The sequence below is a fragment of the Thermobia domestica genome, chromosome 14, assembly GCF_964235325.1.
Source record: "Thermobia domestica chromosome 14, izTheDome1.hap1.1, whole genome shotgun sequence".
Taxonomy (NCBI): domain Eukaryota; kingdom Metazoa; phylum Arthropoda; class Insecta; order Zygentoma; family Lepismatidae; genus Thermobia; species Thermobia domestica.
Genome location: NC_137467.1, coordinates 174,807,811 through 174,951,989, shown reverse-complemented (window position 1 = coordinate 174,951,989; position 144,179 = coordinate 174,807,811). Strand labels below are relative to the sequence as shown.

Sequence of the window (144,179 nt, the reverse complement as noted above, 5' to 3'; positions counted from 1 at the left end):
GATGACCCTAACAATGTTTGGTAACTTTTCGCCATTGCCCATTCACGTTCCTGTCGAGTCCAAATATTCGTCTGAGGATTTCATTCTAAAGTTCTGAGTTCTTCGCTTAAATTAAGTGACCATGTTTCGCAACCATACAGAACAACAGGCACGCTTATCGTTTCATAAAGATTTATATTTTTCATATATATATACATATATATACAGAGAGAGAGAGAGAGAGAGAGAGATACATAGATAGATAGATAGATACATACATACATACATACATATAGATATAGATATAAATGAAGATATAAAGCACGAGACAAGAACAAACAAGGATAAAGTCATTGGTTTTAATGGCATTTATGGTAGCTTACTCTTGTCCCGTACTTCATATATATATCATGTAGTTGTCTTATGTAGGCCACATATTTATTTTCTATTTTATGCATATTACATGCAAGTTTTATGCAAGTGAAAGAAGTAAATAACAAACCCATGTAACAAAGATCCAATAATTGGACTGAAATTCCCTGCATTAAACAATTTATAGTTCGAGATCCTGCTCGAAAGGCAGCAGAGGTTTTAGTAGTTGATTGTTCGTTGAACAAACTTTAACATTTCTTTTCTTCTTCATAAGTATCGAATTACTTGACCGCGCTTTGTAACAAAGAAAGAGAGGAGGGTGTCCCGTGTTATCAGGGTACTGATAAGAAGAAAGGTAGGCGTAAAAGTCCAAGGTTGATAATTCAGCACCAATAGCAATTCTAGCCATATTATTTTCACTTTAGCCATTTTATAGCAATTTTCATATTCATTCTTACGTTTCTATAGATATAGTCTTTGTAAGTAAATTGTACGTGAGTAGAAGAAATTTAAACGAGAAATTTTTAACACTAATATTATGTTATATTACAATATAAATGTATTAGGTATTGCTAAAGTAAACATGAACTAATTTACATACTGACTTATTTCTGATTTATCATGATTTTTTAAAGAGCCGGAACCTGCCTCGTTTTCAGCTGAAAATGTTATGGTCATGTAAGGAGTTATTGTAAGGGATTTGTGCTTGTCTGTCACTATGGTCACTTGTCCAGATTTCAAGACACTTAGTCGCCAAGAGGTCATATTTAAATGTCAAGGTTTTTCATAACAGTGCCTAAGGACATTTTGCGAATTTCTTCCTACCCCAGCGGGCGTTTTACGCAAAAGTGAAAATCAAAATATGCGATTTCTGTGCTTTCGTGATTGATGGCCATGTTTGCTCGTCACGAGTGATAGATGACATTGCAAGAAAAGGAAGGAAACTGACTAAGACCTGTATTTTGTTACCATCCCAGCATTTGCATAATGTCAATGAAGAAAACCGAGAAAAATCTCACTGAAGATGGCTGACCTAAAAAAAAAAACTTTTGCACTTTTTCGACCGAGAACCCCAAATAGAGTATAATATATTTGTCCTTAGAAATCCAGAAGAAGAAGTTTATTCTACGGGTTAATTTTTCTAGGACTATTTCCTCATAAACAACTTAGGCGATTTTGTTTACCTATATTTCATAAATAAATGTTTCATTAGTACTATGACAATAATTATTAAGTAACATACAGGGCCGGATTTCCCAATAGGCCCGGTAGGCCCGGGCCTATGGGCGCAAGCTCCCAGGGGGCGCACGGTCGAGGGAAAAAAATTAAAATTAAATAGCCATAACTTTACATATTTTTTAAATTGATTTAAAAAATCATTCTAATAAAGCATTCTGATTTTGAAGTTCATTGCAACAAATAATTGTTGGTAAAGTTCACCAATCTTTTGTTAATACATTAACGGTATTTTGTTAAGCCCAGAACCAAGTAAAATTCCTCAAAAAACTTGCAATGATAAAATTGCATTGTGGAGTGGTGTTTAAGCAATTAACATATAGGCCTCATATAATTTTTAATAAAGGTTTTTAGGAAAGTAAGTTTAACCAGACTACGGGGCGGAAAATTTATTGGGCTTAGGGGCGCCAAAATGCTAAATCCGGCCCTGGTAACATATTGGTCCTTGAGAAATGTCACAAGAATGGTATGGTTTCTGGGTGAGTTGTTTCGTACTATTATCTCAAAAAAACGATTCGGAACATTAATATTAATAATTAATACCCCTATAATGTTGCGCAAATCCTTAGCCTCGATGATAACCACAAGTGTAGTTTAAGTTTTTCTTAACATTTGTTTCAAATACTACTCATGTAGTCCTGTTTATGTCTGAAACATTGAACTTATCACTTATGCACTAATATATGTAAGAGGTTACTTCTCACGAAAAAGCTCACAAACGGTAATTGATTTTAGGGCAAAGACTTCTTCGAATGAAGTTTTGGGAAAACATAATTTGCTCGTTTTCATAAATAAATGCTTATTAGACTGTAATATATAGGGTTTTTAAAAAGCGTGCCGGTTTTCTATCGGCAATTTTTTTTGTTTCTCGGTTGCCGGCTTGTTTTGTATTGTTGCTCTACCTACAAACATTATGATTGTCGCCTTAGTCGGAATGTCTCGCATTTCTTCAGTCCGTGTCTAGTCATGCGTTTTATTCAGATCAAAATGTCCTGTCATCGCGAATTCTGTCGAGGAATTTGAAGCTTAAAATATATAAAACGATAATCATGAATATTGTTCTGTATGCTTGCGAAACATGGTCGCTTACTCTGAGGGAAGAACATAGACTGAGAGTCTATGAGAACAAGATCCTGAAACGAATATTCGGACCCAAGAGGAACGGGAATGTGGAATGGCGGAAACTTCATAACGAGGAACTACATAATTTATATGGTTTACCCAACATTGTTAGGGCCGTGAAGTCTAGGAGGCGTAGGTGGGCGGGCCATGTAGCTAGAATGGAAGAAAGTAGAAACGCTTTCAAAGTCTTGACTGGAAGACAAATCGGAAAACGACCATTAGGAAGACCTTGGTGCAAATGGGAGGACAATGTTAAGATGCATGTTTATAAAATATTAACACAAAGTAAAAACTGGGTCCAGTTGTCTAAGGTTAGAAGTCAGTGGAGAACTTTTGTGAACGCGGCATTCAACCTTCGGGTTCCATTGGACATAGAGTTAGTTAATTAGTTATTTTTTTTGTGTCTAGCCATTGAGAAGTTTACTATAGCGCAACGTGTGCTAATTGTGATTTTTTTTTTTTTTATGAGAACGAATTAAGTTATGCAGCAACTGTCATTCGACTTTGCACGATTTTAGGGCGAAATGAGGCACCGAATGAATCCACAAACTTATGAAAAAGTTCATTGAAACAGGTTACAGTGAACATTAAAAGTCTGGGCGTTGTTGTTGTGCTCGTTTTGAGCAATATATTGCGGTGGTTCGAGACAGTGTAGCTGTTAGTCAGGCAGTCAGAGAGCATTTCACCAACCGAGTTATTGCAAGCCAGCGCAGTAGAAGAGATCATATGCCCGACTTCATTCACCATATTTGAAATTGGAATGGGTGATGGACATGTTTATGAATTTTGTTAGGGTATTTTAGAAAATAAAGTTCATAATTTGATGTTACGAAACCGGCGCGCTTTTTCAATACCCATATATCCTGATTTGGCTTAAAAATATGAACGAGAAAGTTCAGTGCTGTGACCCTTACCTTTTCAAAGGGTAATTGTGGAGATTAAAAATTATCATTTCACTTATTGATGACGCATTTATATACACGGCACAAGGAGAAAATGATATAGATATTTTATTCTGCCGTTGTGCAAATGTTTGGCAAAATTATGATACAAAAACACCGTCTAGAAAGTTCTTGCACGGTAAGTTCTTGAAAATTGGATGGAATATCTTACGGTAATCATGAATATATGTATGGTACTTCCATCGCCATGTTTTCAACGGATGTTATCCCTCCGGCCTGTGGCATGTTTAGGTTGTAGTTAGTAATGCAACCTAAAAATGTCAATTCAATTTCAATGCACTTTAAATAAAGGATATATAACTTCTGAACCGAACAAGAGTATGTTTTAACGCTTCACATTGAAGAACTTAATTTTATGCCCGAATATTTACATACAACTTATCTTGTCAGTGCAAATTACATTAACGAAAAGATGAATTTATGAGGTGTAGCAATTAAATAACGAGACTGCCCACCTCCTGTCGCGCAGGATCGTGGGAGGAAAAGGTACCTAATGATGTGTTGTTGATCTTGAACCTTCATGAGCAGAAACTGTTTGTTTCATGGTTCTGGAAGCTTTACTTTTCTTTGCCGGCTTGCATGAAGAGGACAGTGTTCTGTAGTAGTGCCGGAATCACGTGAACAGTAAAGTTGAGCAGCGCATTAACATCAAATTTCTGGTGAAATTAAAAGAAACACCGACGGAATGTTGTACAATGTTAAAAGAGATGCATGGTGATAATGCTATGTCACGTGCGCGAGTTTTCGAATGGCACAAATGATTTTTAAAAGGTAGGGAGGAGGTTGAAGATGATGAACGACACGGCCATCCTTTTAGTTCAAGAACGGACGAAAATGTTCAAAAAATTAATAAACTTGTGCGGAAAAGCAAACGTCTGAGCATTCGGATGATCGCAAACATAACAAACATTAACAAAGACACAGTAAGACAAATTTTGCATGGCAATTTAAACATGACAAAAGTTTGTGCAAAAATTGTCCCGAATAACCTCTCTCAGGAACAAAAAGACATTCGAAAGACAATTTGCTGTGACGTCATGAAACGACTCAAAGTAGAACCAGACTTGCTAACACGTGTCACCACATTTGATGAAACATGGATTTTCCAGTATGCCCCAAAACTAAGCGTCAATCCATGCACTGGAAGACTTCCACATTGCCAAGAATAGAAAAAGCATGAATGAGCAAGTCGAAAGTGAAGGCAATGCTCATCATTTTTTTTTTTTGGTATCAGGAGTATCGTCATGACTAATGAAGACGATATGTCACTCCTGGGGAGTGTCGTCACTATATTTTAATTTTCAATTTGATAATTTATTAAATATAAATTAAAATGAATGAATTTCGGAATTATATATATATATATATATATATATATATATATATATATATGTTTCGTTATTAGTTAATTAATATCGGACTTCCGAAGAGAAACATCAAAGGAATTTAATGACCGTGTCTATACCGACGACTCCAAATCACGACCCCTCTTCAGTTTTGTTAGAAATAGGAAAAGGAAGAATGAGATAGAAGAGTGGAAGGTAGGGGAAAGACGAAAGAGGAAGGAAGAAAGGAAAAAGAAAGAAGGAACTAGAGATGAAGAATTACTGGATAATGACGGAAATATGGTAAAGAAACTTGAATAGTTATTGAAAAGGTCATTCATACCCAAATGTTATTACGAGAATCAATTCTGAAGTGATCCTGAAGATACATTTTCCCTCATACTACCCAGACCTGGATCCAGGCAACTGCACAACTGGAAATTGCCCTGACCGAGTCCAGGTGATGAGAAGTATTAATTTAATCAGTTGTATGTTACTTCCAAATGTTAAATAACCTTTATCCAGTATCTGAATTTTTATAGTGGAGATCGAATACACATTTGAATTAGCCAAGGAAAGAAGAAAAGAAAAAAATAATTAAGGTGATTTACATATTTTCCACAAATAGAAGTTTTCGAGATTCTTGAAAAGATTGTCGTTATACTAGCTCATCCTGTTGTTTCGGCTTTCCCGTACGAGCCAACTTAGTATAATTTAAATTTAGTTGTCTTTCATGACCTCAGCCATGCATCATTACACATATTCATCTAGTATTACTCACATCTTATTAACACTGCTGTCGTAAGTGAAAATTTAAAGGTTACCACTTAAGCTAAATTAGTCATTCATTCACGCACACACACGTAAATGCAGAACAATTTATTGATATAGGTGGTTCAGTTTTTTTGTTTTTTAACTATAATCTAACTACACTTGGTCAAGATCTATTACATCTATTTAGAATTTCAAACATAAAGAAAATATTTATGAGATGCAATTGAATACACACATAAATGTATCATTCCACATAGATTCTTGGATTACATTAATAAGAATTTGATTTTAGCAAAAGGATGGGAGAAAGACAAATAAAAGTAATAATTTAAATTTTGATAAAATAAAATGTACATTTGAAAAAAAAATAGTTACATTCTATGATATTACGTAAGAAAGAAAAATAACTTAAAATAGTGGTTACATCTCATATGAAATGAAAAAAATAGACTTAAACAGGTGATCAAACGAGTCCTTTCTCGTACTTTAAGACGACTTTTTAAATCGCACGTTTGTAAGGCATCCTTATTTAGATATACGCATACCAGCTAATTTTTATAGGTTGTAAGCAACACATGTTCAGTTCGTAGACTTATTTATTTATATATTTTTTTCATTTTCTGAGATTAAGGAAACGAAGTTTTGTCACTAATTTCACAGTGACTACGTCATTCATTTCATTATTCCATTTGTTATCCCATCCATTTACTAGCACTTTGAATCACTACCACCCTGTATCACATTAGGTGCACACAATTATATTTATATTCACACAATATACAGGAAACGAGAATCTCCTAGGTTCAAAGAAGTTTTGCTTTTGTATCAAAACCACAATTAATGAATCGAAAACATCATTTAAGGTCGAGGATTGGTATACGATGAATGAAATTGGAATGTGATTGCACGGGAAGGTTTCAGGTTTATGAACTTGAGGGTAGATTTAGTGATAAATTAGGGTTACGACGAACTGCCTTAATTTCATACTACATACAGTTAGTATAGTAACAGACGATGTTAAAATTTACATATGTTAACTAACCATATTACAAAGATTAAAGAGAATATCTAACATGCGGCGGTATACTTTAAATTCACATTTTATATTCCTCGAATTTTCCGAAACTATGGCAACCAACAACGGCTCGAGGTAGGTACCAAGACCCTTTACACATACTTAACGCATGTCTTGGCGGTCACTTTGAAAACGGTGTCCCATATGAACAATCTTTTGCCACAACGCTATTTAGTGTATGAGGATCTATACAACGAATTATCACTTGATCCATATTTTTTTAAATTTCTAAGTTGGGTCTTGACCCCCATCAAAGGTGGCCCTGGGGGCACCACGACGACATCATTCGATTTGCCCCATGGCTTTCCTATTTGAGGTTTTGTTTGGTTCATTTATGTTCAACCGTTTTCATATTAGTGCTACTGGACGTTTATCTGATACAGGTAACACATCTTGGTGACCATTTTGAATACTGTGACCGATATGAAAAATCTTTTGACACATCGCTTTTTAGTTTTTAAAGATCTATCGAACGAGGTGTCAGTCGCCCCATGTTTCCGTTTACAATTTGAAAGTTGGCCTAGGGCTCCCTTGAATAGCGGTCCTGGGGGGCACCGCGACACTACCATTCGATTTGCACTATAACATTTTCTATTCGAGTTTTGGTTCAGTTCATTTCTGTTCAACTGTTTTCGAGATATTTCCGTGGAAAGACTAAAATGGGCCACCCTGTATATTATCACTATTTTTATTCGTTTATATTTATTCTCATATATAACATAAACTCCTTCGTAGACACCCTATTCCATCATCATGCCTATTCCAGGGAGTTTGGGTACGGGCATATAATTTGAAGTACTCAAAACTACTTCCATAAAATTGTTGCCGAAATTCCACAGGATTCTGAAACTTGGATATTTGGATAGGATACATACTAGTTCCTTAGTGAAGTGTTGACCCGACTAAGGTAGGTTCCATAGTTGAGGAGATGTGAACCTTCAAATATCAGGAGGGTCTATACTTATTGTCTTGTCTTGGTGTCATGAATCACCTTCCAAACGTTGTGGGTGTTGTTTTGAAACACCCTGTATTTATTTATTTACGTTTCATATCATAAAGACTCATATTCAAGACACCCGATTCATAAATACGACCAAAACTTAATAGCGCCGTTACATTCTATAATTTCAAATCCATACGCCAAATACTTCAGCTACTTTTTATAACCCATATTCAAATCATTCAATAAGAATGATGAAGAAGGAGTTATAAACTTAAATAAAATTTCTTAGGCACTGACAGCTACATGGAAAGATGGGCATGAACCTAAATTCACTTCTCACAATACGAACGATATCCTATATTTACACTTTGCAGCTTGTTAAAAGAATATATGCATACAAACTTTAGTGTTATTTACTAATTCACAACTCGATCATACATGTTGCGGTGTGAAATGATTCATATTTCTATACTGTACTCATTTATAAATGAAAGGAATGAAAGAAAGGAAAGATATTTAAAGTTGTGAAATAGCAACAATTCCGGTCCCGACGAAGGGAGTAGAGTTCTGAATAACCGATTCTAGTTAAGAATATAAGCAAAGTTTAATTTTATTCGCTGTTTGTTGATTTGGCTACAGAACGTATAATAATTTTTAGGATAAATTATCAATAAAGGTATTTTATCGAATAAATTACTTATGGAAATTGTAGCCGTCGACAAATTTGGATTAAACACGAGAAACCTTGAATTTTAACTTCATCCAGAGCAGTAAAACACTACCATTAACAAATGACGCGCGACATGCAATAATTTCCTAGCGTTAGATGGTGCTGGCAAGCAAGTAAATTAATATTTGCACTGGGAAAATTGATCCGTGTACTACTAACAATAAATTATTAACAACAAACACATTCCAGATCTGATTTATAGACGAATTTCGTATTAGGTTAAGTCGAAAGAGAAAAAATAATTGGGAATTCAACAATACATTTTCTTTAAATAAGTCATCAAATATTCTCACACATGCATTACTTCTACTCACAACACACATATGTTAGCACACACACGTATAAGCATACTTTAACCAAGAAGCCTAGCCTCTCTTGTGCTAGTTGCGAAACGTACTTGTGAGCATAGCACACTTACGCACTTAGGGAATTGACGAAAGTTCTCACTTTCGGAGGGCAAGCTTGCTTTCTGAACATCATTAATAGTCTCTCTTTTCGTTTCCATCTTCATTTGGGCTTCGGCCCTAGGCTTGTTTCTCATCGTGACGGATCTTAGCAACGCTACCGGACCATCGTATTTCGGTCAACAAACTCCACTTAATATAGGCCCAAACGGTCGTCAGAAACCCGCCTCGTATTGTTACGGGAACGCCCAGATCAGGACTCAACACCTCTGTTTCACTTAGTTAGTTACGCTGAGTCTATTACAAGGGGACAACCCATTCGCGCTCGGTCTCTCTCAGATGGTGGACAATCTATGGATACTAAGAAACAACGTGTAACACCTGCAGTTGATCAGAGTAACAGCCATAACATGGATTGGGCATCAAGTTCAGTGGAAAACACCAACACACAGCGCCACCCAGAGCCTGTATATAATTTTCTCTTAACCGAATATGACCAGAACTAAGACATTGTTCGTGCAGTTTTTCAACAGTTTCTTAAATTTGTGCCTCGTCCTGAAATGCGAGAAATCGCCAAAACTCGCAGAGGCATAATTTTAAAGTCAACGAACTCCAATTTTGTATCGCATGTGCGTAACAAGGCCACTTTTGAAATATTTGGGCCAAAGGCTAAATTAAAGCACTAACTCCCAGCACACGCAAACCCCCCTCCTCCTAGACGATCACCAATGCTATCAGTCGTTATACGAGGAGTGGAACCAGACCTCACCGATGAGGAAATATGTGAGGAATTACATCAGGAAGGATTCCCCGTAAAACGATGTATCAGAATAAAGAACAATAACGGTGCAACATATCTTGTGCGGGTACTCACAGATCAGCCACAGTTGATCGACCAATTGTTGTCTAAAGGAGCTTACATTTATAGACGACATTATAAGGTCGAACCCTCTCGTACACCACCTCCTCTACCGTTACGATGCGAGAGGTGACAAATGTATAATGCACATCCCTACATCCGAATGTACTAACGATATTAAATGTGGCTATTGTTCATTGCAGCATCTTACCAAGGATTGCCCCAATCAAAAAGCACCGCCACAGTGCAGTACATGTTCTAAGAAACATCCGACTCATAGCTACAGATGTAAGGCTAAGCCACCACCTGAGCCATCGAAACCAGACCTTGTTCCACCCATAAGGTCTGCTGATCGTCCAACTCCACCTGCTAATTCTTTACTCCATCCTGTTCGGTTGAAGATCTGCTCCTATTTCTTCTATTAGTTTACAGAACACCCACCCGTTTCTTCGCACTCACATTCTCAACCAAGTCATTCATGCAGCTAAAATCTTGTTTAATCTTCAACTCAATGCCACCTATTCTGGACCAACAGTTCATTTTTAAATCCAACATGTCGAAGTCTACGTTTAATATGGCAGCTTTTATTTGCTACCTTTTCTGTTATTTCGTTATGGTTTACAATTTGTTATTTATGAACATCCGTTCTTTGCTGACACATCAAGTGCTGTTCACGCAATTATTGCAGGAAGAACAAATTTCAGCCTTTGCGCTCAATGAAGCATACCTGGCTCCTTACCTATAATGTTACATACCAAAATACAATTTACTACGCCATGCTGCTCCATCCGGACCGCGCCTATTTGGTGGTACAGCTATCGGCATTAGCGCTAGTCTACCATACCGCACTGTTACGATGCCTCACGCTGTCAATCTTCCTGAGTACAATATGGCAACTATTTACTTTCGAGGTCGAAAGTCATATTTGCCACAATCTATGTTCGCCCAGGAAAGACTATCAGTTATGATTTCTTTCGTTTCATCGATACACAATCTCGGCATTATATCATCATGGCAGACTTAAATTTTCATAGTGAAACACAGCATGACAAACAGCTTTTCCTTGACTTTATACAAACTTCCACAACAGGGGAATTTCACATCTTGCCACAGCCTACGAGATCAACTAGCAACACAACTCCAGACGTAGTAATCACCTCGTCTTCTCTATCTCATCTTATCAACATTACTGTACTGGACTCAATCGGCAGCGATCATGTTCCTATTAAACTGGAATCGCAATATACAATAAAGCAAAAAATCCCTTACCAGCTGGGAAAATCTATCTCTATCATAAGGCTAATTGGGATCTATACCGATCCACCATCGATGATGCAATTAGCTCACTGGCTGTACCTACCTCGCAACATAGTCTTGATCACGTCATCACGGACCTCACTGCCACAGTTCAAGATGCAGCAGAACATTCAATTCCTTCTACTCATTTCCATCCACATAAACCTGTCTTGCCACCAAGGTATATTGCATAAATTTATGCTTCCCGTCGCGCTTATCGCGAATACCGAACAAGCGGAAACTTGGAGGCACTTCGCTTACATCGTTAATATCTCCGAATAACACATCACTACATAATAGCTCATAAGAAAAGAGAGTGGATTTAATCGTGTAGCACTCTTACCACAGAAACTCATCCCAGCAAATGTTGGCGTTCCATCAACTCACTGGTCAAACGTCTAGCACGCCCTATCCTATTATTCACAACAATCAACCTCTAAATTCCGACATAGAGAAGGCGAATATTTTTGCTGCATTTTTCCAAGATATGTTCACTCCACTTCCTGGAGGGTACACACCACAACGCTTTCAATCCTCGATCAACCGTCATGCTGATCCGACCTCCACTCATTTACAACCATCTGACCACCATGTTCTGGAACCTAATAATCCAGTTACTCAGGCCATGACATCAGAGCAACTTTAGCAACTAAACGCAGTACAGCACCTGGATTCGACTCCATTACATATGCTCTCATCAAATATGCACCTCCTTTTATTCTGTTTCTCAGTAGTATTTTCACGTTCATCCTTCGTACTGGATTCTTTCCGCTCGATTGGAAGTACTTCAAAGTTCTTTTATTCCCTAAGCCAAAGAAACCACAATCTGACGTCCAGTCGTATCGCCCGATCCATTTAACAAGTTGTCTCTGCAAAATATTCGAACGTATTCTCGTTCGACGCTTTCACAGACTCCTCCTAATACACGATCTTCTGCCGATCCATCAAGCTGGTTTTCGACAGCATTTCAGTATACTACTAGATCAATTATTACGACTTACCACGGCCATTTATAACCAATACAACAAGGATTTCCCTTCCTGCTTAGTTACATTTGATTTGGAAAAGGCATTCGATAAAGTCTGGCATTCTGGCTTGATATACAAATTACATAACTATCTGCTGTCCGTATCTTATATACGCTTAATCCATATCTTCTTAACCGGACGTATCTCATATATTTCTATTAACAACGCTCTATCTCACCCCATTTTCTTACACTCTGGCATACCTCAAGTTTCTTATATGTCCACGATGCTTTACAGACAAAGACGAGGTAAATACGCGACAATTTGCTGAGGTTGCATCTAGTTCCCAATCACAACGCAGCAAATTCGTGCGGCGGGATTACAAAACTAATAAAAAATTGTAAAAACCGGATTAAACCAGATTTTAGCAGGATATGTGTATCTCAGTGGGACGAAGGGGGTCCAAAGTGTCCTACCAAATATCGGATTTATGGAAAAATTCAAAAAAAAAAAATATCCAGGCACTGACCAATGAATTACCTTGAAATAATAATGTATATTATATAATTCTCCAAATGAGATGCCCATACACAAAAAAATACGGAGAAAAATAATATGTAAATAAAAGAAATTATTTTCCGAGAATCTGTGTTTAATAATTATTCTGAAACTTCGAAATTAATTTAATTTATACAAAAACAAAAACGGATTTGGTATGTAAACTGAAAGTTATACAGTAAAACATGATAATATATAATATTATTATACAGTATGGTTGCAAATTCTTCGGACCGGAAAAAATATACTACCTCAACTGTAACTAAAGGTTTTACCAGAATACTAAATCTATCATCTGTCCTTGAAACTACCTTATACTTGTCCATTGAGTATACATCACTGGTTAGCCTAATGGAATTTTATTAAGAAAATAAGAAAAATATATACAGAGACAGAAATCGATGTTGAAGACGAAGCTCCAATCTGCGACTTGTCCTTTGTACACTGGTCAATGAAACGTAGAGGCTTATTCAACCATCAATGTGTTAATTGATTTGTGGTAAGGAAGTAGAAACAGATCTGGAAGAGCATACTTGTGCACACTTTGTCATGTCACACTTTCAACGCGTGCTGTGGAACTATTGCGTTATATATATATATATATATATATATATATATATATATATATATATATATATATATATGTGTGTGTGTGTGTGTGTGTGTGTGTGTGTGTGTGTATGTGGGGGGTATAAAACAGTTCAGAGAACATTATTAATGTTGAAGTGGATAGGTGTATACAAGTTGCAACGACACCGGGTTAGACCTACATCAACTGTTGAAGGAAATAAAGACGGTAACGAGCGTGAGTCAATCCTACATAATATGAGTGTGTGGAACACTGTGAGGATCTGTGTCCAAATGGGCAGTTGTAAGTGAAGCTAACTGGTGTTGGATACCCAGTGGTAATGACAAGGGCAGTCGATAGATTTAGCATCCGCTGCTGGGACTGAAAGCGGATATTGGCCCATTTTCTGTTCAGTTCATCTTTTATGTTCTGACTCTACTTTATTTAATTTCTTCTGTATTGACCACAACAGAGAGGAAGGAGCTCCTTCGTGGCTAAGCGGTTATAGTACGCGCCTTTGGCGTGGAAGATCCGGGTTCGATTCCCAGCGGGAGCGCATGTGGTTCGGATTCCACGTTAATCAGTAGGTCCACGTCTCATATAGCCTCGCTGCTGAACGGGACGTTAAACTCAAAATCAACTCAACAACAGAGAGGAAATTCTCCGTCTCATCAATATCTGATTAAAAGGCCATACTTCTCTAGAACTTTAGGGTTCATTCCGAACACCTGATAAACGAAAGCTTCCACACATTCTTTTCTATTCCCATCACCTACTCCTACTCCTATTCCAAATTTGCTGCTACTATCGCTGAGTGACATCACGCCCTTCCTTAGTTAGTCAAACAAAGGCACTGAAGAAAGAATATAAGTAACTTTACACTCTCTAATATTGCAATACTTAATTGAATTATAATATACCTACAAATCCTTTAACCATATTACCAAAATAGGATAAGAGTACTGAGATTTGTCAAAGAATTACGTTCGTGGAATAATAAATTGCCTATATTTCTACACTCGAACGTTACTAGCTTAATTGAAGTATAATATACCTATATATGTTCATACTTACTTTCAATTAACCAAGTCTCATTCTTGTGCATCTGTTTGATTATAGAACTGTTACCTAAAGAACTCTTCTGTGTCAATGAAGTTAATAAATATGATAACGAGTGATGCCACACAGATTCATTAGTATGCAACGAAGATAATACTGATCGTGTATCCGAAATTGTTAGTACAATATAAATTCTTACTATACACGAGAACGTGATCATCCTCGACAAAGGAGATATGTATTCTGAATTTCTAGGGGAAAAAATCCAACGAGAAGTGTATAGGGAGAAGCATTTACAAACATTTTCCATTTAATTCTTTAGGAGAATTAATTTCTTAAATGACTAATTTACTTTTAATTACCCTGAGAAACATTTGCTCTAATTATTACAATTTCCTTGAAGTATCCTTGAAATTGCAAATGCTTGATGGTTACATAATTGTTTTCATTGCGAAACGAATGAAAGTAATTAGTGGCCTAACAAAAGAGTTAAAGAGTATGGTTTAAAATTCTGCAATTGTAATGTAAAGCTAGCTTGTAGTGAATATATTGCACGAGTTGATCTTATTTTTCCCACTTGTCTTCCTTTTTACACTTACAGTACACACCGTCGTACGTACACGTGATCACTCCAGCCTTTCCTTGCTCTAAACTATAGAATTTTAGATTAAAGTGATAACGTAGCACATAGTATATGTGTTTTACTTTAAATCTTTTCAGTGACTGATAGGTTTACAGGCATATTGTAGATTTGGATGGAGTCTTGCGCTAAGAAAATAACTTAGAAGGCATAAGAAGAAGAATTGTTACTTTCCAATAATCATTTCTGTTGTTATTAGGGTTGAAACATTGTCATACGTCAACAAAAGAAGAGTGCAGAAGACCCAGATTAAATTTCCATCAAGAAATGTGAGATTCATTGTTATCTAAACTTGACGTATTATTCTTAATCTGCACCGCAATGTTTTTTATGCTGTCGATTACCGTCGAATATTTATATCAAGAGTAAGCGAATGATTATGTATTAACTAGAATAGTTCCGTTCATACACTATATTCAAATACTTTCAGAAGACGTTTCTACATATTTATGATGTTGAATTTTACTTTTGAGCGAAAAGGCTTAAATGTTTTAAGAGGATGATAGGGCCCTATAGATCTTTATATTTAAGTAATAATTTTTATAGTTGGAGATGAATATATTTGTTGTTTAAGTATTGCGTTGGGGCGACGAGAAGATAAATAAACTCTTTTTATGATGATTACTTTTGAGTATTTTTATGATCATTTATTAGTGATTGTCAGACTAAGTTACCTCAGAGATAACAGTTTATTATTATTATTATTATTATTATTATTATTATTATTATTATTATTATTATTATTAGAGCTCATATCGACAAAAGAGATTGCGACATCAAGATTGGATTAAGATTTTATCTAGGTGCAGAAGCTTAGTCTATAGGTCTGTTCAATCTTTAAAATCTTATATGATCTGGGTTCAGATCAGCGTGAACCAGATCGGTTTCTATCCCTTAACTTGAAGAAGTACTTTAGTGTGAAAGGACCAAGCACTAATAATACTTATTATTAAGGAATAAAAATAATTGATGATTACTTTGGCAGATAAGTGCATTAGATTTAGAATCTAATAATGGATGTAGTGAGTTCAGGTAATAGTGTATTATGATTATAGTATATGTGTCATTTCTTACTTAATTTTGATTATTTGTGTTTTAATTGAGGTTGCATTTTTAACTCTGTTGGAGCGAAAGGTTCTAGGATATATTCAGATCCGGCGGGGCTTTAATAAGGTAGGGATTTGTGGTTTGCCGCAGCCTTTTTGAGATGCCATTAAGTTATTTACTAGGGAGCAAGTTTTTCCTACTACATCTAATTATTACCCTTTTTATTTATCTCCTGTTTTTAGTTTATTTTTATCTTTATTAGTGTGGTTGAGAATTCCTTACTTAAGTGTTATGTTGACCGTTTCTTTACCATTGTTTTTTTTCTGTGTGTGTGTGTGTTGTACTAGAATGGACGTGTATACTGCAATGATTGCTGGTTGATCTTCTAATTCTTCATATCCTTTGTTGGGGTGACTGCGGGCAGTCGCACAGACTATTTCTTATGAAGTTTAGTTTAGCTTTAATTTTATTGTTCTTTGTATGTTTAGCTGAGAGATATAGATTATTAAATTTCGGTTACTTTCAGGAGGAGCTATGATTTTTGTGAATTATATTTCCTCTAGCATTAGTGTGATTTGCTTCTTGTTTAGCGGAGACTAATCGAATCCCTTTTGATTTTGCTGAGGGAGAGTCGGAGCTTGTTCGGGATTTAATATTGAGTATAGACCAGGAGGGTTTGTTCTTATTTTTTTTGGCTAAGTATGCTACTATTTTGTTTATGAGAGTTTTGTTTAGTATTTTGTTTTTAGGCCATGATAGTTTTCCTATTTTATTTTTTATAAGTCAGTATTTATTTCTTTTAGATTTATTTGAATAAGAGGTACTCTACCTGGTTTTTGTTATGACAAGTTGATTTATCTTGCTTGAAAACGTTTCCCACCACTTTCTCTTAATTAGCTTTTATTTTTAGGCGGTATAAAGCTTTTTTATCTGTCTCTTAATTTAAATGTATTAAATTGATAATAAGTTCTTAGAGCTTTGCTCTGTTGTATGTTTTCAAAACATATGCTTATTCTCAGCCAAAGAACTAGGTTTTGTTTAATAAGAAATCTCATAAGGCGGAGAGACAGGGTACAAATAGGAAATAAGGAAAATAGACAACTCTAAGTATTTGTTCTGTTAAAATGTAAGGATCTTCTACTGGTCGGGCACAAATTCAAGTTAAAAGGATTACTTTGCACACTGTAATTCAGAATATAATTTGGTTAATGGGGTAGAATTGTAATCCTCGTATGTTTCTGGTGTGGAAGAATAGTATAATTATTAAAATAAGGATTGATATTACTAATTCAATAACACCTCCTCATTTATTAGGAATAGAGCGAAGAATTGCATAAGCAAGCAAGAAGTACCGTTCTGGTTGAATGTGTACATGAGTATCTAGGAGATTAGCTGGGGTGAATTTTCTCGATCTCCTAATAGGTAGGGGTTTCATAGAGTAAGTAATCTTAGGGTCATTATTATTATTATTAATCCGATAGTATTCATTGTTGAAAAGTAGGGTTGAAAAGGAATTTTATCCTGATTTCTATTAAGCCCTAGAGGGTTATTAGAGTCTGTTTGATGAAGAAATAGAAGATGTACTATGGACATACCAGCTACAATGAAAGGTAAAAGAAAATGAAAGGCGAAGAATCGATTTAAGGTAGCATTATCTACGGCGAATCTCCCTCAAATTCATTGTACTAGTATTGTCCAAAATGAAAAGAATAGCTGAGAGTAAATTTGTAATAACTGTTGCTCGTCAAAAGCACATTTGACCTCAAGGGAGGACATATCCTACGAAGGCTGTTGCCATAACTAAAAGTAAGATGGCAACTCCTACTCTTCAAGTATGAAGGTAAAGATAAGAGCCATAGAATATTCCTCGGGCGATGTGTAAGTAAAGGCAAATGAAGAAAAGGCATACACCATTAGTATGTAATGTACGTAGAATTCATCCGAAGTTAACATCTCGACAAATGTGAATTACTCTATTAAAACCTAATTCGATTCTTGATACATAGTGTATTGCTAAGAATAAGATAGTAGCAATTTGAATAATTAAACATAGGCCAAGGAGGAATTCAAAGTTTCATCAATATGAGATGTTAATTGGTGCGGGGAGATCAACTAAGGCACTATTAGCAATTTTAAAAAGGGGATGATGCAAGCGAATTGCTGTTGACATATGTTTTGGAAAGCCGAAGAGGTCATTGGTATAGTAAAGTAATTTTTACTACAGCAATTTATGTAATAAATAAGTATGTGGCTAATATAATAGTATTTATTAAGATTGATGTTATGTAAAATTTTATACTAGGAATTTCTTGGTAGTTAGTTGTACATACATGAGGGTCAGGAACTGAAATTATATTTGGTAAGAGAAGAGGGTCAATAATTCAGATGAGGAATAAGAGGGCGGGAATGACGAAAGTTAACAAGAAAAGGTTGGAGGTTAGAGTGAATATATCGTTTGATGCTAGTCTTGTAACGTAAATGAATAGGACTAGTTTACTCCCAAGGGAAACTAGAAAAAGAACATAAGAGAATCAAGGTGATTCTCTTATAGTTGAAATAATTAAGCAGGTAATGATGGTGTTGATAATGAGTACTAGTCTTATCGATAAGGCGTGGGATATTTGAATTAAAATGAATCATAAGACTGCTAAAATTATAAGTAATATTCAGGTTATTTTAATTTCAAGAGATAGCTTATTAAATATATTAGTTTTGGGGACTAAGCCTGCTTCTCTGCATACTTTCTCTTGATGCTTTTAGAATTGGATACATTAATGCTTTACAAGACCAACGTTTTGATTAAACTATAAAGACTTATGAAGATATTGTCTATTTTACCTTCTTGTTTCTTAATTATTTTAGGAATAGCCTATCTTGTCATTCAGCGTAAGCATTTACTGATGGTTCTATTAAGACTTGAGTCCATTGCGTTGATAAGTTTTTTACTGTTGTCTTATTCTTTGTGTAGTTTATACGTTGAAAGTTATTTTTGTTTATTATTTTTAACTTTAGAGCTTGTGAAGGTAGCTTAGGGCTATCTATTGTAGTGCCTATCGTTCGAACTCATGTGGGGAATTAGTTGAATTCTTTGGTTATATTACGATGTTAAAATATTTAATATTTATGTTGTTTTTAATCCCTTTGGGTTTTAGTTTTAACATTATGGTGAGTTGTTCAGTTTTGTCTTATTAGAGTCTGTCTTTTTTTTATCTATGATAAGAAATAGTATAGGATTGATTCTTTGAGAAGTGGGCTACTATCTATGAAGAGATAATTTGAGATATTCATTAATTTTATTCAGTATTTGAATTGTTATGCTTACAATTATGGCTAAACAAGGTGTATTAAATAGTTCATTTAATAATACGAGTTTTATTAGTTTAGTTTTAGTATTGCTTGTATTACTTTATTTGAGATTTTCTTCTTCTAGATTATTTATGTTTTATTTTTTTGAAGGCTCATTAATTGCTACATTATTTTTAGTTTTGGGTTGAGGATACCAGCCTGAGCCTGTACAGCCAGGGATGTATTTGTTAATTTACACTTTGTTTGCTTTACTGCATCTTTTGATCGGCATTTTTTATTTGGAATACGTTAATGGTACTTTGTTGATGGTTGATATAGGAAATGTTATAGGTTTGGGTATTACATATTATACATGGTATTTTGCCTTAGTTGTTGCTTTTTGATTAAAATACCTATGTTTCTGGTCCATATTTGGCTACCAAGGGCTCATGTTGAAGCTCCCGTAAGTGATTCAAATTTTGGCAGGAGTTTTATTGAAATTGGGGGCTATACATTATTGCGTATTACGTATTTTATGGAGAAAGTAGGTGTGAATATAAATCTAATTTGACTTGGTATTAGCAGGGATGATATGTTGAAAACAAAATGTTTAAACAAGTGTTTAAAACATGTTTAAAATGAGGGCTGTTGTTTTATTCAGTTTGTTTTAAACGTTTTAAACAAATTGTTTTAAACGTTTTAAACAAATTGTTTTAAACGTGTTTTATTTTATGCTGGTTGAACATGTTTAAAACAACTAAAATATCAAATTGAGTAAGTTAATTTAATTTTCTAACAAACAACTCATCCTCCGCAGGATTTGTGCATAGAGTAAATTACAAGCAGAGTTATATTCTTATTATAACAGCAATTTCTGAACGAAATTCTGCACATCAATGTGCGTATAACTAAACCAACAGAAATTCAAATGAAGTATTTCAACATTTCTTAATTTCCAAGAATAACGGAAGTTAAACACACTATACACTATTCTAAGATCCAAATTCACAAATTCAAAACTTGGGTATTTTTTGATCACTATCTTTCCATAATAATGAAGAGTTCTTACATCATAAGCTAGAAGAAATGCTCTGACAAATACAATACAACTCATAGAAAAGAGCAGTGACTAGCCTACAAGAAGCAAATGACATATTTTAACTAAAAAGTTTTCAAGATACATCTCTATCTGCAACATGGCTAGCTAATAATGATTAATGTCTGCGGCATAACAACACAATTAACTCTAGACATCCGCCAGGGATTTTAACAAAATGGTAGACTCACGTTGGGAGCTCTGGTGACCTCCCTAATTATCACAGAGTTATTAGTTATACACCATTGGAAAGCTTATAGACCACAAATTTCAATGAGGTAACATTCGTGAAATTCCCGCTGTATTCGTAGAAAAAGAACAGACATAAAAAAATCATTAAAAATATGAAAATATTGACTTTGCGGGGCCCTGGCAACCCTTGCATCCATCCTACGCTGACAAAATGATGAATATGTAGGCCACATACTTGTGACAATAATGTAAGAAATGGTAGCCATTGCTGCCATTGCGTAATGAATTCGTTTTATGTAGGAAATATTTAAAAAAAAAAAATATGGGCAGAAAACATTCATTGAATTAGACATTTTCTCCCCTCCCCCACTAGTACCACGTCCATGTGCAAATCATTTTTGCTGCACACATCATGTATACGAACAAGAATTATGCTTCTAGACCACTTCAGTGAAATATATCTTGTGTTATATGGGACCGCCCCGAAAATAAATGTAAATTAACCAAATTTGACCCCCTCTTCCTCTATAAACAGCAAGTACACATACAGGTTACTATCATGTAGGAGAATTTTTCATTGCTTCACATACCAATGTTTATGGATGTGCCACAAAGGGGGAGGAATACCCGCCTAAACCTGATGAAAAAAATGTGATGAAAAATTAAAAAACGAACTTAATCCTCCCTTTCTCGGCCGTACATACGTACCCCCTATATACATAAAATGCAACTGACGGAAAGCTTCATCCCTCAAAAATACTTTGGTACCAAATCATCTTTCTCGCTTAATTACAGGCTGAGCTATTGATGTTTGTTGTAAAAATAAATCTAATTTACGTAAAAAAACTTAAACTCTAAAACATGGCTAACTTTGCCCCCTCCCTTTTCCTCATATAAGCAAGAAGTACAAATACACGATATTACCATGTAGTGGCCTACTTCATTGCTTCGCGTAACAAGTTTTATGAATCTATCCCCCATGAGGAGGAATGCCCTCCCAAAAAAAAACTGTTGAAAAAAAACACGATATTTACCCTCCTCCCATATACATAAAATGCACACCAGCAAAGCTGCATCTTTCAGAAATAAATTGGTACCAAAACCATCTTCCAGCCTTAATTTGAGGTTTAAGACTGAGCCATTGAGGTTTAAAGCCCTGACATAGCAGTTGCGTCAATGGGCGTTTAAAGATTAAGAATGCAGACGACCAATAGAACGTAACACAAAGAAACTAAAGTACATAATCCGTGAACAGAGATCGGGAAAATCCCGATTTCTTTCTCCGGAATTGAACATTTGGGCGGATCAAAATTAGGGAAGTTCCCGAAATTTGATCTAGCGGTCGAATATAGATGGCAAGCAATACCTAAGAGTGTAAAAATGTAATATATATGCGTATTTAGATTATTGTTTTAAACAAAATAAACATTTTAAACATGTTTTTTTTTGTTTAAAGCAGTTTGTTTTAAACGTTTAAAACGTTTTAAACATAAAAAACGTTCTTTTTTTTAAAAAAAAACGTTTTTTTTTCAACCCTGGATATTAGTGTTGTGGGCATTTGATCTGTTAAATTGGTTTCTTTACGACAGATTGATGTAATGTCTTTGATTGCTTATTCTTCTGTCGCCCATATAGGTTTAGTACTAATAGGGTTAATAACGATGGGCCTATGGGGGTTTAGAGGTGCTCTTACATTAATAATTGCACATCACCTATGTTCTTCGGGATTATCTCGTCTTGCAAATATTTCTTGTAAGCCTTTAGAGAGTCGGAGATTATTAATTAATCGTGGAATATTATCTTTTATGCCAAGCGTAGGTCTATGATGATTCTAACTGAAAATCGCTAATATGGCCGCCCCGCCTACGTTAAATTTGTTAGGAGAAATTAGTTTGTTGAATAGAATTGTTGGTTGATCATGGTTGAGTATGTTAGATTTGGTTTTACTTTCTTATTTGGTGCTGCCTATAGATACTCATACACTCAATAAGGTATGCCTTATTCTAATTTATATTCTTGTTGAGCCGGAAGTGTTCGGGAGTATTTATTATTAGTATTAGGTCTACATTGATTGCCTTTAAATTTATTAATCTGTTTTGCAGTGCCAAGATTTTTAAGATTTTAATTGCTTGAGAGAAGGTAGTTTAAGAGAAAATTTTAGTTTGTAGAACTAAGGAAAGCTTGGTGCCCTCCGTCCGTGGTTTGACCTTTTTCAATTTGTGAAAGTTCTTTTGTTTTTTTGAATGGTATGTATATTTTCTTATTAATAATGGGCTTAGTTTTTTTGATTAATAGATGTAGTGTATTCATTGAATCAGAAGTTATTTCTTTTAATAGAAACAAAATTATTGTAACTCTTTTATTTGATTGAATATCACTTAATATCTCTAGTATAGTGATTTATTATAGTGTACAATATATAGATTCTGAGCGTTATCTTAATTGTTTTATTATAGTAATTTTAATGTTTTTAATATTTGTTCTTTCAATAGTGTTGTTAATTATTTCCCCTAATTTAATTAGAATTCTCCTTAGGTAAGACGGATTAGAGTTAGTATCATATTGTTTAGTTATTTATTATGAGAATGTTCGATCTTATAATGCTGGTATATTGACAACGCTTTCTAATCGAATTGGTGATGTGGCAATTTTAGCCATTGCTTGAATATTGAATTATGGTAGTTGAAATTATGTTTTTTATTTGCATTAAAATGATTTTTTGCATTATTTGCACCGTCGTATGTACACGTGATCACTCCAGCTTTTCCTTGCCCTGAACTATGGAATATTAAAGTGACAACGTAGTACATAGTATATGTGTTTTACTTTAAATCTTTTCCATGACTAATAGGTTTACAGGCATATTGTAAATTTAGATGGTTTCTTGCGCTAAGAAAATAACTTAGAAGGCATAAGTAGAAGAATTGTTACTTTCCAATAATCATTTCTGTTGTTATTAGGATTGAAACATACGTCAACATACGTCAACAAAAGAATAGTGCAGAAGACACAGAATTAATTTCCATCAAGAAATGTGAGATTCATTGTTATCTAAAGTTGACGTATTATTCTTAGTCTGTACCGCAATGTTTTATGCTATCGATTACTGTCAAATATTTATGCCAAGAGTAAGCGAATGATTATGTATTAAGTAGAATAGTTCCGTTTGTATATACAATGTTTGTTGCATTGTTTACATTCACGGCCCTAGCTCCTGCATATGACAAGTTTCCTTCTACTTCCAACTTCCTTCCTTAGGATTTCTTAAAGCAACTTCCTGTAGTTGAAGGATAAGTTTAAAAATAAATTTCCTTTTCCAAATCCAAAATTGTCACGTAAAGATTAACATACTTTTGTTCATCTGTTTCGATATTAAAAAAAAAAAAAAAAAAAAAAGTTTCAGTTACTGGTAAATAGAATAAAATGATCAATGCCGATTTCAGTTTCTCATTTTTAGCAGAATGTATCTATTAAGCTTATTAGTGAATGTACTAAGGATATGCTGAATACAGGTGCTAATGCGCTTTTGTTTACGATAGTACATTTCCTTCTCATGGATGGGTCTAAACACGGATACCTCACACTTAGACCTATATCATAGGAAATTTTGAGCGGGTGCCGTAAATTTTATTTTATTTTGCAGAGTTGGCAACCCTACATGAACTACCACCTCAAATTATGCATTCCGGAAGTCCATATCCTTCATTTAGACAGCTTCCGACGTCCTGTTTCAGCAGGACAATGCTCGACAATTTGCATCCCGAAAGGGAAACACAATGGCTGAGTGGTAGAGCGCTTACCTCTGGTATGTGGTTTCCGTGATTCGATCTCTGGTAAGTATGTGGTGGACAACATCGTGTCTGTGTCTTTCCTGGGGTGACTCCCGTTTCCTTCTACATTTCATTGCGTCAATTCTTTCATCATGATTCGCTTCTTTTAATCATCGTTTCCCAGTAGTCGAAGTGAGACGGTATGCGGTGGTATGCCATAGCGCCTCTGGTTTTTCAGTGATGAAAGCATACCATCTCTGGTATTTCAATGATTAACACATACCGTCACATGGAAAGAAGATGCTAAATATCTTTAATAAATCCATTTTTATACACAGTAATTAACGAATAGCTTTACACGTAAAAGGTTTTATTTCTTATGTAGAAATAATTTCTAAGTTGACAACACCGACATTTTTCTACCTTTTTCCTAAACTTTGTTTTTAAAATGAGGTGTCTGCAAAGAAGTCACCAAGTTTATATTTCGATGTGCCATATTTAATTTTTTCTTTGTTGTGCATGTGTGTGTCTTCTTGCCTTAATGCGAATAAATGCCGTGTTTTGAGCATGGGCGGATTTAGAGACGGGTCTTTCGGGAGTTTCGAATACCCCACAGTCGAGTGGGAGACCAGGAGTTTTCCAGGAAGGAATTATTAATATCCTCACTTGGTTTTTGAGCATTTTCGTGTATAATTCTCTATAATACAATATAAGGGGATATTTTTTCAGAAAGTTGGAGGGGATCAAAGTCTCTCCATGCCCCCAGTCCATGCGTTACTACACAGAAGAACTCCAATGGTTTTCAGTCATTATGGAAATAAAAATGCAATCTTTTAGGGGAACATACCCTCAGTGCATTTCAACATATAGGTAGCGTGTATGTCAAGTCAAAATCGTAATAAAACATATCGCCTCTGTTTTATTTCCATTTCGAACACTGTGGTTTCTCTTAGCCTAACAGACATAACCATGGGATGTTAAACTGAAATACAGTAAACCCACGTTAACACGAATTCCAAGGGACTGAAAAATCAGTAGTTCGTGTTAACCGGGGATCCAAATTTTATTATTCGAATATATTTTCTCCATACATACGCACTACAGTATACAGAATATACATACCACTACAGTATATTATGTATGTAATAGAAAACACTAGAGATGATATCGAGACGAGACGGAGTAGTCTCGGTCTCGTCTCGATTTCGAAAAGCACGGCTCGGTCTCAAATTCGAGACGAGATCGAGATCGAGACTAGTTTCGGTCTCGGCACCATCCTCTGAAAAGTGAAAACACTACAGTAAATATATTATCCTATCTTCGAAGATTTTTTTTTTAAGTTTACATTGCTACTACGTCCATCAATCCTTTTTATAACATTAATTTCCAACAACACAGAACACAGAAGGTCAAGTGTGGAAACAGCGAGCATAAGCGCCCTCCGCAAATGGAATTCCCACGCAGAAAATCAAGATCAAGTTTTAAAATTGACAACTCCGCTAGCAGGGTGGGTACCGCTAGTAACGGAAAGGTGTTTATGACTGCTGTTACCAGTTTGGAGTTACAGGGGAGAGAAGATGTTTAGTCTCGAGCTGTCACCAACTTGTCTGCCAAGCACCCACATGTTCAGCGCTTGACGGAGGACAGAATCAACACCTCATAAGAAAGGAAAGATACCCGTTTCTGGTTTTTCTCTTATCTACAAGGCAATTTTCGTCAGTATAAATACTGTATGACAAAAAATGATCTGGAGTGAAATCTAAAATAAGAAAAATGATCTGGAAAAAAGAAAACAAAGGATTTAAAGTTCGTGTTTAATAAAAACATTTACTGATTCAAGGGACTAAAAATTAGTTCGTAATTCGTGCTAACCGAAATTCGTGTTAATCGATAAAACTTCCTATAAGATAACGTACAGCGATGCCGGGACCGAAATTTTGTTCGTCCTAACCGAGTGTTCGGCTTAAGCGAGTTCGTGTTAACGAGGTTATACTGTATTTCATTTCATTTTATTTTTGCATCCCGGAATATTGAAGCCTTCTCTGAGGAACAATGTATGATTCAGTTTGTTTGGCGTGCACGATGATCTGATATACATGTCGCCAATCGCACATGTGTATGTATATGGTTGTTAATTATCTTTTCCAAAATTGTTCAATGTCGTAATCTTGTGAATTCTGACGGAAACAGCATGTTAGATGGTTCCTGAGAATCACCATGTACAACTCCTGTCTTATTTAATGTTATCACTTGTAGTGGCTGTGGCTTTGTCTTATAGCAACACTTGTTGATTTCTTGCTATAGTGATTTGTCGAGGTTATTATACTAGATAATATAACGAATCTTTTGTTAGGTTTCGTACTGCTCATGCGTGTCTTCCTTGGTGTTATGGAATATCTTATGTGTGTGTCTATTCCAGTGGTGCCCACCCCCTTATGTCCATGACGCACCCCCCCCAATTGTCTATCTGTCGTTCTTCCATGAAAATAAACTCTTCTTTTCGATTAATTTTACAACCCCTCAAACATATTTATATAGATTTTTACCCCTCCCCCAAATATTTCAATGACGCAGTTTGCGTCATAGCCCCCCTTTGTGGGCACCATTGTCTACTCATCGAATTTGTTTTTCAGGAATTGTACGGATGTATAATAATGAATGTTATGAAAATTTAGAATAAAACTGATCATCCATTGTAATTAAAAATTTAATACTATGTAAAATGTTATTTACATATGTATTATGATATGTAGATAAAACTTCGCTTGGCTTCACATGTGAAGTTTCTGTCGGTCCAAGGTTTTAACAAACTTCATGCACGTCATTTTCTCACGAACTTCTCATAAATATTATATGTATCTCTAAACGGACTTTTGGAGTATTGCGTCCGATCTTACAAGTTTAAATGCTTGTTTCTATAAAAATACGTAATAATCACTGTTTCGAGAAATGCGCACTTTCATTTAAACAGAGTTTTCTTTCCATTTGAAAAACGTTTCGTTAATCCCAATGCGTTACCCAAATGTAATTAGACATCTGATAGATTGGACAATATCACGTTTAAATTGATCAACGAATTAACGGTTTATATCTTTCAGTTTTACATCCCAAGATTACTGCTAAGGGAGACGGATTGTGAAGACAAATGAATGTTGATGGAAGAAGTGATAAAATGGAAATGTGGGAGAAATGAGAACCCGCCGGTACGATACTGTTCACCACAATCTTGCTTGATCTGGGATCGAACCAAGAACTCCAGGTACCTAATACTCTACCAATTCTTTCTTTTAAAGTTTACCGAACGTTTCTCAGTAACTTAATTTCCCTAATAATCGTTAGTTTCACGTTTATAATTAACCTTTAAGAGCTGGGACACGAACATAGAAATATCGAGAACAGTTAAAATACCGAAGGGGTCTCTCCCCGGAAGGAATTGAACCCGGGACCACGTACATCAATGGCACAAGCGCTAGTGTCTACACTAACGGGGAGGGTACCACTGAGACATCGCGCCCTTCTTTTTAAAAAAAAGGTTTACAAATAGATATATTAATTCTAGGAAAGAAAAGTTAGTTTCGTTTTACAGTGCGAAACTACAATGTACTTCCGAACTATACAAATGCTATATTGACAGTGAAAATGACAGATTTCAGGTTCTAGTAGAGAGATGAGTTCGGAAATAGAATTTGATCTTCAGACGTTGAATTCATACGACAGACAGTTTCTCGCTATCACTTACTTTTGCTACAAATGAGAACCAATATTTCCGGCTAACATTTGCAATTGCTACAAATAAGAACCAATAATTTCTAGCTATTATTTACAATTGCTACAAATAAGAACCAATAATTTCTAGCTATCATTTACAATTGCTACAAATAAGAACCAATAGTTTCCCCGATATCATTTACAATTGCTACAAATAAGAACCAATAGTTTCCCCACTATAATTGACAATTGCTACAAAAAAGAACCAATAAATTTCCCACTATCATTTACAATTCCTACAAAAAAGAACCAATAATTCCCCACTATCGTTCACAATTGCTACAAATAAGAATCAATAGTTTCCCGTTATCATTTACAATTACTAAAAATAAGATCAAATAGTTTCCCACTATCATTTACAATTGCTACAAATAAGAACCAATAATTCCCCACTATCATTTACAATTGTTACAAATAAGAATCAATAATTTCCCGTTATCATTTACAATTACTAAAAATAAGAACAAATAGTTTCTCACTTCATTTACAATTGCTACAAATAAGAACCAATAATTTCCGGCTATCATTTACAATTGCTAAAAATGAGAACCAATGTTTTCCCACTATCATTTACAATTGCTACAAATAAAAAAACAATAATTTCCCGCTATCATTTACAATTACAACAAATAAAAACCAATAGTTCTTCGTTATCATTTACAATTACCATAGATAAGAACCAATAGTTTCTCGCTATTATATACAATTGCTAAAAATAAGAATTAGCAGTTTCCCACTATCATTTAGAATTCATACATATAAGAACCAATAGTTTCCCGTTATCATTTACCATTGCTACAAATAAGAACAAATATTTTCCCACTAACATTTACAATTGCTACAAATATGAACCAAAAATTTCCCCCTATCATTTACAATTGCTAGAAATAAGAACCAATATTGAAACTGGAAGTCGTGCGAATGTTCTTAAAAGATCATACGCTAGAAGTTTCTACTTTGTTCCCACTCAGGTATTCTATAGGTAATCCTGTGAAAAAACAAACCATAATATTCCTTTCCTTTTTTCTACGTTGAAATCCGGGACACTTAAGCGTCCCGAGAAAATTTTCAGGACGTCGGAACGGAGATCTCAATTCGATGACGGTCTCGGATTTTCCGGGACGAATGGCAACCCTTGAAGATCTCTCTGTGTATCAAATATGGTTACTCTAGGGTCTTTCTATGTGAGAATCTGACAAATATACGCATACATTATTTCATACATAAACATAAGTTTAGCATTAGAAATTACATTCCTGGACTTGTGGCATCCATGCCATGTTAGCCCGTCACACATATGACGTCCCTCTGCGATCACATTGCCCAAGGAACTGAAGAGGATGAAGGGAGGGACGGAGGAAGGAAGCGGAATGGTAGGTTCAATGCTGGCATTTGCCCAGTGTGAATGAGGAAAATCCCAGGAAAAACCTCACCCAGTATAGTTCACCTGTAAAACCTGTTACACCTCTTCGATCTCATGTCTTGACCGGGATTCGAATTCGGGAACTCTCACACTAAAGGCGAATATACAGGGTGTTTCTAAACATCCTCGACAAGATTTGAGAACTGATCCCTGACACCAAAATAAGACCAAACAATATAGACAAACCAGGGTGCACAAATGCTTCCTTTCGAGGTTATAGGCTGCCGAAAACATGAAAAAATTAACACAGCTCCCATACTATTGTCCGTTCACTCTAGGATGGAAAATTGTTTACAAACAACAATTGTAGAGCGAGCGTCAACACCTTGCTTCTCACCCCTACATGGTTAATTCATGGTTGCCAGTCACATGAACCGCCGAACCGAATGTATCTGCTTCTGCACAGTCATAGAACAATTATTATTATTATTACTACATAAATTGCTGCTTTTGTGATGACTGAGATATTAATGTTATGACAAATCGAGTTAGTTATTATGTAATACAATCTTACATATAATGCACACTCAATTTTGTACAAGTGTTCTTGTTCGAAAGTGTGCGAAAACCTCGTACGCCTGGCAATATTGAGAGAATACAATTTGTGTTGTAAACAATAAACAGAGACACCAAAGACCGTTAGGTTCGCTGGACAGCATTGTTTTTATCATAAGGCGACAGAAACGTATTGTACTGATTGTAAACAGGGGCTGGGAATTTCGATTCGAGTATAGGTGGAAATATTCTCGCCACATATTGCCTGTTGGTTAAGGCTTGCAGTGTTGCAAACTGCTGAGTCTAGAATTTCATACTAATTGAACAAGCTTTGAGAAGGATTAGCATGATGCAATAATTATAATTACTAACAACCATAGACTTAAAGTATTAGGAAATAAAGCATGCTGCTATAAAAAGAATATAATACACATTGAATTACGTGTTCAAAGTACAGTATAAAGCGAATTTTAACATGTAAACATTTTAAAGGAGTACGCATTTACCCTTTTTGGGTGCCCTTACCAGACACTGTCAAATATATATATATATATATATATATATAGGTAGATCGAGAGTGGGCATGAACCCAGCTCTGGCTGGTATTCCTTATTAAGGTTTTCCTCAGTCCCACGAGGTGAATGCCTAGACGATAGCTTCTGTAAGGCAGGGGCGGATCCAGGACGGACTTATGGGGGGCGGTGGGTTTTAATACTGCTACTTAGAGCTACTTTTAAGAGCTCCAAACTCTGGGATGGGGGTTTTATTTAAATATATAAAATAAGAAAGTTTCCTCTCCGGGGGGAGCAATCGTCCCGATCGCCCCCTGGATCCGCCACTGCTGTAAGGCCAGAATTGGGCCAAACACTGAGACCCCAGAATCTGCGGGAAATATATTCCGCCAGAATATTATCTTGCCAACACGGCCCAAGGTTTAAAGAGACCAACCTGATATACTTAACTATTACCAGAACTGTACCAATAAATTCACATTAGAGACAGCGCCGTAACTTAGATTTTTTTCCTGGGGAGCAAGCATTAATACGTCTATTTGGGCCTCCTAGAAAAAGTTTTTTCTCATTCTTGGGCCCTCCTCTTTCTATTTTTCTCTTACTATTTATGTCCCCCGGAGCCTGTGGGCCCTCCCTAACGGCAAGGGTTGCGGGGCCGTTACTTACGCCCCTGGGCCCCTTCCATACATGACAAATTAATTCAGACAATATTGACAAATCTCAAAACCATACGAATAAATGTTATTTCTAGGGCCCCTAATAGTAGACGTTTTTTACTGAAGTGGGCCCACGACTCACTTTTGTTTTATTTACCTTTTGTGCGCTGCTTTATGTAATGTAGTGAAACTGTTTGATGCTTCATTTATAATTTCATGTTCGTATCGTATATGGATTAAGAAAATTTTGTCTCAAAATGGGCCCCTTCGAACGGCGGGGAACTTCCCTGGAGGTAGTTGCCCCTCCCCTGCCCCATACAAGTTACGGCCCTGATTAGAGAAAAAGTAAACTGTTTAGAAATTTACGCAACTTGCAAATACCAAACCCTACTAGTGCTAAAGTTGATGAGTTAGTGCCACTGTTACCACTGCGATAAGGGGAAAGAAGGGGAAGGACTGCTAAGATTCGCTAGCCAGATTTTGTGTCAAAACACACCGCCAAGCTACAGTAAACGGACAATATAGGAACTACCGTAGTCGGGTCAAGACTTCCCTTAGAAACTAATATATGCGATATCAAAAAAAAAAAAAAAAAAATTTCAGATTCAGAAGGCACTCACGCAGCAATTTTTAGAGAGGAAGTTTGGCTACCGGCATATAATTTGAAGTGCTCACCAACTACCTCTATAAAAATTGTTACGGACGCACTGCGTGTTTCTGAAACTTGGAATTTTGGATAGGGCACATACTAGTTCCTAAATAAAGTCTTGATCCGACTGCGGTTTGCTCATAGTATGGGAGGTATGGACCTTTAAAATTCATTTCTTTTTTTTTTTTTTTTTATGTTTCCTTCAGCCAATAACTACGAAAGGAAGCATTTGTGCACCCAAGTTCATCTATACTTTTTGTCTTATTTTGTTGTCAGGATTCACCTCCCAAACTTGTCGATGTTGTTTTGAAACAGTCTGTTTGTAAATATAGATGAGTAAAACACCTGAGTCGTTTTCGTGATAGTCGTCCGAAAAAACGCATTCCTAACAATAAACTACCGCTTCTGAATTTTTAAAATTACAATTGAGTTATAGTATATTGTAAAGCTATTTAGTGAGACATTCATTTATTAACTATGAACCAAATCGCCTGAGTAGCTGTTGATAAAGTCGTCTGGAAAACTCACAATCGAGAGTAAACTCCCTTCTCTTTATAGACTTTTCGCAGCCAAATGACTTGTGCTCTAGTATAGGGTTGTTAATGAAATAGTAATATATGAAATATGAATAACGTTGACATAGTCGTTAAATGGAATGAAATCTTTAAATTTTACACCCCACGATTATGCCGGTTAGAATAAAGGAGACGGTAATGATGAGAAAAGAATGGAATGGTGAAATGAAGAAACTGGGAGAAAACGGGAGAACCCCAAGAAAACCCACCCACACAGTGTTTGTCCACCACAAAGCTCAGTTCGAGCGAGCTGGGATCGAACCAAGGACCTCATTCACCAGAGGTGAACGCTCTACCACTGAGCCACCACGGCTCTAATTGACAGAGTCATTTCTCAGAAAATGGTATTTTTTTATTATTATTATTTTCAATCTTTAGCAAACTCCTTTTCTTTCGAGGGAGAGGATTAGGAAGGCAATTCCAAACTCTCACTGAACATTTTTAGAAAAGGCTTGGTATGAGGACGAACTAACGAGCAGACATTTAGGACTCACTTTTTCCTTCATTTCTCATCATTTGTCTTTTTTAGCCTAACCGGTATAAACGTCTGACGTAAAACTGAAATATTTCATTTTTCATTTTATGTTTACACTTTTTCCGCATATAGGGGCTTCACCATACTTCCTTCTGTTTCATCGCCTCAAAAGTAAAACTATTCCTCAATATGCAGCCCCTTTTAACTTCAATTTTCAAAAATACCTTATGATATAAATTTGGCCCAATTCGTTACTTGTCATCACCATGCATCATGCGAGAAACAACTGATGTTCACACCACTAATAAAATGTGCCCACTCTTGGACAAACTGTCAATTTAGCAATTTATGCTAATTTCAGGATGGTAAATCCAAGGAAATTACTTTTTAAACATATTAGTTCATGGGGTCAAGATATAAATGAGCTCTTTTTTTTTTTTTTTTTTTTTTTGTAATTTCTCCCCGCCGTAATTGATCACATTGAGATAGATATAATGGAAAAGTTAATAATGGCTCAATTAAAATTTCTATATTTAGCAGGATTAATATTTCGTTCTTACCAGACAAGTGAAAATATTTTTTTAAATTTAATTCAAAAAGTTTGTGCAATATGCTCTTCCACAGAAATGCACATATCATGTTTGCCCATCCTTGTATAGAAGTATTGATCCTTGTCTCTTCCCGCCCTTTAGAATACAAATTTTAGTCAAAATGATTATAAAAACCATTAAAGAACGCCTAGGATAAAATTAAACATGGTCAAGAATTCATTCAACTGTTTTTCCGTTATGATGTAACAGAAAATTTCGACATAATTCTTTTGCTCTTGATTCACTTCTCTTCAGAAATCAAGGATGCTATATACAAGAATAGCAAAAGCATGATATAGCCACTTGTAACGACGATTAAATTACAGCCTTTTAAATTATATTTAAAATACTATTAGTTCCTATACGTACACTGCTAGATAGGGGATTTTTATTTAAGCTATATGAATTTCACTGTGCTAATATCGAACAATGTGTTCATGAATAAGACCTTTTGTGAAAGCACACACTGTCAGGCACGTAGCCAAGGGGGGGGGGGGTCCGGACCCCCCTGCGAGACCAGAAATGAAAAAAATAAGGAAGGATTATACAAAATTAAATGAGAAAAAGAAGGATCAACGTTAAAAATAAACTACAGGAAGCTTTGGGTTACTCTTTCTTATGAGGAGATTTGTATTAAATTTACTTGCAATACATCGTGGCGAGATGAGCGAGATATCTTGGAAGAGTCAGGGAATTTAAAATTTCTAGAAAAGTTACTGAATTCTCAGAATTTTTGCTACTAGTCAGGGAGATTTCAAGCTTCTGAAAGCATTGTGCCGTTGTGTAACAGCGTGGAATTTTTTTTAAAATCATAATTTACACTATCAAACATGTTATTTCAAAAACAATTTTCTACTGCTCCTTTAACCTGTCATTTAGAACAGACAGTAGTTGACGGAATATTAAAAACAAAATATTATGTGGAAAGAAAATTCTGTTAACATTTGATTCAACAAAGAAAGGAATGCAGATAGTGTAAAATATTTTACAAATATTTTACAAGCCACCCCCCCCGGTTACGAAGTCCTGGCTGAACGAACCAATATATGTTCCAGTAAAATAGTTTAGAATGATCGAGCCCCTGGTGTGAGGACCACAGTATTTCATGTCACGGACCCCCCCCCCTTCACGAAATCCTGCCTACGTGCCTGACACTGGTATCCATCAATTATGGTACAAAAGACTCTTTAATGGAATTTGAGAATACTAAGAACCTAACAAAGTTTCTAATATATTCCTAGTGTTCCTAGTGTATTTTTAACGGTGGAAAGAGACAACGTTATCTCTACTTTCTGTGACGGCTACATTCATGTGACAGTGTTATGTAATATTTGGTGATGGTGATAATTATTATTAGTATTTCGTGATTGTTATTATTTTATTTTTAAAAATTAATTCAGTGATGCCATACTCCAGACAGTGTATATTAACATTTTGACTCAATATTTACTACGTCTACATTGACTATAAGGGTTATAGTCAGTGGCGGCGGTTGGACGTTAAAAGTGAGGGGGCAAGACATGATCTGAATATTTGTATATAAATGTTAGTTTTCCTGGTTGTTTCTAACATTTTGTTTGACGAAAGGTTGTATAACTAATAGGATACTATATTTTCAGTTAAAATACCGTATATCGTATATAATAGTTTATTAAGTAAATTGAGAAGAACAACGCAAGTAGATACTAGCCCTTTGTACTCTTAAACAACGAAAGTGTGAGAAGAGATTTGATTCCTTGCTCATGAACATCTTAAAATTCTGTCTGGAAAATTGTGTGATCAGATTATTTAATAAACTTGCAAAACAAATAAATAGAAAGGATAATATTAATCATAGTAATGAATAATGATGCTTGTTTTTCAAAAGTTATATTGAAACTGAGGATTAATGAAAAACTTAATATTTAATTCCACACATGCTATTAAATGTATGTTATTACTCTTAGAAAATGAAAGGCAGTAAATACTACAAGCATATGCTACGACATTTGCTTTTGCAACTTCTTGAAATATGTTCGTTGCTATTAGGTGCAGTTTTCACTTTCTTGGAACACATCAAAACACAACAATACTTAGAATCAATCCACACTTCAGTTATACAAAATAAACTTAAAACCTAGAACTATGTTCAATTTACTAAATTTTATTGTATATACACTCGTACATCCTTAAACACAACACTTCACTCGTATATTACACTACAAAACAATGGAAAAGGTAGAAGTTGTTTCTTATCACGCTCTTTTTAATCGATATTCCTTACTTTAGAAAGAAGAAAAGACATTTTAGGAACTGTCAATTTTTGTGCAATTAAAGAATAACTTGTGAAATAGGCCCTACTTTTTTGCATAATGTTATTTCGATTAGCTTCAAAGCGGCTCACTAACATATCGAGCCCTTGTAAGAAGAAATGAAAGTATGCTGAAATTGTGCTCCAAAAGGTTATTTTTTGGGGTTATTTTCTGTGGCGATTAAAACGCAATTACTGTAGCTTTCTTTACTCCACGGGAAGACAACCAATACGTATTCACGCAACAGCAAATATTATATGGCAGCATTTTTTCCTATTAATCAGTAACACATACAAAATCGTTACATTTCCAAATGAAACTATATACATTAATTGGTTACTTAAAAAAAGTGCGGGGGCAACTGCCCCCCTTTGCCCCCCTAATCGCCGCCCATGGTTATAGTATTTACTGTATATCTGCGAACTGTAAATTCAGATCATGGACGCAATTCATTTATTTTTTTCTTCAACAATGATATTTCTTATTCCGTATTCATTTTATTTTTTCCCCTTGTTACGTATGAAATTCGAATACGGTTGGTATTCGATGGTCACCGACAGAATGTTTTGTATCATACTTGAAGAGAGCGATCCATTGAAGTTCTACTGTATTTTGTATGAGTACATTGCTCTCCTGATCATACCATTCTGTATGGATTCCGCATTCTTTAGGGCACTGCCGGGTTCAATGATAAAAAAAACTGCTGAATTGAATCTAAGAAGTCGCTTCTGAAATAAAATCCAGACTACAGTAAGGCAAAGGATTATCCTTGTTAGAACCTCTGTCGGACGTTTTGGTGGTCCTTAGGTGAAGGACGTTCTGTAAAAAGGAGAAATGCTGGGCCCGGTATGGACAGGAGGAGAAGGTATGTACACAAAGTCTTTCTGAGTATGATAGGACTTTCATCTTAGGCCATTAAAATCATTTGTCATTGAGAAGAGAATGAATTCGTATGTGAAGAGTAAAAACTTCTATTTATTCATTTCATTTAATCAAAATGAAATGAAATGAAATCTTTGAGTTTTACGTCCCATCATTATGCCGCTAAGGCTAAAGGAGACGGTGATGATGAGTAATGAATGAAATGGTGGAATGAAGAAAGTGGGAGGAAACGGGAGAACCCCGAGAAAACCCACGCACACGGTGTTTGTCCACCACAAAGTTCACTTGGCGGGGGCTGGGGTCGAACCCGAGACCCCAAGCACCAGAGGTGAACGCTCTACCACTGAGCCACCGCGGCCCCTTAATTAAATCAAGTGTCAGTACATTAGTGGATAGCCAATTTCTTACTACTCTCGCATAAGTCTTGTTACGATCCCAAATAAGTATGGTACTTTTCCAGCATATAAATTTCACTATGAGCAGTGAAAAATAAAAATAAAAAAAAGGTCAGAAAGTGGCATATCTTGTTTTACCATCTAGTATAGATTGAATTCATAAGGTTGAAAATTGTTTTTCTGTAAAAATTATATCATCTTTTGCGAACTTTCTATGATAATATATTTGTTATCTATATATATAAAAGAGAACGCACAAAATCCTTTGTCCGCTCATCACGCTAATACGGCTGAACCGATTTCTTTCATTTTTGGGGGGTTGTTAGGATTTGGACCCTAGATGGTTTTTATCATATCACTTTAATTTTCAATTAGCAGTGTCTTGAGATAATTGACCAATCAGGTGTTCATACGTAGAAAAAATCCTTTGTCCGCTCATCACGCTAATACGGTTGAACCGATTTCTTTCATTTTTGGGGGGTTGTTAGGATTTGGACCCTAGATGGTTTTTATCATATCACTTTAATTTTCAATTACCAGTGTCTTGAGATAATTGACCATTCAGGTGTCCATACGTACAAATCCTTTGTTATTAGTTCATCATATAAAAATAAACGTACTTATATGCAACCCGCATGACCCTGTGACTCGGCGGGTTAACATAAATGACAGGCGCTATAAATCACTTGAAAGCGAAAAAGTAAAAATTATCTAAGTAACAAAGTTTATTGCGTTCCGGGATGACCGCAGCGAAGCGGGGCGGGTTGGGGTGACCGCAGCGAAGCGGGGCGGGTTAACATAAATGACAGGCGATATAATGTTAACATTAGTGCAATCTTCTATGGTTTTTGTCATATCACTTGAAAGCGAAAAAGTAAAAATTATCTAAGTAACAAAGTTTATTGCGTTCCGGGGTGACCGCAGCGAAGCGGGGTGAACGCTGCTAGTAACACATAAATGTTTGGAACGCCACACTTATGTAAAGAGAAAAGGTTTTAGCCTACATGTAATTACTATTGACGTCATCTTCAACCTTGCAAACAGAAGCGTTTTTAAGAAGTCCCTCTTTTAAATATATGGAAAGTACGAGAAAAAGATACTTATAATAACAATCTTGTAGTTGTAAATATATACAGGCACGCAACAATTTAGATCGCATCCTTGAGCAATCCATGTGTTTTCTACGAACTAAAAATAATATTCAAGTTTAAATTTTATTCTTCAGTTCAAGACAAAATTGATATATAGACGGTTATCAAAATAATGTAAACGATTGAAGTTGAAAATATGAAGGATGTCTGCTTTGGCAATGGTCAGGTGCCCACCGCAGCGCAATGGCTGTTGTTGGTGATGTACTATTGCAAACTCCGTTCTAAGTGAAGAATAGCAGAACGACAGTGTGCAGTGAACTGAATGTCAGTTGGTAGTGTAAAATATACGACTTCTGTACTTTCCAAAGAGAGCAAATTGTTGAAGTTCGGTTATGTGGTGCAGGCGTAACGAAAATGTCAAGTATATTCGGTGTTTCACGAGAGACAGTGTCCAACGTATGACAGTCTCCAAAACTTTACGGTGAAACCACATCTGTCCGACCTAAAGAAACATAAAGTCAACCATTTCATTCATTATGGCGAAAGCCTAAATTTTGAAGGAACGTTTTAAAGCCTTTTTCTTTGCGCCTAACCAAACATTAAATATCACATAAAGCGTTATATTTTCGTTTGTAGATTTCTTTGTGTATTTTTTCTTTCTTTTATAAGGTACCTTAGGGCAGCGTTTCTCAACCCTTATGTCGCGACACATTGGTGCGCAGTGAATACATGTCATGTGTGTCGGGATCTTCTTAACGTCTGTTAAGATCTTCCGCAAAGTCATTATCTTTAGAAGAATATAAAAAAAATATATCAGAAGTCGACTTGATTTCACACTTGTCTTCCAAGTTGAAAGCTGGATAGTTTGCTTTTAACGCTATTAATTTTTCTTTGGAACACTGGGCATGAGAGTGTGTCTGTCAAGAGTTTGTCCACGCATAGATATGCTTTGCAAAAATCGCTAGGGACAAATATCTTACTAGTTTTTAAGTTTGATGTCTTCCTACATTTCTCATGGTAATACTTCTTTCTCATATTCCTGCTTAAGAGACATGATTTTTTTTATGTTAATATATTTCTAATCAAGAGTCTTAGGTAATTTTTTTGTAACATCTGTCTCATAATAGTTCCGTAATAGAAACGATGTATTGTATGTATTCTTATGTGTTTGCTTTCTGGAATCAAGGATATAAATCACATGCAAGGGTATCCCGAAAGTTTGAAATGTACTTTGGTGCGTCCCAAAGGAAAAAAGTTTAAGAAACGCTGCTTTAGGGATTTTACATATTTAATGCGTATTTTACGTGTCACATAGAAAACTTTTTTTGTGCAATTACCCAACCATGAAAATACGTTGTAAAACATATTACGACGTTGTTCCTTATGTAGAGTGAAAAATGTAACTGGTTTTTATAACTTAACAGTGTAATGAAACACACATTGAGAAATTGCTTTTTCTTTTTTCTAAAAGAAAAACCCTCTTTTCCCTGTTCTTCCTTTGTTCATAGCAGTGTTGCCAGACAGGCAACTGCGCTGAAATTTATTTCGGGGATTCCAAAATTTTCGGAGGGGACCAAAATTTAATTTGAGAATAATTTAAATTAAAATTTATATAATTATCCATAAAATTAAACTAAATTTACCAAGAAAAGGTTTGAAATTTGGGTAATCTGGATCTGATTGCTCCTCGGTCAAGCGTCCATCTGTCTGGGTTACAGATCAGGAACTTCTTTACCTGTTCCATCACTAGAACATTTATTGTCAGTTTTTTAAAGTCTTAATTATGACAAGCCATTGTTTCTAGTTCCGAAAAATCGTGTTCCAGGTTTGTTCTGGTCTTTTAGTCGTCATTAGTCGGGACAAAAGAACGTCATTCTACCATACCTACCAACCCTACATATAGCTAATTCGGTAAGAGTTCTCTTATTTCGATTTACAGTAACTGGCCCGGAAATGGCTTCGCGATAACATTTGTGGCTTTCTCGTCTGCAAAAGGAGCCGTAAAAACTATGTCCCATCTCGGGAGCTGTATCAGTTTCTATTGGAAGTTCACTTTCTTGACTCGTATCCTCTCACGGGCAACTCTAGAAATCACCTAACTACCAAGGACTTTCACGGAACTTCCGAAGAGATGCCATTTTTACCACATATTTACCTTTCTAGTCCCCAAACCTTTATGATGTTACCTCCCCTCCAAATGAATCTCTCTTTCTTCAAATTTACAAATTTTTAGCTTCATTTTCGTTTCCAATGAAAAATTATGTCCCCCAAAATAATCTTTTTTGTTTTTGTTTGTTTTTGAGCTTAACGTCCCGTTTAACAGCGAGGCTATATGAGACGTAAACCTACTGATTAACGTGGAATCCGAACCACATGAGCTCCCGCCGAGAATCGAACCCGGGTCTTCCACGTCATAGGCGCGTACAGTAACCGCTTAGCCAAAACAATCTTATGGTTGCAACATACACTCTAAGATATTCCTGTGGACATTACTTGCATCCGCCAGGTTTCCTTCGCTTCGGTGCTTATGAGCTCTAGAGACATTTTCACACATGTATAGGGTCTATAGGTTTCTATGAGGTGCACACGAAAAGTAAGTCCTCATATTTGTCATTTGAGGAACGCTAATGTGGCTCGGAGACCTCCAGTCCTCGTCTCTAACCAGTGCAGGTTCTGTTTACTAGGTGGTAGCAGTTGAGTCACAGTGCCTAAACAAGTAAGACATGTTTCTAATACTTGTCCCGGGACATGGAGTTTTTGGTAAAAAGAGCAACGGGTAATTGTGAAATTCTTCAGCGTAACTGGAGGTTGTGCAGCAGCTATTCACAGCCAGTGGAGGCTGTGTGTGTGGTGATAGTGCTCTCACAGAAAACATTGTTTGCAAGAGGGTGCGTGAGTTCAAAGGGGGGCGAACAAGTGTGAAAGATGAGCAGATATCTAAATATCCGAAAACAGATCAACTGACTAACATTGCCTGTATTGAAAATTTTATCATAGAAGATAGGCGTGTCTTCATGAGAGATTTGTGATACACTGGAGCTAACAATGGGAATAGTAGAACGAGTAAGATACAAACGAACGGGGCCTAAGGAAAGTTTCTTCTCGCAGGGTTCCACGGATACTTAACGATTGTCAAAAAAGGCAAGTATTCGATCAAATGTTGATAATTTGACACGTTTCAGATCATAGGGACACAATTTCGTAGAAAGTGTAGTGACAATGGATTTTGTTATTTAACCCAGAAACAAAAAGTTAGTCGATGCAGTGGAAACACACAGATTCACCCCCTCCCTCAAAAAAAAAAAAAATCGTCAGGTGGCATCCAATGAGAACGTGCTGTACAATATTTTCTCACGTCTTAAAAGTTAGAACCAAAACCATTTTTTACTATATTTTTTACAACCGATAACCAAAAATATAAAATACAATGAAAAACGAAAATAAAGACCAAGTGAGCTTAGGTAACTGCAAGGTCATCCCAAGCTCCCTCTAGTGAGCCATGATTCACTTCAATTATTGAAGCAAACAAATACCAAAATTAAATATTATGTTGTTATCAATGCTAAATTATGGATATTATACAAATTTTTATTACAACAAATAACTTGGTAGATTTCGTAGTGAGTCAGGTCACAACAAGTACATAGCAAAACCTTGCAGTGAGTGACGACTCACCTTTTTCTTCGAAGCGCATCGATTCCAAAATGAGGTAATTATGTGCTCCGTAAACACAATGTAGAGTGCAACATATTTTTGTTACTAGAAAGTTCTTCGATAAATTTTGTTGTGAGCCAGCCCATTTGCTTTGCGGGCGAGTATTTTTATACAGATTCGGATACAGAATTTTTGCTAAAATGATTTGAGAAAGGAGTACAAATGGAAAATGACAGCTTTATCCTTAACGTGGGCAATGCACCTCAACAGCGTGCTAATTTGACTCCAATCTTGGGTAGTCGCAGTAACTTAAGCCACACCTACCCTACCCACGAGATTTAGCCCCGTGTGATTTCTGGTTTGTTCCCAGACCTCAAGGAAATCGCTTGTGAACGCCATTTTGCCAGTGGATTATCCCTAGGAAATGCTATTTTCTTGTATCTGATACATATCCCCAAAGATGATTATTCCATATTTTACATAAAAAGGACGGAGTTCGATTCCCGGTCGGAGCCCATGAGGTTCGGATTCTACATTAATCAGTGGGTTCGGTCTTATAAAGCCTCGCTGCTGAAGGAGACGTTAAACTCAAAATCACCTCACCTCACAAAATGGACGGAGCCATGGCAACTGTGTATCCAGTACCGTACTTAGGGGGGTGGCTTCCGGGCTTAACCCCCCCCCCCGAAATCTTACTTAGTATAGTAAAGTAAATGAAATATTTTGCAGAATTTTCACATTTCCAGGCAAAGCCCCCAACCCCGAAAGTTCGCAAAGCCCCTCCCGAAACAAAATCGTAAATACGCCACGGTGTGTATCAATATGTAAAGAGGAAGAGTTTGTTGGTAAATAGACACAAGTTAATTCCTTGTATTTCCTTGTTTTTGGAGTTGCGTTCATCTACTCTGTAAATATAGATTACTGTCTCTGTCGATCATGAAGATTCCCTGTAGTGTTGGGGATGTAACAGTATAACTTGGTCGTCAATCGGAAATGTTATTCCATAGTTATTACGCATTTTGTTACGTAACATTATGTTATTCTATATAATGACCCACGTGGGGAAAAATATGAGCTAGTAATCTTAACATGACCTTAGCGTGTCTAAAATGTGCTAAAATGTAAATATTATAATTAATACCTTTGTTTTAGTATCTTCATGGGAATTCTTTTTTCTTTGAAATCTAAATGCTGGTAAATTTGCTCTGATACTGTCAATATACAACAGTCACTCTCGCTACATTGTTGGCTTGTTGAATTGTCAGCTATGGTTGTAATTTGGATAATATTACTCTCAATTTTGTCACTAATCACAAACGCAGATCACAATGTATTACAACAATCGAATATTTCATCAATACCTGAACATCTATTATATTCTTTATTAGATGGCATTGTGACTTCATCTATTGGAATACATAACCAGTTCTGCGCACAACATGTGGAGTTTTATCTGAAACAGTTAGAAAATCAGGAGCCGTGGGCTCTCAAAAGTAAGTACAAGAAAAGAATATTTTCTTCTTGATAGCTTAAAATTGACATTCATATATTAATTACTATTTTTCTTTGATTATTCTATCTTTCACTTGATTTATAAGTAGATTGGTTTACCACCAAAAATTACGTTATATATAAGGTGTCATAAAAAAATACGATGAATAAATTATTTTAGCAGCAACTGTGACACTACAACCATTTGATGTAATTTGTCCGATAGCCTGATCCATTGAGACAAGTAGACAAAGTTGGAACACGTTCTCGCTTGTCTCTTAGCGTCCCGAGCCCCTAGATTAATGTTGTATTTACAATGTCTGTCGCGCATCAACAACACGTAAAAATTAAGTTATATTTCAAGTTGCAAAAAAGTGCCAAAGAAATTCATGGAATATTGAAATTGCTGTATGGCAATAATACTGTAACGCTGAAGACTGTTTACAAATTGTATGACAGATTTAAAAGTGGAAATGAGTAGGTAGAAAACGAGTAACGTTCGGGACGTTCATTAACCTCAAAAACACAAGAAAACGTGTAAAAAGTAGCAAAAACTATTCGAATGTACGTTCAAACAGGTGAATATTCAGGAGCTTTCTACAGAAATGATAATCTATCTCGGGTCTGTACAAAGCATTTTAGCTACCAATTTGAAAATGCGAAGAGTGACTGCGAAATTCGTTCCCGAATTGTGTCTGATGAACAGAAGTTTATGGCCAAAAAAATATATTCTTTCCCGTGCACATACACCGTATTCTCGAGATATAACATGATGAGACTTCTGGCTCTTCCCAAACATTAATACCGTGCTTAGAGGAAGAAGTTTGGGCATCATTCTTAACATTGAGAGTGCCATGACAGGGCAGCTGAATGTCCTTCCAAAAATGATTCCAGTCATGGATTCAACGTTAGGACAAGTACATTGCTAGCCAAGGACAGTACTTTGAAGGAGATTAAATCGAATTCTATGTAAGTTTATTACTTTGACACTAATAAAATAATTCACCGTATTTTTAATCACACTTCGTATTCACATTGTTTCTGTTTGTATGTGTGTGTGTTGTTCCGTCCAGGAGATAAACTGTATTAAGAACTACTTGATAGATCAAAATCAATTCTGTAGGGATGCGAACGAGACAAGATTTGTGGCTGTCTCGTCTCGAAAATCTGCTCTAAAAGTGATGTCTCGACTAAAAAAATGTATATGGCTCTATTGCAAGAGCCGTGTCTCGACTCGAATTTTGTCAGGAAAATCCTGTCCGTGGGATACGGAATGAATAATATAGTACAATAAACTGAAAGCATACACATTTAAGAATGTCGCTCGCTTTTATAAAAGTAGGATTTGTGATTTGTATTTTTAAAACGTGTGTTACCTGAATAGATGCTTTTATATGATGACTCTATGACCAATTCTCAGTATTACCATTCTCAAAATTGTATTTGCAGAAGGTTATGTTAAAAAGAATAGAAACAAATGGGAAATAATAAAACATACGTATATAACCAGAAATGTGACAAATAAAAATTTAGACATTAAAGCAACGAGTAAATCTATAACTCAATACCAAACATATTACAGAGCTCCGAAGATCTATAATGAACTCCCACTCCGAATCAAAGATGAAAGTAATTTCAAACATATAAAAGGTTAATTTTACAGTGGTTAAAAGAATTAAAAAATGTTTTTTAAAAAAAACTAGTGTTAGCTAAAAGTAAGAATTATAAACCTCATATGTTACCATAAGAAAACAAATAAAACACGAGAATCAGGCTCACACACAAGCATTTGCTTATGTGGGCCATTTTCTATCTTTTTTATTCTTTGCATAAAAAATACAAAAATTCGCAATATAGAAATAAGTGCATTGAATTAAGTTACCCGACACCAGAAGATAGACATGACTTCTGGAAGTCCGAAGTCCTCCCATCTCTGAATACCGAGTACGTTAAACTCTATTAATAAAGGGACTCTAGGAAGTCGTATTTCCTTTAGAGAAGTAATAGCACTTATAAGTAGAAAATTTACTTGTTGTAGCAGTTATCTTTCTTATTCTTTTATTTTATTCCATTCACATTTTGTATATTGTTATTTTATAATTTAATATGTTTATGTATTTTTCATTTGTATTCTTTAATATATTGGATAGACGAAAAATATTAATTTTCTTCTTTCTTTAAATAAATAAATAAAATACAAATAAGATATTGTTACGCCAAATAATACCAAGATTTTAATGAGTGTTAACTACAGGGAAATGGGAGACAAAAGTGCCGGTATACATATCATTGAAACAGAATAGTTTAGTTTTCGTCGCATCTGACATTTGATTAAATATCTTAAGATTGTTAAGAATACTATCTAAATCGCGCTGCACGCGAAAGAAGAAACAGATAATCATTTACATAACTTTGCAGTTTAACACTAGCTAGGAGAACGCATAACCCCATCATTTCATATCGGTTCTTATGTATAATCGGCATAACATCAATGATGTACAGCGTTAGGGATAAATAAGCCCCGGCTAATTGGTAAGGCCATCATTAAGGTGCTGTTCGGTTTAGTGTGGACGGTACGCTGGATGTATAACGCCTTAAGCATATTTATATATATTGAGTTGACATGAAGCTCCTCACAAACTGAAGTGTATACAGGGCCGGATTTAGCATTTTGGCGCCCCTAGGCCCAATATTTTTTCCGCCCCCTAGTCTGGTTAAAGTTACTTTCCTAAAAACCTTTATTAAAAAATTATATCATGCCTATATGTTAATTGCTTAAACACCACTCCACGATGCAATTTTATCATTGCAAGTTTTTTGAGGAATTTACTTGGTTCTGGGCTTAACCAAATACCGTTAATGTATTAACAAAAGATTGGTGAATAACTTTGGTTTTGTTCAATTTAGCCATTTGGGCAAATAAATGAAAAACTCTGTAGTAAAAAATAAGTAAATAAGTTAAAAAAACAGCCAGTTCTCCCGTGTTTGAGATCAATGTTGTAACGAAGTTGATGCATAATGTTGAAAAATAGTTTAACTTTACCAACAATTATTTGTTCCAATGAACTTCAAAATCAGAATGCTTTATTAGCCTGACTTTTAAATCAATTCAAAAAATGTTAAGTTATGGGTATTTATTTTTATTTCTAGATATTTTTAAATGTTTTTTTTCTCACGGCCGCGCGCCCCCTGGGAGCTTGCGCTCATAGGCCCGGGCCTATTGGGAAATCCGGCCCTGAGTGTATAAGAACTAATTGCTTAGTTGGCTTAGTTAAAGTATTACGTAACTATGCTGCTAAAACTCACTAGAACTTTGTAATCACAACACATAAGACTGATAGATCGAAATCGATTTATTCGCGTGAGTTGGGGTGCTTAGGAACGACTACCAGAATACTATGTACGGGGGGTATCAAAAAGTTCCTGTAATCTAACTAACTAACTAACTCTATGGCCTATGGAACCTGAAGGTTCAATGCCGCGTTCACAAAAGCTCTCCGTTGATTTCTATTCTTAGCCAACTGCATCCAGTTTCTACTTTGTATTCCTATTTCTGCCAGATCCATCATAATATTGTCCTCCCATCTGCGCCTAAATCTTCCTAATCATCGTTTTCCGATTGGTCTTCCAGTTAAGACTTTGAAAGCGTTCCTACTTTCTTCCATCCTGGCAACATGACCTGCCCACATGAGCCTTCTAGACTTGAAGACCCTAACAAAGTTTGGTAAATAATATAAAATATTTAGTTTAGTTGACATTTAATTTCTTCGTGAATATGGTTTTCGTTTGTTAATATTGATCCTAGATATTTGAAAGTATCCACTTCGTGCAATCACCCAGAATAAATCCACTCTGGAAAACTCTGACACTATGATGGTGTTGGTCCTTAGGAACGTAATCACCGTGCATAGCGACATATTTTGACAGCTGGGCCCGCTGTGGCTCAGTAGTAGAGCGTTCACCTTTGTTGCATAGGGTCGTTGGTTCGATCCCAGCTCGCGTCAAGTGAACTTTGTGGTGGATAAACACCATGTGCGTGGGTTTCCTCTGGGTTCCCCGTTTCCTCCCACTTTCTTCTTCCATCAATTCATTCATTTCTCATCATCACCGTCTCCTTTAGCCGAGCCCATATAACCGTGGGACATAAAACTCAAAGATGTTTCATTTCATTTCATTTTGACACATGTTCTTCAGTTTCCGTAAGCCCGTTTTGTATGCCTGCAGTTTGGCTTTGAAACCTCAGTTTAACCTAAGAAATGGTGTCATCCCTATTGTCAAAATGGCATTCTTTAAGTGAAAGCTTCATTTCTCTGAAGAGATAGAAGTCACGTGTGCTAGGTCCGGTGAGTATGGGAATGGGGTAATATTTCATATTTTAATTCCACTGCATTCATCATGGGTGTATAGGCGGAACAAGCTGGTGCGTTGTTTGCCAACAGCAGCACATCTTTTGTGACCAATCCACGACATTTTTTCTTCAGTTTCTCTCGTAACTTAGTCCGGAGATGGGAATAACAGATATTAGTAATAATCTCCCCTGTGGTAGTTAATCTGCCATTATGACCTCTTCAGTTCCAATAAACGGAAAGCATCACCTTGACAGCACTTTTCTGCACTCATGTATTTTTAGGAGTGGAGGAGGAGGGCTATTTCCATTGTTTGCTCATTTTCTTTGTTTCTGGGTCATAAAGACAAACCGAAATTTAACCCTTTGCCACTAGTCTCTTGGAAAAGTCCTCTTCATCCACATTACAGCGATATAACTTTTCTTTTGCAGTGTCCTCGCGATTTATCTTCAGGAAAGTCATTAGCAGCCGTGGCACCCATCATGCTGACACTTTCTGAAGATGCAGCTGGTTGTGTATGATATTCGAGCCAGATCCATAGTTTATCCATTGCATATATAACATTTTCAATAGTTATCCTCCAGTCTTTCATTCTCCGTCGAGGCTGCATCATTAGTGAAAAATGATCTTTGAGAACTGGAAGCGTCCGCAATGGTTATGTGTCCAGTTCGAAATTTCCGTTCCCACTTGGATACCATCCCATAGGACGGGTTTTCATCCCCATAGACATCTTTCATCTCTTCGTGGATCTGCTTTCCTGATTGCTCCTAAAGGTGGAGGAACTTAATTACCGTCCGTGCCTCAAGCTTGTCAATCATCGTACCTTCAGGGATTTACCTGCAAAAAATAAAGAGTTGTTCTATCGTGTCCAAACTTTGCATATTTAACCTATAGTTTACTGTCCCTTTTCAGTACTGAGAATACATGACCTATTGCTTAAAATGAGGTGTTTGTCATTTTCCGGATTTTATCCGAGGTTTGATTAACTTCGGACAAACTTACTAATTCTTCACGGTATCAATACCACCTTCATTCCACTCAGAATCTACCCCAAAGAGAATACAGACAAAACAGTAAATTTTATTTCTTTTAGTAGTACCTGTCAACCACGTGTATTTTGTATACCAAGATGACTGTAATTTCCCCATCACCTTGCTGTCTTTTGGAACGAAAATTAAATTTGAAGTTGACTTTCATTTCTTCCCTTCCCACTTATCTTCATACAAAAAGTTTGAAAAGACATTTACTAGCAGATGATCCACTAAATCTACAGTAATTGGTTCACACATGAATCAAAACACACATGGGGACGTTTATGCATACACATACGAAACATACACAGAAACACACTTAAATTAAACATATAATCACAAACAACGAAAACAAAAACAACCACCTATAAAATATTCCGCACAAATAAAGAGGGACTAATGTTTCTTATTCCAGTATTGTGATTAGACAAAAGTTGAACCTCGCTTATGCTAGATTTCATCGCAATTATGATAGAATTTTAAGGATTATTCTTGTGGTAAATTATATAAGATCTTTTACTTTATTTAGATTCCCCAATAATGTATTCATGTCCAAAATAATTGTCGCAATTCTATAAATATGTTGTTGTAGGAATATAATTTGATAACGAATTCGCTCGGTATTTCTCATAATGTGTATAATGTGTATAATCGGCAAAGACATGTATGTGGCAAATTTCATGTCAAAAGAACAGCAAATAAGAACAATAAAACGAAAAGAAAACTTTCTTGTGCATTTAGCAAATTTTGTATTACTCATTCTAATTTTCGTATTTATAATTCTTTTCCTATGAAATTTATCACAAATACACATTTCCCGAAATGAAATGAAATGAAACCTTTAGTTTTACGTCTCCTACGGTTATGCCGGTTAGGTTCAAGGAAACGGTGATGATGAGAAATGAATGAAATGGTGGAATGAAGAAAGTGGGAGGAAACGGGAGAACCCTGAGAAAACCCACAAGCACGGTGTTTGTCCACCACAAAGTCCATACGGCGCGAGCTGAAATCGAACCAAGGACTCCTAGCACCGAAGGTGTCGTGAATGAGACGCTGGTGTGGCGCGAGGAATCGAAACAAAATTATTAATTTTATAGCAATCAAATTGCAAAACATAGGGAAAAATGTATATTTGTATTTCACATTACTATGAACCTCTACTATGAATTACAAATTTAAGTTTCATACCGGGTTACTGTTCTGTACATTTCTAATGTTGAAAAAAGTAATTGTTGTCATTGTTATGCCCACTATTACTTCTTTATTGCTGAAGACTATTTTGTAACTTGAAAATTTAAAATATCATTCAATCCTTTCGACAAATTACCTACATTTATGTTTTAAAAGTAAAAGAGATTTGTTTCTTCGTTCATTATTTAATGATCTTCCTTCTTAGTAAAAGGTTGGATACAGTTTTTAAAAAGAAAGCGTATTTTTAAACACCTGAGTCCAATATTTCATTGCAATTGTTTTCTACTTTTAAATTAGAATGAAAAATAAGCATAATGATTTATAACGGAGAAAAACTAGTGACAGAGCTTTCTTCTCTGTGAGGAGATCAATAATCACAGAAAAAATACCACTGTGTTTCATATTTACAAACAATAATATCTATAAGTGTGCCACGAGAATCCAAGTAACACCCGTAGTGTGCCGCAAGTTGAAAAAGGTTCGGAAACGCTGATCTAGAAGAAAAATAAACGTCTTTCTGTTATTTGGTGTTACTGTGCAAAATTGGTATCACTGTCTGAGCCATTCGAGCAAGTGTCTCTTTCAGAGTTTTATTAAAGGGGCGTGAAGCTTTCCACAGCAAGGCGCGCATCGCTTTCTAGAGGTTGTTGTTGTCTCAAGCAGATTATGTTGTTACTGAAATGCAACTTTTTCTTCGCCATTTTAAAAAATGTTGTTTCCTATGAATTGAGTACGATATTACTGGTATTATGACTTCCAATTAAATATTAAAACTTCCGATTTTATGTAAATCAATAAAAATATTATTCATATCTGATTTTTAAGAGCAAAATATGTTAAATATATATTAATATTTTGAAAGAGTAAACGCTCTCTCATTGTCTCATAGCATGCTACGTTCCTCCTTGACACTTAGCTAAAATTACTTGATTTACAATCAGTGGTGGCGACTGGATGTTAAAAGTGGGGATGGTAAGACATGATCTGAATATTTATTTATCAATGTTGGTTTCCTTGGTTGTTTCTAACACTTTGTTTGACGCAAGGTTGTACAACTAATAGGATATTATCTTTTTCAGTTAAAATGCTGTGTCACATCTCATATTTTATTATGTAAATTGACATATGCAACGCAAGTAGGTACTAGCGTTTTGTACTCTTAAACAAAGAAAATGTATGAAAAGATTTGATTCCTTGCTCATGAATATCTTAAAATTCTGTCTGGAAAATTGTGTGATCAGATTATTTAATAACAAATTTACAAACCAAATAAATAAAAAGAATAATATTAATCATAGTAACGAATAATGATGCTTGTTTTCTAGAAGTTATATTGAAATAGGGGTTAATGATTAACTTATATTTTTAATTCCACACATGCCATTAAATGTATGTTATTATAATTAGAAAATTAAACACAGTAAATACTACAAGCATATGCTACGACATTTAAAGAAATAAGCAATTGCAATATTAATTCCTTTGAATTGCACTTAAAACTCAATTTCTGTAGCTTTCTTAACTCCACTTGAAGACAAATAACCAATACACACTCACGGAACGCAAATATTATATAGCACCACTTTTTTTTTCATGAACCAGTAATAGATGCAAAAATTTTGTACTTAATAATGAAACTATATAAATTATGGGGTCACTTCAAAACAGTTGGGGCAACTGCTCCCTCCTGCAACTCTTAATCGCCGCCCCTGCCTATGATAATTTTACAGTCAAGAGTGAAGTTAAAGATAAGAAAGAAATTAGAAATTATAAGCTCTTACTATTTATACATTTTTAGTTTCACATTTTTTGGAGACTATCGAGACGAGATCAAGATTCGAAGCTCGAGACCAAGATTAAGACAAGCATCTATTAATCAAGACAAGACTGAAACTGAGACGATTTTCGACTCGAGACGAGACCAAGCTCGTATACAGTCTCGTCTCGATTCTATTTCTATGCTTCCTTTGCTATTTCTATCATTCCTTATATTTCACGTTTGCATTTTATGTCAGCAACAGTAATATTTGCCTAGATAGAAAACTAACCACCTGTCCTATTTTCTCATCTCCCACTTCTATATTTGGCACCGAATCCCTCATTCCAATCACAATGCATTTAGTCTTTCTAACATTTGTTTTCATCAGATATTTTACACAACTCTTGTTCAAGTTTTCTAATATCTTACTGATTTTCTTTCTTAACGCCACAACAAGCTATATATTGTCTTGAAACCGTATACACAGGTTCTTGCTACCGAATTCCGTCTTGATATGAAGGTTCTCCTTCAGTATATCTTCTAGATACATATTGAATCAGGTAGAGAGCGAGACAATATCTCTGACGGACTCCCCTTTCAATTGTACTCTCCTCTGTTATTGTTTCCCCTATTCTAACATTCACTTCTTGGTTCGTCTCTGAAATGAAAATGAAATGAAATATTTGAGTTTTACGTTCCGTTCTAGGCTAAAGGAGACGGTGATGGTGAGAAATGAATGCAATGTTGGAATAAATAAAGTGGTAGGAAACGGGAATAACCCGAGAAAACTTACGAACACGACGCTTTTCTACCACAAAACCTACTTGGCGTGAGCTGGGATTGAACCAGGGACTCCATGCACCAAAGGTGAACGCTCTACCACTGGGTCACTGTGCCCCTTGTTCACTTCTGGGTCAGGGGTCTCTGTGGTGGAGAACATCGTGCTTCCTTTCCTCCCACATTGTTATTCCATGAAATAGACAATCTTCATTAACTTGCCTTAATCATCGTCTTTTAAGAGTGCGTGTATAGTCGGCAAAGACATGTATGTGGTAAATTTCATGTGAAAAGAACAGTAAATAAGAACACTAAAACAAAAAAAAAAAAAACAAAAAAAAATCTTGTCCATTTAGCAATATTTCTTTTTACTCATTCTGATTTTTGTATTTATAATTCTTTTCCTATGAAATTTATCACAAATACACATTTCCCGAAATGAAATGAAATGAAATCTTTAGTTTTACGTCCTACGGTCATGCCGGTTAGGTTAAAGGAAACGGTGATGATGAGAAATGAATGAAATGGTGGAATGAAGAAAGTGGGATGAAACGGGAGAACCCCGAGAAAACCCATGAGCACGGTGTTTGTCCACCACAAAGTCCATACTACGCGAGCTGCGATCGAACCAGAACTCCTAGCAACAAAAGTAAACGCTCTACCACTGAGCCACCGCGACCCCTCACATTTCCCGATTATACACATAGTAGCAGTATTAAAAGTACCCTGCAAAATCATTATCAACTTATATTTTTACAAGAAGACAGTTATAGGTATGCGACAATCATTTTGGACATGAGTGTACATTTGAATAAGCAAAAAATATCTAGAAGAAAAATAAACGTCTTCTGTTATTTGGTATTATTGCGCAAAATTGGTATCACTGTCTGAGCCATTCGAGCAAGTGTCTCTTTCAGTGTGCAGAGCTTTATTAAAGGGGCGTGAAGCTTTCCACAGGAAGGAGCGCATCGATTTCTAGAGGTTGTTGTTGTGAATTCTTTTACTTGCTGTTAGACATTTGTCTGAAGCAGATTATGTTGGTTACTGAAATGCAACTTCTTCTTTGACATTTTAAAAAATGTCGTTTCCTACTAATTGAGTACGATATTACTGGTATTATAACTTCCAATTAAATATTAAAACTTCCGATTTTATGTGAATCAGAAAATACTATTCATATCTGACTTTTAAGAGCAAAACATATTAAATCTATATTAATATTTTGAAAGAGTAGACGCTGTCTCATTGTCTCATAGCACGCTACGTTCCTCCTTGACACTTAGCTAAAATTACTTGATTTACAATCAGTGGTGGCGACTGGATGTTAAAAGTGGGGATGGTAAGACATGATCTGAATATTTATTTATCAATGTTGGTTTCCTTGGTTGTTTCTAACACTTTGTTTGACGCAAGGTTGTACAACTAATAGGATATTATCTTTTTCAGTTAAAATGCTGTGTCACATCTCATATTTTATTATGTAAATTGACATATGCAACGCAAGTAGGTACTAGCGTTTTGTACTCTTAAACAAAGAAAGTGTATGAAGAGATTTGATTCCTTGCTCATGAATATCTTAAAATTCTGTCTGGAAAATTGTGTGATCAGATTATTTAATAACAAATTTACAAACCAAATAAATAAAAAGAATAATATTAATCATAGTAACGAATAATGATGCTTGTTTTCTAGAAGTTATATTGAAATAGGGGTTAATGATTAACTTATATTTTTAATTCCACACATGCCATTAAATGTATGTTATTATACTTAGAAAATTAAACACAGTAAATACTGCAAGCATATGCTACGACACTTAAAGAAATAAGCAATTCCAATATTAATTCCTTTGAATTGCACTTAAAACTCAATTTCTGTAGCTTTCTTAACTCCACTTTTTAAGACAAATAACCAATACACACTCACGCAACGCAGATATTATATGGCACCACTTTTTCATGAACCAGTAATAGATGCAAAAATTGTGTACTTAATAATGAAACTATATACATTATGGGGTCACTTCAAAACAGTTGGGGCAACTGCTCCCTCCTGCAACTCCTAATCGCCGCCCCTGCCTATGATAATTCTACAGTCAAGAGTGAAGTTAAAGATAAGAAAGAAATTAGAAATTATAAGCTCTTACTATTTATACATTTTTAGTTTCACATTTTTTGGAGACTATCGATACGAGATCAATACTGGAAGCTCAAGACCAAGATTAAGAGAAGCATCTGTTAATCAAGACAAAATGAAACTGAGACGATGATTTTCGAATAGAGACGAGACCAAGCCCGTATACAGTCTCGTCTCGATTCTATTTCTATGCTTCCTTCGCTATTTCTATCTTTCCTTATATTTCACGTTTGTATTTTATGTCAGCAACAGTAATATTTGCCTAGATGGAAAACTAGCCACCTGTCCAATTTTCTCTTCTTCCACTTCTATATTTGGCACCGAATCCTTCATTCCAGTCACAATGCATTTAGTCTTTCTAACATTTATTTTCATCCGATATTTTACGCAACTCTTGTTCAAGTTTTCTAATATCTTACTGATTTTCTTTCTTAAAGCTATATATTGTCTTCAAACCGTATACACAGAAACATTCTTCTTGCTACCGAATACCATCTTGATATGAAGGTTTTCCTTCACTATATCTTCTAGATACATATTGAATAAGGTAGAGAGCGAGACAATATCTCTGACGGACTCCCCTTTCAATTGTACTCTCCTCTGTTATTTCTTCCCCTATTCTAACATTCACTTCTTGGTTCGTCTCTGAAATGAAAATGAAATGAAATATTTGAGTTTTACGTTCCGTTCGGCTGCGATTTTTTTACGTTCCGTTACGTTCCATTTCTCACCACCAGCTAAAGAAGACGCTGATGGTGAGAAATGAATGCAATATTGGAATAAATAAAGTGGTAGGAAACGGGAATAACCCGAGAAAACTTACGAACACGACGTTTTTCTACCACAAAACCTACTTGGCGTGAGCCGGGATTGAACCAGGGACTACATGCACCAAAGGTGAACACTCTACCACTGGGTCACTGTGCCCATGGTTCACTTCTGGCTCAGGGGTCTCTGGTTCAATCCCCTTTCAAGTAACTCTGTGGTGGAGAACATCGTGCTTCCTTTCCTCCCACATTGTTATTCCATGAAATAGACAATCTTCATTAACTTGCCTTAATCATCGTCTCTCTTAGCCTAAAGGGCGTAATCGTGGCTCTTTGATGGATTTAACTCTTTTGTTCGTTCATATACGTTCCTTGGAGAGCATACTGAACATGGTTCAAAGCAAATTTCATGAGTTTTCCTTCATTTTACAAGTGTCTTTATTATTGAAAATACAGAGCTTGTTTGCAAGCCTCTAGATATTTACAAACTAACTCGAGTTAAATAAGGCAAGAAAACGATATCTCTTATGGAAAATAAATCGAAACTTTGCTCTGTTATCTAAATGTTTTTGAACATATGCAAAGTAGATTTTCACCGAAAGAAAGCGCACGTAACCAGTGGCGCCCGAAGAAAATTTACCGGGGACCCATCGCCATGGTTGCTGTATTACGTGTGCTATTTAATATATGTGGTTTGCTATATTACGTATTTATTTTCGTGAGGCAGGTGGATGTAGATACAATAAGAATTAATACGAGTAAATATTATTTTCTACTTTGCAAAAGTTTACTTGGTAGTTTTTAATTACAAGTGAAAACATACTCTATTTTCTCTCAGTACTATTAAGCAACGAACTAACGTTTAAAAGCACCTCTGATGTGTACAGGTGTATGCCGTAATTGTTTCTTGCTTGTCCTTGAAATAATGTTACACATTTTATAAGCAAGTACCATAAACAAAAACAAAAACACTTTCCGTTGAGAAATTATTTAAAACTTCCCACTGCTATTTCCTTGTTTATGGGAATATTCAACTCACACTTTTACCTTAGGAAAAGTCATGTAAGAGTAATCCAAATGAGGTATAAACCGTCTTCCTACTTTAATTAGAATTTCAGTCATATATGTTTTAGTAAAAATCTATAATTTTGACAGATGATGCAAATCTTATAACACAAAAGACGATTTTCTTTTGGTCGGCGGTCGAGTAGCAGACAGTAATATTAAATGCATATACACTATGTTGCCAAAAGTCTCCGGACACCCGGTACTGTTGGATCGAAAGGCACCACAAGCCGGATGTCAGGCATCGTCTTACATGAATTACAGCGTTACCCTTGGGATAGGCTAATCACCAAGTTCTGGTACACTGTTGGATTCCTCCTGTAGCGCACGTTTGCTTATTGATAGAGTGGTAGACTCTACAATTCATCCCAAAGATGTTTCATAAGGTTCAGGTCAGGACCTTTCTCTGGCCCGGCAAGCACTTCTACCAGATTATTGTCAAACCATGATTCATTGTCTTGATACAGAAAGGGGCTTATCCCAAACTGTTTAAATAGTGTCCGAAGCATGCTATTGTCTAAAATGTCTTCGTTCACACCACAAGCCATCAACCCGTCAATTTAAACGAACAGGAACAACCTAAATCAGGATAAACAGCCTCAAACCACGACTCTGTCACCAGAAAATTTCGCAGTTGACACAATAATCCCCGATAAATACCGTTCGCCAGGTCTATACATACCTTTCAGAGTGTCAGAGCACGTATCGTGATTCATCACTCCACATTACATTCTTCCACTGATCCACAGTCCAATTACGATGCTCTTTTGTATCACTGTGAATATCTCCGCACGTTGGTGCGTGTGATTAGGGGATTCCTTTCGACAACATGACCATGGAAACCAAGGCTATCTTCTCTCGGCGGACAGTCCTGTCACTGGTCTGTGTACCTGAATTGAGACGAAGGTCTGCAACCTCTGACAAAGATCACAACACGCTTCAGGGTTATCTGGTGTCGATTGCTTAGTTTCTTGGGTCTACCAGAGCCGGACTTTGGTTCAGTAGTTCCATGGCGTTACCACTTGTCTATAGCATCATGACTAACTGTGGAACGGAGCACGTTTAGGTGCTGAGAAATCTCTCTGAGCGTATTTCCAAATTTAAAGGCACCTACAATCATGCTCCTTTTTAATGCATGTAATTCGTTGAGTCATCGTGACAGATATCACCCGTTTGATTCTCCAGCACTTTTGCCTTCACTTATATCGCAACGGTGAGGTGTACTGACGTCATTCTGGGATCGTTTACTTGACGTGAAGAAGTGTCTGGTGACTTTAAGCAACATTATGTATTGATATATTGAATACAATCAAAGGAGAAACATCAAGTTTTTTTTTCTTTCTCTATCCGAATGTTTGGTAGTTAGTCAAATTTTATAAATGGAATTCTATAATTGTTATTCAGAATAAGAGTACATGAAATAAACGTGTAATTGAAAGTTAGCGTGAGCAATGAGAAAGTAAACTATGTAACGATTGATTAGCGGAATGTAGAAAATATTTAGAATAAGAATCTATCTACTAAAATGCTACAATAGCAACAAAAGTGCTTTTTTATTTTTTTTACATTGCTAGCTGAGGCTAGCCACTTTTGAGAGGGTTACGCCCTCTTTTAGGGAAGTGATGTGAAGGGATTGAAGGTTGTGAGATCTCTGGTTGGTCTAAGTGCTTTATTGAATTTCTTTCATAGCAGTAATGGACTTAAGGAACTTTGCGTTCCTTAACATTAGGTGGAGAAAATAGAAAAATACATATAGACAACATAAGCATACATACATAGCTGTTACGAAAGATGAATATGAACAAAGATCAACAGTACAATAAATGAGGATCATTATTTAGGTAACATATACAATAAACATAATCAAGAGAATAGAAACTAGGTGATAATAACGTAGTAGTAGAGTAATATAGTTAATGAGGATGAAATATAAGATGAGGTGCAATCACAGAACAACACATAGGAACATATTAGTGGACAAATGCAGTTATCTTCTTGCCTAGGGGGACTCTAGGCTATGATAAGAGACATGATGAACCCAAGTTAGTATGAGAAAATTACTGTGCATGAAATGATGGAAAAATGAGAGGTAAATGAAAATAAGTGACGTAATCGTTCAGAAGCAGGAGTGAGGGATCATAAGGAGGAAGCGTGTAATGGTATAATGTAAATAGAAGAGATAATGACGTGTGAAGATACCGTGTGGGAGTGGGTCAAAAGTGCATGAGCTCCAACCTATAAGTTTAGACTTCAAACCTTTGATTTACGGTTATTTGTAATTTCACGTTTAATTTAAAATATATATATATATATATATATATATATATATATATATATTAAAGTATTTGTACTTTAAATAAATTATTTAAATAGGCCCGTTTGTCATAGAGTTTATCTTTTACAAATTATTGTTCAAAGCCTTTGTATTTTAATAAGCCTCTTCCAAAATCAATTCTAATGCATTGTGCTGCCATCTTTGGAGTTCTTTTAAACTATACGTTTCTGGACGGTTATATGTTTGTGGCCAATCCTTTCGTCAATGAGATATCAGAAACTACAGGCTATAGAAAGATGACATTTTCCCTAATCGATTGTAAATGTTATGTAGATTGTCCAGTTCTAGTTGAATATTTAAAAAAAACATGGCCATTATTTCTTTATTACATTTTTATGGGTATACTGGAAGTGTTAAAATTAAAAAAAAGCTAAAGCATTATATCCTACGCATTATACATTGCAACACGACATAATTGTATACGAGGGTTGCATAAATCTCAGACGTTTGTTTCAGGGCCAAATTATAATGAAAAAAGGATAACCATTTCTACACTCTAAGTTAAATCTTTATTGCTTGGAGGTTTTGCCCAATGAACACCATATATCACTGACATTATAATTAATTGTGTGTGTAGTGTATTTGCTCATTATATACTAAATGCAAGAAAAAATAAAATACTGATCATACATGAATTAAAAACTCCAACCGGAAGTAGGCTCAAATCTTGCAAACGGTGCGAGAGATATTGTAAAAGTAATCGAAATAAAATCTCCCCTTTATGGTATCACTTGCCAATTTTTTATCAAGACGTCTTTCACTTCTGTCTGTAAAAAGACATGTACAGATGTGAGGAATAACAAGGAGATTTATGCTCATCTGTGAATGATGCGTTGTGTAGGAAGCGTAGGTTCAGCTAGTCTATATATTAAAAACTTAGGATTATATGTTTGTCTCCAATCTTTCGACAATGAAATCTCGAAAACTAAAAGTGCTATAAACGTGCCGTTTTCTCTGATCAATTCCAAGTTTTGTGTAGATTGTCCAGTTCTAATTGAATATTTAAAAAAAACGTAGCTTTTATTTCTTTATTACATTTTTAGAGGAACATTTTTAAAAAGTAAAGCATCATATAATATGAGTTATACATTCCAACACAATATAGTTGTATACTGGGTTAGTATATCTCTCAGGCATATATTTCATGGCCAAATGATAATGAGAAACGGAAGATAATCATTCCTCCAGGCTAAGATGAAGACCATACATCTTATTGTTGGAGTGTTTTGCCCAATGAAGACCATACATCACTGACATTATAATTAATTGTGTATGTAAAGTATTTGCTTATTACATACTGCAGGAAGAAGAAAGAAAACACTGATCATACATTAATTACAAACTCCAACCGAAAGTAGGCTCAAATCTTGCAAGATGCGAGATGGTGATAAAAATAATCAAAAAAATCTGCCCTTTATGGTACCCCTTTCCGATTTTTATCAAGACGTCTTTCACTTTTGTCTGTAAAAGGACATGTACAGATGTTGTGAGGAGTGACAAGGAGATTCGTGGTTATATATGAATGATGCGCTGTGTAGAGAGCGCAGGTTTAGCTTGTTTAGTTCTGAAAAAAACTTGATAAGAGCTACCGTTGTGTAGACAGTAAAAGTCCTTTTAACCAGGAGGTTGTCAGCGGTTGTTCAACCGCCGCATTTTTCTAACTACATTGAAGCAAACGAGCCTTCGGCTCTATCCGAAGCACTGTGGATGTAAGGTCCTATGCGATACATTGTAAATAGAAATCGTCCAAACGTCGCGAATCGTAACTAGACAGAGGTCGAATTTTCAGACCATGGCGATTGTAGATCTGCTCCGCCTTGGATAAAAGTACTCAGTTAACTTGGATAAAGACATCTATCTGCCAACTGGGTTATTAGCTGTAATTCCAAAAACTCATATCGTTCTAAGATTGCGTATTCATTTATTTTATCTTAACAGTAAATGTTCAAGTATGACCACAACACTCTACAGCATAAATGTACAGGTTTGTGTACCAATAAAAAAGGTATCTTATGTAATGGAGCATTGTCCTTTATAACACATACATATTATGGTTGCAGGTTGGAAAATTATTTTGGAGCATCCTCTATATTATATTAAGGACAATAAAGAGAATCATCCAAAATAAACTTCTATAACTGAAACTATGCTATTAACGTAGTTGAAGTAGCCAGTATTATATACCCATTTATACCCCAAGTATGTGATTTATATACCTCTTCATCTACAACTATGTAAAGTTTAAACTTCAGTAGTATTTTTGAGGTTTAACCAAAAAATCTTTTAACCGAGAAGCACATCTTTTGGGCATTAATTTATACGTACAATTCTCAAAGCTTTACATTTCCTCTAATATCCCAAATATATCAGGCTTTAATCTCACTAATATACTTTTAGTGCAGTCGCTTGGTACAAATTTCAATAAGAATATTTCTTTTCTGGATACCAGAATAAAATTTGGCATAGTTATTTAGATGGTAATACACAATAAAAAAACACCGAGACCCAAGTCATATAAGCTTCTATAAAAGGAGGGGATGGGGATAATGATTGCAATTAAGTACTTTGGCAGTAGGGTGATAAATAGAAAGTAAGGGGAGTAAAATTAAATAATATGGGAGCATTTACTAAATTACTGCGTTGAATTATTGCGTGTTAAGATAGAATATAGTGTCCCTGGTGGATGAGTGGCTCCATTCGTCGCCTTGCAATAAAGGGGTTCCGAGTGCGATTCCCGGTGGGGACACAAGTGGTTCGGATCCTTCGTTAAACTGTAGGAGCCGTCCTTAGAACATCATCATCCCATGGAAGGCAATGGCAAGACCACCATGGGTTCACCTTGCCCAGGGACCTTCGGATCAACTACCTGCCCTCGGACAGAACACCCATCATCATCATCAAGTAGAATATTAAAAATAAAAATATGTACAAAAGTGTGTTTCAAATCTATTCTTTTTTATTTCGAAAATTGCTAAAATAAGAATGTAACCTTAATGAATATTCCTTCCTTCCTTTGTTTTATTAAAAGAAATTGAGAACAATTTTAAGCAGTAGTATATTTTAATCGTTCTGTACTAGAGATGGAATGCTTGTCTAAGTCTCATCTATCAATAACTCACTCACTGTATACATTGTCCATCACAAGAGCATAAGGCGGTACACTGCATGTTCAAGCTTTGACATTTGCATTTGTTCATACACATTGTGTTGCAGTGGCAGCAGGTTAATTCCGAACATTTCATTGATACTTCTGGAAGAACTGTCCATAATGGTGTAAGCCATAGTGGGGAATCTGAGACTTTCCATCCCCAGTCGGCAACATCAGGAATGTCAGGCTGACGCTGTAGACACTGTCTCCAAACACTGGCTTGAAACATTGTTCTTTTCAAGTGATATCTTAAAGCATCTTCAGTAGGGGATATATTTTGAAGGAATCTATTCTTCTGTGTGAAAAGTATTCTTCTGCATTCATTGACTGTTTTTCTTGCGCTGGTTGTGTCATACAGAAGCACTGTAAAATACTGTATCATATCAAAATCATCATCAGATAAAATTAATGAGGTAGACAATCGAATAAAGACGTCCGTTAGTTCAGGCAGTGTCTTCCACACATTCCAAGTTTTAGTTTTACTAACCCCATGGAAAGAAGATACTGTCACAACCCGTGTAAGCATGAAAAAACGGCAATGCTTCACAAGTTTCAGGACATAAATTTTGTAACATTTCACAGAGTGAAAACTGTTTTCTGTTTTTCCCAACACCGTAAATAAAGTACGAGTTCTGCAAAGCGAGAGCCTGCAACTCCTTCAGGGCCGCTGCAGCAATTATCATTACATCTGAATCTACTGTTGAAATTACAACATTTTTGTGGCCACATAAAACTGCATCTTTCACATGTAGAAGAATTCTTGTATCTGCTTCTTCATGTGAACAAGGAGACAGTTGGTTGTTGTTATGGTAGGATCCTACGCAAATTATGAGGTCTTCATCAGTGCAAATAACAACCTTACAAACAACTTCCATTGATTCAATTTCAGAAGGAAGGAAGTGGAAAAGTTGCTTTTTATTTTCATCAAGTTGCAAACATTTCCTAAATACCCTTAGGAATGGTGTTGTTCTTTTGATTAACATTTTTTCTCCAGAATCTCTATTCAAACGAGTGTCAGCCTTACGACTTCTTGCCAAGTATCTGTCAAGTACCACATCAACCCTATCAAATTTCTGCAGATGAGATTCTACGGCAGGTCGAAATATTTTGGTTGCAAATTCTCCAAATGTTTTAGATGAACCTGGAGTAAGAGAATGTACAACGGCAGCACCATCTATAACAATAGCCGAGCAAAATGAAATACTACAGTCACTGTCATGATTCTCACAAACATCTGAAGATAAACAGGTAATAATGTCAGACTTTCTTGATGGTTTGCGAAGTTTGCCGAACTCGCTAATGGAGAGAGGATATGGGTGAGTTTCGTGAGCAAAAAATGTTGTAACGTCAGGTTGCCTAATCTGACTCGCCACATACAATTTGCATAATATATTTGCGTCCTTTCTAAGGGCTGTTGTTTGCATTTGAAGTTTAGATTTCCCCTTTGTCATTCTGTTGTTAAATAACACTAAATTACTCCTTTTAATTACTGAGTGAATTGATATTTTCCCTTCAATCAACCTCTCTTGTACAAAATTTTCATACAGACATCTTGCAAGATTCCTGGCTTCTCTGACCGACTTCTCTGCATCTTTTGTTGCACATATTTTGCTAACTGCTGTTGTTAATATATCTTCTTCAAATGGGTTACCATAGTTTCTAAAGGAAGCTACATCTAAAACATGTTCCTTATATCTCTTTTCAAAAGCTTTGCTGCTTTCCTTATGCTTTACGTCATTTTCATCACCTGCATCTTCTTCGTCATCGAAAACTGAAAACTGTTCTTCAAAGTCAGATAACATTTTTACAACATCTGGCCCTGCAACCATCCATTTCAAAAGTGCAGCAGGTTTGTCAAAAAGTCCTATTGCTCCACCAATTTCTTTAACTTGTTTGTTATTTTGCTCATGCAAATGGTCATCCGCCATTGCTGAAAATGGTCGATTGCTCTTCTGACTTACGAATTTGCCTTTCATGAATTTTTTATATATAAACGGATGGCGCATCTCCAAGTTCTTTCAGTGTTTTGATGAAAACTGGCAACCAGCGGGCATAGTTTGTGTGACCTAAAACAAACATCCAGGGACATATATCTTCCAGAATAGTTTTGAATTGTACAAAATTTCCTTCACTCACACTTTGTAAGAAAGAGAGCAATAGAATCTGTAGTTCCATAGTTATTGACCAGAAAATAACTTGCGGAGATTCTTCATTGCGTAGATTACACCATTCGTTAAAATCTAAATATGACATTCCTTCAAAGACATTGATATATTTATATGCTTCGTATGCTTCTGTTTTTAAAATATATAGTGCAGCCACTGTTACTTGGTGAGCATAGCGAGCGCGCTTGACGTGAGAGCACCGTTAGAAGCGATTCAGCTCGTCCAGTTGATGTTACTCTAGCATCAACTAATATATCAGTCCACCCAGATCCTGTAAGCCAACTTCCTATCATATTCATTACAGCCATTTCAATATGCAAACCTCCCATCATTACTACAAATTTGTCTTCACCATATTTACTAGAGTAGTAGTGGTCCCGTTATGCCCGAATGACTCATCCTCACTCTTGTGACGTCATAGGTCAAAGGTCAATGACCTTGGCCCGGGGTCAATGACCGAGGGGTACCTAGGACCACCCCCTCTAAATTTTGGCAGGGGTACCTTGGCCCACCCCCTAAATTTTGGCAGGGGTACATAGGACCACCCCCCTTAAATTTTGGAAATTGCCAAATCTAAAAATTTGGTATGGTAGCCTAGGACCATAGTATGTACCTCTATCAGTATTGGGTGTCTATGTCGTTCCCTTTCATGGGTAAAAAATTGCCAAAAATTCAAATTTCGGGGTTTTTTGACCTAATTTATCCCCTTTGATGAGGTGTTATTACCCTATATAGTTATATGAGCGTATACAGGGGTCCATTACCTTTCATAACATATGGGTATATTAATGCACCCCTTTAAATTTTTGGGAGGGGTACCTTGGCCCACCCCTTAAATTTTGGAAATTGCCCAATTTAAACATTGGGTATTATAGTATAGGACCCTAATATGTATCGTGATAAATTTGGGCGGTCCACCTTGTTTCCTTCTAGGGGTACAAAATTGCCAAAATATAAACGTAAGCAATACGTTATACCACGTGTTTGGTTTTCGACCTAATTTATCTCCTTGGATGAGGTCCTATTACCTTATATAGTTATATGGTCATGTATAGGGGTCCATTATCTATCATAAGACATGGGTACATTGGTGCACCCCTTGAAAAATTTGGGAAGAGTACCTTGGCCCACCCCTTAAATTTTGGAAATTGCCAAATCTAAAAATTTGGTGTGGTAGCCTAGGACCATAGTATGTACCTCTATCAGTATTGGGTGTCTATGTCGTTCCCTTTCATGGGTAAAAAATTGCCAAAAATTCAAATTTCGGGGGTTTTTGACGTAATTTATCCCCTTTGATGAGGTGTTATTACCCTATATAGTTATATGAGCGTATACAGGAGTCTATTATCTTTCATAAGATATGGGTACATTGGTGCACCCCTTTAAAAATTTGGGAGGGGTACCTTGGCCCACCCCTTAAATTTTGGAAATTGCCCAATTTAAACATTTGGTATTATAGTACAGGACCCTAATATGTATTATGATAAATTTGGATGGTCCACCTCGTTCCCTTTTAGGGGGTACAAAATTGCCAAAATATAAACGTAAGCAATACGTAGTACCACGTGTTTGGATTTTGGTCGATTTTATCCCCGTTGATGAGGTCCTATTACCTTATATGGTTATATGGGCGTATACAGGTGTCCATTACCTTTCATAAGACATGGGTACATTAATGCACCCCTTGAAAAATTTGGGAGGGGTACCTTGGCCCACCCCTTAAATTTTGGAAATTGACCAATTTAAACATTGGGTATTATAGTATAGGACCCTAATATGTATTATGATAAATTTGGATGGTCCACCTCGTTCCCTTTTAGGGGTATAAAATTGTCAAAAATATAAACGTAAGCAATACGTTGTACCACGTGTTTGTTCTTTTGGCCCATTTATCCCCTTGGATGAGGTCCTACTACATTATATAGTTATATGGTTATGTATAGGGGTCTATTTCCTATCATAAGACATGGGTATATTGGTGCACCCCTTGAAAAATTTGGGAGGGGTACCTTGGCCCACCCCTTCAATTTTAGAAATTGCCCATTTTACACATTTGGTATAATAGTATAGGACCCTAATATATATTACTATAAATTTGGATGGTCCACCTCGTTCCCTTTTAGGGGTACCAAATTGCCAAAATTTTAGTACAACCACGTGTTTGGACTTTTGACCTAATTTATCGCCTTTGATGAGGTGTTATTATCCTATATGGTTATATGGGCGTATACAGGGTTCATTACCTTTCATAAAACATGGGTATATTAATGCACCCCGGGAGAGGTACCTTGGCCCACCCCTTAAATTTTGGAAATTGCCCAATTTAAACATTTGGTATAATAGTATAGGACCCTAATATATATTACTATAAACTCGTTCCCGTTTAGGGGTACAAAATTGCCAAAATATAAACGTAAGCAATACGTTGTACCACGTGTTTCGTTTTTTTTACCTAATTTATTCCATTGGATGAAGTCCTATTACCTTATATCGTTATATGGTCACGTATGGGGATTCATTTCCTATCATAAGACATAGGTACATTTGTGCACCCCGTTTAAATTTTTTGGGAGGGGTACTTTGGCCCACCCCTTTAATTTTGGAAATTGCCCCTTTTACATGTTTGGTATTATAGTATAGGACCCTAATATAGATTAGTATAAATTTGGATGATTCACCTCGTTTCCTTTCATGGGTACGAAATTGCCAAATTTTAGTACAACCATGTGTTTGGTTTTGGCTCAATTTATCCCCTTGGATGAGGTCCTATTACCTTATATGGTTATATGGCCATGTATGTATTGGTCCATTTCCTATTATAAGACATGTGTACATTGATGCACCCGAGGGAGGGGATTCGGTATCATAGTACATGCCTCAACATGTATCATGATAAATTTGGATGGTCCATCTTGTTCCCTTTCATGGGTAAAAAATTGCTAAAATATAAACATAAGCAATATGTTGTACCATGTGTTTGGTTTCTGGCCCAATTCTTCCCCTTTGATGATGTTCTATTACGTTATATGGTTATATGGGCATGTATATGGGTTCATTTCCTATCATAAGACATGGGTACATTGACGCATACTTTAAAAATTTGGGAGGGGTATCTTGGCTCATCCACTCGGTTTTAGAAATTGTTTAATATAAGCATTTGGTATCATAGTACAGGACCTCAATATGTACCACTATAAATTTGGATGGTCCACATCGTTCCCTTTCACGGGTAAAGAACTACCAAAAATCAAATTTTGGAGGTTATTGACCCCGTCTTATAAGGTTTTAACGCGTTATATGGATATGTACAGAGGTTTATTACCTTCATATGTTTATGTTCCCTTTTAAATTTGGGAATTATCAAATAACAAAATTCGGTAAACGTTTTTTAGGACCCATTGGTGTCCCTCTTATGGCCAAATATTCAAAATTTAAAGGTTATTGACCGGCTTTATTATTGAATAAGTACAGGATTTATTACTTTTTTCATAAGACACAGGTGTGTTTGTGTACCAATCTTAAATTTTGGGAGGGGGTACATTTCTTATTGTCATATCAATAATTGGTAATTGTTCTTAGAATTGGGTGGTATCTCTTTCTTTGGGTAAATCATTGTCAAATATGAGTATGATCACGTGATCAGTTATTGACCTATGATGGGATTAGGAGCCCAGGACATTGGTACATTTAAACTTTATAGGATAATTTGAGAATGCGTCATTGGTATTGATTATTACAGCCAAATATAAACGTAAGCAATACGATGTACCACGTGATTGACCTTGATGAGGTAGTGTACAGGGATACATAGCTAACCTTATTGAATCTTATGACTCATAGTCTTAAGGAAATACATGCTACAACACTGGCAAAGTTATTGTTGATGCAATTTGATTGGTGGATCACTATCTTTCGTGCAATCTGATTGGCTGATCACTATCTTTCGTGCAATCTGATTGGTTGCTGATGTTCAAATCTTTGCTGCATTCAGTTTTAAGTTTTGTTTAACACTTAAAAATCTTGGTTTCGTTCAACATTTTGCACTCACTGATAAATATGATCAAAACCGTTTATTTGTTAATCGAATAGTTAAAAACCGGATAAAGTTTGACGGTTAACCGTGAAACGTAAAATTTTTTTGTTTGAAAGTTTTTGTTAAAAACTCTTGTTTCAAATTTGTTTGAATTTTTTTTGAAAACCGTTTATTTGTTAATCGAATAGTTAAAAAACCGGATAAAGTTTGACGGTTAACCGTGAAACGTAAAATTTTTAGTTTGAATTTTTTGTTTGAAACTTTGCTTGAAAATTCTTGCTTTCAAATTTTTGTTTGAATTTTTTGTTTCAGAATTTTGTTTGAAAATATTTTGTTTCAAAATTTTTTGTTTAAAAATTTTTCGTTTGAAATTTAAAAAAATTTTTGTATCAAAATTTTGTTTAAAATTTTTGTTTGAAATTTTTCGTTTGAAAATTTTTTGTTTGAAATTTTTTGTTTCAAAATTTTGTTTGAATTTTTTTTGTTTAAAATTTTTTGTTGAAATTTTTTGTTTGAATTTTTTCGTTTCCAAGTTTTTCCGTTTCAAAAAATTTTTTTCAAAATTTTGTTTCAAAGGTTTTTGTTCGAAATATTTGTTTGTAATCTTTTTTGTTTGAAATTATTGTTTGGAAAATTTTGGTTTGACATCTTTTAAGTTTGTGCACTCATTAGTAAAGAACCGGAACTGTTTAGAACTAAAACCTCTGGCAACATTGTGGTGCACGTCAGAACATGATAATGCAACGACATCGGTTTTGCATCATCGTTCGAGTTAGTATTCGTGGTAACGTCATCATGGCTACTTGTCTGCAGTTTCTAAATACGCGTGATGTGATGAAATCATTTACCAAGATTACTGATTTACAACAGAATGTACCTTATAGAATCTTAGCTAGCCAAAAAATCCCTACAAAGTTTGGATTAAGAATCGTAGTGAAGCTTGAAAATGATAAGAATATAATTTTACCAGCAAGATATTTACCCATGGAGGCATCAAAACAAGAAGAACTGCTGCGTTTCTTAAATACTGGATCTGTATCTTTATGTTACAAAGGATTCTTGGGTCGAAGTCATCAGTACACAGCCGGATTCGTCAGCAATTGTGATTCAAACGTCAGCACATTAGACATAGTTGTATGAATTTGGTTGGTCGGCATGACGTCTGTAACTGTGATGAAATCATGAATCAGCACATTCGACATCAGCAATAACTATAAACCAGCAAATACAGTGTCATCCCACGAAATCATTTGAGCAAGTGCTTTTCAGGAGGAAAGATGTGTACTTCTAACGATAAAGAGTTCATCTTCGCAAGCTATTATCCAATAAACAAAACATGTGATGATTGGTATCAGTGCTAGAACATTTGAACCAGTGATTCGATTGGGCAAAGCAGAACAATTTGGTGTACAACTGACCTGTGAAGAATGGCACGAATCGACCAAATGAACGATTATTTTCATGATGAGCTAAATGTGACCATAGTCAAATCATTAGGCTCAAATCATGAAGTGGTCCTCGAAGAGAAGATGGTGCTGTTACGTAAAAAGAGTACATTCCATGTCCCTCGCAACATGGTGTATCTAACACAAACTGAATGGAACAAATTCATCAACGTATTTCAGTGTGTGAAACATGCAGTGGAAGTGTGTAACAAAACAAGTATATTCCTGAAAAAGTACTATTTTGAAAAATGTGTTATGCATATTGTACAACATGTATCTAGATATTGTGATGGTTGTCAACATCGTTCGTGGGTGCATACCTGTATTGATAAACAGTTTATTTGTGATCAAATGGACATTGAGTTTCCACCAATTGATATCGCAATAGACCTTAAAAGACTTCAATTGGAATTAAAATTATATGCTAAAGACAAACTAGTGCACGAAGTTCAAAATACATTGTATCGACAATATCCAGAACCACTATCTGGTATGGATGTATGTGGAGTGTAATAAATGATCCATTTCAATGAAGTGTTTTTTTTCATTTCAAGTACAACCCCATGTTCTGACGTGCACCACAATGTTGCCAGAGGTTTTAGTTCTAACAGTTCCGGTTCTTTAAAAATTCGAAACAAAAAAAAATTTTAAACAAAAAATTTGGAAACGAAAAATTTCAAACGAAAAAATTTTAAACAAAAAATTTTCAAACAAAATTTTGCAACAAAAAAATTTCAAACAAAAAAATTTTCAAACAAAAACTTTCAAACAAAAAATTTGAAACAAAATTTGGAAACGAAAAATTTTTTCAAACAAAAATCTTGAAACAGAAAAAAAAATTGGAAACGAAAAATTTTAAACAAAAAAATTGAAACAAAAATTTACAGACAAAAAATTTTAAACAAAATATTTTCAAACAAAATTTTGAAACAAAAAAATTCAAACAAAATTTTGAAACAAAAAATTTCGAAACAAAAATTTTTAAACGAAAAATTTCAAACGAAAAAATGTCAAACGAAAGTTTCAAACTTTTTAATGTTAAAATAAAACTGAATGCAGCAAAGATTTGAACATCAGCAACCAATCAGATTGCACGAAAGATAGTGATCAGCCAATCAGATTGCACGAAAGATAGTGATCCACCAATCAAATTGCATCAACAATAACTTTGCCAGTGTTGTAGCATGTATTTCCTTAAGACTATGAGTCATAAGATTCAATAAGGTTAGCTATGTATCCCTGTACACTACCTCATCAAGGTCAATCACGTGGTACATCGTATTGCTTACGTTTATATTTGGCTGTAATAATCAATACCAATGACGCATTCTCAAATTATCCTATAAAGTTTAAATGTACCAATGTCCTGGGCTCCTAATCCCATCATAGGTCAATAACTGATCACGTGATCATACTCATATTTGACAATGATTTACCCAAAGAAAGAGATACCACCCAATTCTAAGAACAATTACCAATTATTGATATGACAATAAGAAATGTACCCCCTCCCAAAATTTAAGATTGGTACACAAACACACCTGTGTCTTATGAAAAAAGTAATAAATCCTGTACTTATTCAATAATAAAGCCGGTCAATAACCTTTAAATTTTGAATATTTGGCCATAAGAGGGACACCAATGGGTCCTAAAAAACGTTTACCGAATTTTGTTATTTGATAATTCCCAAATTTAAAAGGGAACATAAACATATGAAGGTAATAAACCTCTGTACATATCCATATAACGCGTTAAAACCTTATAAGACGGGGTCAATAACCTCCAAAATTTGATTTTTGGTAGTTCTTTACCCGGGAAAGGGAACGATGTGGACCATCCAAATTTATAGTGGTACATATTGAGGTCCTGTACTATGATACCAAATGCTTATATTAAACAATTTCTAAAACCGAGTGGATGAGCCAAGATACCCCTCCCAAATTTTTAAAGTATGCGTCAATGTACCCATGTCTTATGATAGGAAATGAACCCATATACATGTCCATATAACCATATAACGTAATAGAACATCATCAAAGGGGAAGAATTGGGCCAGAAACCAAACACATGGTACAACATATTGCTTATGTTTATATTTTAGCAATTTTTTACCCATGAAAGGGAACAAGATGGACCATCCAAATTTATCATGATACATGTTGAGGCATGTACTATGATACCGAATCCCCTCCCTCGGGTGCATCAATGTACACATGTCTTATAATAGGAAATGGACCAATACATACATGGCCATATAACCATATAAGGTAATAGGACCTCATCCAAGGGGATAAATTGAGCCAAAACCAAACACATGGTTGTACTAAAATTTGGCAATTTCGTACCCATGAAAGGAAACGAGGTGAATCATCCAAATTTATACTAATCTATATTAGGGTCCTATACTATAATACCAAACATGTAAAAGGGGCAATTTCCAAAATTAAAGGGGTGGGCCAAAGTACCCCTCCCAAAAAATTTAAACGGGGTGCACAAATGTACCTATGTCTTATGATAGGAAATGAATCCCCATACGTGACCATATAACGATATAAGGTAATAGGACTTCATCCAATGGAATAAATTAGGTAAAAAAAACGAAACACGTGGTACAACGTATTGCTTACGTTTATATTTTGGCAATTTTGTACCCCTAAACGGGAACGAGTTTATAGTAATATATATTAGGGTCCTATACTATTATACCAAATGTTTAAATTGGGCAATTTCCAAAATTTAAGGGGTGGGCCAAGGTACCTCTCCCGGGGTGCATTAATATACCCATGTTTTATGAAAGGTAATGAACCCTGTATACGCCCATATAACCATATAGGATAATAACACCTCATCAAAGGCGATAAATTAGGTCAAAAGTCCAAACACGTGGTTGTACTAAAATTTTGGCAATTTGGTACCCCTAAAAGGGAACGAGGTGGACCATCCAAATTTATAGTAATATATATTAGGGTCCTATACTATTATACCAAATGTGTAAAATGGGCAATTTCTAAAATTGAAGGGGTGGGCCAAGGTACCCCTCCCAAATTTTTCAAGGGGTGCACCAATATACCCATGTCTTATGATAGGAAATAGACCCCTATACATAACCATATAACTATATAATGTAGTAGGACCTCATCCAAGGGGATAAATGGGCCAAAAGAACAAACACGTGGTACAACGTATTGCTTACGTTTATATTTTTGACAATTTTATACCCCTAAAAGGGAACGAGGTGGACCATCCAAATTTATCATAATACATATTAGGGTCCTATACTATAATACCCAATGTTTAAATTGGTCAATTTCCAAAATTTAAGGGGTGGGCCAAGGTACCCCTCCCAAATTTTTCAAGGGGTGCATTAATGTACCCATGTCTTATGAAAGGTAATGGACACCTGTATACGCCCATATAACCATATAAGGTAATAGGACCTCATCAACGGGGATAAAATCGACCAAAATCCAAACACGTGGTACTACGTATTGCTTACGTTTATATTTTGGCAATTTTGTACCCCCTAAAAGGGAACGAGGTGGACCATCCAAATTTATCATAATACATATTAGGGTCCTGTACTATAATACCAAATGTTTAAATTGGGCAATTTCCAAAATTTAAGGGGTGGGCCAAGGTACCCCTCCCAAATTTTTAAAGGGGTGCACCAATGTACCCATATCTTATGAAAGATAATAGACTCCTGTATACGCTCATATAACTATATAGGGTAATAACACCTCATCAAAGGGGATAAATTACGTCAAAAACCCCCGAAATTTGAATTTTTGGCAATTTTTTACCCATGAAAGGGAACGACATAGACACCCAATACTGATAGAGGTACATACTATGGTCCTAGGCTACCACACCAAATTTTTAGATTTGGCAATTTCCAAAATTTAAGGGGTGGGCCAAGGTACTCTTCCCAAATTTTTCAAGGGGTGCACCAATGTACCCATGTCTTATGATAGATAATGGACCCCTATACATGACCATATAACTATATAAGGTAATAGGACCTCATCCAAGGAGATAAATTAGGTCGAAAACCAAACACGTGGTATAACGTATTGCTTACGTTTATATTTTGGCAATTTTGTACCCCTAGAAGGAAACAAGGTGGACCGCCCAAATTTATCACGATACATATTAGGGTCCTATACTATAATACCCAATGTTTAAATTGGGCAATTTCCAAAATTTAAGGGGTGGGCCAAGGTACCCCTCCCAAAAATTTAAAGGGGTGCATTAATATACCCATATGTTATGAAAGGTAATGGACCCCTGTATACGCTCATATAACTATATAGGGTAATAACACCTCATCAAAGGGGATAAATTAGGTCAAAAAACCCCGAAATTTGAATTTTTGGCAATTTTTTACCCATGAAAGGGAACGACATAGACACCCAATACTGATAGAGGTACATACTATGGTCCTAGGCTACCATACCAAATTTTTAGATTTGGCAATTTCCAAAATTTAAGGGGGGTGGTCCTATGTACCCCTGCCAAAATTTAGGGGGTGGGCCAAGGTACCCCTGCCAAAATTTAGAGGGGGTGGTCCTAGGTACCCCTCGGTCATTGACCCCGGGCCAAGGTCATTGACCTTTGACCTATGACGTCACAAGAGTGAGGATGAGTCATTCGGGCATAACGGGACCACTACTACTACTAGGATATTTCCATTGAATCTGTTTTGCCAGGGCATATATTCGTTGGTCTCCAGTGAGGATCGGAACTCCATCATTCAAACAGAGTTTATCAAAACTATTGCAAAGTACTTGCATACAGTGTGCTACCACAGCTGGGGATTGTAGCTTTTCGCTTAACAATGGAAGTAAAACATTATTAGATTTTGGAAGTGTAGGTGATTGTCTATGTTCTGATACAAACGCTGACCAAGAAATACGTACATCTGAACACATACGTCATTGTCACAAGTAAAATTGCTCCCGATGCTTCCTTTGACTGATTCTAACCAAGTTGTTATATCGGTGGAATTAGAACCTTGTATTTCTTGTGTGTAATAACAGTTGAGAGGGGCATTTCACAATATTTTGTGTTAAAACGTATTGGGGATACGGTTGTGTAGGAAGAAGGTAACGCATTCTTTACCTCGCTGGTCCATTGTGAAGTTGCAATATGCAAATATCTTTTCTGTGCTAACGTGCTATCTGAATGCTGTGCCAAGGTAATGCTTGTGCCATGAAATGAGTCCCTAACTGTCACAGAAGAAGGATTATGATCAATGTTATCAATTACTGCTGTTGTAAAAAATTTTTCATGTAAGCATTCAGGAATTACTCCTCCTAAATATTTATACTTTTCACATGTAAGATTTGTTGTTGTTGATAAAACTGTTTGAACTCTGTCATAAGAAACACATAAGCCAAGAGCATGGCGTTGATCAATAAGATTTCTGGTTCTTATACTTCAATACAATTTGAGACCAATATAGAGGGGTAGTGGTGTTTCTCGTTCTATAATATGTTTAGTATTACAAGTTTCGTGCCTTCGTTTCGATTTGGTATCATTAAAACGTATTAAGTGTGCAATAGATAGTAGGGGTTTTCAAATAGTCTCTTCTTGTTTATCTTGTGCAGGCCCTTCTAGGATAATTTGTAACAACAATAATAGAGTTTCATTCACTGACTCTTTGGCAGTAAAATCTTTTGCAAACGAACCTTCAAATTTTGGATATTCATTGAACAAATCTCTACGAACTATTTGAGCAGCATGCGCTAAACACATTCCATCACTCATGGCATTATATGCAATGGCATCACGTATAGCCTCTCCAGTTACATCCTCAAAGTACAACAGAACTTCTCTTCCAGACTTAGTGGCAGTCAAACCTGGAATTAAAGATATTAGCTGCTCTTTTAGTTTTGACCTATTCACTTGTGCATTTGGAATTCCTAGATTGCGCATCTTCCATTTCATTTGACTCGTAAGTGTTGCTAACTTAAATACAGGTGAAGTATCACTGAGCAAATAAATGTCTTCAATATATTCTACCATTTGAGCTAACGCAGAACCATAAACAAAGCTGTCAATATCACTTTCACTTTTGGGTCCCTTTTTTCGTAGTTCACTTCTAACTTTGTCCCTAAATCGCACGTAACACAGCTTATGGTATTATGCTTCCTGTGCCACTAAATCAGTTGAAGATAATTTCATTAGTATTTTCTCATCTTGAACCTCCTTTGCTAAAAACGTGATTGTTGAACCAATTTCTAGTGTTTGCGCAGATACTAACTTGTCTTCTTCTTCCGCTCCATCACAAAATAAACACGTATTTTTAATGTCCACAGTTGGTGTACTTGATCTTGTTTTAACTTCCTGAGATGTCCCAGGAGGTAACTCAACTATTGTTTGCTGCCTCTTTTTCCTCAGACGCTCAAGTTTCTGTTTGTCAAATTTTGTACGACATGACTTATGAAATTTTGCTGAATTTGACACTAGATTTTGAACAATACCACCACTATCTCGTAATTGAAGAATTGGAACAGATTTCGGCAAAGCTCCAAGGTTAGAGAATTCTATTAAGTCTTCACCAAGTGATTTCAGTCCACTTTCCGTTGCATTTACTAGAGGGGATTCATTTTCTTCCTGACAGATTATACATTGTTCCCATTTAACCTCTGGATTGGGCGGAATTGCTGAATCGAACTCAATTAATTCCAGTTTTCTCTTTTTAGACATCTCAGTATTTCAGTTCAATCTGTAAGAACAAAATAATAATAATAAGAAGTTGCTAACAAGCCCTTTAAATAGCAAAACATTGGGAAAATATCAAACTATCAAATATTTATTACCTATAATATAAGGGTTCTACAACATGAGATTACTTAAAAACACATAGTTAACACTTAACTACAAAATACCTTTGGATTTACTTATAAGATCTGAACACGTCATTCAAAATCTTAAAAACGATTTTTTCGTTGTTATTACAGCAAATAGCATGTTTAATTTTGCATTAAAATGGATGTAAAAATGCCATAATTCTTTATATTTGTAAATCTATCACCTTGATATTTTTAAAAGCGCGTTATTTGAATTTAGCATACCAATGAACATATAAACTGGCCCGAAGAACGGCAAAATTGGAGTATTTTCAGTTTGTGCCGCCATTTTGGACGCCATCTTGAATTCTGTCCGACGGGGTGATCATCGGTTTTTTGTCCCGGCGGATTTTCATTCAACATGTTATAATTAATAAATGTGCACAAGTTTCATGCTGGTATCCAGAATAGAAATATTTTTGTGCCAAGCGACTGCACTATTTGAGCTTCAACCCAGAAATAAGTTATTCTAAAAACATTAGAATCTAAAAATATTTTGCCTCTTTACCTAAAATGTTAACTTTAGCACTTTCATCACTGTTAAAGTCACCGTTACGCTTAAGATATTACCAGATAGTCATCGTTAAAGTCACTGTTATCCCTGTAGATGTTAACGGATACTCACTGTTAAAGTCACCGTTATCCTTGAAGATGTTAACGGATAGTCACTGTTAAAGTAACCGTTACCATTGAATATGTTAACGGATAGTCACTGTTTAAGTAAGCGTTACTCTTGAAGATGTTAACGGATAGGCATTATTAAAGTCATCGTTACACTTGAATGTGTTAACGGAAAGTCATTGTTGTGATTGAAGATCGAATAGTGAGCGTTAAACCGATTGTTATGCTGAACATGTTAACGTTAATAATTGTTAAGTGATCGTTGCCGTTCAAGATTTTACTGATAGTCACTATTGCGCTTGAAGATGTTAACGGAAAGTCACTGTTAAAGTCACCTTACGCTTGAAGATGTTAAAAGTTATTCATCGTTAGTCACCGTTACGCTTGAAGATGTTAACGGTTATTCATCGTTAAAGTAACCGTTACACTTGAAGATGTTAAAGGATAGTCACTCTTACCCTTCAAGATGTTAAAGGATAATCACTCTTACCCTTCAAGATGTTAACAAATAGTCAGCGTTCAAGTCATCGGTACACTTAAAGATGTTAACGAACTGTTCAAGTCACCGTTACCTTTGAACATGGTAAGGAATAGTCACTGTTAAAGTCACCGTTACGCTTGAAGATGTTAAAGGATAGTCACCGTTATCCTTGAAGATGTTAACGAATAATTACTGATAGACATCGTTACCCTTGAAGATGTTAACGGATAATCAGAGTTAAAATCAGCGTTACGTTTGAAGATGCTAACGGATAATCAGCGTTAAAGTAATCACTATCTCTGAAGCTGTTAACGGATAGTCAGTGTTAAAGTCACCGTTACTCTTGAAGATGTTAACGGATTGACTCGTTTCAAGCACTCGACTCTAATAACCGCTCTAGTATCTATTACAAGAAACAATCAAAAATTTCCTTTCATTCAAGAATTATTATAAGTGGCATTGTAACTCCGTGGTAGAGCGCTTACGTCTGATAGTGTCCTTGGTTCAATCCCAGGCAAAGTAAATTTGAGGGGACAATATTGTGTCCGTGGGTTTTCATGGTGTACTTCCATTTCCTCAAGCATTCTCATTCCACAAATTCTTCCACCATCATTCACTTGAATTATTCATCGTCTATCTTGGCCTAAAGGGCATAATCGTGGGACGCCATACTCAAAGATTGATAGAGTTATCGCGTGGAGTAACTGTTGGACGGAGGGACCAATATTACAAGTTTCAGGGCCCATAGTGTGATCCTAACTTTGTAATCGTCCAGTAACAAAATGTAATTATTTATTTTTCACTTTGTTGGAAAACATTACCTTTCATAATAATTCACTTAGCCAAAATAAGCAGCGACCTTCAGAACTTTCTCCTGGTTAATTGTGTTTCATATTATAATTGCATGTGTTTCCCCTAGTGTGATGGAAACTAGATTTCGCGTGAATTTTAATATTAGAAATGCTGAAATCATGCTTGAAATATAAAAGCAAATAATTCTTTGCTACATTTTGACTTGCTATATCGTCAGAGATGGCCTTTTCTGGATTATTTTAATCTCACTTTCATCATTAATATACGCAGATCACAATGTATTACAACAATCGAATATTTCATCGGCAACTGAACATTTGTTAGATTCGTTATTAAAAGATATGGTAACATCATCAACTGAAAAATACGTAACCAGCTATGCGCGGCAACACTTGAAATTTTATCTGAAGCAGTTACAAAATCTGGCTCCTTGTCCACTCAAAAGTAAGTACAGGAAATCATATTTTCTTTTCTAATGAAAAGTTTAAAATTAAAATTAATTTACTTGAAAAGTGGCCCATAAACAACGCAATTTTTAATCTTCAAGTGTTGTGCTTGTGGTGAGTACTCATGGAGCGTCAAATATCGCATGATCGTCATGGTTTTTTGTACGGATAGAAATGGTGCGCTTCAGGACGGAGCAGTGTACTGTCACAGTGAAAGCTTATGACTGGACGTTAGGTCCCATAGTATTGGAGCTATGAACCTTTAAATTTCATTTTTCGTCTTTTCGGCAGCCTTAATTCTGGAAAGAAACATTTGTGCACCAAGATTGGTCTATACTTTTTGTCTTATCTTAGTGTCAGGTATCACCTCCCAAACGTTGTCGGTGTTATTTTGGAACATACTGTATAAGAAAAGAAAGAGTGTAAATTAAGTGCAAGTGTTTATGCTACATTAAGCATATATCTGCTGAACAAGTATAATTTTATTTATAAAGTGTACAAATGTATGTCAAGTTAAAAAAAAAAATGCTGCAGAGGGTTTCCGGACTCTGTGGATCTCCCGTGCGCGTACGCCCCTGACTCACATAAAGCAAAACCGAAAAAAACTTAAAGAGAAGGGTTTTTCTAATCGATTTAGGGATATAATAACATGTACAGTCAACAACAAAAGTTCTTTGTGTTTGGTAAAATTTATTTTGGGAATAGCGGTGGTATACACAGACAAAAATCCGTTCTCCGGACAGCGGTATATTGTATATACAAATATACGGTATCCTCTTGCTTACTATAGAAGTCAGTACGGAGCATACGTTATCCGTATGCTACATAGGCACTGCCCTTAGATGTTACATCATGCCGTTGCAGGATGTCTGACATCTAACAGTTTTCCGTATATCACATGCATATTAGGGTGCATCGAATTTCCACTTTTTTTGAAATCAGCTTACCCTTAGTGATATTTTTTTGCGAAATGGCCTCCATAGAACGTGTAAGAAATTGCAAGTCTATTGGTCAATATCTTTAGGTGCCACCAACGGCCAAAAGTTTTAAAATTTTGTTAAAAATTAAATGTTATTTTAAAAATGTAAAATTTCTAGTTTTATGAAATATGGTTATCCTATGTGGTTTTGTTTCTGTAAAAGGTCAATATTTTACGTGAAAAAAAATTCAGCTTGATGAGTCGAGTCATTCAGGTGCCACCTGTGGCTTAAAATATGGACAAATGTGTCCCTACTTTTTCAATTTTTAAATTAAGTTGCATTGTTTGTGATTCATCTGGATCGTTAATTAGATAAGAAAGATTTTGTTTTACATCTGCAGCTATTTGCTTATTTCCAAACGTTAATGATGGAAATAACCCAGAACTCACCATGAGGAGGTGGCTGTAGTTCGAGTTCCGCCCACCCGTATATACTAATGTTGCATATGGTAGTGCAAGTCATATTGTTACTCTTTTACCTCAAACTGTTTTTCTTTTCTTTTTTGTATTACATTCTGGTATGTATTTTCTTGATTGTAGTGTTGATAGGACAAATCTATGTCGTGCTTCTTGCCCACATACCGTTGATGCCGCTTCTGTCCCCAACTTCACCATTCTTTCTATCGCGCGAGTGTGAAAGGGTAAGGATGTAATATATTCGTTAGCCATTGGAGCCGTCTTTACATTTTCTCTTAGCTTCTGCACGCTCAAGTGTTTTGTCAGTGGTGGCTCCGTCAGCGTCATGTTGACCAATTAATCATATCACCAATTAATCATCATACACACGAATGAGCTCCCATTTCGACATTTGATTGAATTTATAGACGGCAAATCTACTGGACCAAATACATTTAAAGGACCGATAGGATCAGCACTTCCAATCTGCGAAGAGTTGTCACTCCAAATTTTTCAGCCCGTTCCTCAACTGGGATCTCAACTTCACTGAGGATTCATTAAACACGGATCAAAAATATATGCTGAATATCTGCCAAGCGGTTTCTTCAGGAGAATGGCCCATTGAGTTAGCTCACATGAAGCCTGGTAAAATTCATCAAGCCAGATGGGTAATTACAGCACATAGAGTCTTACGTTTGTGCGTAGGAACAAAAGAACCCACGAATGAACTTAAAACCATATTCCAGTACATCATGATGGTCTACGCGCCACTCTGGTTTGCTGTGATCCGTAATATATCGTGTGCAGAAGGAGCTCGTCATTTGTGGCAACTCTTCACGACTTCTCGCCACATGGAAGCGAAATACAGGAAAATAATTGATCCAGTGTCCGTAGAAATGCGTGGTACGGTCATCCTGAGAACCTACTTCTATCAGTGTTGACTGACCAAGATGCTAACGTCGAGAGCTCGGCTGGGGGCGAGTCCTAAAAGCAAGACAAACGACTCAATCTGGTGATCGCGTACCGATACTAGAATTCGTCATCCCTGAAATCAACTTAGAAGCGACAAACTATGTTGATATGATTAATTGGTCAACATGACGCTGACGGAGCCACCACTGACAAAACACTTGAGTGTGCAGAAGCTAAAAGAAAATGTAAAGACGGCTCCAATGGCTAATGAATATATTACATCCTTACCCTTTCACACTCGCGCGGTAGAAAGAATGGTGAAGTTGGGGACAGAAGCGGCATCAACGGTATGTGGGCAAGAAGCACGACATAGATTTGTCCTATCAACACTACAATCAAGAAAATACATACCAGAATGTAATACAAAAAAGAAAAGAAAAACAGTTTGAGGTAAAAGAGTAACAATATGACTTGCACTACCATATGAAACATTAGTATATACGGGTGGGCGGAACTCGAACTACAGCCACCTCCTCTTGGTGAGTTCTCGGTTATTTCCATCATTAACATTTGGAAATAAGCAAATAGCTGCAGATGTAAAACAAAATCTTTCTTATCTAATTAACGATCCAGATGAATCACAAACAATGCAACTTAATTTAAAAATTGAAAAAGTAGGGACACATTTGTCCATATTTTAAGCCACAGGTGGCACCTGAATGACTCGACTCATCAAGCTGATTTTTTTTTTTTCACGTAAAATATTGACCTTTTACAGAAACAAAACCACATAGGATAACCATATTTCATAAAACTAGATATTTTACATTTTAAAAAATAACATTTAATTTTTAACAAAATTTTAAAACTTTTGGCCGTTGGTGGCACCTAAAGATATTGACCAATCGACTTGCAATTTTTTACACGTTACATATAGGCCATTTCGCAAAAAAATATCACTAAGGGTAAGCTGATTTCAAAAAAAGTGGAAATTCGATGCACCCTAATGCATATGCTTATGTTACCTTCGCCAGCTATATGTTATATACATCCATTTGTATGTGAGATCCTGACCGCGTACATCGTTTCATAGGGAAAGTATCAGTCAATCTTGTATTCAAACCGGAAGTACAGAATCGACTACTTCCGATTTTAACGTTGATCGCAATACAGTAAAAAAAAAGACGTTATAGAAAGTATGAAGTGATTTATTGCAAATTCAGTTTAATACTCCACTATTATGCACTTTAAGCTAAGGGAAAAAATGAAATGAAATCTTTGAGTTTTACGTCCCACAGTTATACCTGTTAGGCTAAAGGAGACGGTGATGATGAATAATGAATGAAATGGTGGAAAGCAGAAAGTAGGACGAAACGGGAGAACCCCGAGAAAACCCATGCACACGGTGTTTGTCCACCACAAAGTTCACTTGGCGGGGGCTGGGATCGAACCCGGGACCCCAAGCACCAGAGTTGAACGCTCTACCACAGAGCCAGCGTGGCCCCTTATGCTAAGGTAGATGTTGAATAAGACAAGAGAATGATGACAGAAAAATTGGTAGAATGAGAATTTCGGAGGAAACGAGAGAACTCTGAAAAAACCATGGACGCGTTGTTGTCCACCTCTAACTTACTTGGCGAGGCTCAAACCAGGCACTCCACACACCAGAAGTACGTGCTTTGTCACTGAGCCACCGTGTTCCCAAGTTGCGATCAATTAAATGTCCCAAGAATGTATGTCATCTTTAATTCAATCTCTTTAGTAAAACCGGAAGTAGGAGAAATCTATTACTACTTCAGGTTTCAATATTAATAGGCAAAATATTACATACAAACCAAATTTCTTGACGTTACGTACACGTGACCAGCTGTTTTGTTGCTTGTTTCTTTAATAATCGCTATTTCTGAGAGTATGGTTCAAAACGTTTGATTCGAATCATTCGTCCAAGGATTTTCGCATGTGAAATAGAAGAAACTTTTTCGGGAAAAATATTTCCCGCGAGGAAAAGTTCCACGATTTGCAGAGGAAAATTAAGATATTAGAAACAGATTTCGTTGGATATTCATCTCGTACTGATTTTCTTCTCTTTGGATTTATTTTTTCCTGGAGAAATCAAGTTTAGCCACGTTCTGACGCTGATTTAGAAGAAAAATTTGAAAAGGGATTAACCGAAGTCCAAACTCTAAACAAGATGTTCGAAAGCTTGTTCAGAAACGAGATAACTTGCTCCTCCATGGATGCAGCTACGTCGAATCTATAGTCGAACAGGATGAGAAGTTCTTTGCATCGTCGACTCTGGCAAACTTCAAATCAAAGAAGTATTCTAGATGCCGGAAAGGGAGACTGATATCATTTCTTCAGATCCTGTTTCATCTGCATCTACCGACAGTACTTCATCCTTACCGATCATCGGTGACATAAATAGAATATATGCGATCTCCTTGGGAAAAAGACAATATGTAATATCGAAGAATTAAAACTGATTAATTAAACAACCTTAGGGAGTTTAAATATTACTACGGTATTCCCATTTTCTAATAATGTGATTTATTGACGAAAAATACACTACAAATAAATTCAGAATACAAGCGTGTTGTAATAAAAAGTTTTGCTACTAAGCTTTTATTGTAATAGCCTCCCCCCCCAAAGCACAACTGTTAAAAAAATTTAAAAAAAGCGTTACGTGACAGAAGGGGAAGGAGTTCGACCATGTGTTACAAAGTGTGACAAAGGGAGGGAGAGGTAAAAATTGGTCAAAAATAGAATCATGGAATATGTGAACGGCCTCATGTACAGTGAATTTAAAAAAAAAAGTAAGAAAATTGTTCAACAAGGTTATTGCGTTTCATCCTCTGCGATTAGCCACAATTTCAGTGTTCATTACAGACAAAGAGAGACTTGAATGATGGTATGTATCAGGGCACGTAAAGCTTCATATTCAATTATCTCTCATCCGTGGGACCAATGATATGCCATAGGCTCGCTTTCCATCCGAACGACAGAAGCCAAAAATTCTCGTATTGAACGAATTCCAGCCATATTAAGGCCTCACAGTATTGTTTATTTACGGAGGAGTGTTGGGAGTATCTACCAGAGTTCTTCATACATGGAAGGCCATGCTGGTCATGTCGGTTAACCTCATCCCTACAACCGCACAGCGATGAACCTAACAAGCAGCTAAACATAATTTATTTTATTTTCTGCATTTATTTATTTATTTTCCTCTAAACGCTAATGATTCTAAATTTATTTATCACCTTTACAGTGTTTGATTCTTCAACTAGCCTACCAAGTGGACTTTTGAAGGGTAACATCATATCCCTTGGGGACTACGATGAATGTTTAAAGATTCATGTGGAGCTTCAACAAGATGAATTACCACAAATCAAGGAACGAACATTTGACGGACAACATTGTTTAATCCGTATAGAAGAACTTATCACCATGAATGGTACAAGTATTTTTGCGTCGTTGACAGAAAGAAGTGATTTCACCAATATCCAGGTACATACGTGTATAAGAATAAATTACAGTAGTTTCTTTTCTCTTAAACTAGAAATGAATTTGGAACAAAGAGTTTCATGTGTTTGGTGAATTATTTGTAACTGGAGCAAGGGAGCAAGTTACTCCATGAGTTTAATTCTATTGTAATGAAAGGTAGAGACGGTACACGCGTTATTCGTTTCCCTCACCTTTTTATTATAAAAGTTCTATACATGTGCTCTGTATATCATGTTACAAATAAGTACTGATGGTTTCCTCTAAGTAATAGACTTTTCTCTAGGAAGTTGGAACTCCCGCCCGTAGTAACGCGGAGGTGAGTTAGTGTATCCTCCCCAATGCAGCGCAGAGACGAAAGGGACCTCCTACCAGAAGCAATGCGGAGGTGGGTTGGTGTCTCTTGCCTAGTACAGCGTGCAGAAGAAAGGAAACTCCTGCCCGAAGCAGTGCAGAGGTGGGTTGGTGTCTCTTGCCTAGTACAGCGCGTAGACGAAAGGATCCTACGGCCCGAAGCAGTGTGGTGGTGGGTTGGTGTCTCGTACCCAGTGCAGCTTGGAAATGAAATGAACCTCTTGCCTGCAGCAGCCTAGAGGTATCTAATACCTACTGCCCTAAGCAGTACGAAGAAAAAAGTAGGAACAATCAGCTAGAATTGATGTCTTCTGTCCCTCGCCAATTTTGAAGGTGAAGCATACAGAGGGGTTGAAGGGGTCCTTCGTGGTTCTCTGTGTCCTTCTTCGTAAGTGGCTTCTGTCGGCTGCTTGATGATCCTCGTGGAGAGGCACGTATTGTTATTTAAAATATGATGGAATATTGCACTATTTACAATACAGTAACATCTCTATCTATAAGTAACACTACTTTTCTGGATGTTTTACAACCCTGCCTCGGAGATTGTAATGCTGGTTCAGAAAATCAAGGATCACAATAAACGCAAACGTTTTAGTGTGTCATGGTAATGCCTAATAATAAATTCCCACGGTAATAGGTGTCACTATATATGCTATTAGTTTGCCTGTTTGATGCCAGTAGATGTTTCTACCTGCAGGAATTTTGCGTATAACAAACTTCCTGAATAATTTCATAAATCATGGTATGAAGTATTGTATTAGGTGCTTGGTCTTCTTTCCAAAAAAGAAAGAAAAAATAAAGATTGATTCAATGTAGAAGCATAAGTTAAGAACTTTAAAGTTGTTGTCTGTGACATGGACGAAAATAGATCATATTTTACTAATTCGACCACTTCTAAACAAGAAAATAACAATTAAAAAGTTCCTAATACGTAAAGGCTTTTGTGCGATAAAAGCGAGTTAGTAAAAATGACAAAGTGTATTTGATTGACACAATTTTATTGTCAGTATCACAATTTTTTACTTACGAAATGTAGTCAGAGAATGCATTTATCTTCCAGCTAAAGTAATACAGATTACAATAGACTAATATACTCCTATCATAAAATTAGTTCTTTACTTAACTATTTAGCGATAAATGTCTCCATTCTTGGCAGTTTGTAAACTTGATATAAATTACTAATAGAAAATCCAAATATTGGTTTCAATTACAATTAAGGCCATAATTTCAATTTGTATTGGATGCATTAAAACAAGTTTTAAAAACAATAAAAATATTTTTATAATTATAAAATTTGTCTCAGGATTAATGATCTACACTACTTATAGTTGTATTAAACTAAAATATGAAACTAATTCACAAAGGATTATGAAAATGACGAATATTTGTAAAACTTATAGTCATTTCTTACTGTTGTAGTACGTCTCACTTTTTCTAACTAAAACCAGCAATAGTCACCCATCATATGAGGATCTCATCTATCTTGTTACCTCTTCTCCATTTTCTTAATATCCTGATAGACCCTTTCTCCGTGCTTGTTGTTCACAGCTCCTAAGTTCTCCAGGAAAAGGTTATTCTTTCACAATGTAGTGTGATTCACTTGCCCGACTACACCACAGACAAGAAAATGAACACTATTTTATAAATTTTCCTGCCGTTCTAGTAATATCACAATGATCTTTATTTCTCCACAAAGCAGGAGTACTTAATCAAACACATTTTCATCCGTTTTCTTAATGCCTACGGAATGTGCAACTGGTATTGATGGTTTAGTGTTAGCGTTTTGGAATAACATCCCCTTTAAGTGCTAGTTTTGAAAGTCGATAAATATTCTTCATTGTGCAGGGTTGTGTTGTAAACTTACTTCTTTTATTAAGCCATTTATATGTGTACAGAGGAAATTTTCTATGACATAGTAGCTTGAAAATTATTCATGCTTATTCTTGAAAATTGAAATTCTAGTATTGATGCCCAGTAAATTCTACTCCTTTAATATTGAACGAATCTATTTAGAATGATACTTAGTGAGCTTCAGATCAGTCACTAAGTCGTTCAGTCTAATTTTCTTAATAAGGAAGGGTTTGTTTATAGGCTTTGAGGTTTAGCTTAAGAAAAGAATGTGGGTGTCTTAAATAATGCATCTATTTGTTCTGCTAAAGAAGATTCTTTCTACCTTTAAAGGTAGGTATAAGAGGTTAGAAGTTGAAATACGTGTGGTCAGGGCCGGATTTAGGGGAGTGCAAAGGTGCACGTGCACCCCTTTCGTTGTAAATATACACTACCTAAAATGAAAAACTAACAGTGAAAATAATTAAATTTTCCGAAAATTACTGCTGTGATGTTTGCGTTTGAGATTAAAAGAAAGCGAAGTTTTGCAAAACCAACAGTTTAAGTCAATTTTCTGAAGGTTAAAGGAAAAGAATTTATCGAGAGCAGACATTTACCATTTCAAGGGGCAATTCCATATTCACACAACGATGTTTAAAGGCATTTTAAAAATTTCAAATGTACGGGTAATTATTGGTGCACCCCCTCGGTCCTGCATGTGGTATGCGTTTTGTGTTAGATAGAACATTAGGGTACTTAACATTAGATTTATTTCTTTTCAAGTGACCCCGTTTTGTTAGGCAGAAATAACAGTCTTCTGCATGGATGGTTGATACTGCAAAAGGCTCGAGTTGCTCGAGTTTTGTTACCATTCATATACTTAGTAAGATTAGAGTAACATGTTGTACAGCACATATGAGGAGCCAACAGTATTTTCCATCACCAACAACACATACAAAATATTGGTGATTAGCTTATTTTAACGTTTCTCTAAAGACAACGTTGACTTTTGACAGTACATAGTCCATACTCGTAACAAAAATTATTTTGAGGATTTACATAAACACGATGAGAGCATCATTGCGAAGAAATGAAAGCTTAATACTATAAAAAAATAGTCAGGAGAAAGTTAAAAACTAAGATAGCCACTTTCCATTGCTCAGGCACTTACGTAGAGCAATACAGCGATAACATAGTGAGTATAGCATATTCCTTATCTCTTCTAAGGAGTTTAATACCTGTACATACTAAACAGTTCTTAATGGAAAATATTATGTCAAAATGAGCATTTACATAATTGAAACAAGTTCTTAATAATAATTGTATTTAAATTTTTAATGTTTTATAATAATAGAGATAATATCTTGGTTATTGCTTAGTTCGCATTGGAAGATGCACAAAGCTCATTTAATGAAATAATACTATATTTTCAATTTGTTTACTTTCAAATTACTATATCCTGTTTGATCTATTGCGTACGAATATTGAAAACTGGCTGCATATCATCTGAATAATACATAAAATACTATATTAAGAAAAGTATTTATACAGAGATTGCCAGAAATAGCTGAATTGTGGCATTGCCGTATCAGGAACCATTTCTAAGTAATTTTTTCGCCATCAACAGCTCCATCAAAGGAAGCTGATCCCACTACACTCACACAACATTAAGATCCCAGGTTGATTGAGTTGTAAATTGATGCTAACTTAAGGATTGTAATCATCCAGTACAAGCAGTTGTTTTTGTTCAGGTGTCTTGAAAATTGGGGGTGTCTCAGTAGTATAAAGCACTTAGCTCTGTTGTGTGAAGTCGTTTGTTCAATCCCCGACCAAGTAAGTTTGTAGTAAACAAAATCATGTCCGTGAGTTTTCTCAGGACACTCCCGTTTCCTCCAAACTTTTCATTCCACCAATTCTTCTATCATCAACCATCTGTCTTAATCACCCGTCTTCCTTACGAATTCCTTCGTGGCTAAGCGGTTAGCGTACGCACCTTTGGCGTAGGAGGCCCGGGTTCGATTCCCGGCGGGAGCTTATGTGGTTCGGATTTCACGTTAATCAGTAGTTTCACGTCTCATATAGCCTCGCTGCTGAAAGGGGCGTTAAACTCAAAGTCATCATCATCATCGTCTTCCTTGCCTAAAAGGGATAATCGTGAAACGTCAAACTGAAAGAAAGATTTGTGTCCTGAAAATTAGAAGCAAGTCTTAGTTGGCTAGATTAATCCAGGACTTCTGGTTTTAAAGTGACGTGATTACGCATCAGTTCATAGAACAGCAATTGGCGATCGGGGTCCTCTTCTAAAAGACATGAGCTTAATAACACTTGTGAAAAATATATAATGGATATGGAATACCGCTTTGAAATTATTGTTCTGAAAAATTAGACCTAAAATTTGAAGACAAGAGTGAAACAACTGAAAAGCTACTTCTTGCTTACTCAATATTATAAAACAGAATGAATTTCAATCATTTTGAAAAATAATGTTAAATATAGTGAAAAACATGAAATTTTCATTCTTTTTACTGGAACTTCGGAATTCGTTAAAATGTAATATTTCCACACATATTAAATAGGTAAATGGGAAAGGTCTAAAATAATTTCATAATTCTAAAGTTTCTCTTAAATTGGCATTTATTACAGCGACATTTTACTGAATATTGATGTATCATCTTTTCCTACACAAGGGTTTCAGAGTTAACGACAGACTTATGAAAGCTGTTCTTATCGCCCTACACCCTCAGTGGGCATTATGCATTCCGTCATCATGTACTCCACGAGATCTACAATCCTACTTAGAAGAAAAGATAGGAGGAACAATGAAAGTGGAGATAAACCCTGAAACATGTAACATCAAAAAGCAAACAGTTTTCGAGTCGAAGGATTGGGGAATGATGTAAGTTTTTTAACATCTCATGCAAATTTTTATGTAAGATTACAATTGTTTCCTTTCAATTAAGATTGCACTTGTTTTCTTTTATTAAGGTTTGCATTTGTTTTCTTTTATTTAAAATTGCATTTGTTTTCGCATCGTTTATTTGACATTGCACTATTTCCTTTTATTTAAGGCTACAATTGTTTCCTCTTAAGATTGAATTTGTTTCCTTTTATTTAATATTCCACTTGCTTCCTTTTATTAAGATTCCCTTTCTTTCTATTTTATTTGAGATTGCACTATTTCCTTTTATTTAAGACTACAATTGCTTCCTTCTAAGATTGCACTTGTTTCCTTTTATTGAAAATTGCATTTGTTTTCTTTTATTTAGCATTGTACTATTTCCGTTTATTTAAGATCACACTTGCTTCCTTTTAAGATTGCATTTATTTCCTTTTATTTTGAAGGCAAATAATGCTCTATTGTTTTCATGTAATATTAACATTGCAAATTCACGCTTTGTTTTTTTTTTTTCGGTACGCGAACATCCCAAGTAACTTACATGATTTTACATAAGATTTTGAAAGTAATTAATAAAACTGTATAATTATAATATGTTTTAACGGAGAGCACAAGTGTATATAGCTAGTACGCATTAATAGCTTTGACTTAAAACGGAACATAATCATTTTCCATTAGATATCTCGGGTGTGAAGCTTTTTCTTTTTAAAAAGAAGAAGAAGAATAAGTGGCACAATACGAATGTATTTCCAAGTATTTCCAGATTAACACTCAAATATCACCTGTTTATGGTGTATGTTGCCATCTATGGGAGAAATAATGTATTAGTTTCATCTGTTAAGCTGCTTCAATTCGTTGGCGGCAGTCATTTTAATGAGTAACTGTGCGTTGAGGTTGTATACTGTGTGACAATGATTCAGTCCACACGGATGTTGTTACCAGGGTTTTGGAACTTAATCTGAGCTGTAGGTTGAGTGTTAATATCTTCGAATCCACCATAATCCGTCATTCCAGTCCGGGAAACAACAACGGTTTGTACTAGAGCATTGTCATGCAATAACTAAGCTCAACACATATCGACTGATTCAAATAGCTGCCTCCAATGATTTAACGCAGCGTAACAGATGAAATCGATGCATTATTTGTCCCATAGAAGGCAATATATGCCATGAGGAACATTATTTCTTCCATAGATGACACTATATGCTATGACGGACATTATTTCTTCCATAAATGGTACTATATGCCATGATGAACATTATTTCCTCCATAGAAAAATGAAATCTTTGAGTTTTACGTCCCACCATTATGCCGCTTAGGCTAAAGGAGACGGTGAGGATGAGAGATGAATGAAATGGTGGAATGAAGAAAATGTGAGGAAACGGGAGAACCCCGAGAAAACCCACGCACAGGGTGTTTGTCCACCACAAAGTTCACTTAGCTGGACTAGAGTTTGAACCCGGGACCCCAAGCACCAGAGGTGAACGCTCTACCACTGAGCCACCGGGAGCCCCATTCCTCCATAGATATGGGTACTATATATGCCATGATGGACTATTTTCTTCTCTAAATGGCACTATATGCCGTGGTGGAGATTATTTCTTCCTTAGATGGCAGTGACGTACATTATTTCTTTTCTATATGACATTATATGCCATGATGGACATTATTTCTTCCATAGTTGGTACTATATGCCATGATGGAATTATTTATTCCTTAGATGGCACTATATACCGTGACGAACATTATCTCTTCCCTAGATGACACTATGTGTCATGAAGTACATTATTTATTCCCTACATGGAACTATATGCCATGATGGACATTATTTCTTCCCTTGATGGCACTATATGCCATGACGAACATTATTTCTTCCCTAGATGACACTATGTGTCATGACGTACATTATTTATTCCCTACATGGAACTATATGCCATGATGGACATTATTTCTTCCCTTGATGGCACTATATACCATGAGGAACATTATTTCTTCCCTAGATGACACTATGTGTCATGAAGTACATTATTTATTCCCTACATGGAACTATATGCCATGATGGACATTATTTCTTCCCTTGATGGCACTATATACCATGAGGAACATTATTTCTTCCCTAGATGACACTATGTGTCATGAAGTACATTATTTATTCCCTACATGGAACTATATGCCATGATGGACATTATTTCTTCCCTTGATGGCACTATATACCATGAGGAACATTATTTCTTCCCTAGACGACACTATGTGTCATGAAGTACATTATTTATTCCCTACATGGAACTATATGCCAATGTGGACATTATTTCTTCCCTAGATGAGACTATATGCCTTGCTGGACATAAGTTCTTCCATAGATGGCACATTTGCAACAATTACAAGAATGCACTAATATGTCAGTGACAAAGAATCTTAGATTTAACGTTCCATAGTTACGAATAATTATTATTGAAAGTGACCGATTATGAACAAGATTGTGAAATGAGAATGTGAGAGAAAATTTAGAGACACAATATTGTCCACCATAAACTTAGTTGAGATGGGATTAAACCTAGAACCTCTAGCACCGGACGTAGGCATTCTACCATCTGTGTGAGCTTTAGCATGTATCTTACGTAAGTTCTAACATGCAATAATATGACAACAATTAAATACACAGTAAAAGTAATAGTAAGAGTGGTTTTCTGTTAAATATTCCCATAAATTTAATGTTACGTGACTTTATTGCATCTGCATACCATTTAAAACATTAACCTTGAATCTAATTAGTGGATAGAAGTTTATGAAGAGTTTGAATATCATATGCACAAAATTTCAGTTGAAAGTCGTATATCAAGTCTTGTTCAAAGAATTCTGAACATTATTTTGTCCTAAAAAATTAAAAAAAAAACTTTAAAAAAGAGATTATTTTTAACAATAAGGAAGAGTAAACCAAAAATATGCAAACCCTTTGGGTAATTACTGTGCTTTTTTCCAAGCTAAAATTATTAAGCTGTTCTACATGTATCTGAAAGATGTATCTTTGATAGAAACGTAGTCACATTACCAACAAAAAAGTTGTTTGGTTAATCTGATGCATAATCTTAAATTCGGCAGATACATGGAAGTCATAGAAGTGGTTCATATTTCTGAATTGCGTTATTTGTTAGGTCTTATTAACCCTAGAAAGTCCGTGTTCACAACTGCTACGTGGATGACCAAGGAGGGGTTAAATTTGCCCGCGTTGGTTTTAAATCTTCTTTTTTTAATCTTTGGATGAGTTTTACGTCCCACGGTTATGCCGGTTGCTCTAAAGGAGATGGTGATGATGAGTAATGAATGAAATAGTGGAATGAAGAAAGTGGTTGTAAACAAACTGAGCTAAATACAGTGCGTAAAGCTGCTTATATATATTATATCAAATTTCTTATAATACTACGCAGAAAGCCAGTATTACAACTAACACTCGGCAAATTCTATGAAAGCCTAATTGTTTATATAAAGAAAAAATGTAATATTTTTTTTAAAAAAACTTTAATATTAAAAAAACAAATGAAAGGAATTTTGGGGAAAACAAAGGTGGGTAGCACCTATGACCAAGGGGGACCAAATTGTCCCACACAACATGAATTAATTTTTTTTACAAAAAAAACAATGCAGTATATCCCAGTTGAAAAAAGCTAAAATGAAACTTTAATAAAAATTAACAATAACAAAAAAAGAAAAAAACAGAATCCTCAATACATATTGTCAACTTAATACTGTGTCGTGCCTATAAAGCAGGGATGTAATTGTTAAGTGACACAATACTAGTTGCTTCCATCTACTATCCAAAGTAGACAGGAATAAATTACTAATATCTCCACCAACCTACTTAGTAGGATTTTGTTTATCAACATGCGAAAGGTGATTGATAAATTATAACTTAGACATTTAACTGTAATTATTCATTTACACTCTGTAAAGAAAAAATAGCGACACCTCAATTCTCACGCTAACTTACACAGAAAACCACAATTGCAGCCCGTTAGAAGGGGAATAGAAGGAAATGAAGAGTGGGATAGTTCATTTGCGTTATCTGTGACACCTGTGGTGTACGACATCGCTTGCCAATTGTTTGTGTATCAGTAATATTTTTGCTAGATGGCACTGAGTGCGTCTCGCAAATTATTGTAGTGAGAATTCTACATTGCATTTGTGATGTGTAGGCTGAGCTAAATAGCATTTTATGATTGTTCTTTGCTTTCTCATTGTTTGGATAGTGTCAAAATTGTTGTTGTGCAGCGTTGTTTGTGTGTGATATTGTTGCTACACGTGGACTGTAAACAAATAAGATGGGTAAGAAATGTGACTTGATGCCATGTGAACAAGACATAACTCTTGCTTTGCGCAGCTAAGGCAAATCTCTAAGGGAATAGGTGGAATACTGAAAATCCATCATTCTACGGCAGGAAAAGTACTTCACAAGTGGAAACAGCATAACAAATCGTCCCTTCGTCTTCGTCAACAGTGTGAAAGAAAAAAAAGCATCACCCAGAGCAGATTGCTAAATGAAATCAATAGCACTGCAGATTTAAGGAGTGATTTTTCCGCAAAACCCCTTCTGTATTTTGACATGATCTTGGAACTGCAGTTACTAGTACAACTGTATTGTCTTGACTGTATGAAGAGGATATTACAAAGAAGAAACCGCGTAGAAAGTCGAAACTGACAAAACACCGAGGACTTCAACATGTAGTTTTGTGAGTCGGTATGCAACTTGGACAGATGACAACTGCAAGCATGTCGTTTTCTTCGTTGAAAAGAAGTTTAGAATAGTGGGAAACGATGGTGGTGTGAAGTTGTGGATACGAACAAGCAAGGAACCTGACAAGGATTTTGTTTAAGGGATGCAAATATTCAGTTACTGAGTGATGGTATGGGCTTGGTTCACCGTTAAAGACGTCAGAGCGACGGATATATGTAAAGGATCGTTTGATGCACGAAAATATCTTCAAATTCTGGTACATAAAGTTCTTACAACAGTTAAAGATGACTTTTCTGAAGAAAATTTGGACGATTACCTGTTCCAGGACGATAATGCTTCATGTCACCGAGCGAAAATCGTTAATACGTGGTTCAAGAATATGACTATTTAGAGACTCATGTGGCATACAAACTCACCTGACATGAATCCAGTTGAAAATTTGTGGATCAATATGAGCAGAAGATTCAATAGACAACTATCTCAAATAGAATGGAATTCAAGGAACAGATAATCCGGGTGTTATTCCGTGAAATCGAGGTTGAATTTTGCAATAGCCTTATTACCAAAGGGCTCCGATGATTCGCTGCACTCCAGAAAGCCCATGGTGCACATACAAAATATTAGTTTAGTGTACGGTACTCCCCGATGTTTGCACAAAATATGTCTTACCCTTAAGAAATTCCATTTCTTGTTTTCTGCTATTGTTATGATCTTTTTCAGTTTCATTTATAACTATCCTATAAACGATTTTGCTCAAAACACACATAGCTACTTATATATACATATAAATTCACTAAATTCATGTCAAAAGCTTGAAACTTTGGTGCAAATATTAAGAAAGAACTGCTCATTAGGAATATGCATTGTAATATTATCAGGAATTCATGTAAAAAGTCATATTGATTAAAGTATATTACAAAAACCATATCCGAGCAAGTGTCGCTATTTTTTCTTTACAGAGTGTATCGTATTATTCTTTAAGTAGAGTTTGGAGTCGGATGTTGTTATGTAGATTTAAGTAAAATAGCTAAATCACATTTAATAAATCTGTTGGTGAATCAGTCAATTCGAGAGTAACAGAGATGCATTATTGGATGTCCACTGGAAATACTGTTGTCTACAGTTGGTTCCCAATAGCTGCTCTACTGAGACTGATCCTTGGAGACTGATCCTTGGAGACTCCTTCGAGACTGATCCAATAACGTCTCTCCTGCGACTGATCCTCATTCAGTCCAACATTACCTTTTTATGTTAATTTTCATGATGACGAATTTTGTTGTTCTCTTACCAAATTCTGCATCTCATACATCTCTGTGCTGAAACTGTGCTGAAATCGCAGTTTCTGCTTTTTCTCTCATTAACCAAATTCTCCAGACAGTTTACGTCTGCGATTTTCACAATTTTACCTAATTTTGATAATGTGTAATTGTTAACACAAATTTATACAGAGTTTTACATTTTTCTTGTTGCTTCAGTATTTGCTTATATTCTTGTGACACTTGCAGACTCGTGTCTATTACTTCATGAAAAACAACAATCATAAGCAGTATGTACTCTGATGTTATAATCTGTCTGTCTGCAACCTAATTAATTTTTCACCACAAGTTAAATTATAAACAATACTTTACTTTTTCCTTTTTGTAGCAATTAATAAAATTGAATGAATTTTGATATTAAAATATTCCTGAATTTTGGCGTACCGTGACACGCCCCCACTTTAAACTGAGGCATCTCCGATGACGACTAGATCTTTGGAAAAGATCGGCTTTTGGAGAACTTCCTGTATACAAAAATTTCAAAATTATTAATTCATATAACAGATTACAGATATAATTTTCAAAATTGAAAGCCAAAATTGTAATGTTCAGATTAAACAAAACAAAAATTGATGGTTACTAATTCTCACGGTTTTTTTCTTTCAAAAGTCCAATTAATTCTTTTCTATTTATGAAGCCAAATATGTTCGATATCAATACACTGCATTTATCTGCCATCTACCGTAGTAACACAGAACTACCTGAAGTCTTTACTGCCTTCAAAACGTTAACGATTGTTTCCATCCTAAGTCCTTTCTTAGGGACTCTCATAATGATGTATTCACATTTAAATTATACATTCACACACACGATAATATACTTTTATGCACTTTCACTATTATTCTATATTGATTCCACCAAACACACCAATACACCAACACAAAAACAGCATCATTGTTCCAACAAACTTGACCTAAATTGGGTTACTTAGTTGGCAACTCAGTGTCAACTCTGTGTCAACGCTTTTATGTTAAACTGTTGATGTTTGCAAAAATTCATTTTTTCTTCTTCTCCTTCTCTCGTTTCCGCTCAACCTTGACCAACTCGTGCATCCGTTCTACGTGTGAGAACGTCCTTTTCAAACACATATCGTTCCACGTCAACTCATGTCCACTCAATTTAATCTTAAGATTTACTTCACTAAGATTTTATGCAATAATACAATCTCATCACTCAAAACCTGAATTCACCAATTCTCAATGTGATTATTTAACAAAAAAAAAAAAAAAAAAAAATAAGTGTGCATTATTAATTATGTGTTGTGTGATAACGTTACGTGTGTTACTGTGTTTTTTTTTTCATCCTTCACCATTATATACATCTCCTCTACTTGTTATTGGTATGTAACATAACTTTATTATTTCCTATTACTTGTTATTATTTATTAAACCTATACTTTATTTATAATTTAACAAATTTCTGATTTTATCAAAAATGTTTTTATTACTATTATTATTTACGTGTCGCGTCACCTATTTATTTAGTTATTCTTATTATTAAGTTAATCATTTTATCACTATTCACTGTAAACAAAATATATTTATAGATTAGGGATTTGATAGTTGCAGACTCGTATTTCCTCGAATTTGGGATTGGGCTTTTGATGGTAAATTGCGGCCCTCCTCGCAATTTCATCTACAAATACCATTTTGAATACAGCTACTTAACTTATTTATTTAACTTTTGGTGTTTTCCTAGAACACTTATTATTACTATTTATTTATTTATTTCAAAAATTATTTAACCTAAATTTCCACTCTTCTTCATACTCCAAAATGTATTATTATCTATTTATTTGTTTAGTTCGACAAAATCGGGTATATCAATAAAATTGATAATTTACTATATTTAGATGTTATATCAATAATCAATGGCACATATATCGTACTCTATAATTCTCAACTCTTGGTCATTAACTTCAACGTCTTTAGTCGCTGGCCTTGCAACATAAAAACTATTCAAGTTATCGTCAATTTCGGGCTTTAATTAATAATATAATAATAATTAATAATATAATATAATCATAATCTTAATAATAATATAATGTTAATAATACTAAATAATAATTAATTTGCCAAATGGCCTAAACTTTGAAACGGCATCTATGATCATTTCTATAAACATGATTCTTCAATCCGTCTCTGAATGTTCTGTAACACTTAAAGGTCACTCTGTAGACTGCATATAGCCAAGTCTTATTTTTCCCCTAAATTATTTCTTAGTAAGCTTATTTCATTTATTTCTTATTTCTATAGCTATAGCTCTCTATATATCGCTTACTTCTCATTATTACAACTAGTATATATTCTTGCTTACTTATTTATTTATTTAGCTAGCTTTCTTTTTCTTTCTTATTAACATTAATAAAATATAATCATAATATAATAATATAATAATTGTCATTTTCTGTTATAATAAAATTCTTCAAAATTAATCATAATCCTGACTGTCACATCCGTAATTAAATATACATTATTCTATTTCTCTATTAAATTTGCTATCAATATCTATATTATCTTTATCTATTTTTCTATCTCTTTTTCTTTCCAGATCTTTCCTTCTCTCCTCTTTCCTTCTCATTTTCTCATTCCTGAATTAAGTGTTCATGATTAGTTTATTTTCTACTTTTCCTACTCCTAGATCTTAACTATTCCAACTTAAAAGTTAGATAGAAAGCCTATTTTCTCTATTCCTATTTCTTAAACATCTATTTCCTTAATATTTAAAACTATATCTTTTACTACTATGCCTAAATTCTAATAAAAATAATTCAAAATTTTTCTCTTTCTAGATACTTGGCTAAATAGGTCAGATTCACAACAACAAAAAAATTCACCACTTTGCAGAACGACAAGTGGGTAACTCTTTCCTTATCTGTACCGCCTTAATGTCGCCGAAAACTTATGTGTTATTTATAAATAAAAATTTTCGTGAGAGGTCTGGTAAACGCCCAATTCAACATCACGAAAATGTGAGTTCTTACCTACCTAGATTATTCTCTATCAAGATGATTGCCTAATTAGGTCAATATCTTTACCAAATTTTAAAAACCTAATCACTAAACATTTAATTTCATCAATCATTTTTTTTTATTTCATTCTTGCCTTTCTCTTTCTTCTTATTTACTATTATTATTATTATTATTTTTCAGATAGCTTCTTACTCATAATTATATTCTTCTTCATTATCACATTATGTAGTCTTACTTAAACATTTAAATCCTCATTTATTTAATAACTTATGTTAATTATGCCGTAAAGACATCTTACTTGTTAAATTTAAATTACAATATTTACTTCTTTTAACTTCATTTTTAGTGCTATAAATAATTACTAAACCTATTTAAATCTTACTAAAATAATAATATGAAAATATTTAACCCTTTGACTTAACTTATTGTTATAACTATTCTTAATACTAATTAACCTATTATTTACAATTCCTATGACTATCTTTATCTATAATATTACTGTACTAATTAAATACTACCTAATCCCATACTATAAATATTAAAAATATAATTACTAAACTCTATATACATTTAATCATATCCTAGTACATCGTCCATCTACATTTATACTAAACTTAAAATCTACTTTTTCGCTTCTTATTCCTTTCTAAAAAGAAATTAGCAAATGCCGCTAAATCTAACAATAGATTCTCTCGAGATATTACGATTTTTGATCTTTTCTCTAAAGAACCAAAAGTTCCGACCAGATCTGCAATTTGAATTGCGTTGGAACACTCGAAAGTGTTTCTGAACCGCTCCAACCATGTGTTGACCCTGGTTTGATCTACACATTCTCTGAAAATTGCGCATATTTCATATGTTAGGTCATCTGATTTTAATGCGAAGAACGTTGCATTCTTCAAACTTAATGAAACCTCAACCACTCCTGACATTACCGCCAGAAAGTGTCTTCGGTACCCTAATTCCAAGACATTCTTCACATTAAAATTTTTCTGTTTAAAATTAACCATAAACCACTTTTGCTTTTTGCACATTTGAATGTTATCTCTAAATATCTCTTCTGTGGCTGAACTATAAGTCGGGCCATACTCCGTGAAACTCCGAAGTACCCCTAGATCTAGCTTATAGTATCTACTTGACGAAAACATTGTTGCCGGTTTGCCATCATCCTGCAAAACCGGATAATGCTCTCTGTGATTATTAATTAACGATAACATAGTTTAACTTAGCTCTAATTCTTATACTCTATTGAAATGCTAATACGGGTGGGTGGTGTGGGTTAATCTATTTTCTTTTGTAATCACCTGATTATTTAACCTAACGCAGGTGTACGACAATTTTAATACCATGGATTTAGCGCTTGACTTTAGAATTCTCTACAAATTACTTTTAGCGTGCGACAGGTAGTAACTTATCTGGAATCGAACCAGTATCTCCGCCATGTCAACTTAATATCGATCCGGTAATCGAACCTAGGGCTGCCTTCACCATTTCAATGGTGGGTAACTAAAACTTTAAAATGCTAGACCTCCCGAGAATCGAACTAACGGTCGCCTCCACCATTTCAATGGTGGGTAATCTAAAACTTTAAAATACTAGACCTCCCGAGAATCGAACCAACGGTCGCCTCCACCATTTCAACCTCCTTTCGGGAGCGTATATCAACTTAATCAATAATTAATATGCGAAGGAGATTGAATAAATTAGAATATGAGCGTTTAGCTTTAAATTATGCATTTACTGTATTATTCTTTAAGTAGAGTTTGGAGTCGGATGTTGTTATGTAGATTTAAGTAAAATAGCTAAATCACATTTAATAAATCTGTTGGTGAATCAGTCAATTCGAGAGTAACAGAGATGCATTAATACATACCTCGGTGTAAACTGGATTCGAACTCCTGGACACGGAGTTCGTCGTCTAAGTTCCACACAGTGGATGGATGTCCACTGGAAATACTGTTGTCTACAGTTGGTTCCCAATAGCTGCTCTACTGAGACTGATCCTTGGAGACTGATCCTTGGAGACTCCTTCGAGACTGATCCAATAACGTCTCTCCTGCGACTGATCCTCATTCAGTCCAACATTACTTTTTTATGTTAATTTTCATGATGACGAATTTTGTTGTTCTCTTACCAAATTCTGCATCTCATACATCTCTGTGCTGAAACTGTGCTGAAATCGCAGTTTCTGCTTTTTCTCTCATTAACCAAATTCTCCAGACAGTTTACGTCTGCGATTTTCACAATTTTACCTAATTTTGATAGTGTGTAATTGTTAACACAAATTTATACAGAGTTTTACATTTTTCTTGTTGCTTCAGTATTTGTTTATATTCTTGTGACACTAGCAGACTCGTGTCTATTACTTCATGAAAAACAACAATCATAAGCAGTATGTACTCTGATGTTATAATCTGTCTGTCTGCAACCTAATTAATTTTTCACCACAAGTTAAATTATAAACAATACTTTACTTTTTTCTTTTTGTAGCAATTAATAAAATTGAATGAATTTTGATATTAAAATATTCCTGAATTTTGGCGTACCGTGACAATATTAATCGATATAAACTAAGTAAAAAAGAATTCGCGGGCATAATTTATCCCCTTTTGGTCTTTCTACTGTTAATACTTTGGTGTTGATTGTACTATTTTTAGTTTTTTCTTCATAAATAATATGGCTTTTATGATATTAATTTTTTTCAGGGCGTTTTTGCTGTTAATTGTCCTGTTGGTCACTGGGAGTACAGCATATGACTTGCTTATTTACCAGAGAGGGGACTCGTCAAAAGGTATCAACTTTCACGTCTTACCGTCTAACAAAAACAATCATTTATGGTTGTTTTAAAGTCAAATAAACATTTTAGTTCTGTTATGAAGTTTATATTCTAGAATCCAAATTATAAGTTACACTTTCTATTAAGAAAAACATAAAGTAAGTGGAGAATACTATCCGTTCCCTACTGATCCACACATGAAAAACAAAGCCTAGTTATATGTATGGGATTAAATGAATTGTTAATTTCAAGAATTAATTCATATTAATCATCTTGAAACTCATATGTCCCTTAGGGTTGCGAACTTTTGAAAATGGAAATACCAGACATCCTGGAGTACGTACACTCTTAAGATTGTAACATGCTTGTCGATAATGTGAATAACCTGAAAGTGGTTATTTCACATAAAATTGAGTAATTCGGAGTTCAAATTTAATAACTTTAGTTACTTTTGAGGCACTTAGTAAACTTTCTTATTCCAGTTTTGGTTGAGTCAGCACATGTAATTTTTTGTAGTCTATCATCAATAATACATCGTATTTGAAACAGAAAAGCAAATATAATTGCCAATATAGTTATGGCATGCACAAAATATACTTGAAAAGTCTTAGCAGCTTCACTGGGGCTGGTAATGTCTCATAATGCCTACATACTTTTACTGGATCTGGCTGCATTGTGTAATTGGAAGATTTAGCCGAGGATGAAGCAGTGTTACCTGTGCTCTTGAAAATGTACTTTTGTTGACCTTTAGCAGTTTTGATAAGTTTAGTACATATTCTTGCCTTCAGTAATTTGCGCGCACAAGAGGTCGATATCAATGCGAATTATAAGTTCTGTTTTAATCGTGTTCATCGGCAAACGAATCGTTTCGTCATTCTAAGATAATCTGAACATAATAGAGAATAGGACTAGTAAGAGGATAAATTACCGGACATTTAGCGTCCGGTTTTGAAGTCATACCGCACAGCGACCAAGGATATCCAAAACTGAACAACCCGGTAAAATACCAGACGGTTGGCAACCCTATATATATATCCTAAGAATTTTAAGAGAGTTCATAAGTTTTATTTATTCTCTTATAATTATTAAATCAATTATAATAGATAATAAATGTAATAATAATAATAATGAAATCTCCACTATCAAATTTATTCTTAAATTCAACTCTGTATAGGTTTTATGCCTATATCTAATTATATTTTGCATATTTTCTCTTGTAGGTTCCATGTCTTCATACTTGGTTGCATTTTCCTTTTACACGAATGGAAAGCAGATCCTTCAGACGAAAACATCATCTGATACGCTTGGATGTATCAATGGCATTAGGTTTCTCAGCATTGCCTGGGTTATTCTCGGCCACAAGGCCTACATTATGTTTAAGACGCCTATAGCAAATAAATATGAATTGTTAGGGGTAAGTAAACCTAAATCGAGAAGATTACTAGACTCAGAAATAAAATATATTATGATTATAGAGGAGATAATTGCTATTTGCGTATAGTAAGATATTTTTTTTTTCAAAAACTAAAGCAATAGACCATTTAACTTATAATGTGAAAGCATTAGTAAGTTATCCTATTATATATTAAAAACTAAAATACTAACTATATATAAATCCTACTACAAAACTAATAATCAGCATATATATATATATATATATATATGGTGCTACAAAAATGTTCTCAATTTTGGGAACAGATTTCTTATAGGGTACCGAAAACGTGACACAAGTGAACTTTAAAAGTTCATATCTCCACTATTATGTGACCTATCGTAGTCGGGTCAAGACATTACTGAGGAACTCGTACTTAAATATGTGAACTATCCAAACACCCATGTTTAAAAATCCTCCAGTACTTGCACACTAATTTTTACAGAGGTAGGTGGAGAGCGATCAAGTACTCCCCCAAACAGCCTCTCTAAAAATGATTCTGCAAGTACCAGAGGTACTGAAAGATGGATATTCGGATAATTCACATACTAGTTCCTAAGAGAGGTGACCTGATGATTGTTCCTATAGTACTGGTACTACAGTGGTGTATTTACAATTTTGTTTCGGGGGGACTTTGCTAACTATCGGGGGGGGGAATTTGCCTGAAAATGTGAAAATTCTGCAAGATATTTCATATACTTTACTATAGTAAGATTTCGGGGGGGCTTAAGCCCGGAGGCCCCCCCTAAATACGCCACTGTGGTACTATATGGGCCTTTAAAGTTCATTTTTTTTTCACGTTTTCGTACCCTATAACAACGAGATTATGCGCTTCCAATCACAGGTTCATGTGAACATTTTTCTTATTTTGATGTCAGAAATCTACTTCGAAAATATTGCGACAAATTTCTGTAACATATATGGAGAATGGAAAATTAATTTTGTAACAAACACGGGGCTATTTCAGTTGCCGTACTGTTGTTGTTATGTTTATTTAAATAATAATAATAATAATTTCTAAGTTTAATATTAGCTTACTAAGTGAAAACGAAATAAGAATAACTATTTTAGAAAAGAGTATCTTATCTAAGACTAGCTCAGCTTTTCTCATCAGTAAAATAGTAACCATAATAGCGTTACGAAAGTTATGAATCAAGTGAATTTAGTAGTTGTTAAAGAAATATTTACTTCAACCACAAATTAATTGTTTTCTCTCCAAGTTCTTATATATATATATATCTCATGCAATGATTGTTCAAACCCAAGACATCAATCTTACATTCTTTTCACATAATTTGATTGACTCAAATAGCCCCATTATTTGATTTTTCAATTAAGGAAGTGCTATTCGTAGATGTAAAGAACATAGACGACGAAATAGCGTTCGAAGTATAGAAACATTGTGTATTACACATGTGGATACATTGTGCCTTCAATAAATATATGCACTCACACAGCTTTGACACCTTGTTTGCTGTATACGTAACATTACGTTAAGTCAAGAAAATAGATATTGCAAATTACCTTCTAAGAAAATAGTCATACCCAACAACTGCTGAATAAATTCAAAATAATAAAGATACCAACCTTTAACACTATCGCAAACTTAAAAGTGAACAGAAGTTGATGACGCTTCTTCATACAGCAAATGCATAGTGAATGTCTTTCAAGTCAAAATCGTGAGATGATTTTTGTTTAAAGTTTCAAAGAAATATCAGAAAAATTTAATTTTCGAAACAGTTGTTGTGCATTGAAAGTAATCATAGTAATTAGTTAAAATGTAGTCATAAGGTTTTTCTCAGATCAATTTCATTATTTTATGATAACACATTTCTTATATATAGAACTTTGTTAAGACTTTCCAATGAATTTTAAAATTAATATTATATTTCCAATGATCCTCGTGAGCAAATAAGGAAAGTGTTTTTCAGTACATCAGACATAATTTCAATGTATTTTCCCTTTGCAGCTGACTAAATATTGGTCCAGTATGGTGGTGTTGAATGCCTATTTATCAGTGGATACATTCTTGTTTCTAAGTGGGTTCCTCTTAGTGTATCTGTTTTTAAAGGAAGTTGAAAGACGGAAGAAATTCAATGTTCTTCTTTTCTATATTTACCGATATATAAGGTAAGTAATCTCAAAAACTGTTCGATGTTGACAAAATATAATGTATAGTTTATTTGGGATATTTCGATTATCTATTCCCGCAGCATGAAGTTAAAATCTGTCAAAAATGAAAGAATGTATTTAGTATATGCTCCCATTTAAAATATATGTTCCAAGATCATTTTCTTACAAAATATGTTTGATCTTTATTCAATACAGCATTTATCTTCTTTCAAGCTTCACAGTCATTCCTCCTGTACAAAATATATCAGCAAAGCCAATAAAGAGGTTGATAAGCCCTACACGTTTCAAAAGCATTTCACCATAACTTTTGTAAAAGTATTATTTGATTCCGATAGTATATTTTATATATTTTGTTTGAAACCATACCACGATGGTCAGAGCTTGCGATTAAATCCAGCCAAAAATGAATGGTAAATTTATTCTCCTAATATGAGACTGCTGTAAACAAGACTGCTAACATCAAGAAATGTTTTGTCGTTCGACGTTTGAAAACGGTTTATTAAGACCCTGGTATAGAGCGTAGCGCTTTACGGTTCAGAGACGTGGACATTGAGAAAAGCTGAAATACCTAAGCTGGAGGCATTTGAAATGTAGTGTTGGCGCAGAATGCTGCGTATATCATGGACTGGAAGGAAATGGAATGAAGACGTACTAAAGGAAGCTAATGAAGGGCGGCAGATCATGAAGATAATAGGAAAAAGAAGAAACAGCATGCTTGACCATCTTATTCGGCACTCCGATTCGATCACCATGTTGATAGAGGGAAAGGTAGAAGGAAAACTAGGAAGAGGAAGACCAAGGATAGAATATCTAGGAAAGTTTTAAAATTTCCATTTTGTCCACCAACCTATGGTTGCGGAGAGAAAGAAGAAGAATGTGAGATTTAAAACACCTCTTATTCCTCGAAATCCGATTTATAAGAAAATATGATGCACGATAACTTCACTATTTTGATGTAGAATCAAGCATAGGTCCTGATGCTGTTTAATCATCACCACTACTTGGGTCAAAAGCAATGAAGAACAAAAGTGAACTAATCAAAATTATTCTATTTTGATACAATATAGTACATGTTGTACGTGTTGATTGAAGTTTTCACACAATTCAAACTTATTATTATTATTATTATTATTATTATTATTATTATTATTATTATTACCATCCTATGATTTAAAAACAGAATTGCTAGATGAAAACTTTCATTTAAGGACAGTTCTGCAAAATTCGTACGTTACTGTCAATAATATGATATGATTAAGTAACCATGTCTTGCTTCCACTATTAAAATGTTTTTTTTCGGGGGGGGGGGGGTGAGGAAGGAGGTGTAGATTTTTTTAAATTCAAAGTTTGCATTTTCGTATTTCATTCATTAGATAACGAAGAATATAAACTGGAAAATGTATTCACAAAGCAGAGTTGGGCGCTATTTTTCACAACTAACGCATTATATTTGCAATATTCTTGTCGGGAAGTAACCAGGACGTCGGGTAACTATGTGGTCTTTTCATTCGCAGTGTTTTCCGTTCTATACCTCCGTTACACTAACTAGACGGTAGGGGAGGAGACGTACTGGGTTAAAGCAATTCCTGTCATGGTGCTCTCCTGACCTAATCCAGGGTCATACTGGCCAGGCGGGAAACCGGGAAATTTCCCGGTGAGCCTTGGACAGATAATTTTTTAGTGGGCCCTCCACCTTGTATCGTAAGTAGCGGTAGACCTATATGTACACAGAGGCACACGTCACGCACTCCTCACATACAGGAGTAACGGAATGGGGAACGATAACACGTCGAGTGCCGGCAATTCAGTCAGTTAATCCCAGACCAGCATTGCTAGCTCATGATGTTGCGAAGACAGCCTTTCACATTTTTCGTAATTCAACCCTTGGAAAGTTCCTGATTTCCCACTCTGCTTTATAATTTTGCTAATATTGAATTCTTTAGCTAAATTGAAATATCAAATGTTGCCATAACTTGAAACTAAATAATAATTTACAGTTTACAGCATCATTGCTTTCCATATAGAAAATATACAGACCAGATTAAGGCCATTGGTGGCCCTGAAGCGGAAAAATACAAGGGAGACCATCAAAAATTTTATAATGGGCCCTCTCTCAACATATTCAAAAGAGCCCATGAATTATATAGGAAAGACTCATGTCATGTTTTTTAAACTTTTATGGTGAAAATGTTTTCAGTAATATTAAAAAAATTTGGGGTCCTCTTGGTCACGGAGTCCTGGAGCAAAAACTCAACTCAATTTTTACTTTTTCTGAAAAGTAGAAAATATTCATACCTTTACAGGAAAATCACAGAAGCAATCGCTATGTTGCATGTAAGTAGCTTTTTAAATTATGCATTTTAAAACGCGTGTTATGACATCATGAGGGCAGGAGCGTCATTTCAGATTTTGCTTGGGGGGGGCAAGACCCCTTGATTTAAGTCAAAGTTCTCGTTTTTCACTGATTTACTACTATTCTTTTGATAAAATCTATATAAATCTCAAACTCGGAGGGGGCAATTGCCCCTCCCTGCCCCCCTAAATGACGCCCCTGCATGAGGTGTCTTGCGCAAATGCAAATTTAAGTGAGTTTTCTCTCCGTTACGCCAAAAATGCTTAAAGGAAATAAATAAAATTCATTCATTCGTACTTTAATTTAAAAGTGTTTACCTACGGACTATGTAGTTCAGTGTGAAATAAGTCTTTTGTGGGTCCATGGTCTTGGCTTGTGCGCAATAAGTACAACATACTATACATTTGCTTTGAGTTATGTGTACTGCCAGTTCGCAGTACGTATATGTTTCGGGGAGGGGTCAGTACATACATGTGCATGGGTCCCCTAGAAAGTTCTTCCCGGTTTGCCTCTGGGTTGCAGTACGACCTTGACCTAACCCATGCGTTTCTATGCGTGTAGTTATTTGAACGATGCGGTAGAACTGAGAGCTCGCATCAAGAGCGCTTTTCAACAGATTCATTCAGACTCCAACAGCGAAATGTTGTACCGATCATGGGATGAACTTGATTATCGACTTAATATTTGCAGAATTGCTAGGCAGTCACTTATAGAACACTTGTAATAAGTCACTGAAAACGTTATGAGTTTTCCAATACGTCTGCAAAGTTCTGTGAGAATATGCCCAATAATAGAGATGCAATTAATTTATGAAATCGGGTCAATCATTTGTAATAGCACCGTATTTAGGTGGAAGATACTTAGGTGTTCTTAATCTTAGCACAGTGCCGGTAATCGATCCTACTGCATTCTGAACTCCATTAAACTGCTCTGGAATACATGATATAACTTTGGCAGGATTGCATCAACGAAGCTAGCTGCAGAAGAAAAGTTTCGTTGGGAACTTCTCACTCTGGTTTCTCGATTCTTCTAGATACTGAAGGAGTAAGAGCAATCACTCTTTTCACTTTCAAAGAGTGATATTATTTCATAAAAAGAAACACACTCTCTCTTCACCATAAAAGGGAATAAAACTAAATGTAATTTTCTACTAGTAACTGATCCAATCTCATAAAATCGAGAATGAACAGTAACAAGCCGTGATTAAAGGACCTCTAATGATTCCTATCATTACAACTGAGCGAGGTTTATGAGAAGGGGTATTTCATTGTGAAAAACGATTGCAACTGTATTATTTCAGATTAACTACATGATTTTGAACTACTTCCAGCAGATTCCAAGTTTGTCCACTAGACACCGCACTGTACTACGGTTTGATTAGCTTAGAGAACTTACATGAACGTGCAGTTAATTTATTTTTCATTTTTTAAATTTTTCTCCAGTGATTTCATTATGAATTGACAAAGTATTTTTCTTTAATGCAGACTAACTCCTGTGTTTCTGGTAGTAATCGCTTTCAACGCTACCTTGTATTATTACCTCGGATCTGGTCCCTACTGGAATACCGTGGCTGGAACAACACGGGAGAGATGTTCTAACAACTGGTGGAAGAGTCTCACGTATTTAAACAACTACGAATTTCTCTCTCCTACCGGAAATGCTAATCACGTAAATATGTTTTTATATACTTTCTCATACAAAATTTTGTCTAACGGAAAGTGTTACAGGATGGTTAATAATAACCATTACTAGTTGAAATCACACTCTTTTGTATTATTTTAAAGAAGCGTGTTTCGTTTCGCAGTGAAAAACTACAGTGATAAACTATTCAAATTTAATATTGACAACATGCCACTGTTATTGACAACATGCCACTTTTAATGACACTGTTATACATATATTGGTAAAGCTTAAACACTACAATATTCAATGCCATAAAGATACACATACTTTACCAATATTATATACTCTTGGTAATTATATACTATTGCTTCCACAAAAGGGAATTGTCGACACAGAAATATGTTATACTGAGTTTAATAATCTCTAATTAAGTATTTATCAAATGTAGAGTGTTTAATATAGTGTAGTGAATTTATGTATGCAAGGAACATGTTCCTCTGTCATTAACTTACTGTTGATAATGTAAATGGCTTCCCTTTTATGAACCTGGAAACGGCTTGTCCTTGTGGATCAATAAATGTAGTTTTGCCAATTTGGGGAAAAGTGGCTAAATCTAGGGGATTCTACTTATAGGATAGAGACAAAAAATACTTTTTCCGATTAGCGACTCCTTTTGTTAATTTTTGAATGAAAATTTGGCGAATCGCTTACAAATCTAGCGACTTTTGTGCTGCGAACAACTTGTCCTGTAGTCAAACAGTATTGGCTTAAATTAGTTCAGATATATCTATGTTTATTTTCTTTTGTTTATTTGAATCAGTGCAAGTGTTTACGAGCTGGGAAAGTACATAGCATTTAGTGCCGTAATCTCGCTTTGATTGCTGTTAACTCTTGCCCTCTAAAGGGGAATAACTCCAACCTTTAATGTCTATTTTGCAAAACTTCCGTTTAAAGGTGCAAATAATACATTACTGATAGCAAGTTCATTTTTTGGAGAAGCATGAGTAAAAGTAAAATGATTGTAAGAGTTTTTCTTTCTAGATTTTTACTTTTGTACTACTCATTTCGTTAAAGTAAAATTGATCATAAAGCAAAAACAATATATACCTATATTGTATTAATAGTTAAATTATTGTTAGTAGCATATTATTTTTATTTACGTTTTTAATTATGTTTTTATAGCGTAGATAGTATTATGGCTTGAATTGATCATATACCTCATTATACATATACATACATACATACACACACACACACACATACACACATATCTATCTATCTATCTATATATATATATATATATATATATATATATATATATATATATATATATATATATATATATATATATATATATATATATATATATATATATATATATGAGAGAGAGAGAGAGACGAAATTCCGCGAACAATTTTTTAGAAACTTTTCACCCAAAATTGGAGTCATTTCGTCTCCCATTTAGCGAATTTTTGAATCAACTTATTTTCAACACTGAATGATTGAGTTTAAACGCTAAGTTCACTTCACTTACTATTTATCCAGTGGAACTTAGAATGGTGATTTATGATGGGGACAGATGGTGTAGTTCAGAGTTAGCGTTTCGGACTTTTTTGGTTATCTCTGAAAAGTTAGTGTTGATCTGCTAGTTACGGGTGACTATATTAAAGACCGATCTACGTGAAAGTAAGGAACTCTCAGTTTATATATCATGGAAGAGGTAGTACTGAAAAGTAAATACGTGTTTTAAAACCAATCTATAACTCCTTTACGCTAAAAATTACCGTTATATTTAAGCAGCAAATAAGTCACGAAAAAAGGTTTTATTCTCCAGCTTTTCTATTGATTATAACATTTTCTATTTGCTTTACGACCTGGAAAAGAAAAAAGCAAAAAATGCAATTAATTAGTTACCGTATTAAGACTTTAAATTACAAAAACATAAACATATAATATTCAAAGTAGCACTAATGTCTCTAACCGTATATGTAACGCATTAGCTTTGCATGTGAAAGACACAGATTCCCAGCACGGATTCTGCTGACTCCCTGTCCAATATATGTTTGTTCTTAAAGCTTACATCATTTATAAGTGAAAACTCCACACTGTCAGCAGAAAATTAGGCATACGGTTCTCCACATGAGAAACCCTTGGTTCGATTTCCGATGAGTCTGCTAACTTACTGTCCAATATAAGCTTGTTCTAACACAATAAAGTTTATACCATTTATAATTACATATAAGTAAAAAATGTTTGCATAACAAGCAATAAAGGTTTATCATACAGTTCTCCTCTTGCGACAGCCCTGGTTCGATTTCCGGTGATTCTGGTAACTCATTTTTAAGATAAGTTTGTTCTTACACAGTAAAATGTATACCCTTTATATTTAAGTACAACTGAAAAGTCAACAGTGCGAGTATTAAAAAAATAGCGATTCCCGTTAGTGTCATGGCTTCCTCTCCAATATAACTTCCTTCTTAACAGATACTTTATAAATACCTGTCATACGTTTTACACAATGTATAGCTAGGTGTAAGTAGCAAAGTCTGCTAAGCGAAATTGTTAGTGCACAAAATTTCCATGTAAAAGTCTCCCGTTCGTTTCCTAGTCAGTCTACTGACTTCCTGTTCAATATAAGATTGTTCTTACACAGTAAAGTTTTATAGTTACATATAAGTAACAAGTTAACTCTGCAAGCAAAAAGTTTAGCTTAATTGTTCTCCACATGGGAAAGCCCTGGTTCGATTCTCGGTAGATGCTAACTCCCAGTTAAATATAAGATTGTTCTTACACAGTAAAGTTTATACCATTTAGTTACATATAAGTAACAAGTTCGTACTGCAAGCATAAAGTTTAGCCTACGGTTTTCCAAGTGGGAGAGTCCTAGTGCAGTGAACAATCTAGATCCCTTGTAGCCTCCATATTACATTACAGTATACCTTAGTTAATTTATAACTCTATAAAAGAACACCGAATAATATGGTTTTAAATGTCGGAAAATCTGCAATCAATTCCCCGTAGAAAGGAACACATCCTTTTCCTTATACTCCCGACAATTACGAGTGTTTTACAAGTATTTCGTTTGCAATGTCACTTCCCATTGGAAGTACTACAAAGTTAGTACCTACCAATAATTTTCTCTTCCAGTGCCTTCTACATGTCAATTTGCTTTCAATACTATACTTGCGCTTCTTATCTCGTATATGTTACACGGATCTTGCAAGTGAGTCGGTATTTAACCTTAAGAGCAAACTCGAAAATCCTAGAATCTTCTTTCCTCCTTCCAACGACCAACATTCGCAGTCATGCAGAGACACCGATGCGAAATATCATGCATATAAATTCAACAAAAATATATTAACTTCATACACGAGTGTGATCTGCATATTTCATTTCGAAAGGGAATGTTTATTCTGTTTGTCGAATTCATTCATTATATGTAGCATTCTCTTTCCACAAAAAACGTCCGTTCGCTTCGTAATTCACAGCTGCATATGTTTCTTCTGTGTCATTTACATATCACAGTTATTTAAATGAACAAGATGCTTCATTACATATGCACAAGAAGAAAGTATAAATTATTCAAACTGTCATACTATAAAAGGACCGCTAGTGAACATAACTAAAACATATTAGGAAATATAACATTAAGAAGTCTTACAATACAAATGATATCGACATTCACGAGTGTCGAAAATTGTATACGAATCTACTACGTTGTATGGTCACTTAAGATATGTCGCTTCTCTCCACTTCGTCCAATCGCTGCTAATTCTGCTGTTTACATCTTCTATTACTGCATTTTCTCACAGAATTGATCCCAAGTATTTTAATTTCTTGGTCATTACCACCTCCTTTTCGTCAAGTGGATTGTCTTATTCTCGATATTCTCGTATTTTCGATTACATTTTTCCTGAAAGGAAATTGCAAATTTCTTCTAGTTCTACTAATTCTAAGCTCTTTAGTCTCTAATGCTTCTCTCCAGACATCTAAATTCTCAGGCAGAGTAGCCTTGATCTCATTCAGAAGCACGATGTCATCCGCAAATACCATATTCCAAGGTGCTAACTCTTGGATACTCTTTGTAACTTCCATCACAATTGCAAAACTATATGGGCTAAGACTATGTCCCTGTCAGATAACTCCTTATCGGTATCTCTTACCACTTTTATCTGTAGATCAACACTGAAAGCAAACGATACTATGAATTTCTGCATTTCCGTTTTTAATAGAGAGTCGAGAAGGGTAACACTATGTGTTTTTTAGACCCCTAGTCAATTGCAATAGGTATTGCCGTTTTTACTCTACGGTCTATAGTGGTCAATGTAAAAATCATAAATTATTAATTTCTATCACTTCTAGTTTGAATATCGCATTCAGAAACAAACTCATTTTCTAATTTTTGACCTGTACATTGTGAGTAAATTTGGTGGTCGATCTACAAGAAGGTGACATCATGTCCTACTTAAAACGCAAGTTAGAATCTGGTATATATGAACTTTTTAATGGAATGAGGTTCACGTATAAATCATATATCAATATTTAGCGTGATCCATGTAGATATTTTTTTTAACATAAAAGGAGCTAATGAAGTCCACGAGAGTGCATACATTGTTGCCAAATGTAATTGAAAGAGGATAAAAACTTTGACAAAACATGGTAAATCGCATGTCACACATGTGCATGGACATGCAGCCCACAAATTTCAGTGCGTATTTGTGGGTTAGATCGTTAGTTATCAGAGTCGAAAAAGAACGGCTCATTTTTACCATCAGCTTGTCGAGAATTCTTCCATTAATGGCGTGCCCGCGAAATAGTTTGTTTGTAAAATTTTACTCTGTTCCTTTCGAAATTTAACCTATACCAGATTCCAACTTGCGTTTTAAATCGGACACCCCGTATAATGTAGTTTCTGTGAGTTTTTGTCTCCTGGATGGACGAACACATGGACAGGGTAAATATGTAAAGAAGTTATAAGTATTGAAAGCTAATTATAAATGCGTAAGTATTATAATACCATGGCCTATGTTGGCTTATGATACACATTATACTTTACTAATGTTAGTATTCACTACACTATGGCATTTTTCTGGTAGCAGATTAATCGCATGTTTTTCTGCTCTTGTGTATGCAGCTCCTATTTGACAAAGTGATCTGATTAAGAGTAATTATGTGTAATACAGTAGTCGCAAACAGTAACTGTTCTGTCTTTTATTCTAGTGCATGATGCAAGCATGGTATTTATACGTAGATACGCAGTTATATTGGATTTCACCCATATTCCTTTATCCTTTATGGAAATGGCCTAAATACGGATTAGCTTTGCTCGGAGCGGCCATAGCTGGATCAATTGCCATTCCTTTTGCTATCACATACAACTTGAACTTGCCGTGGACTGTGGTGTTCAAAGAGTAAGTATCATAATACATTTAGAAGAAATAATGTACTTGCTAATTTAAGAGGTATACACCCTAATTTACAGACGTATACACTTGCCTCATATATAACTTTCTGCCTACAAGTGTAACATTTATTCCCATTGTCGACCACATATACAGTAGAGCGTCGATTATCAGAAGTAATTGCGGGACATGGGTGTTCGGAAAACTGGTTTGTTCGGATAATCGAACTGTACACGTTTATTTGCCAAAAAGAAGTACTGTACAGTAAATTTATTCATAAAAAGAAGTGTGCTGATTGTTGAAACACAGGGACTGGCGGCTTGGCCGGTCAGCAGCGCCTTATGAAGGCCCCATTAGAAGCAATGTTCCGCCAGTGGTGGCTCAGTGCGGCGACTACTGTGGGAAACTTGGTTTGGGAGTGAGGGGGATGATGGACGGTAGGGTGGGAGAGTAACAGGTGCGAGCGAGTACACAGTTCGGTTAAGCGGTCGTTCGGTTGACCGACGTTCGGATAATCGACGCTCTACTGTAATTGAATTCTATGCAGTACCTCAATATTCTACTTTATTTCCGTTATCGTGCATCTTACATTAGAACCATAGTTCTATTTGCTTGTTCTAACAAATATAATTAAACAATACAAATCTACAGTGTGAGATCAATGTTGATTTCCACTCTCTAATTAGGATTTACATTTCCTAATCTTGCGCGGTTAAATTAAATGATCACAGAGGCCATGTCTATTTTTACTTTCCGAGGCCACGTTTACTTTTACTGCATGCATCGGGTGTAATACAGTAGAATACAAGTGCTAAGAACATTCATATTTGTACTAACAAGAAACATATATATTGTGTACGTTAGAAGCTTTAAAGAACATTATCCCTATTCCCTAAGCTTCAATAATTCTTTGCAAATTGTCATGGGCCTTATTCAAAGTCGTTCTGACGCGTGATTAATGCCATTCTAAAGAGTTCGACTAACACATGTTTCCTGCAGTAGTCAGGCGTTTAGTATGAGGCTAATCATACGTCAAAACAACTTTGCGTAAGGCCCTATATGTGTTACAATTTTTTTAAAATTAAACAACATGAATAATACATAATTTGATCTTCGAAACAACATTCCAACACAATACCTGTAAGTAAATGTTTATATATATAGGGTGCGGCACGTAAAACCGGCCCGTAAAGTGAACACATAAAATGAAATATAATGTATTGAATATGATTAACTACAACACATAAATGAAATGTAATGTATTGAATATGACTACTCACCTTCACAGCAGGTGCTGAAAGTGTCCTCCACCCACTTCAACACACATGTGAGCACGATTGAGGAGATTCATATATACCCTTGTCAGTTATTGTGTTGTAATGCTATTGGTGACATCCTGGATCCTGGTCTTGAGTTCTTCAATTGTGTGTGGATTTGTTTCGTATACTCTTCCCTTTAACAGTCCCCATAAGTAAAAGTCACACGTGGACAAGTCTGTTGACCGAGGAGGCCACAAGCCTTTGCTGATTGTCTTCTCTGGTGTAAACATCTCATGCACAAGGGACAATGATACAGCTGATGTGTGGCATGTTGCACCGTCCTGCTGACAAGTTTCACTGGCTGCGGCTGCACGTGACTGCTGCAGGTCACGTAAGTCGACCCGACCTCGACACGCCATCTCTTGGTAGGAAGGTAGATTATTTAAGTGTTGCCAAAAACACAATATACCAGAATATTACGACGGGCCGGTTTTACGTGCCGCACCCTGTATATATATATATCTTCAGAGATAACCATATTTTGGTTTCATTAGTACTTCAAAAATAATTAGCATTCATATTAATACCTTTTGAGATAAGTATAATGAAACAAAAACTGCCAGAAAGCTCTATATTTTCAAGTAAAATATTATAAAATTATCGTCACAATCAGGGCCGGATACAGGATTGTCTAAGAGGGGTGCACCAATAACTATCAAAATAACCAATCACACTGAAACTCTTCAAAGTGGCATGTGACAATATTCTTTACTCCTGACAACACTGATGCATAGAACGGAGGGAAGTATTTTAAAGAGGGTCGCAAGTGATAAGGCAGGAAAAAATGTTCTTTTCTCCTGGTTTTTGTTTTCTTTCCTACTTGACAAATGTTATATTCTTTTGCTTGGTGAATCATTTTCTTTCAACCTTTAAAAAATCTACTTAATATATTGCTTTTGCAACACTCTGCTTTCTTCTAAATCCCAAACAGAAACATAATAGCAGAAAGTTTCGGAAAGTGTTGCTATTTTCACTGCTAACTTCTCATTTTAGATAGTATATATTTACAACAAAGGGGGGGGGGGGTTCACGTGCACCTGTGCACCCACCCCCTAAATCCGGCCCTGGTCACAATAGAAAAAGAGTTTTTTTAAAGTAAGGAAAATTCAAAGCAAAAGAGCGAAATGCGTGCCTGAATGATATATTTTTTTTCTCGTTTTGGTGATTCCTCTTTCCACTTTCATATAGTATAAATTTTTCAGTCACTGTATGGTAGTAAGTATTCCTATACTGCCTACCCAGTATTCATCGCTGTCAAAATGTCCTTGAGGTTCATTCAGTAACGGTTTGCGTCAAATGCAAAAACAAAAGTATGTTTAATTTGCTGCGGTTATGCCTATAATTACATATTGCATTGTTTCTGTTTGCGGTCCACAAATTTTGAGAAGACTGTTACAAAATGAGTCCCCTTATCTTACCCTTCGATTTCTTTTTAGTAAGGTAGCTACATGGTTTAAGCATTTGTAGATCGATACAGAGTAAACAAGCTGGTGTATGATCCTATGGAAAGGTATGGTACAAGAACACTATTTTGCCTTATGGTACAAGAAACTATTTCCTATCACGAAGGCCTTAGAAGAAATTTGGTTTTGTACAGAACACGAGGCTCATATATATTCCTATACCCATTAAGCTAACAAAGCCGGTGGATTGAAGAAATCAGAATTATATACAATCAGTTTCTTTTTAAGATTATTTTGTTATTGAAGCATATTTTCTAGGGAGTTCCGCGGTACTTGTGATAGTATCAAATCTCTGATAGTGAGATGCAGAAGTGGAAGTGGTTAAAGTAGACATTTTTAAAGTAGTACACTTATTTTACACATCTACAAATAATAATGAAAACACTTACATCCATCTACAACTACTTTACACGTCTTCATTTCATTTTTTCCACTTTTACCAATTTTTACATCCTGACTAACTGGGTAACTGGCCCTCTTCTTCCCGTTGGAATTCCTTCACGATCTTGACTATAGTTATACCTTATTCAGACTATTATTACACCCTATTGTGACTATAAATTTCTTTCACTGATTTCGACAAACTGTTTTTATGACCTTACATTTGCACAATGACAATTCTTATTCTAATACATTTTCTTAACTACATATATACAAGCAATTCAACTGGAAAGTCGGTGAACAAATGCAAATGACGGCATCCGCTCTTTGTAAATTTCTTTACAATTTTAATACAAATATAATTTTTGAATAAGTAATTCAAAATACTCACATTTTTAGCATACTTTTCTTATATAGCTGATGCACCTATTAAGACACCATTAGCGGTGAAGAACACAAGACATTAAGGTAACAGCTAATAACTACTTAAGGAAAGAAAAATAATATTTTTACCCACTCAATATATTTAAAAATAGTCATTTTTCGACTGAAATATTTGGAGATATAAAAATTAAAATGAACAAACATGCAATATACTAATTAGTAGTGGATACCTGTTAGCAATTAAGAAACCACTTTATGCCATTTTTCTTTCCAGTTTCGACAAATTCCATGATTACTATGATTATATTTACACAGCAACATATTCTAGAGCTACTCCTTATTTTGTTGGTGCTCTTGGAGGATACATACTTCACTTATATAGAAAGAAACCAATCGAAATACCAAAGGTAAGAATAGGTTGATTAATTGCTTGGTTAGGTGCTAAACTGAATAAATGATTGGTTGATTTATTAATAATTTGATTGATTGATTGATTGATTGATTGATTAATAATTTGATTGATTGATTGATTGATTGATTGCTATAGAAAGAACCCGGTCGGAATACAAAAGGTGACAGCAGGTTATTCGATCAGTTCCTATACTCAATTAGTCATTGATTAATTGACTGTTAGACTGGGTAATTGATTGATATTGAAATAACTCGATCAAAATACCAAAAGTAAGAAATGGTTGATTGATTACTTGGTTGGTTGCTATAGTGAATAAATGATTGATTCATAACAAAATTGAATAATTGGTTTCTTTAATGATCAATACCGAAAGAACCAGACCAAAATAGCATCGGTAAGAAAAGGTTCACTGATTGATTGAACGAATCAATAAATGATTGATTGCTTCAGATAGGCCAGTATCCCCGGCCAGTATGAATTGTTGATTGATTGTTCGATTGAATAATCAATTGATATCGAAATACCAAAGGTATGACAAGTCTGTGACGATAGTTGCTAGACTGCTAGACTGAATCAATTATTGATTGATTGATTAGAATTCAACATATAATTAGAGCATCGAGGCTATAAATGTGACGGACCGAATCACTACTCAGGTTTGCTTCTCTCCTGATCCTGAAACTATTGATGACACGCATAAAAACATCGTGCACTGAACAATTCATCACGAATGGGTACGATAAGCAATAAAGGTAATGACTATTTTGCCTGAGAATGTTAAATAAATCTGTTAAAATGTCGTTGGAATTCTAACAATTGTCATCGTTCGCAGTATGTTTCAGTACATTCAATGTGTTCTATGTGTTTCAGTACATTCTGAACTTTGTCTTTGTCTGGGTGTTTCCCTATGTAGTATCTCCTAATTTAATGGGATATCCTTTCCATTATATTCTTTCATACAATTTTCTACCACCTACTTTAGAATACTTTTCCTCTTCGATACCCTAATTAACTGAATTTCTATTCTTAGTAATATTCAATAAAATGACATTTCTCTTATATTATTAAATATTTTCTCACTGTTTTTCCTGAACAACCTAGTCATTTGTGTCCATTCTTATCCACATCACATTTAGATAGACTTTAGTTCCTTTCCGTTGCTTGCGCGCAATGCTCAACTTTTTTTTCTTCTTATAATATTTCATACGAGATGTGCACGTGCCTGATGTAAACGATATACTCAGCGATATAGAATACATTTTTTCCCCCTAAAAGTGTCCATCATCATTTAAACCTTAGCTTTCCTTTCTCGTTAGCATTTTAAGTATTCACTAATAATAAAATTTAGTTACCGGTAACTAATTACCAGTTTTACTTTCTTTCTGTAATTTGTCTAGTTGCCAAGTTTCTTTTATTCTAGCTTTTGCCTTTCTACTATGTTTCTTTGTGGCGTATCTCAACTTTTCCATTATATGTATGTTTTTTGAGCTTTACCTAAAGTTTGTTAACATTAGCCCATCTTCTGCAAAAGTGAATCCTTTTACCTCCTGGCGAAATAGTGTCATTCCTAGTCAAGGTCTTTTCTTTTTTTTTACTACTACTACTCAAAATGTAGAGTACAATCTATAAAGTTGGTGAGGACAAACAAGTTAATTCCAATTTATTATGAAGGTGGTGAGAAAGAATCAAAGGGGTGTAAAAGATCTAGTTTCTTCTCAGTATTTTGTAGTTTGACTTGCAGTATTAGCAACAAGAGTATTTGAATAATTGGAAACCAGACCGAGACTTCAAGATTTGTCGAGAACTAATATTTCAAGATTTAAGTTCGCTTTCATTATACATTATCTATAGTACCCGAAATGTTCCTGTCATACTACAAGGTAGACTATATTGATAGGACAGATTTCAAATGTATTTGTTGCAGTGACGTACCGTGGTAAATCAGCACTCGGGGCGAGAATATACGACGGCGCCCCCTTTCATATGAGTGAGGTCAACAGACAATTTTCAAAACTATACTCTGATTTTCCTTGATTTTGAGCACTTTTTATATTTTTTCCTGATATATATACTTTTTCCTTTCGAATTTTGCGCTGTCTTACTTCAGCGCCCGCTGCCGCCACTCCGCTTGTCTTCCTCACGGCACGGGACTGATTTCTGAAGCATCTTCAATACAAGATTTATTATCCCACTAAGTGGAACATATTGCAAAAAGACGGTAGTTTTGTTCTAGTTGAATAAGTTGAAGATTCTGTACTGGCTAAGAGCATGGTATAGATTCTTCATACTTCATTTTGCACTTTTAAAGCAAAACATAATTTAACTTCTGATTATTATTTTTATTTACAATGCTCTCGATAATCGTTTTACTGGTTAGTTTACAAAGTCATAAGCAATAAACTTGCTAATTTAAAGTCTCAGTATTCTTTTAATTTTTAATTTATCAGTTTCAATATTATTTGCATCAAGTACAGTCCTTGTCCTGTAACAGAACAATGTTGTTTAATTTAATTTAAAATATATCATAGTAGTAATATCAAATACATCAACTTCAATACGTTAATAAATCTTAGGAAACCAGTAAATTAACTAGTACAATAATCATGGAATTAAACTGTCAACAATTCTACATCATGACTACAATTCTCGAAAAAAATGCTTAATTACAAATATGTACTTGGATAATTGTCTCTAAAATATTGTCAAGGAGTTTTAATATTCTATTCCCATTATTGGAAATATTGTATTGCAATTTCAGTTTGGAAGACTTTCAAATATTATTTTTGTTTTTGTTTTGGTACTTCAGTTTCATACAAACAGTTTGTGAATGTTGTAAATTGTTTGAAAGGTTTTTTTTTGGAAATGTACTGGTAAGAAGTTTTGTAATTTTATGTTTTGTTGTTAACACAAACACATTGCATCCGATAACGTTATAAGTTATGTAAAATTTACGACGCTCAACCTTTAGGAGGAATCGGCTAACTAAAATTTCTTCACAGAAATCTCATCTGTTCATGTAATGATTTGAGCCCGAATTTTAAGAAACACGAGCTGCAGTGCTTCTTATATGAATACAATCTTTGTTGCATGAATACTGCAGTTTATTTCGTCGCAGTCGGTCTGGATTAGTCTGGGTTAGAATCAGAATTGAACTTTCTGTTAGAGTCACACCTTAAATGACAACGTGGATGTTTAATAACAGTACATTGTGAATCTTAGTCGCAGTTAGACTGGACTTCTGAGGGCGGGGGCGGTGGGTTGTAATATTGCTACTTAAAGGTACTTTTAAGATCTCCAAATTCTGTGATGGGTTTTATTTATATACGAAAGAAGAAAGTTTCCTCTTCTGGATGACGATCGCCCGATCGCCTCCCACTGAATCCGCCCCTGGTCGCAGTTAGTCATTAAGATTTAGAATCAAATAGTTATAAAGTTACACGAATAGAATGTTTCTGTCTAAATCAGAAATTGCTTCACGCAGCTGGTGGTTCTTGGTAGAAATGAGACTAAATAAATGTTAACTACTACTTTGAATTGTGTTTCTCATTTAAACATACGGTTCTATTTTGTCCACTTTAAAGAAAGTAACTCATAGCACATTTTAGGTGCGTTCGTTTTAACATTAGCAATATACATAATTTAAGATGTGCCTTGAGCTAATGACACCAATCTGAGTCTACTCCAAGTGCTCTATTTTATAATATGCTATACTCCACAGTAAATTTTAAAAGAGTGACAACCCAGATTGACAATATCAACAAATAGTAAGATGAATATTAAAACTCTGCTGCTTTCTTTATTTTCCAGATTTGCGTTTACCTCGGATGGACAATATCTACTACTTTAAGTTTAACAACTATATGTACGCTTAGCATTTACTACAGAAAGGACCATGTCTACAACAATCTAGAAGCAGCATTTTACGGGGGTTTTCATCGTTTCGTTTGGTCCATTTGTATCGGATGGATTGTTCTAGCTTGTGTCACGGGACATGGAGGTACAATATTTAACATTTTAAAATTTATTTTAAATGATACAATTATTTATTGAATTTGTTTCTCATTTTAAATAAGATTGTACTAGACGAACGTAGTAGTTTTTTTTTCAGAGAGCTCACTTCTAATGTATATACTCTCCGACTTTATTTCAACTAAGTGAAATTGTAGTAGTTAACTTAGGTATACATAAAATTTGTACAGATTTATCTAGTTTTCCCCACTATCATAGCACCTGTTTTGCCACTATTATAATTCAGTTATCATTGTTATTAGAATGAATAGTATAATTGTAGGAAATTAAATTAAAAATCTATAGATGTTATACTATAAACTAAAAAATATAGAGTAAGAACTAAATACACGATACTAATTTAAGCGTTTAAACATTTGCTAAATCAAACCTTAAATTTTTAAAATCCCAAACATTTCTGAAATATTTAAGTAATAATAGATAAACGTTTATTGGAATAATTGATTAGGGAATTACTTCGTAAAACATTTGTGCTAAATAAATTCTAAAACTTTTTGTCAGCCAAACATTTAAAGCATTAACTTAAACGATTTATAAACGTTTAGATAATCAAATATTTGGGAAATAATTAATAACTTTAAAGTTTTTGAAGCACGTAATTAGCTACATGTTTTATAAGTATGTTAGTTTACCAAATTTTGTAAAATATTTACTTGTGAAAAATTTGAAAAACATCTAGTTATCCATTATTGTTACTTAAATGTTTTACCAAAACATTTCATAGAACATTTAATTATACACCAACATTTTATACAGCGGTTAGTTAGGAAACGTTTTGTGAAACATTTAAAAATCTACACTTCTGAAACAATTAATTAGATACATATTTTATTTAAAAAATGGCGAAACATTTAATAGTTGAAAAAAATATTTATTGCATTTTATTAGATGACTACATTTGATTGCATTTTATTAAATGACTTGTAAGATATTTTCATTACCTAAATGTTTTATAAAACATTTATAAAAGCGAAACATTTTGGAGAACTTTTAGCTAGATAAACTTTTTATAAATTAATTAATTAAAGATTTAATAGCACTAAAAATATATAGAATATTTAGTTAAGTTTGTGAAACATTTCATTAGCTATAAGTTTGATAAAACGTTTAGTTAGCCAAACATTCCGTGAAGCATTTAATAAGTGTAAGAATTGAAAGATTAAATTAGGTAAGTGTTTTGCGAAACATGTTATGAGCTATACGTTTTATAATACATTTATTAAGCAAACAACTTTGTGAAACATGTAATAGTTTTAACATTCTCCAGAAACATTTAATTTGCTAAACATTTTATAAAACATATGTTAGTTGATATTGATTCAGTTATGTAATGAAAACTTCAATTTAACATCCTACGATCATTTTCTTTGGCCTAAAGGAGAACAATAATTAATGAAAATAAATTATTATTAAATAACTGGTTAAGTAATAATGTGGAAGGAAACGGAAGAACTCCAAACAATCCACGAACACGACGATGTCCGTTAAAAACTCACATGGCCTAGAATCTTTTAATAATCTTTAATGCATTAATGTGTTTGTAAACATTTTTCATAAACATAAAGTTGTATTTAAGCATTGACGTGAAATGTTTAGTATCTGAATAATTGTAAAAATGTGATTCAGGAGAACATGTTACAGTTTTAAAACATTGGGTCTACAATCACGAATCCTATTATACACTCCATTAGATAACCATATAGTATCTTTTTCTCTATAACAAGCGTCAAATCGTGGTCTCAGGAGACATGTAGTAATAGGTTTTACTAGAAATCCAGTACGTGAATATTGTGTAGTGTATAATCTGTGATTTTTAATGTTTAAGATTCAGTTTTTAAGCCCAAAAGGAAACAATGAGTAGGTTACAACGTTTCCGATCAGCATGAGTAAGCAAACCTACATAGGAAAGAAAACAGTATATTATTTTATACATCTTAGACTTTAAAAGTACTTTCAACTGTCGAAAAAAAATAACTAAAACTTCGTAATTTTGAGTACTATGATTATTATTGTTTCAATGTACAGAAGATCGTTTCCAGTTTAAGCTAACGAACTTGATACAATTTATAAAAACATCATGACTCTACTAGCCGCTGTATTCGATGTGCAAAGCCTGTCTATCAGGGTATGAGCACTAAATCTCGCAGCCAAAACCTCACCGCCCGAAACCTCGTGGACCAAAATGTCGTGCGACGAACTCTTACCTCGGGAAAACCTCGCGGAACGAAATCTCGCTAGAACAAAGCCCTGCGTTCAATATCGCGTGGGAGGAAATTTCGCCATAGTAATATCTTCAATGCAGAATCTTGCTGTATATATATCCTTCTTTAACGGACACCTCCATAATATGGACAAATTTCTTGTCTCGATAAGAATGTAAGTATTATTATGGGACAGATCCCTTTGTTTCACGGACGTGCTCAGATATGGATCCGGACGGTGCTTTTCCTCTTCTTCCTTCTCCCAGCAACATGTTACTAATTTGCTATTTTAGCTCTTCGAATGTGCAGGAACTATTTTAAGTTCAACAGAAAACTTCTTTTCTTTTTTATTTTGCAGCTTACACATAAATCTGACTATAGTACAAAAGGAGGATAAAATTTATTTCAAATAGTTCAGTCGCTTTTAAGTGATGACATCGATTTAAATGCAAGGAAAAACTATAAAAATTACCTATTCCTTTTTGCTGAATTTTGAAAAAGAAAAAGAGAGAACCTCAAGCTTGTTTCCACTCTTTAAAATTAATTTATATAGAGTCTCATCGTCTTAACTTAAGGGATTAGCGATAAACTACATTTCCGGCATAAAGTTTGAACGCCCTATGGATCCCGTAATTCACTGTCATCAAATAAATTAATTAAAATATGTTGGATGGATAACATTTTTCCTGAGTTGTGCTCATTTTGAGGTTATATATCCAATAATTTTTAACCTTTATTTTTATATCGGATTATTATTATTGTTATTATTATTATTATTATTATTATTATTATTATTATTATTATTATTATTATTATTATTATTATTATTATTATTATTATTATTATTATTATTATTATTTTGACTACATAATTTTTATATTTGAACAATTCCGACAAACATAATGGTAAGCGCCACTTCCGGTAAAACTGAGGTATTAGGTCAATAGATAGTGATTAAACCACAAAACAGTATGTAGGTAATTTAATTTCGAATATAGAAATCTAACGGTTGATGGCAGGGAAAGCTTGTTTGATATTTGTCGTTACATTGAATTACATGATAGTGAACTTTCTTTCGCAGTTTAGTCGCAAGTTCAAAACTATTACATATATTATGTTTCGCCGAGTCACTAATATGATGTTATGGTGAAGCTTTTCTTTTTTCATGTTTGAGATTTCGGCCTGCGAGTTTTGAACCCAACGATATTTGGCCCAAAAAGTTTTGATCAAACGAAATTTCGGCTTGTGTGATTTTGGGCGGCAAGATTTTGTTCACGCGTGGTATTGGCTCATGAGCTTTCGGGCGGCTAAAATTTAGCCACAATAAATTTTAACATTAATAAATAAAATTCTAGATACTGGAAACGAACTACTTGAACAGGCTATCCTATTATTACACGATTTAACTGTAACACTTTCTTAATTACAGCTTATACTAAAGTGCAACCAACACTGAACTCGAAACAGTTATCAAGTCTTGAAACAGTGACTGAGTGATTGTATTTTATATCAATCAACTGTATTTCGTATTAATGCGGGCCATATCTAGAAGTCTAAAAAGTGACATATTGAAAAGATGTATAAAAATATTAATAAAGATTGTACAAAAATGAAAACTATACAACCAATTTAGAATTTATGAATAACACATTTATTACATATTTCATACAAAAATCAATAAGACCACTCATTTAACTACCTACGCACAATACTTACTAAAAAGGATATAATTTGTTAAAAAACAAAATATGTGTGTCATTCATGAAGTACTTTATTCAAAGTTTCAAAGAAGGTAATAATGTATTGTTTATCTACTTTATTGAAAGTTTCAAAGAAGGAAATAATGTATTGTTTAGCTACTTTATTGAAAGTTTCAAAGAAGAAAATAATGTATTGTTTATCTACTTTATTGAAAGTTTCATAAAAGGAAATGATGTATTGTTTATCTACTTCTTACAGAATGATTATAAACTACTCAGGCAGCGTTCTACTTATTAAATTTATTGTTGTTGCAGGTCCAATGAATACCTTGTTATGTTGGAAGTTGTTTCAACCGTTGAGTAGATTGACTTATTGTGCTTATCTTGTGCACTATATGATCCTAATATATGAAATGGGAACAATTAAAAATCCGATTTACTACTCGACTTATTTAATGGTAAGTTTTTAGAATTTATGAACATTTTTCCGGTTCGTTTTCTGTTTGCCAACTAACACTTTTTTCTTTACTAATCATGTATTTCTATCTATATATACAGGGTGTTTCAAGACAACACCGACAACGTTTGGGAGGTGATTCCTGACACCAAGATAAGACAAAAAGTATAGAAAAACTTCGGTGCACAAATGCTTTCTTTCGGAGTTAGAGGGTGCCGGAAACATGAAAAAAATGAACTTTAAAGCCCTTAGCTTCAAAACTATATAACCTACCGTAGTCGGGTCAAGACTTTACTTAGGAACTAATATGTGCCCTATCCAAAAATCCATGTTTCAGAATCCTAAGGTACTCACGCAACAATTTTTAAAGAGGGAGTTTGACTACGGGCATATAAATTGAAGTCCTCACAAACTACCTCTATAAAAATTGTTGTGGAAGTACCTTAGAATTCTGAAACATGGATATTTGGATAGGGCGCATATTAGTTCCTAAGTAAAGTCTTGACACGAGTACGCTAGGTCCCATAGTATTGGAGCTATCAACCTTTAAAATTGAATTTTTCATGTTTTCGGCAGCCTATAACTCCGAAAGGAAGCGTTTGTGCATCCAGGTTGGTCTATACTTTTTCTCTTAATTTAGTGTCAGCAATCACCGACCAAACGTTGTCGGTGTTGTTTTGAAACACCATGTATATAAGAGCCATTCTCTCTCTGTTGGTATTATTATTATTATTATTAATAATAATAATAATAATAATAATAATAATAATAATAATATCCACCGTGTTAATATACAAAATATATGTACACGATTAATCTGAACTCAGTTTGCATCTTTTATAAAAATTGTAGAAAAATATTGAAATTTTGTTCATTTTAATACTTATTTTGACACTCACTAATTCTCGAGATCGCTGAGATGGATAGTGACATTTCCTATTCCATTTAAGTCCAAATTCTCAATAGGTGAGGGTAGTGGATAGAAAAGAATGGCATATGCAAATAATCGAAAACGACTCATATTGGTATTTAATCCATATTTTCGGGGTCAATGAGATGAATAGAGGCACTCGTTTACCCAGAAGTTCAGTCGCATCACCACGGGGATATAAAATACGTATCCTAAGGAGAAAATGGTTCAAATGGATTACATGGACCTATTCTCAAGGTGCAAAGTAGTCGCATTTCAGCTAGTGTTTCATGTAAAGAAAATAATAACTCTCCACATAGTAATATAGAACAAAATTATATTTTCCCTCTCAGTTATCTGTGTTATTCACGAAAGACTTTAAGACAATTGAATTTATAGTTGTAAAACATGTCACTATATTAGGGGATAAAGTGAACTTGCAACTAATATGTGTTAATCACAAAAAAGACAATTGAATTTGTAGTTGTAAAACATGTCACTATATTAGTCAGAGGATAAAGTGAACATGCAACTGATCTGTGTTTATCACAAAAGATTAGTTGAAAGTTCATTTTATTCTGTGACTAATATAGTGACAATGTTTTACAACTATAAATTCAATTGTCTTAGAGTCTAACTACATCAAAACTTTGGGAAACCTTCGTAGGTCGCCTAAAAATTCGTAACTCAACCAAATGTCACAATTTGTAAGCTACTGTTACAAACTTAATGGTATGCCAATAATAAAATAATTAAATTATTTATATTTGACAAATGAATAGACATCACTCCAGAACAATACAGTACTTAATTGAATTGGCCTTTTTTATTGAAATGGTAGAAAGCTTTTCTATTGCAGTTTTCCAGACACAGTAATAACAATGTGGGGTAGTTACTTATGTAATCTTCAACAATAACAATCATTTCGATCATCAGCTCTCATTACATTTCACGTTCTGACTCTAACGCCTAATTTCTCGCAGCTACAAAGTTACATCCTTTCCCAAGGTGCATTTCGCCAGCCCCCCCACCTTGGAGTTTCGAAAAAAAACCTATGCCAATCGTTTTGTGCTACGTTTGTGCCGGAATGTACCGCAAAAATTTTCGTTTGTACCACTTCCGGTACAAAGTTATAATAGTTTTAAAGTGGGGGGCTGGGGAAACGGCAGCCCCCCCACCTTGGAATTTCGAAACGAAACCTATGCCAATCGTTTGTGCTACGTTTGTGCCGGAATGTACCGCAAAAATTTTCGTTTGTACCACTTCCGGTACGAAGTTATAAGGGTTTTAAAGTGGGGGGCTGGGGAAACGGCAGCCCCCCCACCTAGGAATTTCAAAACAAAACCTATGCCAATCGTTTGTGCTACGTTTGTGCCGGAATGTACCGCAAAAATTTTCGTTTGTACCACTTCCGGTACGAAGTTATAAGGGTTTTAAAGTGAGGGGGGGGGCTGGAGAAACGGCAGCCTCCAAACTTCGAATTTCGAAACAAAACCTATGGCAATCGTTTGTGCTACGTTTGTGCCGGAATGTACCGCAAAAATTTTCGTTTGTACCACTTCCGGTACGAAATTATAAGTCATTTAAAGTGAGGGGCTGGAGAAACGGCAGCCTCCAAACTTGGAATTTCAAAACAAAACCTATGTCAATCGTTTGTGCTACGTTTGTGCCGGAATGTACCGCAAAAATTTTCGTTTGTACCACTTCCGGTACGAAGTTATAAGGGTTTTAAAGTAAGGACTGGAGAAACGGAAACCTCCAACCTTGGAATTTCGAAACAAAAACTATGCCAATCGTTTGTGCCGGAATGTACTGCAAAAATTTTCGTTTGTACCACTTCCGGTACGAAGCTATAAGGGTTTTAAAGTGGGGGGGCTGGGGAAACGGCAGCCCCCACCTTGGAATTTCGAAACGAAACCTATGCCAATCGTTTGTGCTACGTTTGTGCCGGAATGTACCGCAAAAATTTTTGTTTGTACCACTTCCGGTACGAAGTTATAAGGTTTTTAAAGTGGGGGGCGGGGGAAACGGCAGCCCCCACCGAGGAATTTCGAAATGAAACCTATGCCCACTCTTTGCACTACTTTTGAACAGGAACGTTTCGCTAAACTCTTTTCTGTACCACTTCCGGTACAAAGATACGAGAGTTTCAAACTACGGGGCTGCCATTTTCATACCCCCTCTTAATTTCGAAACGAGACCTATGCAAATCGTTTAACAACATTTGTGTCGGAATGTATCGCAAACATTTTTGTTTGTATCACTTCCAGTACAAAAGTATGACAGTTTTAACTTTTACAGTTCAAACTACGGGGCTGCCGTTTCCAGAACCCCCCATCTTGGAATTTCGAGATAAGACTATGTCAATCGTTTGTGGTACGTTTTTACCGGAATGTACCGCAAAAAAATACGTGCCTGAAGTTGGCCCCCCACCTCTTCCAAATTACACCAAACGTTGCACATCGTTAATGCATCGTTAGTGCACGTCAGTGCATTTAGAACTAACGTTAGTGCTATCAGCGTTTACGAGATATTGAAGATTTTGGTGGGGGACCAACTTCATATGAAGTTAGCCCCCCACCCATCTTTATGCAGACAGATTTTCACTAAACATAGCGCATCGTTAGTGCATCGTTAGTGCACTTAAACACACTAAGCACTACCGTAAGTGCTACCATATTTTGGGATTTATTCAAGATTTTCGGTGGGAGGGGCAACTTCAGAAATATCAAATTCTATACAAATAGAGGTAGAAACATGGGGTTGACGGTAATCGTTAGTGCATTGTTAGTGCACTTAAACGCAATAAGCACTAACGTTAGTGCTACCATATTTTGGGATTTTTTTAAGATCTTTGGTGGGGGGCCAACTTCAAAAATATCAAATTTTATACAAATAGAGGTAGAAACATGGAGTTAACGGCAATCGTTAGAGCGTGATTAGTGCACTTAAATGCACTAAGCAGTAACGTTAGTGTTACCACATTTTGAAATGTATTCAAAATTTTTGGTGGGGGCCATTTTCAGAAATATCAAATTCCATACAAAGTGTCAGTATTTTCAGGAATCAGTAACGAATGCACTAATTACTTTGTTAGTGCTTGAAGAGGGCGCAAATTCACGCTGACCACCAAAGATATTTTACTTGTAGCACCTACACTAATTAAGCACTAATGTTAGAGGTTGGTGCACGAAGAAGCACTAACGATGCACTAAGGATTGTACTGGAAATGATTTTTAGTGCTTTTTAATTTGGCAGAAATTTGACACAAGAAAAAACTGCCCTTAAATTTCTTATGTGAGTTTCCTGAGATGTAACTGGATATAACTACACTAATAGTGAAGCACTAACGAAAACGGCTCTAATTTTTTCGTTATTGGTTGAAGTGGGGCGCCAAGTTCATGAAAGCTTCCAAAGGTTTTTTTACTTGTAGGACCTACATTAATGAAGAACTAACGTTAGGTTTTAATGCACTAAGAAACACTAATGATTTCAGTAGAAGAGGTCTTTAGTGCTTTTGATTTTGGCGGAAATTTGACGCAATTAAAAATTCCACATGAATCTCTTATGGGATTTTTGTGGCATATAATTGGCCATATCTATATCAATAGTTAAGCATTAACGGAACTATGAGTGTTTTGCAGAAGCGCTAACGATACATTAACGAATGGACTTATTTTTCGTTACTGCTTGAAGTGAGAACCAAGTTCACGCTGGCCCGCAAAGGTTTCTTACTTGTAGCACCTACACTAATGAAGCACGAAACTTAGGTGTTGGTGCACTAGGAAGCACTAATATTACAAGGAAAGAAAACTTTCGAATTTATCGTGAACTTAGCCCCCACTACAAGCACTAACGAAAAAATTAGTTTTATACGTTAGTGCATTGTTAGTACTTCTAGAAGATACAAGTAGTTTCGTTAGTGTTTCACCATTAGTGTAGAAATGGCCAATTATAAGTCTCAAAACTCCCATAAGAAACACATGGGGAATTATTCATTGTATCAAATTCCCATCTTATTCAAAAGCACTAATTACCTCTGTTAGTGCAATTGTTAGTGCATCGTAATTGCTTCTTAGAGCACAAACACCTAACGTTAGTGCTTCATTAGTGTAGGTGTTACAAGTAAAAAAAAACTATGGGGAAGTCAGCGTGAATTTCGCACCGACACTTTAAGCACTAACGGAAAAATAGTCCAATTCGTTAGTGCTTCTATAAAGCACTAACAATTTTGCTAGTGCTTCACTATTAGTGTAGTTATGGCCAATTACATATCACGAGACTCACAAGAAATTTAGGCAAATTTTTCATTGAATCAAATTTCCGCCAAATTCACAATCACTAATGATCTCTTCTAGAGCGATCGTTAGTGCATTGTTAGTGCTTCTTAGCGCATCTACACCTAAGGTTAGTGCTTCATTAGTAAATGTGCTACAATTAAAATACCTTTTGAGGCCAGAGTGAACTTAGCGCCCCCACTTCAAGCACTAACTAAAACTTAGTGCCATTCGTTAGTGCATTGGTAGTGCTTCTGGAAAACACTAACAATTTAGTTAGAACTTCAATATTAGTTTAGTTATGGCCAATTACATGTAACGAAACATAATAAATTTATGGGAAATTTTTCATTGCGTCAAATTTCCGTCAAATTCAAGAGTACTAATGATCTATTCTAGTGCAATCGTTAGTGCATCGTTAGTGCCTCTAGAAAACACTAACAGTTTCGTTTGTCCTTCAATATTAGTGTAGTTATGGACAATTAAATGTCAATAAACTCCTATAAGACATTTATTGGGAATTTTTAATTGCATCAAATTTCCGCCATATTCAAAAGCACTAATGATATCTTCTAGTGCAATTGTTAGTGGTTCTTAGTGCACCAACCCCTAACGTTAGTACTTCATTAGTGTAGGTGCTACAGGTACAATATCTTTGGAGGGCACGGTGAACTTGCGTCAACTTCAAGCACTAACAAAAAATTAATGCCATTCATTAGTGTATTGTTAGTGCTTCTAGAAAGCACTAAATGTTTGTATGAAATTTGATATTTCTGAAGTTGGTCCCACCAGAAATCTTGAATAAATCCCAAAATATGGTAGCACTAACGTTAGTGCTTATTGCGTTTAAGTGCACTAACGATGCAATAACGATTGTCTTTAACAGGCATGTTTCTACCATTATTTGTAAAGAATTTGATATTTCTGAAGTTGTCCCCCATCTAAAATCTTGAATAAATCCCAAAATACTGTAGCACTAACGTCAGTGTTTAGTATTTTAAGTGCACTAACGATGCACTAACGATTGCCGTTAACTCTATGTTCCTATCTCTATTTGTATTGTATAGAATTTGAAATTACTGAAGTTGCCCATCCCACCAAAAATGTTGAATGAATTCCAAAATATGGTAGCACCAACGATATTGCTTAGTACGTTTAAGTGCACTAACGATGCACTAACGTTTGACATTAACCCCATGTTTCTACCCCTATTTGTATAGAATTTGATATTTCTGAAGTTGACCACCTCACCAAATTTATTGAATAAATCCCAAAATATGATACCACTAACGTTAGTGCTTAGTGCTTATAAGCGCACTAACGATTCCCGTTAACTCAATGTTTCTATCTCTATTTGTATTGAATTTGATGTTTCTGAATTTTGCCCCCCACTTTAAAACTATTATAACTTCGTACCGGAAGTGGTACAAACGAAAATTTTTGCGGTACATTCCGGCACAAACATAGCACAGACGATTGGTATAGGTTTTGTTTCGAAATTCCAAGTAGGGAGGCTGCCATTTCTCCAGCCCTCCCACCTTAAAACCCTTATAACTTCGTACCGGAAGTGGTACAAACGAAAATTTTTGCGGTACATTCTGGCACAAACGTAGCACAAACGATTGGCATAGGTTTTGTTTTGAAATCCCAAGGTTGGAGGCTGCCGTTTCTCCAGCCCCCCCACATTAAAACCCTTATACCTTCGTACCGGAAGTGGTAGAAACGAAAATTTTTGCGGTACATTCCGGCACAAACGTAGCACAAACGATTGGCATAGGGTTTGTTTCGAAATTCCAAGGTTGGAGGCTTCCGTTTCTCCAGCCCCCCACTTATAAACCCTTATAACTTCGTACCGGAAGTGGTACAAACGAAAATTTTTGCGGTACATTCCGGCACAAACGTAGCACAAACGAATGGCACAGGTTTTGTTTTGAAATTCTTGGGTGGGAGGCTGCTGTTTCCCAGCCCTCCCACTTTAAAACCCTTATAACTTCGTACCGGAAGTGGTACAAACGAAAATGTTTGCGGCATATTCCGGCACAAACGTAGCAAAAACGATTGGCATAGGTTTTGTTTCGATATTCCAAGGAAGGGGTTGCCGTTTCCGCAGCCCTCACATTAAAACTCTTATAACTTCGTACTGGAAGTGGTACAAACGAAATTGTTTGCGGTAAATTCCGGCACAAACGTAGCACAAACGATTGGCATAGGTTTAGTTTTGAAATTCCTAGGTGGCGGGCTGCCGTTTCCCCACCTCCCCACTTTAAAACCCTTATAACTTCGTACCGGAAGTATTACAAACGAAAATTTTTGCGGTACATTCCGGCACAAACGTAGCACAAACTATTGGCATAGGTTTTGTTTCGAAATTCCAAGGTTGGAGGCTTCCGTTTCTCCAGCCCCCCCACTTATAAACCCTTATAACTTCGTACCGGAAGTGGTACAAACGAAAATTTTTGCGGTACATTCAGGCACAAACCTAGCACAAACGATTGACATAAATTTTGCTTTGAAATTCCTAGGTGGGGGGCTGCCGTTGGCCCAGCCCACCACTTCAAAACCCTTACAACTTCGTACCGGAAGTGGTACAAACGAAAATGTTTGCGGTACACTCCGGCACAAACGTAGCACAAACGATTGGCATAGGTTTTGTTTCGAAATTCCAAGGTTGGATGCTTTCGTTTCTCCAGCCCCTCCACTTCAAAACCCTTATAACTTCGTACCGGAAGTGGTACAAACGAAAATTTTTGCGGTACATTCCGGCACAAACGTAGCACAAAGGATTGGCATAGGTTTTGTTATGAAATTCCTAGGTGGGGGCTGCCGTTTCCCCAACCCCCGCTTTAAAACTCTTATAACTTCGTACCGGAAGTGGTACAAACGAAAATTTTTACTGTACATTCCAGCACAAACTTAGCACAAACGATTGGCATAGGTTTTGTTTCGAAATTCCAAGTTTGGAGGCTGCCTTTTCTCCAGCCTCCCCACTTTAAAACCCTTATAACTTCGTACCGGAAGTGGTACAAACGAAAATTTTTGCGGTACATTCCGGCACAAACGTAGCACAAACGATTGGCATAGTTTTTGTTTCGAAATTCCAAGTTTGGAGGCTGCCTTTTCTCCAGCCCCCCCACTTTAAAACCCTTATAACTTCGTACCGGAAGTGGTACAAACGAAAATTTTTGCGGTACATTCAGGCACAAACGTTGCACAAACGATTGGCATAGTTTTTGTTTCGAAATTCCAAGGTTGCAGGCTTTCGTTTCTCCAGCCCCCCTACTTTAAAACCCTTATAACTTCGTACCGGAAGTGGTACAAACGAAAATTTTTGCGGTACATTCCGGCACAAACGTAGCACAAACGATTGGCATAGGTTTTGTTTTGAAATTCCAAGGGTGGAGGCTGCCGTTTCTCCAGCCCCCCCACTTTAAAACCCTTATAACTTCGTACCGGAAGTGGTACAAACGAAAATTTTTGCGGTACATTCCGGCACAAACGTAGCACAAACGATTGCCATAGGTTTTGTTTCGAAATTCCAAGTTTGGAGGCTGCCGTTTCTCCAGCCCCCCCACTTTAAAACCCTTATAACTTCGTACCGGAAGTGGTACAAACGAAAATTTTTGCGGTACATTCCGGCACAAACGTAGCACAAACGATTGGCATAGGTTTCGTTTCGAAATTCCAAGGTGGGGGGCTGCCGTTTCCCCAGCCCCCCACTTTAAAACTATTATAACTTCGTACCGGAAGTGGTACAAACGAAAATTTTTGCGGTACATTCCGGCACAAACGTAGCACAAACGATTGGTATAGGTTTTTTTTCGAAACTCCAAGGTGGGGGGCTGGCGAAATGCACCTCCTTCCCCACGATCCTTAACTACCTTGTTGCTATGTAATTTTGTACTTTCTAGAGTCCTTCTTACGAAGGTTGAACGTTGCATCTTCTTGTATAGGAATACTTCCTATTCTTTTGGCGTAATACTGGAGTAGTTGCTAACGCTCTCGCCTTTGGTAGGAGCAGTCACGGGTTCAATTCCCGGTAAGGACACTCGGTCGAAAAAGTGTAGCAGCTTTTTCAGGTCAGCCATCTTGAAAGAGGTTTTTAATGGGTTTCCCTCATTCACACCAGGCAGATACTGGGATGATATCTAACATAACAGTCCCTGGTCGCTTCTTTCCTTTCCCAATCCTTCCTTCCTTCCCTCTTCTCGGATAGTGTGATCGTCGAAGGACGTCATCCCTCAAAAATGACGGACTAAATGACCATAAGGTGCCGAGAGCCCAGAAATCTAAATCCTAGTCCTAATCTTATGGCGTAATATCCACGTTTCAATTTCCTTTCCTTAAACAAGTTACATTGCCATAATAAATTAAATAAAACAGATATTTTATATACTTTGTAATAACGTTCATATTTGGAATGTGGTTAAATTATTTCTTGTATTTTTTACTTTGATTTACAGGCTATCAGCTACATAGGAAATTTAGTTTTAATTGTCGCAGTAGCAGCACTACTCTCGCTGACGTTTGAATCTCCAATTATTGTGCTTGAAAAATCTCTTCTGAAAGGAGGTAAACTTATATAAATACATTTTGTCTTATTTTTTCCTAATTAATTATACAATATAACAGGAATTACTGCAACTAATTATTAAATTGTGTTACATTCAGTTCTTACAAGGAAATGGCGCAGAAAAGAATTGCTACATTAGACATTATTTCACCCCCTTCAAGTGGTTTTAGCAAAAATGTTAAGAAATCAAAGTTTTAGCTCTGCACGAGTTGGAGGCGTCCAGAAAGTTTCAATTTGGTAGGACAAATCCATGCTGAGATGTTCAAAACAACGTAAACGTCTAAAATCGAAAAAAACACGCAAAATGGCGTACACAGGAAATTTGTGCACAATGAGGATATGCTAAAACGATGGCTATATCAACTGCCACGAATTTAGTTACAAAAATAGGATATGTTTTAAGCCCTTTCCACTGGAAAGCAATATGACCTTCAGACGAAACCACGGCCATACTGGAAGGAGTGGCATCGGTGTTATGAATACACACCATTGTTTTCGAGGTGATCAGTTTTACTTATTTTTTCTTAATTCCGACAATGTATAACTTTACGCATACGTTAGAGATACACCACATGTTGGCATAGTGCTGGCCCGATATGTGTATTGAATTTGTGCATACATATACAGAACTAGGAAATAGTCAAGGATCTATATATATTCTCATGTAAATTTATATATTGTAAAGTAAAATGTTTGGGAAGCTATAAATATCATTCTACGGAATGTAAATTTAACGTTAAATTGTACTAAATCTTCTGAACCCTTCTTGAATATACTATACTATAATATATATATATATATATATATATATATATATATATATATGTGTGTGTGTGTGTGTGTGTGTGTGTGTGTGTGTGTGTGTGTGTGTGTGCTAAATAAAATCTGATCCGTTTCCGTCCGAACAAATTGGATTTCTAACTTGCCACCAACGATCATCCTTGATGTGATGAGCGTCCATATGGGCCATTGCGTGACATCCTAGTTTCTACTGCTGCAAACTATGTTGCAGCTAAACCAGGGATATATGAGGCACCTAGTATCAAAAGCTGCAATATCCATTTTTTTTTACCGAAATTGGGTTATATACGTATATTGCTTGTTATATGTTTGATCTAAAGGAATTCCATGACGCGTGAATATGGAGCTTCAATGTACGTTTTGCAAGATTACTCGAAACAAAGCGAAATGGATGTGGGGGATTTTGATACTAGGCGTCTCATAGTGCCCCACTCCTACCTGTAAGCTTTCCAGAGGTCAGTTTCTGTGAGAGCCAGAAGCCATTTGAAATATCGAGAGATCCAGTAATCCATGCCATTAGGTCCTGGACTCTTACAGGACTACCATCGAACAGAATATCATGGATTCCAGTTGTAGTTGTCATGCATCAGCAGAGAGCCAGCGATCTTTTGACAATGTGAATTGAAGGTTTGTTCTGGTGCAGTTCCACACGATATGGTGTTTTGTCTGTGTAAACTGGAAATGAGAGAAACTATAGGTAATAACAAGCACTGATTTTGACATGTTTTTCGACCTTATGAATCTTGAGCTTCCTGTTGCAGCAAAAACCAGTATAAAGCTATAAAACACCTTCGATAAACTTTATTTGCGTTTACGCGAAAAGTTGCATCGATTTTTACATGAGGTTCACTTTACCTTCTCTCAGAGAAACAAAGGTCATTGTTCGGGCGCCATTTTATGAGAGTAGCGGGGTTAGGTCCCTGTGAAGGTCTTAGCCATTTTGTGAGTGGTATTTCGGGTTCGTTGTCAGGTTATTTAAATAGATTGGGGGTTTTCCCCGAGTACCCACCGTTACTGACGAGACCACGCGGTACGATTACGACTGAACTTCAAGTTTTGAAAAAAATCGTCCCAAATAGCATTCGTTCGGGTAATACACATATCTTGTGTAGCCTAAGGAAGAATCTACCAAAAAATAATAAAAGTAACCTAATCACGCAATGGTTGTCTAAGAGATAAGCGTGATATTGTACAGTTCTGCATTAACATCATGATCTACAAATCAACATATAATCATCACAAGCACTTCATCATATAATCAGCACAAGATCTTACCTGTAATATTTTCATCCATAGCACATTACGAATACATTCCATCAACAAATGAACAACAAAGCACTAATGACATATATTAATGACATTATATATGTAAATTAGAGAATTGATTTTTACACTGATCTTGGTAGAATAAGAACTTTAAAATAATATGAAAGATATCGACTTATTTCTAATATTTCACATTTGCAAACAACACTAAGATTTTACACAATAACTATATATGATGTGGGTGGTTTCACTCGCTGGCCCATATTTCAACGAAATACGGTCGCGTAATTGAAAACGAAATTAATATCAAATGATGCGATAATGCGGAAATCTTCCATCTATCGGTGAAAAGTTTCAAATTTCTTCTCCTTGCTGCTACTTTCTTATTCTCAGACAATTATTATAATCGTCTCCATTTCAACGTGATACTCATCACACCATCACCGCCTTTTGCTCCTTTTCGCACTAATTGTGTTAGAAAAGGTGGAAGAAATTATGATTAATGATTCTGAATTTTACATATTAACGATGATTTCAAAGAGTAGCACAATATCTAATGACACTTTATAAAACACAGACAAGAACATTGTCATTTTGGTCGCGTACTACTGCGCAATTTCTGGTAGGAGAGTTGTATATCTTTCTCTTCGATTACAGTACTTAAGACGCATTGTCCGCCTCTCTCACATCAACATTTTGTGCGGACAAAGAGAGCGGGTTGATACGAATGCTACTGGGATATAGTTCCCATAAAACTGCACATTATTATTTAACATTTTAACCAATTAAACACCACTAAGGAAAGTGAATATCTATTAATTGAGTAACTAATACGTAAATGTTGGATAGTTCACTATCAATCAATAATCGAACATATCGATACCTTGGACAGCAGACCGCGTAAGTGTGAGTGAGGGAACGAGTAAATACCTTCCCAAATAAGGTTCGGCGAGAGGTGCTGAAATGTATTTACAAGAGAAGCACCTTCTAGATAAAAAAAATTCCATAGTTTCGCTCTTCTGCGAATTTCGACTGGCTAAACGCTAATTCCAAGATGTCCTCTTGTGTATACGAGGGTTGGTTAAAAAATATATAGCTTTTAGCGTTACAAAGTTAACAGTATTTCGTGGCTCGAATTGTTTCGAAGTCATTTGTGTAGATCCATGTTTTGTCCATTATTACAACAAATTTCAAGTAGTCACCAAATGAGTGGCTCTCGTACAGACTTCTGCCCTTGCTCTTTCCCTGCGCTATTTGCAGTTGTGTTAACGCATGCATGCTGGCCTTGTTGGCAGTTGGCAGACAGGATTAATGATGATTTTGGAATTCAGTGATGATTATGCCACATGCAACTGTTTGGCTATAACATGCTGCGGCAATGAGTTTTTGGAGACCGTCATATCCTGGATTTTTTTTTTTTTTTTTTTTTTGTGCACGTTTTGGAGATTCACTGACACTTTGAATGTCATTTTTCTTTATACAAGACCTTCATTGTGCTACAGAATAACTAAGGACTGAGTCACGTATGGGTACAGTTTTCTTATTCTGTGAATCAGGTATGGCATGTAGCTATCTGAACGTTATTCTAATGGAAACGGTTCAGTATGTCTATCATTTCTGCGTTATCTCGTTAGATTATAATTTATTCTCTTGATCCACCATTATCAGTATCATTATTATTAATTGTGTTTATAAATAAAGTTTCTCTTTCTTTTAGGTAAAAATGAAAGATCACAACCCAGTGAAGAACAACCTGAAGACAACAATGCTATCACTCAAGCTACTAAATTGTCCGATTTGAATCAACTCAGAGATAAAACTAAATTTGAAGAAGTTTAATATTTCAAAATGTTATAAGAGTTCCCTCGTGTCTAAGCGGTTACCGTATACGTCTTCACGTGGGAGACACGGGTTCGATTCCCTCGTTAAGCTGTAGGTCCACGTCTCATATTGCCCCAGTGCTTAAAAGACCGCTAAACTGAAACTCAAATCAAATCAGAATGTTTTAATTTCACTTGAAATCTAGAACAAGATTATGTTGTATACGATTTTGAATAGATGAAGCAACAATATACCACCGATCTTCTTGATGCTCCATTCCCAATAGAAATACAAATTTTTCCCGCAATACGACAAAAGTGGTTCCAACGTGTCTACCGCTGCCAGTTGAAAGCTATTTTCATATCGCTTCCTATTTGGGCTGTCTTCTGCTACCGTATTGTTGATGCAATTAGTGATGGACAATCAGGTTATTTTCCCTGAATCGATTCTCTTCAATCATTTTCAATCCTTTATTTCCCATAAGTTGCATGATACATTCAATCCTTTCTCTGGATCTGATCTCTTGATTCACATGAATTGAATAGTTCCGGGTTTTCATATGGTTTTCCAATATGATTTTCGTTTTCGCCAAACGAGTCACACCACTTGTGTCAACTGAATCTATTCCAAAATTGGTTTAGGTACAAGAAGTGGGAATAAGTAGAAGTATATAAGGTGTAATTGCTATGTTTCGAGATATGGGCAGATAGTTTATTTGTTTCCTGATTCCTTGCACTTGTAAAATGTATACAAGCAAGGTACAAAAACGAAGATGAAATATTTGGTTTTATCCACTCTTGTGCAGTGGGTTCATTGTATCAAACCCTTTCATCAAGCCATATTTCCCTGTTTTGTAGTATTGCTTTCGTCAGATTCAATCCATATCAGTCCATTGATTAAATCCTCGTCTTTCGTCTATTGCTTGGTTCCGTCATCTAGTTCCATCAACCGAATCGACTAGCTCAATCAGTAAACTTTATACTCTCCTCAGTGATTTCCTTTGTTCATTCAATCCAAAGTCAATCTCCTTCCTTTCAGAGATTCAATCCTTTGAAGGATTCACTCTTTTGAGACAAATCGTTCGTTAATGAGCCACCACTAATGTAATATATTACGTTGATATTGAGTATTTCCTGAAGAGGACAGGCAAAATATGCAGAAAAACAGATACTAAATTATGTTCTCAAAGAACTTTCAATGTATAAGGAACATTTAAACTCATCAACGAGATTTTGTTTTATTTCGACCTTATCAAGTGGCAAAACAAATTAGACTCACACACGTTTACATAAGGAATATTATACGTATATGTATAAATTAAGGTACGAACAGGTGACAGATGGCTCAAACAGATCAAATTAAAATCACGTGGCAACCTAGCCAAAACAAGTAAATTTCCCCTTTTTTTCATTCCACTAATATGTGTTCTAGAATAATACAATGCTAATGTTACAGCATTTATGAAAAATAAGTTTCAATATCATGAATGTGTGATTGCCTCCAGAGTATAGCATGGAGTGGCATTTGTCCTGATTTTCAAAGAAATTCAGTTCTTCAGAATACATGTCAAATTATACTAGATCTCCTTATTCACATACTACAATATTTGAAATTGTTAAGTGTTATACTATTATAACTAGAGACCGGATGTTTAGGCACTAAAAACCTGGAAAATAGGCAGGCAAATAGGCACTTAAAATTTAAAAAATAGGCAGTAAAATAGGCACTGAAATGTAACTCTAAATAATGAAGATAAATACGCAATACCATTAAAAAATAGATTCAAGTCATAGATAATGTTCAAAGAATATAGAAACATACTTGCTTGTTAAATAATAACTTCTTTTACTGTATATACAAAAACGAGGCATGTTATGCATTGCACATACTTACTGGGTGGATCTGAAAGATGTGCACATACTTCAGGAGGTGATTCGTAAGATGAAAAGAAGACAAAAAGTGCTGTTGCATGTTGTCGAATTCTGCGTCGTGTTCGAGTGACAGGGGTGCCAAATTGGAATCGAAATTGAATCCTGACAATTGGAACGTGACATAAAGGTGCGCACATACTTCAGGAGATGATTCGTGAAATTCAAGAGGACTTTTATCTTCTTTTCATGTCACGAATCACCTCCCGAAGTATGTGAACATCTTTGAAGTTCATCCTGTATATATATATATATTGTAACGTACCACGAGCTTGTGTTTACAAACACATAATATAAGTAAATATGTGTGTATTATGTTACGTAAATTATATATTTTCCCAATGAAGGCTTATTTTGAAGAAAATGCATAGAATAGGTAATATTAGGCACTAAAGCAATTATTTAGGCAGTAAAGGTCGAAATAGGCAAAATAAAATTGGCTTAAATCGAAACTATAACCCCCCCATATAAACTTTAAAACGTTATTTTTGATCATATCTTTAATATTAAATAATAGGCATTTTGCCTAACATCCGGTCTCTAATTATAACATATTTACAGAAATTAATAATGTATGTATGTATGTATGAGTATGTATTCGCAATTGCGCTTGTTATTGGTCTTCAACTCTCCCATTGCTCTTGGAAAAAATCCTGGCGTCATTGTATAGACAGTGTTATTATCCAAACTAAAGTGCAATTTTCAATTTTTATCAACATATAATTAGGTACGTCACTGTCTCTAAACATAAAAAAAATACAAATTGATTTCGCAAAAATATCTAATTGTCAATGAATTGTCAATGAAAGATAATTATATATAGATAGATGGATAGATAGATAGATAGATAGATAGATAGATAGATAGATAGATAGATAGATAGATAGATAGATAGATAGATAGATAGATAGATATAAGAAATTACATTGATTTCAATTTAGTACAAACGAAGAGTATACTAGAATCAAGGTACACCTGACCAGGAAGTGTTCCCTTAGTCGAGATTCGACTGTATTCTCAGGACGTAATCCTCGCCAGTACGCTTATAACGCACTCATTTATTTATACAGTGACAGGAGCTTGAAGGAAAACGGGAAAAACCTAAACTGTAAATCACCGAACAAACCAGCGTTTATTTTAAAGTAATAATAATAACTGTGTAATAGTTTCGAAAACTAGCTGAACGTATTGGTTTATTACACACATTGGCCATCAGACACATAAGACGGTGTCTGATGAAGTCTGTATGTTCACTTAGTTGGCGAAATTGTTACACAGTTGTTATTATTTTAAAATAGACATTGCTTTCTTCAATGATTTGCATTTGCACTTTAAGGCAAATGCAAATACTAAATATTTTTCAAAAGCTAACAATTTTTCTTTTGCCCGTTTTCCGTAAGTGAAATGAGACAATGAAAATGTAACTTACCACAATAATAGATAAAGTTATTCTTCACCCGAAGATTTGAATCGGAAGAAATTTCAGTGTTGCCATCCATAGAAATTACAGTGTAACCGGAATTTGAGTTACCCAAAAATAGGTTAAGACCAGAAAAATGAACTCAACGGTAATTGATGACTTATCATGTTGTCTTGGCTTCTTGTTAACTACTTTTTAAATAACATTCGTATTTATTTTGTACTGTTTGTTACAAAATTATTTATATTGTACTGTTTATTAAAAAATAAATACAAATATTATTTTTTTTAAAGTAGTTAATAAGGAACCAAGACAACATGATAAGTCATCAATTACCGAGTTCATTTTTCTAATCGCAGCCTTAACCTAGATTTTTGGATAATTCAAATTCCGGTCACACTGTAATTTCTAAGGATAACAACACTGAAAATTCTTCCCATTAAGATTTTCGTCTGAAGAATAACATTATCTGTTATTGTGGTATGTTACATTTTATTATCTCTTTTTACTTACGAAATACAGGCAAAAGAAAAATTGTTAGGTTTTGAAAAATAATTAGTAGTCTGGCTCCTTAATTTACTTAAGATAACAAAGCTAATATGTACCAGCTAAAAAAATACTTA

General features: G+C 35.2%; 1 protein-coding gene across 1 annotated transcript; it reads left to right on the top strand.

Annotated features, from left to right (window-relative positions):
• The first annotated feature begins 78,515 nt into the window (after positions 1-78,515).
• On the top strand, positions 78,516-140,226 carry LOC145670116 (nose resistant to fluoxetine protein 6-like). The gene is made up of 13 exons (XM_081738485.1): positions 78,516-78,618; positions 84,173-84,411; positions 89,274-89,482; positions 101,204-101,289; positions 102,495-102,688; positions 104,676-104,836; positions 108,677-108,860; positions 114,036-114,226; positions 118,039-118,171; positions 121,984-122,173; positions 126,422-126,564; positions 136,211-136,319; positions 140,105-140,226. The coding sequence occupies exons 1-13, from the start codon at positions 78,516-78,518 to the stop codon at positions 140,224-140,226; spliced, it is 2,064 nt and encodes a 687-aa protein (XP_081594611.1).
• The last annotated feature ends 3,953 nt before the right edge of the window (positions 140,227-144,179 follow it).

Coding starts and splice junctions, on each gene's coding strand:
- LOC145670116 (XM_081738485.1), top strand. CDS start 78,516: ATGGTAACATCATCAACTGAAAAATACGTAACCAGCTATGCGCGGCAA. Junction 102,689..104,675: donor ATAAATATGAATTGTTAGGG/GTAAGTAAACCT, acceptor TTCCCTTTGCAG/CTGACTAAATATTGGTCCAG. Junction 126,565..136,210: donor ACTACTCGACTTATTTAATG/GTAAGTTTTTAG, acceptor TTTGATTTACAG/GCTATCAGCTACATAGGAAA.